The sequence below is a fragment of the Dicentrarchus labrax genome, unplaced genomic scaffold (genome assembly GCF_905237075.1).
Source record: "Dicentrarchus labrax unplaced genomic scaffold, dlabrax2021, whole genome shotgun sequence".
In the NCBI taxonomy this organism is placed as follows: domain Eukaryota; kingdom Metazoa; phylum Chordata; class Actinopteri; family Moronidae; genus Dicentrarchus; species Dicentrarchus labrax.
Window position 1 is genome coordinate 18,673,434 of NW_026136719.1, and position 134,188 is coordinate 18,807,621.

Sequence of the window (134,188 nt, forward strand, 5' to 3'; positions counted from 1 at the left end):
TGTGGACATCAGGGAAAAAGAATGTGAAAAGGGATTTTACGTTGCCTTAGTCACACTGTTGGACTAAATACATGGATATATTTACCGTATTATTTAGAGGAAGGGAGGGGAGCTACAGTCAGAGCAGTAATGCTGTCTGAACAGAAAAAACACTTTAGAGCGTCAAGACTGTTTTTATATTAAAATGTCTTGTAATCATTGTTGGAATACAAATAGTTTTTATGGTTTGTTTGATTTCTTTTAACCTTTTGGTGCTGCAGACAGTTTGTCTGGTCACGAGTGAATGTCAGGTGCATTTATAATTTCTGTCACTGATTTACTGTGTTTTCAAGAATGTACACTTTTTTCATTTGTTAATCAGAAATCATGTGTCCCTGTTGTCTCAAACCAAAAGTTGACTTGCAAACAAAGTTCATGGCAAATTTGAATGGTAATACTTAACAGAACTACCTGTGATGTACCGATGAGTGAACTACAATGAAGGCATGTGAATAAATCTGACAATCCGTGTTACTGGTGGTTTTTTAATAAAAAGGGACAAATGCAAGTGAAGTAGAAGTTTTGATCAAGAGGAGTATTTTATTTAAGCTCAGAACAACCAGCTCGTATCCGTTATTTATTTTTTCTGAAAATGGTCAAAGAAAACAACAAATATCAAGATTTGACTTTACATCAGTGCCACAGGAAATCGCTTAATTTGATCAGATAAGGTGCAGTCTGAGTATCTGGACAAGGACAGTTTCTGTTTTTAATTCAGCACATTAGATATGAAATGAAATAGGTCAAAGTGTTGACTCTCTGAGCAGGGTTTTCACTTCTATTTTAGGTGAACAGTAAAAGGACTTGTAACCTTTTGTACATACATTAGTAGTTCCCTAGTTTTAGGACAATACTCTTAAACAAGGCCACCAGTGAGGTTTTAAGGCTAAGCAGAACTGAGGGTGCTTTTAACTTACTGAAAACAAGACTGAAGGCACAAACCCAAAATGAGAAGTGAAGCTGACAGATAATAAATATTGAATTATTTTATTCACATGTTTGTATTCAATTACTGGATTATTATGGTCCTTTAAAATGACAGACTGTCTACAAAGGGTTTTAACTCCTACACTATTAGTCCAGTATCAGTGTAAACCTCAAATCTGGAAGTTTTTCTCTTTAAGTGTTTCATTTCAAATACAATGTGATGCAGATAAAATCCAGAACAACATATAACGTGTCCCTCTCCAAATATTCACACTGCAGATACTCAATGAACAATACAAATGATAAAAAATAAGTGCCCTAACGGTCCTTTTCCCTCCAAAATCATCGTCCCTGAGAAATATGTACCATCTAACAAGTGAAGAGTGCAGGTATATGACACACAGCAGTCTCCATTGTGGCTCAATAGTAGTCATTTGTTATGAAAGACTGGAACATGTGGAAAGCTGGACCTGGAGCCCACTGAGGAACCATGTGACCTGCACCCTGAAACACAGAGGAGAGAAATACTTAACAATAATGCAACCGTATTATCATCAACAACACAACTGTGCTTCTATGGCAGACACTAAACAATAGCTAGTGGTTACCTTGACTGTCAGGAAGGTAATGTTTCCAAACTGTTGGTAGAAGCCAGCAATCTGGTCATCGTGAATCCAGGTTTGGTATTTAGTGGTTGCCTGAAAACAACATTTATTAGTAAGAAGTGTGTCTGGTTGTAGTTTGGTGGTGTAGTTTACTAAAAAAGTTCCTACCTCCAGTCCGAGGTCTTCCACAAACCACTGGTCTCCCAGGAAGTTGCAGGCCATGTCAGTGTCTCCATTGTAGACGAGTGCCCGCAGGCCCAGAGAGATCAGCTTCAGATAGACGTCCTTCACTGTCAGGTACAGGGTGCTGTACTGCTCTCCAACATCATCACTGAGAGGAAGAAAAGAGTTCATTATGAGCATGATCAACATGTCCTTGACCTCCCACTCAACTGCCCAAAGACAAGAGCAGAAAATGCCTCAGTTACAAGTTATTACAGTCAGATTTTAAGACTCATTAGTGACTCGTTATTAGTTTCTGATTAGGTGTAGGTGTTAGCGGTAAGATACCTGCAGAGGTCCCAGGGTGGCAGTGTAGCTGGAATGTGTAAAGCTTTCCTCACGTCTCCTCTGTTCAGCCAGTTCATCTGAGCCGTGCTGTTGATGCAGGGAGGAACTTCACCCAGAGACACGGAGGAAGGCGCTCCTTCTGAAAACTTCATTAAAAAAATACTTTTATCCCTGATGCTGCACGGCAATAAGAATAATTGAATCCACAGACGCACGGGCATGCAGCACTTCTTCACAGAGGGAAATACTTACCTTGAGGGTGTGCATGTGTTTCCCATAGTTTTTAAACAGGTGACTCATGGTCCTCTCGTAACCTCTGTGGGATCTTCTGCCACCCTCGCAATCCAAGTACAGGGCATACTCATTAAGTCCGCTGTTATACACAATACCAAAGGCCACATTCACCTGAAGGGAGATAAGGACGTGAAATCTGACTGAGAAATGCCAGAAATGCCCAGATTAACTCTGAAGAAATAGTGCACACGTACCAGCGTTTTGCAGGTGTCTGAACTGGAGTTGTAGAAGTTACAGATCCCCTTTTCACAGCAATTTATGTTCAGATCACGCCACAGACTGCACATAATAGACAGCTTTAAAATGACAATCACTGCATCAACTACAGACAAGTAATTTATAACGGCATGGCTTGTTGTCAGTACTTAAATATATGTGCAATGATGCAAAACACTAACAAAACACTAGCACCTGATGACATTGCTTTTTAAACATATTCCCTCAAAGCAAACAAGCTTCCTCTACAACAAGGTACCACTTACTCTTCTCCAAAGAGGCCGTGGTAGTAACCAAAGTAGATCAAACTTTGGTCATTAAGCGCAAAGCTGCTGAGACCATTTCCCACTGCAAAGCCCTGGAAACAAAAATATATCCAAGCTTCATGTTAGCCGTTACATTAAGTCTGCTTTACTGCAAAAGTCAGTTTCACAAATCCACCTGAAGGGCACAATAACATTATTAATCATAAACTGCATTCAGGTGGTGTACTGATACGGGGCAGCTGATGGTGCTGATGAGCTGAACATCAGAGGATACGTTTGCACTCAGTGTGAAGCCTCTCACCTTGAAGTTGATCTTGGCTGCTCCAGTAGCCACGCGCAGGCTGAGCGTTGGTGCATAAATTCCACCATAACTTTCCCCAAAGATGAAGAACTCATTTTGAGTGAAGTTTGGGAACTTGGCAAAGAAACTCTGCAGGGCTTTGTAATTATCATCAGCAACCTAAGAGAAGAACATGTGAAATGAAGAGGCTGTTTTGAAGCTTTTCTTCATTTTGCAAAAATGGGGAAGGCACTGAACTCACCTGGTCGTCGTCCGTGGCATACTTTTTGTCATCAGAGTAGGAATATCCCACTCCTGCAGGAGACTCTACATACAGCACATTGGCAATCTTATTCCAGCTTAAGGCGTTTTCATACAGTGAGGCTCCGTTATCATTTACCTGAAAACAAAACAATGCCGAATCAGAGTCACTTTTACTCCGTCCACAGGTGTAGTTATTCACAAAGTTATCATGCTTACATGAAATGGTCCATTCTCTGACAGGAATCCATCCAGCGAGCTGCAACCTGGGCCTCCATTCAGCCAGAGCACCAAAGGGTCTTTGACTGGGTCCCTCTGAGAAGTCACAAACCTGCAGGAGGTCAAGGCCAGGGTGAAATACCGCATGACATACTGAAAGGTCACACACCTGCTGCACACCACATTAAAAGTTCAAACTGGGTAAACAACTATGGCCTCATTCAAAATGACTTTTGGCACCAAAGATGTGAACAATTGGCAATATTTTTTTTAAATAAACGTAATCTTTTGTTACAAGTATCCAGGTCACCCTGCAGGGTGTATGTGGCCTAGGCCACCTGGATGTTTTTAAATATGCCTTTTAAAAAAATCCCCGTGTGCACTGTCTATGAGGAAGTCTAAAACAACCCAGGTTATTTGGTTCACATCCTGGTGAGGCTTACTGAGAAGCTGCAGAGAGCCAGTCGGCCACTGTTTCTTACCAATAATGGAGAAACTTCCCCGGCCGTGCCTGCAGGTACCCCGACCACTGTCGATAGTTGGGTTTGAACGTCATACCTGGCAGGTGAGTTACCTCGTCAGGAGCGTACTGAGCCCGCGAGCCGAGCTGACACACGGCCAGCAAACACACCAACAACACACCGGCAAACATCGCTGGGTAAAGAAACACACACTACACAACACCTCTCATCGATTTAAGAGAGAGACCAGGCTTTTTGTGGCAGGAACTTCCTCCAGCGTCCTCAATGGCAGCTCCGCGTGAACAAGTCGAACAGGAACGTCATATGACTGCTGCTGTGGGCCACGTGACCAGCGCCTGACTCTACACGGAAGTTCTGAACAACAAATAATAAAGAGACATTATGTTAAACTTAAAAAGTCTCTTTATGGTGATATTTGTAGAGTTTTCAAAAATAAAGAGGGCTTAAAGGCATATCATATGTTAAGAAACATTATGGACACAATTTAATTCACGACTTAATAAATTTTTTTTAACTATGTTTTAATTATCTATTTGTGTTCTTTGCTTTGTTGTGATTCAATATGAGGTCATATGTGTGAATACATCGTTTTATTTTATATTTTTCCTAATGCTCCATGTACTGTTTCTTTGTGTAGTGTTGTATTGATACTACTCTGTTAGCCATAAAACATAAAACATATGAAAAACAAAAAATAGAGAGCCAGCATGAACAAATAGTATCAGTAACAAATCAGTTTGCTAATTATATTGTTAGGAAAATTTCACATTCACCAAAAAAATAAATTTTCATCAAGAACTGCATCAATATGGCACAATGATAAAAGGAGGCAATTACATCTAACTACATGTTTGATAAATTACAATGGATTGATAATACATTTGTTTGTTTTTTACTTTATATGGTACCCCTGGGATGAGCGGTTTTTGGCTGTACATACTATTCATGTGCACATGTTATATTAAATAATAATAATAATAATAAAAAGAACAAATAGCTCAATGGAATATTATTCTTTCATTTCTTCTCAACAAGTCTTCTGTGGAAAGGGCCAGTTTACCAAATAGGCATTGTAGCACACACAGTACAGCACGTTGATATTTAATATGGAATAAAATATTGAAACCATTGACAGTATAAATAGATTGAAGCCATGGGGCCCCTAAACAGCCCTGGTTCCCTGCATGGTTGGTCATTTCATTTCCCTGTGTCAATTATAGTTTTACTATTTTAATGTATATTGTCCTTACAGGCAGCAGCGTTCAGGCCTGTAGCCACCACTGAGGACGCTGAATGTCCTTGGTGTTTCTTCTGGGAGTTTGAGGGCTTTAGGAGAGATTACAATTAAAAAATAACACTTGGTGGATAATTTATGGAGTCTTTTAGACAAATTCTGGCCCAACAAGTAAATCAATTATCCATTATTCCATAAGAAAATAAATGTAAAAAAATCACAAACTTGAACACATTATTTTTTGGTCAAATGTTTCTGTGGGAGAGGAGGATTACATAATAACAATACCAACTAGACTTCTGATGTTATTGGGGTGTTTGTTTTTAAGGCTTAATGTTGTTGAAATACATATTAAATAAAGAATTGAGATTAATAGAGTAAATATATTTTTCAGCGTGTCCTTTAAAAAAAAAAAAAAAGATTTCAGTGAGAGGGTTTTATTTTGGTCGGTCAAACGTTTGGACTTTTATTGTGAAGGCAGGTATAAACGGCTACCGGAAAAAATACGCGCCTAACTCCATAACAGTGGGGGTGGACTATCAGTGAAGTTGGGACATTGCCGTAAACATTTGCTTTAGACTAAAATCAAACAGTAGATTAATGAAGCTCTCCACCTAAACTTGTATCTGAAGTTAAAATACAATCGACCGACGTCGTCCGGACTGCTAACGTTGAGTTAGCTCAGTATCCTCGGCAACAACTCCGTCCACCGCTGGTCACGACGACGATCCTGGTAAATACAATTCATTCTCATAATTTTCACGCTTGGCGCTGAGGTCATGTAGACAAACAGTTTGTGTGCCTTTTTTTCTAGCGTTATTTCAATCAACCTAAAGTTATACAATGAATTAAACGCTTCGTTTTTATTAACACTATGTCCGAGTAAACAGCCGAAAGAGATGTTACTGTTTCCGGTACAAACCTTTCAGAATAAATCTACCCGTACACGCAACAAGGGCTGGCTCATGACCATGTTTTCTTCCCAAAAAGTGTTCTTTCCACTTTATCCACCCAAATCAACATAAAACTACCAAAGAGGGTTCATACAGGAAACCTTGACGACATTTTATTTTGAAGTAAAAATCTTTCCGGTTGTGTGAAGCTGATTCAAACAGCACAGCGCAGGGAGGCTCCCGGGTTTATTTGTTTTCCTCTGTCGTTCAGCAGAATGGATGCTGAAGGTATCCCACTTAGTCCAGACGGAGAGGCCGCCATGCCAGACCAGAATCCCAAATACCAGAGGAGTCTGAGGAGCCTTAACGTGCTTGCCACACGGTTTGTCGAGTTGTTACAAGCAGCAGAAGGCGGTGTGCTGGACCTCAAAGAAGTAAGTGAGCGGACACCAGTACAACAACCAGTACAACAACCAGTACAACAAGCACTGATCCCAACTCTGGAGAGGTTTTATTTGTATTTGGAGATTAAATTAAATTAAATTACACTTATACATTTATTTTTCACTGTTGTATTTTATTCTTATTGTGTTAGTTTTGGGATGCCTTGTCAGAAATTTGACTAATGATACCTCAAAGCCTCCAGCATACTGTAACCAAATGTAAATCTAATTTAAAAGAGTTGATTGAATACAAATTCAGCTCTCCTAGGAACTAATTAACTAAATGCCATGTTACATTTAAGTAAAAACCTTAAAACTATTTTACTACTACATTATATTTCATTAATTTAGCAGAATCTTTTGTTTGAAGCTCCAGTTTAAGTCAGGGGTCTCCAACCTTTTTGAGAGTGAGGGCTACCTAAATGTCTACTCTGATATTTAATGAACATCCATGTTAGAATGATTCTTTCGGTAGTATACCAGTGGTGTGTATTTTAACCTTTAGTCATTTTTATATACAGGGTTGAGCCAATTTGATTGTTATTACAGGTTTGGTAAATGTAAATGATCTTATGAAAAATCTGCTGGTATGATCAATGATAAATGATAGACCATGAAAATCTAAAAGTGCAACTCAGTGAAAGTCACCACGGGCTTAGCCAAATGCAGAAGGGCAGAATAAGTCAACTCAGAATATCTAATAAAGGGAAGTCTCAGTATACCTTTTTAATGAATAATATCAGTCATGTATTTAAATGTTTTTTTAAGTGTTTTATGTTTGATTACATAATAGTTCTCTGGACTCCTCATAGGTTGCTCAGCAGCTGCCAGGTGCCTGTGGGCAACATGTTAGAGACCCCTAGTTTAAGTGCTTAATTGGGTTTTGGAAAACAAGTTTTGGACGTGTAATATCTGCTGTAAGTGATCTCTGAATGTTTCAGTACAATTGGCTGGCTGATCCCCTGAGACACTTGGATCACAGACTGTGTGGATATTTGTTCAACAGAAATTTTCAGAGGATGAGGCTAAGGAGGCTTTTGTGTCATTTCAGGCTGTCAGGGTCTTGGCTGTCGGACAGAAAAGGAGAATCTACGACATCACAAATGTGCTGGAGGGTGTTGGTCTGATTGTGAAAATTTCCAAAAGCATTGTGAAGTGGAGGTACGTTTTTAAGCCTGCCTCATGTGCATGCATTTAGATATGCAATGTATTTTAAGAGGGTTGTGCAAAATATATTTTACACTATATTTACTTATGCTTTTTCTAAATAAGGGGCACACTGCCAGGAGAAAATACGCACCAGTCAAACAACAGACTGACAGAGTTAAAGTCTGAGCTGGAGGACTTGGAGCAGAAGGAATATATGTTGGACCAGCAGAAATTCTGGGTTGAACAGAGTATCAGGAACACAACAGAAGACTGCAGCAAATATCCTTTTTACAAAAAATGTAGCAAAGAAATGTGTTTGTTGGAAATGTTTTACTTTTCCTGCTTTTTTTAACTTTAACTCAGATTTAATGTCTTTTATTCCTTTCGGACACAAATGCTGTACTTTCTTTGGCAGAATCTATTCTAGTAAATGTCTGTCATGCATGGCTGCTACTTTCTGAGACACTGACACAGAGTCCTTGACATTTTCAAATTAAACCTTAACTCAAATCAACTCTGACCTATGTGAATCATGAAGATATCTGCAACTGCTTCAGTGGTATGTATCATGACTTTTCCCTTTCTTGTGTCACCATATTTTTTGATACAGTTGAAAAGTAGAGTGGCAGCATGAGTCAGAAACTATTATTCCTCATTGATTTCCCTTACTAGATTGACACCAGAGAAATGTGTAACAGGAGAATTTTAGGCTCTGAACAGGCGAGATGTAGAGTTCACAAAATAGATTGTAGCTCAGAATCAGCTGATGTTTTGGCGTTTCAGTGTGTTTTCCTAGTTGGATTAATGTCAACACAGCTGGAAAAACACTGCTGTATAAGTTCATAAAGGTCCTTACATCACCACAAGGGTCGACATTGTTGCAGATTTTTCAGAGTAAAGGCAAAAATAATTACTAACATTTATTTTAACTTAAAATATATAAAATATAGAAGGACCAGACAAAATGATTTCTTTGTTGATGACTGGTGTATGAAAAGTGAATGATTTTCACTCCTCTTTCTCCAGGTAACACACTCTTGGCAGTACAAGCACCATCTGGCACACAGCTAGATGTTCCCATTCCCAAAGCTGTAAGTCCTGCGTCACTAGAACCTACTGTAGTTTTTCCTTATGGCTTTCTTTAGTTCAGATGGGATTATTTAGTATGTGTGTATATCTCCTTTCAGGTCCAGAACAGCCCGGCAAAGTACCAGATCCACCTGAAAAGCATTAATGGGCCAATAGATGTCGTTCTTCTTAACAAACTCTCTGTCAGCTCAGTTCCCGTCGTACTGCCGGTCCCACCGCCTGAGGAAATTTTACGGCACGCCAAATTAGCCATGTCCACTTCAGATGAGACTGAAAGCAGTATCGCACCATGTCAGGCTTCCGCTGCTACCAAACAAAGCACCAGACCTAGGTGGACGGGCTTAGAGGACATGCGGCATCTTCAGTCATCGTCATTTATGAAGAGCAAGCCTAACAGAACTGATACATCTCAGTGTGAGTATTTTAGTTTGTAGAGTCTCTGATGTGTGTGTTGCTATATGAAAAAGAAACCTAACACAATATTTTACCTTGAACTCAACCCCTATTGATCTAAAGTCTGGATCAATCAGAGAGGCAAATAACTGCTGTTGCAATAACCAACTTAGACCAGATACCACAGCACACCTTCAGATCTGGTTTTGATTTGTCTTTCTCTGCATCTTCGATTATTTCTAGTATGCTCATACAATAACTTGTTCCTGCTTCAAGCATGTTTATTTCAGTGCAAATTTGTTTTACATAGATTTTTTAAAACTCTATTTTACAGTGCAAGACTTATCAAAAGAACTGGAGGACCTACTACAGCCCACCAAAAGTAGGGACCTTGTTGTATCTTCTGTCTTATTTCTGTTCATTAAATTATTTTGTAACTTTGACTGTATATGAATGTATGATTAAGCATGTATTCATCATTCTACAGAACTAATGAATGCAGATATAATCAAAGAGCTTTTGACCTCTGAAGGTAAGTTTAATTTTCTGACTTCATATACACCGATCAGCCATAACATTATGAGCGCTGACAGGTGAAGTGAACAACACTGATAATCTGGTTATCATGGCACCTGTCAATGGGTGGGATATATCAGGCAGCAAGTGAACATTTTATTCAGTTGAAGATTCATGTGTTAGAAGCAGGAAAAATGGCCACTGTGAGAATTTGAGCGACTTTGACAAGGGCCAAATTGTGATGGCTAGACGACTGGGTCAGAGCATCTCCAAAACTGCAGCTCTTGTGGGGTGTTCCCGGTCTGCAGAGGTCAGTACCTATCAAAAGTGCTCCAAGGAAGGAATAGTGGTGAACCGGAGACAGGGTCACAGGCGTCCTTGGGTCCTGCCATTCATGTGGATGTTACTTTGACACGTAGCACCTACCTAAGCGTTGTTGCAGACCATGGTACACTCTTTCGTGGAAATGGTATTCCTTGATGGCAGTGGCCTCTTTCAGCAGGATAATGGCGCACCGTGCCACAAAGCAAAAATGGTTCAGGAATGGTGAGGAACACAACAACAAGTTCTAGGTGTTGACTTGGCCTCCAAATCCCCCAGATCTTGATCCAATCGAGCATCTGTGGGATGAGCTGGACAAATAAGTCCGATCCATGGAGGCCCCACCTCACAATGTACAGGACTTAAAGGATCTGCTGCTAACGTGTTGGTGCCAAATACCACAGCACACCTTCAGAGGTCTAGTGGAGTGGGTCCATGCCTCGATGGGTTAGGGCTGTTTTTGGCGGCAAAAGGGCGACCTACACAATATTAGGCAGGTGGTCATAATGTTATTGCTGATTGGTGTATATTTTATTCATGTCTATTATATATTGTTACTTGTTGTTAACCTCGTGTTAACTCTGCCCCTCAGTTTTTTCCCCAATCCTCCGTCTGTCTCCGCCCCCATCTGAACAGGAATATGCCTACAATCTGGATGAGAATGAAGGCCTCTGTGACCTCTTTGACATCCCTGTGCTCAATGTTTGACCATGAACTCCTGTGTTAAGACTTCAAAAGTCAATATTTTTACACCGGAAATGTACATAGTTGTCTGTTTTTAAATAGTTATTATAACAAATAAACAAATGATTTTGATTATTGTGTCCACCTTGTTTATGAACTGAGTAGCTGAAATATTACAAACACCTTGTAGTATAATACAATCCAATACAACACCACAACCTACAGCGTCAATAATAAAGATAATAAACAATAATAAAGTTTGCAAGACACAAGTTTAATTCTGGTCGCTCATGAATCTTTCTACTGCGTTGTAGTGATGCTTTCTCAATGGTGATTTGTAAAGCAAACAGATGCATATGAAACTTAAGCAATTGCATAACAGTCTACAACCATTCTGTCACGCATGCTAACAGCAGCAGCCTGTTAGTGTGTAATGTTTATCATGTTTATTAGTGTTTTTGTTCGCATGCAAACATTTGCTGATTAGCACAAGCTACAGCAGGCTGATAGGAATATCATTGACTTTGCAGGTGTTTGGTAATAAAATAATTTTTGAGCTGATCCAAGTTACTAAAACTCATTCTGAGGGGAACGTGAATGTCTGAACAAAGGTTCATGGCAATCTATTTATTTCTATTTCTGCTGTTCCAGGGAATGAAACTCAGAAGGATGAGATCAGGAAAACTCCCATGTAGAAGTGGGAACATGTTTCACAACCAAAGAAAGGGAACCTTTAGTATTTTTGATTTGTTTTATCTGTAATAACTGTTTCATCGTTATCAGCAGCTCCCATTTATGGTGCCCACAGGAAGAGTAATAGTTGTTGACAAGCATAAATTTACACAAACATGGTACTACTTACAACTACATTATTGTATGTTATGAAAAACTGAAGAAATGCTAAATATGAATCCTTAAAGTTGCAGTTTTACAAAATACAGTATTTCCCCCGATGAAATGTGGAGGGGAAGAATAACATAGTATGAAAAATAGTAGTGCACCCTTAAAAATGATACTTCAGTGCTTTACTTGAGTAAAAGTATTGATTGTGTAGTTTGGAGAGTCAGTGCAGGTACAGCTCGCCCCTCCTCCTGGAGACGTCTCATCACATAGTAACCGCGTGCTCACGTTGCTATGGTAACATATGTTTGAGACTGACAGCAGTCTCTGAGTTTAACTGCTAACTGTGTGCTAGCTACTCAAAACCATCGACACATTGCCTGTCTCTCTGTGTTACTTACGCAGCATATACGATGGTGAGCAAAGCGTCCTTTAAATGAATTAATCACAACCATAGTGAGCTCATAGCGGTAAATAGCTAGCGTTAGCTGTTAGCTTACTAACTAGCAGCTAACGCTTGGTTGGTGTGTGAATGTCATATTTGACTCGCAGTTTTTGTGTCTCATGTAACTTATTAACCACATTCAGACACAGACTGGGGCTAGATACTCGATACTTTAACCATTCTCTGTTGTGTTGACTTGTGTCCAGCCACCCAAAAGCAAAGGCTCAAGTAAAAAGTCTGCCAAGGCAAAGACGCCCACACTGATAGATGGCCTCACCAAGGAGGAGATGTCCAAGGAGCAGGTCAGATCTGAAGTGTGATGTTTGAAAGTATGGAGTGATGCTTGAATGTTTTATGTCAGGAGGAAATAAAAGTTTCCTGCTCGAAGTGATCTGTACATTAAAGGGATGTTTTTAGCAAGTTAGTATTTCACTTCCATACAGCTTGGGGGACTCCCAGGAGACAAGTTTAAACAACAAGGGTCAAAATCAATGCAGCAGAGATATCCTGACCTTCAGTTCCTAGAGTGAGGTCTCAAAATACTAGATACTACCAGAACCACTACCACTTTTCATTTAAAGCATCCCTGCCTGCTAAATGCCTGCCAATCTTCCTCCGTCCAGTATTAAATGCAGGCTTTGTGTTTTTAGTCTCTCATCCCATGGCCGGCTCATATATGCTCACAGTATAGTATTTTTTATTTCAGCTGGAAGAGCACATTGTGCACCTTCGAGAGGAGCTGGATAGAGAGAGGGAGGAGAGAAACTACTTTCAGCTGGAGAGGGACAAGATCCACACCTTTTGGGAGATCACAGACAGACAATTAGAGGAGGTCAAGGCTGAAAGGAAAAACTTGGATAAGGAAATAGAAGAGGATGAGGGTCGCCACCAAGTAGAGATCAAGGTAAGGTTAATACACAGCTTTAGCTGTACAAAGTCAAACTGTACCCAAACTCACAGGCTAGATTTTCCCAAGTCAGAACAGGTATGAAGGCTGTCTCATCATATATATCACTAGAACTACATCACAATATATTATTTAATTACTAGACCAACAAAAGCCACTTGATAGTGTAAATAATGAAAACCTGCACTAATTTACACTGTTTTGTTCCTATTAGCACCAAAGGTGTTATGTTGTTTATCACAGGTTGTTACAGAAAAATGGACATGTTGCAGATCACAACTCCATTGCTTCACCCTCTCCTTCCAAGTGTGAAAGAGAAACTACGGTGGCCGCAAAACGATTGAGAAACGCAAACACTCCTATCTAGTGCCAGTTTTTGATTGGTCCCTTCTGGACTACTGTACAAAATTTTATATATATATAAATAGTAGACATAAAAGGCTCATTCTAAGGTAACAAGAACAGAATGATTCTTATTTTCATGTGATTATACACGAATAAAAGCATATATATTATATTTCATTTCTGCCAATAAATATAAGACACTGTTCCTTTAAAGGTATGTTAGGCAACAGAATTGTGGCACAGTCTGATACCCGCTACAGGCCCTAACAATGGATCAAAACATCAGTTACTGGGCCTCCATAGGACGCTCACCCAATTTTTGGCACATTTTACTGTGTATTGATATCTGGCGAGCAAATATTATCCATGGTCAGGCTAAATTAATGACTTTGTTTTACACATTTGATGATTTTTTCTGTGCTAGGTGTATAAGCAGAAGATGAAGCACCTCCTGTGTGAACACCAGAACACGATCTGTGAGTTGAAAGCCGACGGTTTAGTCTCCACTGAGGTGGTGCAGCAAGAGCAAGAAAAATTAGAGACTGAACTTCACAGGAAAATGAGGGACATCATGGTAGACATGCAGGAGCTCGACAATGAAAAGCTTGTCAAGGAACTTGAACTGGTTTGTACACGCCAAGACTATTTTATTTCTAAAGTTAAAGATCTGTGGATTTAATGTTTCTATTTACCCTGATATATTTCAACAAGTAAGCATCAGTGCTACAAAGATCTTTTATTTCAACAGAGACATGATGAAGAAATGACTGAAACAAGGAACAGATTAGAGAAGCAACTCGCAGGTAAAGAACTAAACTCAGTTAGAGTTGAATTAAATACTCAAAACTAAATGGGAGCCAATATTCTGTGATGCTATTTTGTAGAAATTGAAGCCAAGTATGAGAAAAAGATGGAGTTTCTGCCAAGAGAGCTGGACAACATGAGGAAAAATGAGATCAGTGAAAGAGAGGAACATTGGAGCAGCCACATTAATGATCTTAAAGAAAACCACAACCAAGCTTTCAGTGAGGCTAATCTACTCCTTAATCGCATGCAGGACGATTCGAAAATAAATATTTCACTCAAGGTACACAGACTGAAATTTCAGATGTTTGCAACTATTGAATGTTTTTCATTATTGATAAATCTCTACAATGAATTATCTCTATTCTATAATCTTCTAAAATCTTTGATAAATTATGACAATGTTCTGTAGTTTGACTTGTTTTGATTGAGATTTTTTTTATTGGCTTTTCTTAGAGAGAAATTAATGAACTGAGGGCGAAACAGGTGTACAAGGAAAAGGCCCTGGCTCCTGTTGTGCAGAAGAACAAGCGTCTCGCTGAGCTTATCTCAAACGTGAAGAAGGAAATGGCTGAAAATGAGAAAAAAATGAAATGCTACGTGACGACAAAGGGTTATGTTGGTGTCAATCTTTGTGAATGTTTAAAAACTGAGCTTACTTTTGAATTTTGTGCACTTTTATTTTTCTTGCTACCTGTGCCTTGTTATACTGTACATGGGCACCAGGTTTTAATATGTGACACTGTTGACAGGACACCAGTGAAACGGTCAGACAAAAGGAGCTAAAGGATCTGAAATGGGATCATGAGGCACTGGAACAGAAATTCAGCAAGGTAAAAGCATGTCATGTTGCACCTTGAATGAGAGCCTAATACTTTGTGTACATTTGGGCATTTATGTGAATGTTGGTGTGTGTCTGCCCATGTGCTCCTGTGTACATACACAGCTTCAGCTGGAGAGGGACGAGCTGTACACGACATTCACTCAGAATCTTCAGAAGATGCAGCATAAAGCAGGTGTGAAGAGCATGCTGCTGGAGAGGAAGCTGAAAGCTCTGACAGACAGCCTGGAGAAGACGCAGGCTCAGCTCAGCTCGGTGCTCGCTGCCTCCAACATGGACCATATCGCCCTCAGTGAGGTCACAAACAAAATCGAGGTACTGTTGTATATCCCCCTTTTGTTTTATTGTTTCCTTGTACTCATAATTACTGATGTCATTTACATTCTTTAACATATTTTGTAAGTTGCAATGTGTATTTTATGTATGTTGCCTTACTGGTTGGACAAGAACATAAAAGAAACCTGTTTTTGATTGTAGGAAAAGTTTGACTTCAGTAATAATTCCATCAAGAACTTACAGTGTGAAAAAGCTCAGATTTCCAAGGTGAGTAGTTCATTTTATTAAACTAATGATGATGTTCAATGTGTTTGTATCTGTTTGTATATATGTGCAGTAATATTGATATTTATGTGAAACAACTGTCTATCCATAAGGCCCGTAGGGACATGCTGCTGACCTATGAAGCGAAGCAAAGGGCTCTTGGTGTCCCTGCGGAGACGCGTTGTATGAAGCCCTTTGACAGCAGTCTCGCTGGGAGAAGTCAAGACTTGGATCTTGGGTTTGCCCCAAAATGAGAAGCAATGAAATGAAAGACTGAACCATTTACAGCAAATCTCACTTTCTTTGCACGTGATCTCTTTAGAGCCTTTAGAACCTGACGTGTTGATGTTCAGTAACACAAAAATGTTAACATGAAATGTTGTTTACTCTTAATTATGACTTGGTATCTTGTATTTATGAGAAAATAATGGTTGTGGAGTTTATAGTATTACATCCATCATGCCCTTGATTCCAATGTGTTCCAAAGACAGAGACACATAATTGAGTCAGTAACGTTAAGAAAAAAGGGTTTAAAGTTTTCACACTGGCTGGCAAACTGTAGGACAGATAAAAAGATTGTAATGCCTTTAATTTATACCCTTTGGGCTAATTATTTTACCCCTAAAATAATTTCCATAGACCAACTATAATAACTAAAAGCTGCACTCTGGCAGGGAAAACATCTGCAAACCAAATGTGTTACTGCAGCTTTCTCGTCCTTTTAAAGTCATTTGTCACTATGACAATTTTATTTTTTCTTTTATCATTTATAAAATAGATCATAGAGTATGTAATGTACTTTTGGTTTGTCGTGTGTCTATCCATATGTAGGATGTACATTGAATAAATTAATATAGAATTAAATACATCGAAATATGTGATTTAAAAGAGGCTTAAAACCAAATCACATGAATCCCACTGACTCTGCTAAGCTAAATACAGTACTAGTTAAAGGACTAGTTCAGCTGTTTTTGTTCTCTGATCTCTCTATTGTAGCAACTGAAACTTTGCATGCTGTTTCCATAGAATTTGCAATGACGGCAATGTGGCACAACAAATCTTCAGCGCAGTGTTGGTCCTCTCTAGAGTACATTACTATTTAAACCATGTATTCTGTTGGTGGTAATTGTCAAGTTTTTAATTTCAGCGAACGAGCAACAGGTGTCACTGTCCACTTACTTTATGACTGTTTCTTTTTGTGTTTTTAAGTGTGTCCATAAAAAATAACCAATGCCAGAAACGACTTGGACATGGCATGGAGACATATTTGAATTGTGCAGATAATTTATCTAATTTTAAATCTATTTCTGCAACATTTTGCAGTAACTCCCATTTGCTGCTGTTAAAGCTGAACCTGAACTTCATTATATTGTTATTGCTAGAGATAAAGAGAAGCTCTCCAACCATTCCCTGCCACAGCACATCCATATGTACTACAGGACACAACCCGTGTATATAATGGGAAACCATCAAAGGAAACCTGCAGAGCTACTATAAAACATTAAAATGTTTACTATAATGTAGAGCTGTTGTAGCTCAAATATGCAATGTGAAGCGGTTTTACGTTGTAAAAAATTAATCAAAATATCTCAAACAGGGTTGGGAGCAAGAAAACGTGGGCATCCCTACTGTTGACTCAACTCTTTGACTTTCCAACAAGGAATTTTGAAATAACCTCATAGAGGCTTTATGGGCCCCCTGACCGCTACGACCCCTGGGCCCATGCCAGATAGGTCTGTTCATTAATCCATCCCTGCATGGAGAGAGATACAGATCTGTACAGGGAGGGGGTTGTCTTTAAAAAAACATTTTTAATAAAGCCTCTGCCCTCTGTATCAACATTTTAAATGCATGTGGAATTCAACAAAGTGAGTTCAAGGTATTGGTGCCTTGTTATGTTACTGTAAATTCATTAATGTCTCCCACAGATTCAACAAGTGCCTTTGATTTTGATCATTTGTAAAGCACAAAAGGACGTTATGTTAAAAGATGTATGTTCCTCGTCTTTGCTCTTGAATAAAGAAACAAGAAAAAATAAATGAAGACAAGGGTTATTGCTGCTTTATGAACTATAAGCCCATAACACCAACCTCTGTGGGGTGTTTTTTACAGCTAACTGAGCCACATGCTGATGTTCAAATGAGGCTTCTGGCTCACAGCAGCAGCTTCAACATTTCAACAGCTTCCTGCAATCTGTACTTGGTGATGGGTTTATAGCCGGCTGTGTAGACATGTAATACATAACTAGTGCTGTAAAACTTCTGTTAACAGTTAAAGTCCTTTACAGTCCAGTTATAATTTAATTTGATTAATTATAATTACAGCAGTTGTTTTTGTTTTCATATTTTGGTATTTGGGTTCTCAATATGGATGGCTGACATGAAGGAGGAAGGAAGAATTATGGATTTGATGTCACTCTAGAAAACAAGAACTACAGTGGAGGTCATTCAACATTAAGTGATACAAATAAAACAAACAAGAAACACCACATTGATTTGTTATCTGACAGTTAAAGTGGATGGTCTTTGTACCAATCTACGATTCTATTGATCTATGAAAGTGTTGCAGAAAATGGGACTAAAATCTTAATTTGACATTCAACTACTGGCAACTACAATTTAATTTGATTGATTGATTATACTTTTGTCGCAGTCAGATGTGAAGTAGAAGTGGGACATTTTATGTGTGTGTTTTGGAACTGCAACCATTTGTTTTTGAGACCTTGACTACAGCAATCAAAGAACGTAGACCCACAGACCCTTGTCCGTTCCTTTTTGGGGATATTTATACATTTACAACCTTTACCAATCATATTAAAACCTTTCTAAGAATACTAATTACAGCAGCCAATAAGTGCAGTAGAAATAATCATTATCATTTTGGTCGAATGAATTGTTATCCTGTGTTCTATACAAAAAAGCTTTGTACAATTAATTCTAAACAAATAAACAATTAATATGATAAAGTTTAAGGTTCCCTCAATGGAAAATCCAATGCTAAGAGGGTGTGTTTTCTGTGTGTATCAATATAAGTATCTTTCTTTTTTTCTGATTCTTTTTATTGTAACTTGGATACTGGATATAAAACATGTTTAATGTGAATTGTTGTACAGTGGAGTGATGATTAAAAGATTTTAAAGATATTTAAAAACTATTTTATCTACACAAACATTTACCTCCATTAGCTGCACTTTAAAGATACCAATCATGGTTAGAAAAGCAAGTAAAATAACTTTTCAGCTTCTAATTTCAGTAAATTACAGCAAAAATCCACTCATTTTAGTGGTCATTTGAGGTATTTATGACTATATATTTCCACTGGAAGATGGGGGCTAAAAGTTGGACTCAAACCAAGTATTCCAATCTCAACAGCTAGTTTCACCAGCTGATTTCTGCCATGCCTGAGTTTCCAGCAGTGAGAGGAGGAACGTATGGGGTGGATCCAATTTCTCATTGAATATTCCTGTGGTGAATCGAGCCCTAGTGCACTGAGTGATCGCTGTTCCCTGTGGTATCAATAATACAGGAGGAAGTTATTGTCCCTGTGCAAGCCACAGTATCATACAGCTAAAGCAAGTGGAGGGAGGGGGTGGTCCTTTCACTCAGCCCTCTAGGGTTTCAGGGCCTGCAGACAGTGGTCTGACTCTGGGGAGCCTGCTGCTGTGCCCTTGCACAGGGCTCAATTGTAAGTCCGCCTGACCGAGGGATAAATGTGTCTAAACAGTGACAGCCCGCACAGTCCTGCTGGCCCGGCCCTGTCTGTAAGACTACACCCCCAACAAACCCAGTGTCACGAGATGAGTCCCAGCTGAGAGACAACTCAATAGGGAATCAGTCAGTGGGAGGCATCAGACAGTTAGAGAATGGGATAGATATCCTGGGTGTGATTAACATGATCCAGATTTTCACCTTGTTTGAGCACCTAGCTGAGTGCTGTGACCTTCCTGTAGCCTTGTGATGCTCCAAAATACTGAGCTGGAAATACAATATATTGTACATCCAAATACAAGCTGTGACCTGAAGGACTGAGAGACAAGTCCTGTGTTAAGGGACCATGTACACCCAAACCCTTTCACAAGGTTCCCCCGTTTCTTCTGTTCATTGTCATAGAAAACAGCCAAAAAACATAGCATAACAAAACAATGGAGCTTTAGCATGGCAAGATAACTCATTAAATATGAATCCAAACATCACATCTTAAACCCCAGAGACAAAAGAAAAACAAGTTCCCTGAACAGCTAAAAGCATAGAGAGAGAGAGAGGAGACAGGTGGGAGGGGTGCAGGAGGAGAGAGTGAAGGTAGAGAAAGTCGGAGTCATGGTGAAACAGAGAGTTGCTCTCAGAAAGAGGTCAGCCCTGAGTGTGTTGATACTGCAGGGTTAGAGATGATGGCAAAAGCTTGAAGGGACATATAAAGAAATGAATGGACTATAACAGTTGGTAAGTTCTGAATTTGTTGTCATTTTCATTATTGTGAGTGTATATTCTTGTCAAACTGTTCTCTTTAAGAATCAGAACTGTGTATTTGCTCTTAAATATGTTACCAAATGTTCATAGCTTTTCTTTGGTCACTCTTTTGAGGAATCACATATGGACCTACCTTTAATACTTGACAGTTTGAAAGTTTAAAGTTAAGTACATTACTGATACTTGTTTAAGTAACCATGCAGGGAAAGTGGTAAGGTGATGTGGTAGCCAGTCATTAAGGTTTAATGTCCCCTCTCCACTGAGATACTTTACTCCTTGAGTCCATCCCATCACTGAAAATTAAAGAAAAGGCAGCATCCGTTAAAACATGCGGTGTTGTGAAATCAACAGGAAAAACAGCCTGAAGAGAAAAATGTGACACAACTGTGTCACTGTGCATGCTGGCATGAGATGAAGATGGCAGAGAAAGGGCCAGGGATGGCCACTCTTTTCACAAGCATCATCGTTTGTGCTGTTTTACTGGGACATGGATCCCCTGAGAAGACAGGTGAGTGCACCACCAAAACATGTCAATAAATACAATATTTGTATGTTTTTAATACTTGTGTATATAGTGCCAGCTCAAGTTGTCTATAATGGGACTTTTTTAGGAGGCAGCAGAGAGGACCAGAGAGGCGCCATTCTCAAGGAGATCATTTCAAAATGGAGCACAGGAAGTGAAGCTCCTCCAGAAACCAACAAGGACCAGTCTGTGCACCCTTGGATGAGGAATATCATGGGGAGCCTGAAAACACTCGGTCTCCTTCCCAGCAAGAACCTGCCCTCATTGAACAAGCCAATTGACAGGCACCGTCTCTCTGGTTTCCTCTACAACATCTCTCTGTACCTCCAAGAGATGGGCGCTGAGCTGGAGGAGGCACCGATACAGCCAGATGAGGAGCAGCTGTGGGAGAAAGTGCTGCATTTCTTTCTCCAATCTGAAGGGAGTGCTGTGCTGAACCAGTGGAATGGCCGGGTGCCACCCAGACCCAGCGTCAGAGTGCAGGACTGGTTTTTGTCCCTGCGGGGCAGCCCTCACTGGGACTGGCTGCTGGGGCTGCTGCAGAGTCTGATCACTCTATCAGAGCGTCAGCCCCACAGGCCCCTCTTGACGTACTTGTCTCAGAACTGGAGGACAGTGAGCGCTGTGCTGGAAGCTGCGCTTCAGGCTATGGTCAGTGGGACCTATGGCCAGGCAAGCGCAGGCCTGCAGGGCTTTATCTGTGCTCTTAAGGGTCGCAGTGACTGTGCCTTCAGTGTAAGCTGGCTTCAGCAGCTACTGCGTTTCCTAGAAACACGCAACTGGAAGCCTGTGGTCAGTTTACACCCAGCAGGGGAAGGTGCTGAACACAGTAAGGGCTCAAATGTGTTTGAACGTTTAAAGCCCTTCAGCATGCCTCCCGAGGCCATGAGGCAGAATGAGTTGTCTGGAAATGCATCTCTGGAAGACACAATGGCCACAGAGGATGATCCAGACTCCATGCAAAGTTTACTGCTGCAGGCGTTATCACGTTCAGGTGTAGGAGAGAGAGGTGGCCACTTGGCACAGAAAAATCTAGCTCTGGTGCAGAGTTTGGATGGGCTGAGGAGGGGCCTCCTGCACAGGGTGGGTAATTCTGTCTATGGGAACCTGAGGAAAAAAGTGTCACGGGTTACCCAGGTGCTGCTCGATGATGTCAGCACACTGGTGGACGTGCCACAGCCCAACGCTCAGGGCCGGTGCTCAGTTGGTGAGTATGTGGAGCAGGTCACACAATCATAGCAGATAAGAACTCATTAATTGAGTTAAATATGTGTGCTGTTAACTAAATAACATGTTAATTCAAACATGTTATAGGTAAAGAAAAGAAAATCATTAATTGTTTAGATTGTATTTAGTGTTATCCGCCAAGACAAATCCTTGTTAAGAGCCTCATAATATTGGCCCTGGTTTCACCTGAGAGAGAGTGACAGTGACTGCCACTGCTTTAAAATCTTTGTAATCATCCTGGCCGATGAAAGCATCTGTTGTTGGCCCAGCTAATCTCTTTATCCTCTCATTGATGTCAGTAACATTATATCTTGGGCATTGTTAGCTGAGCTGCACTGTTACATCAGGCATAGTCATCTAGTGCAGGAGCTTCCAGTTGCTTTTTCCACCACTCATTCACTCTGATTTTCTGTTCATATTTGCTTTTTGTTTGTCATTTTGAAGGTGACCTGAGACAACTGATCTTATGGTAAGATATTTTATGAATGTGACTGACTATATGATTGCAAGCCACATATTTGACAGTAAATTGTAAACAGATTCACATCTCTACCATTGTTTTGTCAATGCGTATGTAGGGGGATAAGACATAATGTGACGTGGAACACTCAGGCTTTGGGCGTTATGTCCCAGGGTCTCCCAAGCTCACTTCCATTCCTGTCCTGCCCATCCACTGAAGGAGATGAACTAAGATCACGACTAACACCAGCCCAATCGTCTCCAAAAAAAGCCCCCTCTTCACAAACAATCTCCAAACGCCTTCACAAACTCTCTACCACACCTCACCGCTCCCAGTTCAACCAACCACAAACAGGGAGAACGAGAGAGAGCAACGACCAGCAGAAAGAGATGGAGTACTCCACCTCTATAGAAATCCTGGAAGCAGCGTGTAATGAATCCATCCCCGGCTTGACAGGCGTCTCCAACTTCACTGTGTTCCTCTACTGTAAACTGTTTGAAGGTGAGAATGGGTCAGTTGATCCTGCAGTGGCCCAGATGGGGCTCGACCTGCACGCCACGTGCTCTGATGCAGCTTGGTACCTGTCTGCTGCTGAGGAAGACTTCCTATGGGTTCATGTGTGCAGTGAGTTCTTTGCCCATGAATTCAACAACACGGTGTGTGCCAACTCCTCTTTCTGGCTGCAGAGAGCACATCAGGTAATGGATCCCCTTTTTAATAAGTGAGTGTTTTCTAGGGACATACTATGTTTAGATATTTGTGCATCACTTTCATCACAATTCATTCTACTTCATTTTTAATTTATTCTATTTTAATATTTGCAGGCTGCACTGACAAAGGACTACCACTTTTTTAACCAGACAAGCATAGATGAACTGTGTGTGCAGTTGTCAGGAGAGGTAATAGGAAGTCCAGGACTCGACGAGAACTGTCTGGCCCAGTTGGGCAACAGGTTGCTCAGTGCCCAGGTGTTCAGACACTGTTTCTTGCCCAACAACTCCGTCTTGATCTCAGCTTTGTGCGGGGGAGAGTCCCCCGACTCACATCAATCCTTGCCAGAGGGCAGCTGGGCTGCGGCATACTGCTCCAAAATGCAAAACTTCTCCCATCTTGACACAGCTGAGGAGATTTGTCACTATAGGGAGTGGGCCGTGCATCATTTCACCAACTCCACCCTCCTGGAGCTCTGTGGTCAGACACATGGATTGAGAGAGTACATTTGTTTAAATGCCACACTCTACAATCAGCTGTTAAGATCAGTGCCTCAGTTTGCCGATTTCTGTGCTGAACTGCAGGCAGAACTGGAGGGAAGGAAGTGCCTCCTGCAGAGGTTTTTTGACATGCTCCCAGCGCCATATGAGTTTGACACATCACAGCTGTGTGTGGATCCGACTCCACTGCTAATGGAAGTTTTACACAAGCTGAGTGTGTGTGAGGTTGAGGGAGGGGAACGCGAAGGGTTAGTGGTGTTGGGATACGTGTTGCGAGTCCTGGACTTCATGGTGGGCCTCTCTTCTGGTCTGGAGGAGGGGGAAAGAGAGGCAAGACAAGGTTTGGGTCAGGCCATCCTCCTCTCCAGTCTCCTTGACAACACCTCCTGGGCCACACTGCAGCCAGAAGCCTCCATGAGCGTCCTTCACACTGTGGGAGTCTTCCTCAGGAGAGAGCGGAACGCCACTCTTAAAGAGGACCTGCTGAGTTGCTTCAGTGTAAGATAGCTGACACACACACACACACTCACAAAAACACACACACACACACACACACACACACACACACACACACACACACACACACACACACACACACACACACACACACACACACACACACACACACACACACACACACACACACACACACACTGAACAAAGAGTGAATAACTTGTTTCTGCTGTTACATCAGCCTGTCTTGTGGGACCTCATCCAGCGGGACGACAACTCATCTGCTCTCAGGGTTCTGCTGCAGGTAATGGCCCTGTGCAGCTAAAATCACATTTAACTTTCACAACAAGTCAGCTCACTGAACATTATATTTAGGCGAATCACTTTATCTCACCAGGAGTACCTCCGGATGCCAAGAGACAGCATCCGCACTCTTGTGATGTCTGCTGAAAAAGATGCTGTTAAGAGATTTCTCTCCCATATGCATCAAAGTTGGGACCAGCTACAAGTGGAAACCGGCCAGGTTTGTTCTTAAACTCCCAACAAAACACTGCATGTACTTTTACTGACGCTTTTTATTAAAAATATCCCCTCCAGACATGTATTACAACATATACAAATAGTCTGTTTGGAACAATAATGTGTCTGATGAAATAAAGATCCTTAAAAAGTCATCTACTCCTTCTAATTCAGTAAAAAAAATCTCATGTTATTCATTTCTAAAGTTTTCCTGCTGGACACAAGATGTCTCCTTCATGGTGAAGTCCATTCTCAGTGTTTTTGTGCACTGGTGGCTTCTAGTTTTTTCATCACACTGTAAAAGTTGCAAATTGGACCAAGATTGACTACCAAACTATTTATGATGTCACAAATCATGCTCATAGGCCCCGCCCCTTAACATCTGATTTTCATCAAGCACAGAGAAACTTTCCACTTTCAGCAGATGAATGTGAAAACATCCTTCTAGTGTCAAACTCTGCACATACATCATTCTGCACAGTGGAGCACAAACATCCAGCTGTAGGAACAAGAAGAAAAACAGATTTTTGAGTAAAGGTTGGCTTTAAACTAATAGTGCAGCTAAAGGTCTTCATACTCTTATTACTACAGTTCTATTCTATTGTAGTCTCTTGAGCTGAACTTATTTGAGTCTATGTCATGGCCCATGCATAGTTAAAGAGGGCCAAATTGAATACACATCAGTTTCTGTCCTGCTCTTTTGTTTTCTCTGTCAGGCCTCTCAAAAAGAGTTGCAGGCCATGGAAACAATGACTGCTGCTTTCATCCATAAGTTCCCTCGGGTGACCCCAGAATTATTTGTTGACCTGTCTCAGTTCATTCCTTTCATGTCTGTCTCTGACATCATGAGCTTCCCAGCCTCCCTGATAGTCAACGACAGCGTGTGAGTTACTGACCCACAAAATGGTTGCAATTAGTGTGCATTTATCTGACTGTCCTGATGCTAACAGCAGTTGCCCTTTAGGCTGACAGCCATTCGCGACCACAGCTCGGGGATGAAGTCACTGCAGAAAAAGGCTTTTGTAAAAAGACTCCTGCAGTCGAGTGTGGTGGGTGATGTCCCTACTTGGCCGCCATACTTTCTCAGTTCCATCCTCCCACTTCTGCCTTATCTTCCAGTCAGTCATTTCCAGCAACTGACATCACAACAGGTAAGAGGCCATTTCACTAATTTATAAATCCCTTTTTATAAATGTCATCTCAGACATGATCAGGTGATAAATAAAGCCACTGATTGAGGGAAAACCTAGATAAACAAGTGGAGATACTACCATACATGCCATAAGGACCACAGAATGGTTTTATGAGTATAAAAATATGTGAAATATACTATGACCTAAACAGTCATCAGATCTCAAGTTAGTTAAGCCCTTTTGGAGATTTTGGTGAAAAGTGTTCCACTATCATCAAACACCAAACAATCACCGTACTAAGACACTATGTTGTTTTCCCCTGTAATTGTTTCTCCCATCTTTGTATAGTTATAGTGAATTTTCAACTTTTGCTCTGTTGTCTTCTTTAGCTGACTCCTCTGGCAGAGTTGCTAGGCAACGGCAGTCTGGATGGTGTCAGGGGCCGCCATGTGCTGCGAACCCTCTTCAGCAGGAAGAAAAATTTGACCAGTGATAACATACTAAGGTGGGACCTAGATACGTAATGTTTATGTATGTTTATCTATTTTTGTGATCACTTAAAATATTTTACAGTTCTCCAATGTCTCCCCAAGGTAACGGTTCATACACAGAGCTTCAGTCATGCACTCGGTGTTTCTTTGTGTTTTGGTCATGGTACTATATTTAAACAGGTACTACTTGACATAAGTGCTGTCCCTGTTGACATGACCCCTTAGGAAGATTCATTCTTGACATGCAAGATCACGAGGGATTGTCTGGATGAGTATGGTCATAGTATGTTTATGTACTGATGTGTGGTGCTATAACAGGTGGACCTCACTTCTCTCTCGCTCCTCATTTCCTGTTTGTCTCTGCCATAAAATAAAGGCAAAAATGCCAAAAGAAAAAGAACCTTAAAAACAAAGTGATAACAGATAACGTATTACGTCTAATGTCGCAGGTTAGGAGTCCTTGCATGTTACCTGGATCCAGTGGACCTGAGTTCATTTCTTTGGGACTCAACTGTGTCTGTAGCTCTATGGCAGCAGCTGGCTCAGTGCATGTCCAAAGGGTTCATCAGTGCCAATGGCAGGGTAAGCAGCAAATGTTAAGTTAAATATTCTTTAGACCACTATTAACCCCAACAACAGTATTTTTGTATTGTCTACATAATGTCTGACTAACTTTGTTGAGCTGTGTTTTGTGGACAGCTGTCCTCTTGGTTGATACCAGTCGTTGAGAACGTGAACGTCAGCAGCATGGCTCCTCCAGATCTGTCTGCCCTCAGTGGTCTGTTGCCTCAGTTAGGAGCTTCCTTCCTGCTGTCACTCCCCTCACAACAACTCCTGGAAATCCTCTCACAACCAGGATTACTCAAATATTCCTCAGCACAGGTCAGCTTGATATATGTTTCACGTGCAGCTTCTGGTCATTCTTATCTTGGGGCAAAGTTGTTTGTTCTCAAATGTTTTGTAGATATCAGGAAGCTTCTCTTGTCTTCTTGCTGCCATATGTTTCAAGTGTAGCTGTAAAAGTCTAAAAATGAGTTGCATTTCTATGCAAGTTTCCAAATGTGATTGAAAAAAATGTCAAAGCAATCATTAGTCTTTTCTCTAAGACGCTACATGGAATTATACACTGTAGCAGCATTACGCCTTCTCACAAAATTAAAACCAGCCTTGACTCTAATATGTACTGTGGGGATTTTTTGTCATAACTGCAGATCTACAATTAATTAGCTACCACATTTCTAGAGGAAAGAAGAGGAGAAACAGTGATTAAATATGTGACCTTTACTCAAAATACCAAACTCTCTTAAAATCCAAACCCTTGTGTATGCACTTTTTTTTTAAATTTTTGATACTTCCCTCAGGCTTTTCAAATCTTATCCAAGATTTCAAAGGACACCAATGTAAGTAGACATTTTAAAAATATGTTTTTGCTGAATTTCAGCCAGTTGCTCTTTCATTACTGTCTCTCTCTCTCTCTCTCTCTCTCTCTCTCTCTCTCTCTCTCTCTCCCTGCCAGCTCACCATGGAAAAACTGTGCAAACTGAAGCCGTTACACTCTGGTCTCTCCCCTGCTGTGCTCAGAGACCTCCAGTGGCCTGAGATCAGTGAAGCTGCCCACTGCCAGTGCTGGAGAGCGATGCTAACTGAGCTTAAGCCTGGCCATAGAGCCATGCTATACAATGCTATGCAGGAGGTGACGGTGCTATTATCTGTCTTCAGTACACCTCTAATAACGTTTTGTATCTTTTCATCCTTATAATCTGCTGTGACTCTCCTTGTTTCACATGTTGAGTAGATTGACACAGTGGAGGTGCATAGGCTTTGATTCAACATCATCATCCTTTTTACTCTTACAGACTTTGTAAGAAGCCTAAAACTTACTGGACAATATCTTATTGAGTAAAAACAAAAACTGTGGCCTGATTACTCTCGCTAATCTGGTTCTAGGGTTTCCAGAAAATGTTCATTTGATCCACATGAGTGAAACCTACCTGGTGTTTTCTAAAGAGCCTTTAAAAGCTTCTAGATTTGAATTTACAGTGTTTTTGTTGTTGTTGTTGTTGTTGTTGTTGTTGTCAACAGGCTCTACAAAGAGACTTGCAGAATGTCACTCAGCAGGTGAACTGTCTACTACCATTTGTCCCGCTGAGGAAGCTGACAGAAACCTTAAATGGAGACGCAACCCTGAGAGATATCAGCCTGTACAGGAACATGCGCTGGTCGCCACAGCAGGTGCACATTTTACTTCAATCTACCTTTGTGTGCTTTCTTAAAGCTGCATTCATATGACAACAATAGGTTGGCAGTTCTCTGAATAAAGAAGAAAATGTTACCAGCTTCGGTTTTCGGTCCCATTAATCTGCAACTCATTGGATATGCTTCAGATGAGCCTTTCAGGATATTAATACTCCATACGCATCAGCCGCCATCAAGCTAATTAGTTTGGATGTAGTACAATGGTGCGGAGGAGTGTAGCATAAATTAGTAATGGCTACCTTAAAGGGATTTTGTCACAGCCAAAGAGTGTATTTCACCTCCTGTTCTCAGCCTAACAAGACCTGAGTCAAATCAATAAATATTGCCCTGTTCAGTTTGTAGCTGCACTGAAATATGTTGTGACACTTAATATTAAATATAAAATATAATATATTAAATAACCCTAAAGTTAATTGTTTTAATAATCCTGTGTTATTGTGCAATTACAAATGCATGAAAATCCTTTTCTGGTCAGTTTGAGGAATATTTTGTGAGAATGCAATTATATGATTAAACTCTAAATCCACGTGTCTCTACGTCTTTAAGCAACTTGCCCCCGTTGTTGTGATGCCCTTGCACACATATAAATGATAGTATATTTAATGTAGTTCAGTCATAGTGATATACCACCAGATGCCATCTGTATTCCTGATCCAATCTGGTAATTTTTCACTAGTTGGAGGTGAACTGCTTTTTAAGAAAACTAAGAGTCCAAAGCGACCCCTAAAACTACAATGTTCATTACACACACTGCCATAAGAAACGGTTCATGAAACAAACAATATAAGAAAAATGTTTCTATTCTTTAGCAGTGATGAATGTGATGTTCAACCTCATGTTAATTTGCTCTATTAAATTCTAAAATGGAAAGTCCATCCTCTGGGAAACTTGAATGTTTTGGCTGACATCCACCGAAACATCTCAAAGCAATCATGCAGCATAAACAGCTTTTAGAGTTAAGTTTGACAAACTACAATACTCTGTTAAAAGAACCAACCCAGTGTCTTGGCAGGTTTTGGTTCATTGATCTTTGAGTACTTTTTGCTTTATAAGCAACAACTGGTTTCAGGAGAGTATGAAAATCTCCTTGCAGATACATCAAACGTATATGATTTGTAGTAAAGGGGTTAAAACATGGCATGTGGTACAGTTGGTCTTTTACAATTTATTTTAAAACTACTGTCGAAATGCTGAGCCTTACACTTTTTTTTTATTTGGACAGGCTCAGCTTCTCTTCAAAAAGATCCATGAACTTAAAAACATTACCAGCAGGACGGTGAGGTAAGTGCACCAGAACATTCAGATCCATAATTTTAATCATGAAGTCAATTTACCTGCAAACTGAATTAAAGACTCCAAACAAACTGATCCAATCACAGTGATTTTCAGTTCAGATAATCACTCAGTAAACAATGTAAATAATGATCTCCTTCTCTCTTTTATTGTAGGGATCTGGGTCATATTGCCAGTGGAATGAGTTGTGATTTTTTGAGGCTTTGGAGCAATGATACAGATTTTGCAGAGCTGCTACAGTTTGTTAGTGAGCTGCCTGGAGACATGAGACCTGCTCTGGTGAGGAGCAAATACTCCTCAAACTCTTCATCACAGCCGCTTATAGCGAGATGATGATATAGCACGATTCATAAGTTTGTGGTTCTGTTTCTGTTATAAATTAATGTTTAATTCTCAGATGTGTTTTTGCTGTGTTACCAGCGAAAATGTATCGTGGATGAACTGCGGAAACAACCTGAACTCGACCTCAGTGCTTTGAACTCTGGCTTTGCTGCAACATTACCGTAAGTATCTACTTATCAAACATGTATTCTGCTCTTTACATAAATATTTAACAGTTTATCTAGAGATGACTACATTTAAACCTCTGCTCTGTTCTTTTCCAGTGTGACGATGATAGAGAACCTCTCTAACGCATCGTTTAGAGCCGTTCTGGAACACATTCAGGCACACTTTGCTGATTTCCTCAGGCTGCCACATTACAAGCAGATGAATTTAGCAGAGAAAGCTGTGACTGAACTGGTAAAATACCCACATGAACTACACAAATACTGCACTAACAGCGTATCCTTACATGATGAGGATCTGACACATTTCTGCATATATTAGGTAGAAAAGAGGGACCAGAAACCAGTTACTGCATGTAATTTATAAACATCATTAAGTTAAAATAGAAATTAACCTCGGGTTAATTAAAATGATATAAACTGGCACCATGAGTATTCAGAGCAAACTGGAACTCAGAGATGCTGTTTCTGGTTCAATTAAATCGGGGCTTGTGTCAGTGATGGTGACTCATGTATTTGATTTCTATTAACACATTACTGGGGCAGAAAGAGCAAACTGCATTTGTTGGTTCAGGCTTCTCAAGCAAGCATGCATACACAAAGAGAAAAACAGATGGAGATTCTGAACATAACCTGCCTCATCATCTCAACAGCTTTTCACACATGTGAAGTCATATCAGTGTGAAATCCCAGTAATCCAGGCCCACTGACTGTATGTGGTGCTCTGTAGGGCTCTTCTCAGGCTGAGGGGGAGATTAATGGCACCACTCTGGACATCCTGGGGCCTTTACTGCCTTTCTTGGACCGGGACAGTTTGGCTCTCGTGGACAGAGGAGCTCTGGCACTGCGGCTGGAGGAGATTAGAAGTTTCTGCCTTCCCAAAGAGGCTCTGAGAGATATTAGTGCCCTGCTCACCCAGAAAGACCTGCTCGGGTAAAGGAACACTGGTTATGACACCTGGGTCAACAATATGTTGAGACATTAATTTTAATCATTATTTCTCTTAAAGTGATTTACTGGCTACACACATAAGCAAAACATGATTGAAAAACATTTTAAGGATTAATATATCTTAAAAAAATATTTCGACAAATTACAAACAAATTTAATGGCATTGCTTTGAGTTAAATGCCACTGTAAGCATGCTAACATGCTCACAATAACAATGCAAACATGCTGATGTTTAGAGGACATAATGTTTACCATATTCAATGTTTAAGTTTGGTGTGTAAACATACTACCGTTTGCTAAATAGCACTAAAAGTAGTAGTAGTAGTAATAGAGTAAAAATCTAAAATACATAAAATGCCTGATAGGAATATTCCAGCATTGTGCTTGCAGTTAGACATGGATTACATTAACAGCATAAATGTGAAGATATGTGTACTTGTATGCCAGGGAGCCATCCAAATGGCAAGTAGAGGATGTCGAACATTTGGGCAGGCTGGTGTTTTCCCTCTCAACAAAGCAGATTACCTCCATCCCACTGGTAAGCGCTCAAAACGCATCAACCCATGCAAATAATTCCTTTCGCTGCACTTAACTGGCTTTTTAAGACATATCCTGACAAGCATGAATATATAAAATGTGTTTCCCCCTGTGCAGACAGTGTTGAATAAAGACACAGTGGAGCAGGTCCTGGTGAGTCAAAGTCGCTGGGAGGACAGTGTGGTGGGGGGAGTCTGTGTTACTCAGTGTGTGGACCAGCATCGTCAGAGACAGCAGACCCAGAGTCTACTTCGAGGGATTGTCAAAGCACGGAGCAGGAGGGCAAAAGGTCAGTAAACATCACCAATAACTTTGCTGTTGTTGTACTGTGTCGAATGAATTTTATCTGCAGGAAAAATCTTCTCTGTAATCTAGTGACTGTTTTAGTGCACCACTCTACCTGTGACCTACACAGTAACCGTATGAGTCATTTCTTTTTGTACATTTGTATCTGAATTCACTGGTGTCTCTTTGAGCAGTGCCAGTTCCAAGCTGTGCAGACATCAGAGGGACGCTTCCTTCAGCTTGGACCTCAATGCAGCTCAGCCGTATGTCACAGGAAGATCTGAAGCAGTGTGTAGAAGTTTTCGCTCAGGACGCTTCAATGAGCTCTGAGCAGCGCCGAGCATTGTGGGTCAAACTCAGACAGGTTAGTAAAAGTCTGTCTGTGAAACTCATCAGTAAGAATACAAGATGTCCTCTCCCATGGATTATTCGGACACTGTTTGGGTCAATAAGTAGAAATATAATTTGTGGTGTAGCAAGTCTTTTCCCTTCCCAGAATGCAATTCATCCATAAAAAATGTAATAAAAATTTGACCACTGGTGCCTGAAGATAAAAGGTAGGGACAATGAACAGGCAGTCACATCTCCAACCCTGACAGCTGTGTAAAACATGAGTAGTGTTTTAATATCAACATATTGTGGCTGACCTAGGGTGCCTGGTAGCTCACCTTTATGTACAAAGGCTGAGTCCTTATTGCAGCGGCTCTAGTTCGATTCCAACCTGTGGACCTTTGCTGCATGTCACTCCTCTCTCTTTCTCCCCACTGTCCTGTTTCTCTAAAGCTGCTACTATCAGTTGAATGGCAATACAAACCCCAAAAATAATCTTGTGGCTGAATCATGTTCTGCTTCTTCACTGAATCCAGTCTTTCAGTCCGGTGAAAGAGTTGAGAGCAGATCAGGTGCTGGCTCTGGGCTCAGTGGTGACTGAGATGGGAGAAAGAGAGCTGTACGACACCAATCTCACTGATCTGGGTGTGTTGGCACATCTGGGGATGCTGACAGACTGGAGCCCTAAAAAGGTGAACTTTTGAATCTTTCATTCTGATGTAAAACTTCAGAACCTATAAGTGTGGGCTGAATGTTTATATTTGTTTTTTTCCAGATGAGAGCAGTGATTTTAGGTGCGATACGGAAACGCAAACTGAAAGTGGAACAGTTGACAGCCGTTGATCTGGCAACATTTGGCCATCTGATCTGTGGCCTGTATCCCTCAGAGATCAAAAGACTGAGCTCCTATAACCTCAGGTCAGTCAAATACAATATAATATAAATATAAGTGTATTTATGCAACTTCCTCTAGCACAACAACACTTAACAATAGTTGTAAAAGCTACAATCAGCAATGTAATAAGTTAGTTTTCAAAGCAACATGAGACAACCAACAGAGCTGCAGACATGGCAAAAGTATCCAATATGTCAGATAAATGGCATCAAAATGAAGATGACCATAAACAAAGATGGACATGTACAGGCCAAAGGGGTCGTATACGTTGTATACAAGGTAGTAAGTACATTGTGCGTCTACATAGCAGTAATTAGCAACAGTAAAACAGTGATGAATCCTTCCAATACCATAATAGAATTGCTTTCTTGTGGTTTCAGAGGATAAGTCATTGATTTCACATCCACTTGCTAACAGATGCTAACTAACAGGAGGCTGGTGGACATTTCTCAGCAGCACAAACCTCATAAAAACATTTAGCATACCCTCAGAGGAGGATAAAGTCCTGAATATTTTCCCTTAAACTGCAGTGTGGCTGTCCTGTTCCTGCGGGAGATGTCCCTGCCATGCACAGAACAGCAGATGGAGGCGTTGACAAGCAGTTTGTCCAGACCTGAGGCCTTTGGTCCAGTCAGCGCTTGGGGACCAGAAGTTTTCACTGAAATTGGGACATTGGCAGGTACCGTAGAACAGAATATCCCTGGGGGTATAAAGTTTTTTTTTTTTTTTTTACGATCAAATGTTTTTGAATTGTTTTTCCAAAGAGGGAGGAGGAAATGACAGCTCTTGGATGGATAGGTACAATTAAAAATATCCCAGAGGGTACAGAAGTATAGGAAAGGCTTTTCTGTGATTTGATATAAGAAACATGAATTATCTGACTACAGTGTTTGTGTCTCTGTCCAGTGGGCCTGGAGGACATGGTGCTGTCTGCTCTGGTACAAGAACAAGTGGAGGGAATCACCCCTGAAACCATTGCCCAGATGTCTCCACAAAAGATGGCAGTGAGTGTCACCCATGGTTTTAGTGGCGTTTTTTCAGGCTAATGTGTACCAACTACCATCCCTTCTCCACAACATTAAGAGCCTGGTTGATTAGAAATCACACTAGAACAATAGCGTGTTATGATGTTGCTTGCTGTCCTCATTGTCATTGCATAGTGTCGAAGCTGCTACTGCTTATTATGTTCTTTGTTCATGGTATGAACACTTCACCGAGCCTAAAATTGTGTTGTCATGTTATCTGTAGATTATTGTCATGATATTGTTGATCATGTGCGAAAGAGCTGTCTTTCTGCTCTATGTAGTACAGATTTTGTTTGTGTTGATTGTATTTTCAATGCTTTTATTCTTGTGGTCTGTGCTTTCAACTGTTGCCTGGTCAGGGACTATAGATGAAAATTAGCCTCTCTGGCTAACTGGCATATTTTCAGAAATGTTATTAATATGCACTGTCCTTGTCAAATAAAGTAAAGAAAGTAAAGAAAAAAGTAAAAGTAAAAGTAAAGAATAAAACAACTATAAAAAGATATTTTTCAAACTATGAGTTTATAGATTTAGCTAGTTATATTAGTATTATATAAAAGTTATATTAAAATGAAATACAGCAATTAGGTCATGACAATATAACTCACAAACATGTTTTGGCCTTTTTTTCCTGTAAAATGCTAACTGCTTAAATCATAATAAAACTGGCTTTACATGTAAACCAAAGGCAAAATGTCAGATTATCTTAATAAACTGGACTATACAGAAGAGGGACCGTTAACAGTGGGATAACTGTCTCAAAGACTTATTAGCAATGTGGCAAGCAGCTTACTGTCTCAAATTAAACCATACAAGATAAACTGTGGACACTTGTAAGAACATATATAATATAACCGCTGCTATTTGTGTCGGGTGTGTGTCTGACAGGTGGTGTTCAGTGCGGTTCAGTTGTCGTGGCTGAATGTGGAGCAGGCGTGGGCTGTCACCAAGGAGCAGTGGGCAGAGCTGGACCCCGGGCAGAGGCATGCTGTCGGACTGGCTCGGTATGAAGGAGACGTCCTGCTGGAACAAAGAGGTGTGTCTTAAAAAAATGAGGATGATAAAATTAGTCTGTTACAGTTATTTTATTTAACTGAAGAGGAGTTTGTGAGCACATATACTTTTATTATGGTAATTCTTGTTTCCACTAACCGATATAATTTTTATGTTATGCTTATATGGTAATGATAAATGTTGTTTGTCTGCCTCTGCAGGGAGAAACTCGGCTCCAGCAGCCCTGAACGTAGACAGCTTCATTGTACGCTCACTGGGTCTGTGCCTCTTGTTGTGGCAACTAATTTAAAATGCTGGAACAAATGTAATTCTCCCTTGACCTCCCTTGGTATCATCATATTTGTACTTCAAATAAATATTTTGAACTGTTCTGTTCCCCTCTGTGTTCCTTTAATTTACACTGCAACTTTTGATCATGCTCTGCTGCACTTGTTACACTTTTACATGAGCTATCAACTTGGCAAAATGTAAATGTAAATGTAATGTGTGTAATATTGTGACGATCAGAGGAAGCAATGCGATGATTCATGTTTATTGAACAAAGGAAAGGACTTTACAGACTTTACAGGACATGATCACACAAACAAACTTAATAATACACAATGATATTTTATTGAATTAAATAAAATTTTAATATGTTGAATCCTTTCCCTTAAGACACTGGGGTCTATAAAAGACCTCTGAAATCTTTTCCACACTTATTTATAGCTTCTGTTGACTCAGTAAGCCGTCTACCTTCGGGCCCTGGGACCTCCATGTACCTTCTTCCTTCTACTATGACCTAGTCTGCTAGTTTAATTCCAGAAATGCTGCAGACCGTCCTCTTTGGTAGTGTCTTTTATACTTTATGTATTTTTTATTGAATATAAACTGACATTATTTAAACTTCTATAATATGTGATATACTATATATATATATATATATATATATATATATATATATAAAACATCTAATAGTATAATACTGGAATGACATGTATGATAAAAATGTGTTGACATAAAAAATTAAATATCAGAGTAATTTATTGACTGACATGCTAAGTGAGGACAGAACTTCCTCCTGATGCTCCTGCGTGCAGGTATGTTTGTATTTCTTGAATTTGGTACTCCCTTCTAGCTGAGAGTAAACTGCAGCAATTACACAGTATTACTGAACTGGACTACTACACAGTGAAACTTTGTGACTTTGAGGAGCAAAACAACAAATAACCTGTGGCCTGACTATTTAATATAGTAATACTAGTAAAGTTACACCTTCAATGCAGCACTTCAAGACACTGTTAGGCCCTAGTGCCTTTATATGTTGTAAGATTTCCAAAAACAATATAAAAATTGATGAATAAAACAGAATTTAATGCCCCTCTTACAAGCTTTGGTCTATATATTCCAAAGGTCTTAAATGGACCACAGAATCTCAGCAGAATATAGGAGGAAACACAGGACTTTAAAATGGAGAAGAGCTTGCTACACCAGCAGTTTTGTCCCTTCTGCCACAGCAGCTCTGAACAAACTGCCCCACTGGCACTGTTGTGAGCTGGGACACTGATTTTCGCACTGTTTATATCTGTATGTGTAGTACTGGCTGTGAAAACAAATCTAAATCTAAAATCTAACAGCTTAGTGAAAACTTGGAGGTGACATCCACCCTGCGCAGTGGGCAGAGGGAATGTCCGAAGGTCAATAGGTTGCCAGTACCAAAACAGGTAATCTGGCTCCGAGGGAGATGTTTTAGACATTTATTGTGTCTGTACCAGAGTTATTATAGTTTTGTATTTTTCAGTAAGTTTTATTTTTATTTCGCTTTTCAGTTTTTGTTAATTACAATATGGGGGTTAATTGTCAGGGGCATAATTTAAGAAGTTAATAATTAGGTATTACAACACTTTGAGAAGTCAATGGATCCCAGTCTCAATAAACACACACACCAATGCCTCCTCATGCTTGTATTGTTGACAAATCTTACCAAACTGACATACTAAAACTGAAGACATTTCCTGATTTTTAAAAATGTTCATTTCTTTTCATTTTCATTTTAGTACAAAATATCGTTCTAGTTCATTTTCATGTGTTTCCAACATCTAGTTTTTATTTCTATGTCAGTCAACTAAAAAAATATTTTTCACACCTACTTTTTAATTTAATTATCAGTGAACCATAACAACCTTTATCTGTACTAGCAACAACAATTTTCTTTAATCAAGATGACGCTTCTTGGCGTGCAGTCGGCATTATACTGGCCATTAATGAAGTGTTTTTTTTTTTAATATAAAAATAATTTTTTTTCCCATCTGGGAATAAACAGCTCGTCTGGCCTCAGTACCGGTCAGGGTGCAGTGCAGCCTGCGGCCAGCAGGTGTCGCTGTCGCAGCGCTGCTGGGCGGTAAGTAGGTGTTGCTCTAACGTCTCCGCTCTGTCCGCGGCCGTGACGTATTTCCTGGGGCTTGTACTCAGCGGTACACCAGAGGGGTATCATGACTATTTATAACCAGCAATTCGCTGTTATCAATTTTTCAGTCGCTTCGCCGTGCTGTCGTCGCTTGTAACACCCCGGTGAGAGACAACAAGCAGCCGGGTCGAGCAGGATGTAAAAGGGAGCTGGTAAGTTGAGCCGATTGTAAGTTTCCCGTCTGCTCTCGCTTGTATTCTCTTTTATATATATTTTTTTTACTTGTTTGGGCTGCGTGGTCGCCGAGTTTTGCCGTGTTCCTCGGCTCTGCTACCACCGGGACCCTGTCACAGGACGGCGTGTTGTCTTATTGATCGCCGGTTGCTGTCAGTTGGTGTGTGTCGGGTCGTTAAATATAAAACAACAAGAAGAAGAAGAAGAAGAAGAAGAAGAAGAAGAGGAGGGGAGATCTCACTCACACATGCCGAGGTGACGTCGACTGCGCCGCGTCCGGTTTCTGTGGTTGTTCCTGCTTAGGGAAAAAAAAGGGAAAAATGTGGTGTTGGGTCGGTATGTGTGGTACAGTGTGAGCTAGTGGAGGTCGGTAATGTTCGTCAGGGTTGGATGAGAGGAGAGTTAAAAAAAAAAAAAAAAGAAAAGGGGGAGGCACCTGTGAGACGGAGCAGGTCACAGCCTACCGCGGTGTCAAGTTGGCGTTAATCACGGTACAGTTTCAGACATATTTGTCAGGCGCAGGAGTCCTCATCGGGATCAGCTCCAGCCCCCCGGAGACAAACTGTGACTGCATGTTGTTGTCACGGACTTTGATAAACGCGTGAGGTGAGTCAACCGGCCGCGTACTCGCAGCGTTACTCCTATCAGCTGATATACTTAAACCTCTTAACTTTGGCTCATAAACATTGAAGTGTTAACAGGCCAGAGAGAGAGAGAGAGAGAGAGAGAGAGAGAGAGAGAGAGAGAGAGAGAGAGAAGTTTTTCCTCCTTCCTGAACTGTAACGTTGCTGCAGTCAATCTCTGCTGTACGTGTTGCTGTTCACACATGCAGGAAACTTTTGTTTTTGTACGCTTTGGCCCCCTACTCCCTTTTTCTGTTGCTTTAGGACTGAACTTTGACATCAGAAATAATCAATACAGACAAACCCAGCTGGCTGTTGTAGGGATAAGACAGGGCTGACCTGCTGCGGTCTACATTAGACTCTTGTATACTCTTTTATCAGATGAAATCTAATCTTGACTGGTGTGAATACTAACAAATCAACCATCTTTTGGGAGGATTAATTTCAGTGTTAAGTGTAACCGAGCTGTAGCTGTTTACTGTCACAGTAGAAATTGCATAGAAATAAGGGTGCTTCATTATGGGAACTGACCTCCTTCTGTTGTTTGTGCTTCCAGGACACTGTAATTGTACCTCTCCGGTGAGGCAGTATTGAGCCGCTGATCATTATGGATAAACAAGGCTGTCGAGCCCCTTGCATGCAGTTACATTTACCAAATGAAAACCAGACCAAACACACACGTGTCAGACTCCTTGCTTGTACACAGTGATACAATGTCTAATGAAATGTAGGAAAAACTGATCTATTGTGGAAGTGTTTGAGTGCCGACATTGCTGCAGGAAGTCTGAAGAAGTAGATGGATGACAAACGCTTGGGCAAAACAAATGTACCAGGGAAAAACAGGACAGACAGCAGAGGTTTAGTCTTTGTTTTCAGGCACTCTAATTGGGCTAGCTGAAAGTCAAGCCATTAAACTCCAAATGGGCTTTACAATAAAATAACCATTACAAATATGAAGCTTACTCTCAAAGATGATCACTCTGTACTTTGTGAAGAACCACAGTTGTGTCTGGTTGCGTACTTTAAAATGACTGAAACTAAGTAGCAGGGGTACAAACAAAGCAAAATGGTGAAAACCTACACCGTAGGATAGAAATCAGCTCTTGTTATGAAAAGCCTTCATTCAGGAGGCCAAACAATGTGGCAAAGGAAGGTGTCAGGGATACTGAGAAGAATAAAAACACCTTCATGTTTCAACTAAGAAAGGCTTTTATACTCACAATTGTTCAAGGATCTGGATTTGTAAAGCTTACTCTCCAGAGGTGTACATTTCCACCATTTTGTTTCCTGTTTTTTTCCCCTTTGAGCACCTGTGGACTTTCAGCAGAGGCCCCTAAGCTCTCACCGTACCACTGTTTTTAAAAGATATTTAAAATAATAACATGTGAATCTAATTCATAAGCAGAAGTAGACTTGTTTAAATGCCATGATTCCTGTTTTCTCTGTGTTATTCAGCTGGTTGTGAAAAGCTTTGCGTCATCCAGAGTTGTGCAAATATGAAAATTCAGCTGTGCTTGTGCTTCTGTTTGCATACATGCTGTAACTGTCTTCTTTGAAAACATTAGAACATAAATCTGCACACAATATTAATCACTTGAGTTTAAAATAAATATACTCATAACAACGGCAAATAGCGGAATAATCTGATTATATGCTACAGGCTTGTTTCTAATTCCATTTCATGCACTGTGTTTTAAACAAGGAATAGCCAAGCAACGTGGTTAAGATTAAAAACATTTGCTTTTACATCCTAATCTTTACTTTTGGAGTAAGCCCCATTGCTGCGATGCAGATTTACCGATGCAAATGTTATTTATTTAAATGCATATTCAGATAACGCAGCAACCTCAAGCTCTGATTCGACGGGTTAACAAGGCAAACATGTAAAAGCAAATTGGGGAAACCAAAAAACCAAACAAACACAAGGTTTAAAGCATAGTCCTTGTGATAATGGTTAGAATGTCGGATTACTGCTGGTAATTACCATAAAAACCATGTTTTATGAAACAGAGGTTTGGTTAAGTGTTGGCTCATACAAGTTATTTGCTGTACTTTAACAGAAAAGTATTCGATTTAGCAGCAAACCCAATGTGATTTCTATTTAAATTAATTTGTGTTGTTTGTGGCTTAGTTATAAATGAACCTAATGATGTCAATATTATTATTGACACACACACACACACACACACACACACACACACACACACACACACACACACACAGCGTGTTATTTCCCAATCACTCTGTGGGCTGTCGGAGCACAGATATTTGTTTCATGTGTGTCACAATGTGGGAACTGGCATTAAAAGATATTTCAGTGTGAGAAAAGGGTCATATAGGCCTAACACATTTTAGTTCATTTGAATCTCATTAAAATGTAAATAATAAACTGATGAGGTGTAAACTGTTTCCTTTTTAAAACGTCCTGATGAGTTTGGTAATGAGGCTGGTATTATCCTTTGGGTTTAATGACACATGGCTAATTATAATTTGGTGTTTTTTCTGTTATCACAACCTGACATATGGTATCATTTACTGTGGTAACACTAAAGACCACTCACAGCGCGACGGTCGGCTCCTCCTTTGTCCCTCGCGAACAGTAAATTCGTTGGGCAGTTGTTAGAACATGGCGTGTGGTTTTCACAGTGACGTTAAAGAAACTGAATGGTTGAGCCCCCAGATGAGGTCACAGGACGTCTGTACTTAAAGTCGGTGTGTGTCTGGAAATCAAACAGAGGTTTGGAAACATTCACAGTATTTACCTGTTGCATCAAGGACAGAGATAAGTTGAGTGAGTTATGCTACCAGATTTACCTCTTTCTTTCCCTATCTTTCTTGTTAGCTGATTTTCATTGTATGCAGAATTTTTGGATTTTGATTAATTCAAATCTGATAAATACAATAAATAAATATTGGCTTAAACAGCCAGGCTTCACTTTTAAGCCTTTCTCAGGAAGCCGTTCTTGTTTGTCTTCAATTTCAGTAGGAACTGAGATACAAAAAGTAAACATGTAATTAATGTTGGGTGTGGATCCTAGCTACTTAGTTTAGGGTGATTTTTGCGTGTTTATAAAATAGGCTTAACGGAGCAGGAAGGAAGAATTAAACAGGTTGAGGGATTTGGGTGTTACTGAAGGTTGGCACGTTTAAAAACAGTTCTACTTTGAGACACACTTGGGGCACCTGATTTGTTCTGCGTGGTTTCATATGTTTGTTTTATATATGTATGTATAGTTGTGTCTCTGTCTTATCCAGGTATTTATTTATAAAATGAAAATCTACTGTTAAATTCCTGCCATGGATTAACAGCTTGTCGTACCAACTCACAGCCAGGCTGACCCGTAAGCTCGCTGTCTGTTGCTAATGATGCAGTCACCTGTTGCTTCACACCACACTGAAACAAGTCTATCTTAACCCTTTAGACATTAACTTGTCATGTCTCAGGATACTGCTGTTAAAGGCACACTGGTGATCAAGTCTTTTCAGCAGTTTTAAATTGTGCTTTTCCACCTCATGCCACGTAACACTTCCATCAGTTCCACACATGCATCAGGTAATAGCAGAGGCTACAAGGGATTTAAGTACTGACTTGAACTGCCATCGACCAAACATGTTCTCTGCAACATTGCCAAACAGCATCATAAATGATAAACGGCATTACTACAAGTGGGAGTGGATCTACAGTAACTGTATTTGTTTTGACACTGTATGCAAAAGAGGAAATGATATTATCAAGGGAGAGTAACCAGCCAGAGGGGGAAAATTATCCACCAGAGGAATGTTTACAGTTGCAAGAGTAATTCTTCTGTTAATACAATTTATACAGAAAATGAATGAATGGCAGATGAAGATCTATCACCGAAACATTGTCAGCAAAAACTGAAAACTATGAGCTTTGTAAAGGTAGATGTTATGGCAGGGCTGTTGTATTGGATTGTATTATGTTGTATATGTACATGTATTTTATTTACAATATAAAGACAATGAGAGACTGGACAGTATCTAATAAAGTCTTGGTAAAGGCAAGAAAGTCAGTATTATAATAATAATAATAATAATAATAATACACAATTATTAGTAATATATTCAATTATAAATTAAATGTTATATCATTGTAATATTGAAATTCTGTTGAAAAATAAGAAATGTTCTTTATCTTTATATGTTGTGCTTTATCCACTGGCTTGAATTGGTATTGAAAAGTGGATTGGTGAAAGGCAATCCAAGTAAAATGTCTCGGTAATAGTATACTAAATGACTATTTTAGTGCACAGCAGTCACAGCCACCTCTAAACACATCATTCTTGCTTCGCAACTAGGTGTCCAGGGACATTTTGAGAAGCTTGTTTTCTCATTTGGAGTGTGGCACAATGGCAAAGTGAGTTACATTTAGAGTATTTTGTTCATTCGTAATCACCACCTCTCTGCGTTGGTGATTATAGACGACTGTAACACCTGCAAAGAGACCAGACACCCGGTCCCATAGTAGACTTGTATCAGCGGAACAAATGTGACTGCATACAGAAGGAAACACAGAATAGGAGCACTGTATTCAGTGCAGTCCTGTCAACTCTGGGTTACAATAGAGTTAGCACTTTGGATAATGGTCTCAAGAGACTAAAGGCGCAGCTGACACTTCTGGCTCGAAAACAACAGTTTAGCGGCAAAATTGTATCAGCAAACAATTACACCCTGAGCTCAGCTTTGTCTCTGCTCAGCCTGGCTACTGTAGCTATACTATTCTATGATATATTGCTTTGCTTTAAGATAGTGATTTTAGATGTTTGTGTTTTCTAATGGCTTGGTGATAAAATATCAGTCAGGATACTACAAAGAAATTCCCTCGCACTCAAATCAGTATATTGTAAATGTGTGCTGTAGTAATTTTTCTCTGACACTTTAGGTGTGTATGTTCTCTCCTTGGCCACAGCCATTCAGCGGCTGCCACTGCTGCCTCAGGCATTTAAAACTCCACCCTCGAGTGGCTACTTTACCTCGTAGTGAGACTCTGCTGTGATCCCCCAGCATCCAGGGCGTAGTCTTGCTTTCCAACCACACTTCTCCACCTCTGCTGCCAACCCAGTATACCTAAGCATTTTCCTTTCGCAAGCTTCATCTACCATATCCTCCCGTGGGAGTGTAAAAGCCAAAATATGCTGCTGTGTGTCTGACCACAACATCAGGTCTGGCCTTGACGTCCTGCTCGCTGCTTCCTGTGGGATCATCAAACCCCTGGACTTAGCTGGGCTGTAGTTCGCCTGGTCAAAACAGCCGTGCTTCCTCATGGACAAAACAGATTAATATATTATTTAATTTGTTTGGTCTTAACTTTAAAACTTCTGTGTTCAGCTACAGTACATATGAAAATCTGGACTTTCTCACAGAGTTTATTCCTCTATTCCTGTTTCTGTTCTCTAACACCAATAGTTTCCCTGTGGCTCTTGACATGTGTATTGTATACAGTCTTCTATTGTGTTAGAGTTTTATGGTCATGGTGGATCACATGGTGGATCACACGGTGGATCACATGGAGTAATTCAAGGCTTTCTAAACTTTGTAGATCTGTAAACTTGAGTTTTTTCCCTTCTCTTCTTTTGTTTCCCATCAGGTGAGCTGTGACTGTCCCCTTCTTTGTGTGTCTCTGTGCACCCCGCATGTACCGTGGACAGCCCCGGCCTGTCAGAGAGGCGCTGTGCTCAGAGACTGTGCTGCACTAGGAGATCTCCATGGCTTCTGGCCCTCCATCTCCCTCTGTAGGCCGCAGGCTCAGACTGCTGGAGTTGCTTTTTAGCGCTCTGTTGGTCTTGCTGGTTTCTGGGCTGGGACCAGTGCTGGGTCAGAAGGTCTACACCAACACATGGGCTGTTCACATACCTGGAGGTCAGGAGGAAGCAGATCTAATTGCCAGCAAACATGGGTTTGTCAACCACGGACATGTAAGTAACAAGCTTGTTTTTTCCTGTATATGCACTGATATAATCTTTAGATTGAGGTCTTGTGAAACGAGGGCCGTATGTAGAAGTAAAACCAAATAGTTTGACTATGCAAATGTCTTCCACCTCCTGAAAGGTTGCATAAAGGCGTGTGAGCTTGCTGCTATTACACGCTGTGTGCCCTTGCTGTGTGTGAAATATGTGACTGTATTCTTTAAGTTCATTATATTGGGGTTTCTTGTTGGCTTCTCTTTTGCCGTCTGTTTCTTGTTTTCCATTTTTTCCATCCAAAGATAAAACACTAGAATCTTTCATATGTATTAATAATTACAAATATTATTTCCCTGATAAGTTATTAGTATGTGGCCTAATGTTGCATATACAGTGTTTTTTGACAGTGGAGTTGAAAGAAGCAGGATGGTTTTGTACTGCTCAAACATAAATGTTACAGGAAAAGATTATTCCATCCTGGTTTTTTGCTTGTTGTTGAACTGGTTATAATAATCTAAATAGTTTAAATAGTTTAAATAATCTGAAGCCACAGTGTGAAGCTGGGGACCGATCTGAAAATAACTGAAACAAACAAAGGCTAGACAAAATTCTAATAACTTTCACAAACCCACATACACGGTGCTTTTTAGTGTTGACAGTCAAGAAGAAGCACATTGGGCAATTGAATAAATAGTGGACAAAACACTGAATGATAGGTAGCATGTTTAAAGCTATTTCCCCATGATAATGAGGAAATACCTTTTTATATCGCAAAAAACCCCTCAAATTATTTGCCAGATTTCTGTGGAACGGTGGATGGAGAGACGTGGCTGTAAACTCAGCAGAGAGAGCGAGTTGGTTGTGTGTTAACTTTGGAAGAGCGAGGTGACCTTTAGTTGAGCTGTGGGTGTGCACTAAAACCTGGATGACCTGGCACCAAAATGGCGCCGCACGTCATTTCTCTGTTTAAAAATCATACAGTTCAGACATGCATCAAAAAATCTTATCAAATTGACAGCAACCAGATCAAAACAGCTACAATTCCCCCATACAACACATTCAGTATCTTTAACAGACTCCATCCAAAAATCTTCCAATTAGGTGTGTGTGTGTGTGTATGTGTGTGTATGTATATGTAACCAGCCTTTGTGTGGAGCCACAAGCCAAAATACTGTAAATATGCAGGAGTTAAGGAGAAATAGGTTTTCAGTCAATTGTCACTTCCGTCTTAAGGGAGGTTTAAATTATTAAGATCTTATTATGCCCATAGCTTCCCAGGCCCAGTAGGTGTGGGCGATGCACGGATAAACATTTCCTGTATGCTTCAGTGAGGTCTTCATCTATTATGACTTTCTGTTTGACCTCAGTGAAAACTAATTAGCCAAGTCATCTTTTACCATTATCACATCTCTGACTGAAATTAGTGTAGTCTTCAGTAGGATTTCCTTTTCTTTCTTTTTTTTTTTTGTCTCTCCAAAAGGCGAATCTTATTGTGCTTAAGTGTTCAACAGTCACTTAACCTGATAGGAGAGGTACAGGTAATTTTAATACTATAACAAAAGTGCTCTTCTGGCTGGTTCCCAGCACATTTTGAGCAATGAGTATCTGTTTTGGTGGGTGTATTGAACTTTGTAACTTTGACAAACTGGATAGACGGGGAAACCCAGCAAATGTTGATGATCTACTCACTGATGATCACTCTTCATCTACTTCAAATATAATTTTATTTTCAGTGACATTAAACAACGTTTTTGAATCATCTGTTTCTCCTAACTAGTTTTCACAGAAATTGCATTTCTATAGTAGAGCTGTAATTTACAGCTTGTACAATATAATATGTTAGGCCTTTAATTACAGTAGGTGGGACACAGCAGTAAATAAAGTTTACATAGAAACTATAACATAGGAATGTGAGGGTAACAACAAATAAATACAAAGACTAATAGATTGACGACAAGCGGCTCTTCGTGCAGCTGTTGAATTTCATAGTCTCGCCACTTTTCTGTTTTACAGCACATGGTCTTACTGGGCATGACCAGGAATGTAATTTGTGCTCTGAATAACAGCATGCAGACTAATGAGTAATCCTACACACTTAAATCCTTAAACTATGTATTGCCCATGGACAGTGAGGAATCCAGACAGAGCAATTACACCCGTGTTCTTGCACAAATGGAGACGAGGAGCTGTGTGGTTTGGCTGATCTCAGCAACTTACTTAAAACCATTTTATGATATTTTGAGGGAGGGAAACTATTGTGTCTGACCAGAGCTAGCTTGACACAGAATTTAAGATGGAAAAATGGTAGGGCAGAGGCCTATCTAATGAAGCAGTCTTAATAAAGTTAGCAGGATAAATGCTGAATAAAGCCATGAACTCTCAAATCTGAAACATGGACTCAAGTAAAAACAGATGTTTCTGGTTTTCACTCTAAGCAGGTATTCTTCTTATTAAACCTTAAAGTTAAATCCTTGATCTGGCATTCATTTTTGTGCTGGAGAAAAAGTGGGTTAAAATAACCCAGTTGCGACCCACCACATCGCCAAGGAGATGGAAGCCAAAAAAAGCCTGACCTGACACGGTATGAGTTCTGTAGAAATAACCATAGAAACCATCCTGTGCTCCTAAGGCATCTAATCTGTACCTTTTGGCGTAATTTGCACATGTTGGCCTGCTGGCACCAAATGAAAAAGTCAGTTTGAAGTATCAAACAGAAATTCATGAGACGGATACCTATTCATTGCCAAAGAGCAAGCATATTATTCCTCTACTTGAGGTGGGTCCTGTTTGTGAATGAAAAGCAGAAAGACTGAGCACATGAATTTAGATAAATAATCATCAGGAGTACCCTGGTTGTGCTGCTCTGGCCTCTGTGCTGCAGCAGTTAGGGGATTAATTGATTAGTCGATTGACAGAAGATTAATTGGCAACAATTTGAATAATCGATTTAGCAATTTAGGTCATTTTTTAAAGGAACAATTTCAAACTTCTCTGGTTTATCAAATGTGAATGTTTTCTGGTCTCCTTTTTGAACTGGTTGTTGCATAAAATATAACATTTTCACCATTTTCTGACATTTTATAAACTAATTCATTGATTATTTGAAAAAATCAACAGATTAACCGATAATCAAAGTAATCGTTAGTTGCAGCTCTAATTAAGTTGCTTGCTTTAGACACTGACTTCAGGAGGTTTGCCGTCGGGCACACGCAGTCTGAGAACTGACAACATGACATCACCATGATGAACCTTTAAAGTAAATGACACGTAACAGACACGTCTGTTAAGCCCTCGGCAGGTATTGATTAATTCTCTCCATTCATTAACTTTGAAAGGTAAGGTATAACCACAAGTGATGACCACCCCGACTGCATTCCAGTACGTCACTGCTCATTGATTAAAATGAAGCCATTACTTTAGAGCTGGGAACAAACAAATCTGTTAAGCCTGTTTTTTGTTTTTTTGCCTACAGCTGATAAGGAAATGGAGTTTCTTTGTGAGCTATGTGTGGCCAGGCATGGCGAGTCTGAGCTGTGGGGCTGAGCATGTAGCTCTGCATCTGACTCTGCTGGTGTGTGCAGGTGTTGGAATTAGGCAGAAGAGCTTGAGGGGAGGATCAAAGACTGCAGCTGGGCAGGTTTTACAGCTCTGATGATGGTTGTTTTAATTTCGTCTTCACTCATTCCCCGCACACCACGGCATCCATACACCCTGTACCATAAACATGTCAGCTTTCTATGTTCCTCCATCATGACACATGGAGCATGTTGTCTTTAGGGTGCGTCTGTGTGTAGCCATTTCTTGACAACAATAATTAGGAGCAACACATACGTTCTGCTGTTGCAACATACGTTGCACCTATTGAGTGGACTAGGTCCTAATAATTTTTTACATGATATTCTTATTTATGAGACAATAACCGAACTCCTTAAATATTTTATAAATTCATTTTACTGCTGTGTAATGAGTGTCGTTATCTGCTTGTCAAAATTAGGACTGCAACTAATGAGTGTTTTCATTATCGATTTAATCTGCCGATTATTTTCTATATTCATTGGTTGGTTTACAAAATGATAGAAAATAATAATACATACTTGTTACAGTTTCCTAGAGCACACAGTGACATTTTCAAATAGTTTGTTTTGTCTGACCAACAGTCCGAAATCCAAAGATAATCATTTCACTTACCCTAACCCTCATCCTAACCCTAACCCTAATTCATTTTAGACCTGGGAAAGCAGAAATCCTCACATTTCTACTTGGAAAAGTTAACGAAACAATGAATCAAAACAATAGACAGCAATAGACAACAGATCCGCTGTGACATTAAAATGGTTGGCTAGTTCATCTCGTCTTTACTTTTTCCAAAATGTTTTTAAGACAAAGGACACGGACAAATATGATGCACCTGTCTATCTTTGTTGATGGCACTTCTTTACGGTTGGTTTGGTGTGTTGGGGGCCAAAAGTCACTTGAAGTCCATTCCAGTTTCTGTCACTACCAATCACTCAAGGCGAGCTAGTCAGTGTGACAGTGGAGAAGGCCTATTGTCAGTGAGGGAAGTTTAAGGCGATGCTGTCTGACAGCAGCAAATCATGTAAAACACTGATGCACTGTAAGTGCACCAACTGTCTCAGTTGAGTTACACGCACTCTCTGCACCATCCCTTACTTAGTTGTCATTTGGCTTTAAAACCCCTCCCTTTTTTTCTCTTCTCTTTATTGTCAAAGGGGATGCAATACATGATGCCAGTGAGGAATATCAATATTAATGTACCTAGAATGAAGCAGACTATTTTAAAAGTAAAAGGTTGCCGTGACCAAGTGGTGTTCAAATGGATTACACCTCTCACTCCACTTTTAGATTATAGGACCATTTTAGAACAAGGGGAATAATTAAAACTAAGTTAAAGTAATAAAATTAAGAAACGGCTGACTCGCACAGTGGTAAATGGGTATTAACTGCCAACTTGCATCTCAGGATGGTTATTTTACATTTTAAAGACCTTTTCTTGCCCGCATCATCAGACTTTCACTGCAGTTTTTCGTGGGGAACAAAAGATTTTTGTGCTATGTCTGGTTCAACTGCACCTTCATTACGCCGGCATTTAAAATAAAAAGCGAAATGGGATTGGAGCGATTGCTATTAGTAGTAAGAATGATTTGGTAAGGAGAACTGACACAAGTTAAATAAACCTTAAGAATTATTACAGTGTAATCTGCAAATGGGATCAAACAGCCACAAGATCAAAGGTTTAATTTTAAAAATGGATCAATTGTGGTCACTCTTACAACAAAAGCCCCCTCTTTGTTTGATCTGTTGAGCTCGACAGCTGGTGAAACTGCTGGGTAGATTTCTTTTTATATTTTTTAGGTCGCTCATGTGTTTTGAAACATTGCGCCTTTCTGTCTCTGGCCTCAGGCTTTCACCATCTCTTCCATCTTGTATGCAGCGCTCATGAATGTTCCCATAGTCATGACGAGGCTCAGAGACTCAAGTTAAACTCGCTCTTTGCAATGTTGCATGACCCCCCCCCCCTCTCTCTCTAATTCATGTTGAGCAGTTTTTCTTTCCTTTCCTTATTACATTATAATTTACTGTTCAAAAATACCCTGTTACATTACTGGCATTAAATAATAGTAAAGCAATCATAATTATAACCTTTAATTTGTGCTGCAGTGATTAAGGTTTAGCATTTAACACGATAGAGATAAATCTACCTGCACAGAGCTTGATTGCATAAGGAGTATCAATAGCACCGTTTCCAAGAAAGTTTTATTTCTTTCTTCCTCGTCCTGGAATAGGAAACAGGTTACTAAAAAAACATGTAACATTTGCAGGACACTATGTTTGGAGGATGCAAAATAAATCTTATTTTCCTTATAAGCCGGCTTTGATTATTCACAACCAGACGTGGGAGAAAAAAAGGTGATAAATAAATAACTCATCTCTTCCTACTCTCACTTCAAAGTAAAATGTTTCTCAGAAGCGTGTCACTTCCCTTCTGTGAACAGTGGTTTCTGTTGCTGGTGGTGGATACAAACCGCTGTGTTCATACGGCTGCTCTATTTGGAGGCCAACTGCCTTCATTGCATGTGAGGGAGGATTGTTTTTGGCATACTGTGCCCTCACTGTACTCCATGCCACCATCTTGGCCCATTTCTGCTATCGAATGTGCTGATTTCTTCCCTCCTTTCTGAAGTGGTTGGACCCTTTTTTATGAAGATTATTAATATTCTGGTCAGCACAAGAAGGAGCAAAAGAGATGGATATTATCTATAGTTCTGATGAAGTACATGAAATGACACTCTCCTATCTGTAACTCTTGACACAGCACTGCACTTAAAGGCAGCCCCTGTAAGATCTTCCACTTTAATCAGGCCCACAGTTTTCTTAGTAGTTCAAAAGATATGGCGGAGGAACTTCTAATCTTTTCCTACCACATTTGGTTGGATTTCCTTTGTATCTTTTACAGGCGACTTTAAATAAAAACTCCCCACAGGGCCTCACATTATCAGATATTACAATATCACTTACCAAATGATTTAATATGGCCAAAATTAGGTTGCTTTTAGACTATATTTACAGGAATTTGTATACAAAATGTTGGACATGTCATTCTCTCAGAAATGTATGTTAATCACAGATTTATCGTTTATTTCACTTCAGTCATACATCCTCGCAAAGTACAAAAAATAAATTTTAAGCTGTATTACATTATGAAAATATCCAAAATCCCAGAATGTCTGCCTGGCCTTACCTTTCTGTAGCCATTCACCTGCTGATACAAAGGAAACAAAAATGTCCAAATGTATATTTAGATAAACTTCTAACTTTGGTTAAACCAACTATGTTAAGCTAATCCACCTGATAGTGACAGACACTCAGTGTGCCGTTGCTTTGCAATTGTGTGATTGGTTCTTTTCCCTTTACTTTGAAGCAGAAGTACTTTTGACCTTTTGATTTTAGGTCAGTTTTTTCCCCTCTCTCTCTTTGGTGTTATCATTTTATTTCTGTGTAACACTTTGCACAGCATTACTGTTAACCTCACAGAAATCCCAGTGAGTAATTTTATCATCTGTTAACCGCTGTTGTCAGCATCAAACTGTTGGATTTATTGTATATGCTCGGTTAAATAATGTGGTTTGTATGTCGTTTGTAGAGAAGGGGTAGATGTTTTGTCCTTTCAAAAGGATTTTTTTAGGGATGCACCGAATATTCGGCCACCGTACATTTTTCGGCCGAAAACCAAAAATGCGCTTTTGGGCCATTTTCGAAATACTTTTATCACTGAAACAACACGGCCGAAACAGAAAGTTGTGATGACGCAAACAAAAACCGCGGCCAGCACACGCTTATTCATTTATTTATTCATTCATTCATTCATCATTAAGTTAAAGTTAAACATTTTATTTTGAATTTTATTTTATTTTATATTGTGCACTGTTGTAATGTCAGTGCTAAATAAATATTTTCATACTTTTGTAATTGATTTATTCTTTGAATTGCAATGCCATGATTTTAGTGAGGTTAGTACACAGTCATAGCCATAAATGCAATGGTACTAATAATTGGCATAATAATTTCTTTTGGTGGATCGGTTTTCGATTTTCGGCCTTGGTTACCTCACTTGCGGTTTTTGGTTTCGGCCAAGAATTTTCATTTTGGTGCATCCCTAGATTTTTACAAGGTATACCTTTTTTGAAGAGGGTTGGCAGCTTGTTTCAAAGTGTTGGTACTGGATGTAATCATGCATTGTATTTTACAAAAACTAGTCCATTCTCGCGTTTTATCTCACCTTCAAAAATTGGTAATTGTTGATAGTCTCACTGTATTTCTCTCAGTCAGAACTGTGTAGAGCTATAATTGTATATAACGGCAACAGCTCAATTTAGAGGCTGTGCTGAACCACCTCATGCGCTGCCTGATAAGGGCTAAATTATTTCTGACCCATCTCAGTGTTTTGATGCTTCATTGCAAAGTACAATCTGTGTGAATGGGAATACACCTGAAATGAGAGGCTGAAGGTATGGAGTCCATAATTGGACTCTGGAGAAGTGAAGCAATTAACTGTGGGGAAATAGGGGGTTTTAGGAAATTTGCTGGAAAATCTTCTGACAGGATATGACTGGCTCAGAGATGATGGGAGAAGAAGCGGCCCACTGATCGCTGAAAGGAGCTACTTTGCATGATTTGTACAATCCAACACAGGTGCTTTCCATTTTTTTTGTGTGTGTTGTGTTGCCACCAAACTGAGGTCAGAAATGAGCTGCATAAACACCTTCGTAAAGCCCTATGAAGATTTAATCCAAACCTCTTTGCTTGTGTTTTCTACTTTGTTGCAAAGTGTGAAAAACTTTTGAAATGTCACAAAAACTGTGAATTATTAGTGTTTTTCTAGCTGCTGCAATGAGATGAAAAAGGTTTGCTCAACGAAAATGCAGTCCTGTCAGTAAACACGCCCACATGAAAAATGGAAATAGCCTTTCAGGAATTAATTAATATTGAGAGGGTTATTGCTCATGTATGTCAGGTAATATTTGCAATATTTTATGACCTGAATGTGAAAAAAATAAGTGCTTTATGATATTCTAATGTAAACACAAAAGGAGTCATAAACTATGGAAGCACGGGCCATTTAATATAACCGGGAGATGTAGCGGTAAAGATAATTTAAAGTCAGCCGTTGGAGCAAACATCGCTTAATCATTATGCATATGACGAATGCCTTTTCGTCTCTATACGTTAAACACTTCCTTAATTGACAAGAAAACACCCAGAGCTAGCCCAAGAACATTTCTAGCCGATTCTGCCCCCTCCGTTCACCCTTTTTAATCACATATGATGTATAGTGTACACCTCACACAAACTTGGATGGAAACCAGATATTGAACTTGCATCAGTGTTTCTATTCATCCATGATATGTTACTATACCCCGAGGGCCTTTCCAGGGTCCTAGAGTCAAACATGTGGCTCAAACACACCAGCCATATAGATTGCCACCTCTAAATATTTGATAATGCTTAAGCATGTTTTGTAAGCTGGTTTACTTGTGCAATATCTTCATTAATCTTTAACGCACCACTCTCTATACTGCGGCTCTGGCCTACTTTAGCCAATGCGAGCTGATGGCTCTAACGGAGTGTGCAGCCCTATACAGCCAACGTAGTATGTCCCTTTAGAGATGGTGCTGCTTTGAAGTGCAGTAATGATAACGCCAAAAACATAGTTCACAGTCAGAATTGTTGGATGTGGGCCCTTGTTTGGTGCGGACCCATTAAAAAGGCTGGGCTTTTCATCCAGAGAAGAATGTATCGTTTCTCATCTCTGTGCGGTTGATCAGCAGCAGAGTGGCGCATCTCTGCAGAGTCCCTGGTCCTTGTGTTGCTGTCAATGAGAAAGCCTCCCTTTTATTCCACAATCCGTGACCTCTCTCTCTCGCTGAGCAGACCCAGATCTCACTTCATCTCAGCTGCTCTTCTTTGAAAGTTAATGAACAGCAGAGATTGATGTATCCCTGTTTGCTCTGCTGGAGAGGAATGACTTTGGATCCAATATACCTGAAATCAAATTCTAAACATATCACCATTGAAATACAATGTCACTGATCCAGTGTATTAGAATAAGTTTTAGTGATCATCGTAAATATAAGTGTCTCAGTTGTTAAGAACACCAAATAACACGTTCACATTCATTTATCTTTGTTATTTTTGTCACATATGAACATGGCAACAAAAACGATGGCAAAGCGATCTTTCTGTGAAATCTGTCAGCAAAGCTACACGTTGTGTTCTCACACATTGACGCTTTGTAATGTAATTTATAGAGGAAATCTTTGTAAATACTTTTAAGTAAACAAAAAGATGACATTGCATTTCAGCAGTCCAATAACTACACAAGGTGAATGTGCTGAATTGCCCCTATATTAACACTTTGCAGTATTTACATGAACAGATGTTACTGTTGTGGCACTTTGAGGAACAATTACGTGGCTACAAAAGAGAGAGTGAAATGAGTAGTGCAGCGTTGAACAGCCTGTCATCGTCCATCAGTAGCAACTTCATGGAGTCACGGAAACAAAATAGAATCACGCCTACACACAGATGCAAAACAAGTTGGGCAACCAGAGAATTTAGTTCATGTGATCCACCTTTTAAACTTGATATTTTTAAGCATAGAAGGTGTTACATCAGAAGGTGAGGAGAAAAATCTGCCGGTCTGATCTTAACTTTGTGGGTGACTCACTTGTGTCCCTGAACCTTTCAGATGTTGCGATAGAAGAGATTTTATTGAGCAACATTTTTAGGCATTTGTAAACTTCATTATATTCAACAACATGTTTGTGCAAAGCGTTATAATTGCATCATACGCCACTCTGTGTGTGGACATCGCCTCTCTCTATAGATGATTCTTTTTCAGCCCCAAATTTTGGGAAAATAATATCTGATAGCCTGAAACACCTTTCAGTCAAGAGAGATTTGTTGTCTTGGCTTTGTTTGTCAGTACTTTCGTAATAGCAAATAACATTTTGTGACCCTGTGTGTTTGTATCACTTTAGATTGGCTTATTAATCAAAAGGACACTGCATTGGGTCAAACCAATAATTGCTATCTTGTGGAAAAAAACGTGTGGAAAGCCAGTGTTGTGACTCAGAGTGATGGTACCAAAGGCCAAGTCCTGAGAATACAAAAGCAGCGCATGAATCAGTGTTTCTGGAGACATATCCTGAGGATGACATAAATGTCTGGATGAGGTGGCCACTGGCTTCACTCACCCCCATCCCCCTCCATCATTCTGAAGACAAAGATGGAAAGAAAATAACAAACCGGTCAGCAGGAGGCCATCTCCAGCCTTGAGCAAAGGAGTTAACAGCCATATTGCCAGGGGTCCTGGGAACTGCAGCAGCACTCAGTCATTACTCTGCTCTCCCACAGAGGAGCGATGGGGGCTGGGATGGAGCGGAACCACACACAGGTCACAGGGGCTGTAACAAGAGCCAGATGTGCTGAGGGGACATGAAAATACATGGACAGGCACCTCTCAGCTTTTAAATATGAGCGAGCTCACATGTACTTACACGCGAAGAGAACGCGAAGGTTGAGGTATTTGAAGAATGTCAGTACTGAAATGGAAACTACTTTTTGTTATGTTCATATGTGAAAACAATAATAGCAGGAACAATAGCGGTAGGCTGCAACCTTTGATCATCACATTTATGCTCAATTTTTCTATCAAAAAAAATGAAATAAAAAGTTTTCACTTAAACACTTAAAACAGCCTTTTATTAAATGTATCATATACATATATATGACTGTTGTGTAGCTTCTGTACTTAAACCTTCAAGGGGGGTGTTCTTTACTGACCAAGACGCCTTGATAAACCTTTGGCAAAATATTATAGTAGGGCTAAAACGATTGATATAAAGATAATCCCTTAATTGTTTCAGTCACTTTTCAAGCAAAAATTTGGGGAAAAAATGCAGAAAATGAAAAATGCTTGAATTGATGGTCTAGCCTCTCAAATGTAAGCGTTTGCTTTTCTCTGTGTCATATGTCAGAGTGAACTTGAATATCATATCATATATTGGTTTTGGACTTTTGGTACAAAACACATTTTAAGTGGTCACTTTGGGGTTTGGGAAGTTGTAATGGGTGTTTTTTCATGTTTTGTTTTTTGACATTTAATTGATTCAACAGTAGATTAATTGATAAAGGAAATAATTATTAGTTTCATCCCTATTTTAGGTGGAGGCTTTATGAGTTAATGTTTAAGCAACAGCACACCTTCTTCAGAGCTTAACTACGACTTAAAACTTAAAAGTGCTTAAAAAGTTAAAAGTTACTTGTTGCCAACCTAAAGATGATCTGAGGTATTAAATATTTCTATATCTATTTCTAGATTTCTTAAGTATATGTGCCAACAATATCTCCACATTTAGAACTATTTAAAGCAGCATCCTTGTGTCCTGGTGGTCTACAGATGCATATCAAGTAACTGCAATGTCCCTAGTTCAGTTCTGGCCAGGGTCCTTTGTGGCACGCCAATTCCTGCCTAAATAAAAGCTAGGCTAGGCTCTTGAATTCCAATATGAAGTGTTTACAGTTCGACCAAAATAAGTTGTTGTTTTTTTTTTTTTATGTGCTCTGTTAGGATGCCGTAGAGTATGCTAAAGAAGCAGGTCATGAATTTGATCTCTGGACTGACATTATAAATCTGCGTGGGGAAATTAACACATCACTTTATGGAAGGAAGCTAATTCATGGGGTCATTAAACAATGCACTTACCCATCTGCTCCAGTGGCCAAGAGATATGACTGGTTGTACTGGGCAGCTTCCAGTTTGGATGTGTTACTGTTGCCGAAAACCACCGTCGTCACTAAATTAATTTACCCAGAACCCCACGTTCTCCATGGTTTCTCATTAAGTGATTTAATCACTTCAGGTCTAACAGATATTCCTCTGTGAAATTGTTAACGGTGTTCGAGGTAACTGAACTGTCTGTGGCGGTGGTTGGTTTTCGCTTGTATCTCGTGTCACGGACGTAGACAGGACGCTCGTGTGCGACCCAACCTCCCTCCTCATGTTGCCCACACGATCACAGACACGCACACACACAAGCTGGCCCGGGAGGCAGAGCAGTCGTTTGCGATGCAGTTTGAAAAGGGTAAGGGCTTAGATCTGATAAGCCTTTTCACAATGAAAACAAAGAGGTGAACGTTTAAAAGCTTGTAACTATCCTAATGGAGGTGGCAGTGTGGGAGGAATGCAGCATTTGGGTGGAGCTTTTCTTTTTATGATGGCTGCAAGTGATTTTTTTTCTCTCTTTGTAACAGGAGTCCTGCTGAGTTGTAACAGATCTGCAGTTTTCAGCTGTTTGGCCGTGCTGCAGTGTAGCAGAGATACTGGATTTAGATTTCAGATCTGGTGTCGTTATCACTTATATAGAGTTAGTTTAGCTGCACAGGACTGCCAGGGCTGGAAAGACGAGTTTCTATTTGAGAGACTGTGTGCCTCTGGTCACCATGTCATCAAATTAAAAATAATGTGTGATAATTATAATGTAGTGGTGGTGATGTACAGTTAACAAACACATGCACTGTACTTTTTGTGTGCCTGCCAGTACACTCGTGTCTATCCAGTGTCGCTAAATGACAGTGTAAGGGACGTGTTTCTCTGGTCAGCTGTAGTATTTTCTTCTTTGACCTCAAGATGTAGATACAGTTGCTTTTATTCACATTATTAGTCTTCAGTAAATTAAATCTTGTCAAAATATTGTTTGTCACAAAGTGGCTGATAAAAATATCAAGCAAACAAAAACCTCTCACTCTCCTTCATTCTTTTTGTTGCCCTTTTAAATTCATTTTTCAGAGCTTTTCAGTGCTCCTGATCATGCAGCAGGCTGTTTCCTCCTCGCAGCACCGCACTCTGAGTAGGTGCTTATTTGTTTTTGAATGTTTCCAGTAATGTTTTGGTAACCTGCCAACTTGGCAGAAATGGTTCCTAAATGCGCTAGAGGTAGAGTTTTTTTTTTCTGATATTCTTTTTCAAAGGAGTGTTTGTTCTTTCAGGATCTTATATCATCTGTTTTATTGATGTGACAGCCTCGTCAGGTCTCTGTGTTTTTCAGTTTCTGTGGAAGTCCTTAAAGTTTACTAGTTTGAGTCGGTGTGACACAAGCTTTAAAACACAGGATTTCTTTCTGGGTCATCCGTGTTGCAAAGGATGTGGAAGTTATCACATCTGTGTACAGTATCAGTTGTTGGTGTGTGTTTGAGTGTTCATGAATATTTTATTGCTGATGTAAGCTATGCATCAATGAGTTGCAGTTCCCCCTCCCCCCACTTCATCAGATGTTGTTGAAATTGATTCCCTGGAAGCCTGCTATTGAAGACGGAGCTCATCTTCTTTATTGTGTGTGATCATTTTGCTGACTGAAGCCATGCTGACTGAATTGGAGGCCTTTATACAGTCGGTTTTATCTACGAAGGTTGGTTGGATTGGGATTATTTCAGTATACATGACTGTTGGCTGCTACTGTGCATTTATTGTGCGTTGTTTAGTTATGCTGTATACAATGTCCCAAGCATTAAGGCACAAGGATGTGATTTAAAATCAATATTACAAAAGGATTTTTCCCCCCCGGATTCAAATATATTTTAATATCTGCAACTAATAATTTTCAGTAATGAATATAAAACAACAAAAGAAATGCAGCAGAACCTCACATTTGACTTTATAAATTACATTATCAATCGATTGGCAAAAGTGTTGGCAATTAATTTTCTGTCGATTGATTAATCCCTTTATTGATTACTTATTTCAGCTTTAGGTAATCATAAGATATCTCGAAAATGGTAAAAAAGGGCAATTTATAAGAATAAAAACTTCAATTACTTTAGAGATTACTATTCGCTTGGAACAATTAATTAAGACAACATAAATTAAACATCTGCACTACACTGTAGGAGATTTTATTATTTTTTTTACTAATAAAGTGCCTATTGATTTTTGAAAGATGTTCCTTTTAAAAATAGAACCTCTTTTCCATTATGTTCATTGGCTTTATTGCTTTATTTAAACTGCGTCCATACATCATGATGTAAATATAGATTCTTTATCATACACTGAACGTGTATGAGAGCTGGTGTTGAACTGGGCTCACAAACCTCAGAATATCTAGAATCCTGCCATATTTACCACAATATGCAGGAAACCAACTGCAGAGGAAAGACTGAAGAGGTTGTTTTGTGAGAAGTGTCCATCTGTTTGGATCTGTTTCTCTGGAGGCTGCTTCAGCTCAGGGAATGTTACCAATGTTTTGGACAGGATACTGTGGTGGCTATAGTTGGTGAGCCTCAGTGACTCGCTCTCATTCCCAGGGCAGCAGTCCAGATGACTTCGGCCCTCACTCTCCTCTGTACGGATACTCCAGCTCACAGGTTTCCCTGAGTCTAGTGCCGCCATTCCACGACTTTCCAATACACAAAGTAAACCAGGAGAGCTGCAATTAGGGTGCGTTGGAAAGAGCTGAGTCCTGTGCTGAGTTAAGCTCTTCCCAAAACGTGGGTTCAGTGTTTAGTCCACAGAAAACAGTCAGCCTCCCACTGCTTTCCAGACCTATAATACTAGCTGTTTATGAAAGAATCTCTAAACCCTCCCTCTGTCTCTCTCTCCTACCACTCCACACACACAAAACAGCCTGGAACCTTTTATTATCCTTATTTTGGCACCAGGTCGGCTTGTTCATCTATTTTGGGACTGTTCTCCATTTTTCTTGTTGTCCCAGCTTACAGTAACTTCAGAGACTGGTGAGACTTTAGGTTACAGGAAACGGGCATTGTTTTATGCATAGTCACAATTACACACTAAGGAAGGGGAACCACAGACTAGTGTATGCCTTACAGAGTCTTTGTTTATGCCACTGCAGAAATTTTATGGCAAGAAAAAACATGATGTTGAAAATGGTTAGTGTTCATTATCCACAAGTTGTTCCATAAATAACATGTTGAACAGAGAGTTTAAGAATCTTCATGAGACCAGAGTATCATGTGGACGGTGTTGACGCACTCTAGGAAATGGTTGCGGTCGGTCTTCCTGTCATTGTCCCAGCCACCATGCAGCATCCTGGTTTGGGCAGCCAGAGTGCTGAATCCAGCAGTTGTGGCAGTCAGCTGGACACAGTCAGTGTGTTCAGAGCTTAAGACTGGACTGGACTCTTCAAGAGAAAGGAATGTTCCCCTCTGTGGACGAGTGTGACCTGAAATGGCACCACAGGAGACGCACACACACACACGCACACACACACAGCAACTTCGATGTGCTTAACTTGAATATTTCCATATGATGGCACTTTCTACTTCTACTCCACTAGTATTATCACATTTCAGAGGGAAATTTTACTGTTTTTTACTAGTACTGTTTGCTCTATTAAGATTAAGATTCATATTACAAAATTTTAATGTGTGTGTGTATATATAAATATAAATAAATTGAACAATATACATTTTGAGCTTAAATGATCGATTAATCATTTGGTTGATTAGTCAATTATCAAAAAAATCCAACTGACTTAAATTGTTAGTCATTTTTCATGCAAAATGCAAACATTTCATGCTGCTTATCATCATGTTAGATTACAGTAAACTGAATCATTTTGAGGTTTGGGCTGTTGGTTGGATGTAACTTTGGGCTGGGAGTAATTGGGATGGACATTTCTCACTAGTTGTTTACATTTTTACAAAGCAAACAATAAACCGATTGTTCAAGAACATAACCATGTATGTATGTCTGTATGTCATTTTCAGCTTGTTAAAAGTGTAAGGACATGAGTATGTTATTTAAGCTAATTCACACATTTACTTATTTTGTAAAGCTTTAGTGAAGTCTGGCTAATTACACCTCATGTCAAATATAGCAGTTAGCTGGAGTTATGCTGGGAATTACCTGATATCACCAAACTATGCACAGATAACGATGATTACAAGTATAATAAAGCTAACAGAAGAGTCAGGGAGGTGTCAATAAAGCACAGTTTTCAAACGCCAACACAGCCTTGAGAAGAAGTCCTATCTGGCAACGTAAGTGAGAAAACAGCTGTGTGGGTGGAAAACGGGTCTGGGGGGAAATTTCAATTGTTCAGTTTCAGATTTCACTCGTTGATCTCACCACTGCAATGCCAGGCACATGTATTGTATACGTGATCAGGCACTATTGTGCTTTAATTTTATTCCCCAAAGTAATTGAGTTTATTAGTTCATTTACTTTGTGACGTAGAGTGATGGCGGTTACATCTGGATAACTTCCATTTCGCCTTGTCTCATTACGGAATAAGAGACAATTCCTTTCAATCACTGTAATCAAAAGCGTTAATCGCAGTGAGCGGAAGGTTAGAAGTGAACATTGCTTTCCTAGATGTGTGTTCCATCTTAACTTTTTGTTTTGACTCATCAAAATTTTTACACTCTTCATGAGGTATCCACCGTTGCCCTGGCGTTTAGTTACGTTTTTGAGGAGGTGTATGTCAACTATGGTGTAGCCATGTGTGTAGAATTCATTGCCCTTAACACACAGCTTTAAATCTGCTTTAGCCCACACATTTACGGTGCGTTTAGTTTCAGTTGTATGCCGTCAAATGTACAGTTTTGTAATGTAGCTGTGTATTGTGATAAGGGCTGCGCAATTAATCGAAACATTATCAAAATTGCAATATGGCCTAGTGCCATATGCAAATCGGAAAAGCTGTAATGTTTTGATTAAGGTAAATATGTGACAAGACAGCGTTATAATGAAGTACTTTAGAGCTGCAGAGATGCCCTGGTCTACAAATATTGTTCTCAAGATTTAAGAAAAGATATTTGTTTGGCACAGACCCCCCAAAACTTCACATCCTTTCAATAATTTTAATAGTTTTTTTTTGTGAAAATTCAATTTGTGATGCAAATAATGATCATTACCACATAGCCGTGCAATATCTGTAAAAATAATCACAATATGATGTTTTTACCATATCGTGCAGCCCTAATTGTGATATGATGTTGTGCTGTAACTGCACAGTGGGGGCAGGTCAGTTTGAGATTTTGATTTTAGTTTTATTTGTGCGTCTCCGTGCTGATGCTGTGACAATCAAAGCTCCCTCTAGGAAGAAATAAAGTATCCACAGGATGAATTGATGGTGTCGTAAGGTCACTGCCAGTACCCGTGTTATGTGTTGCTCCGTTGTTTTCACTCTCACCTGCTGTGAGTGAGATTGAGGAGGAGGTGGGGATGGAGAAATGCTCGATGACTGTACACCCAGACAGCGTCGGAGCACATCCTGTTTCTGTGAGAACCAATCCAGCAATACAGTTGTCTCTGCCATGCCATGCTGTTTAATGGCCATCTTTTCCCGGTGTCCCATTTAGACATGCGCCAAAAACCCCTGAGACTTTTCTCGTTGTGTTATTGTGAGTTGTTTTGTCCGTGAACATGATAAAGTTACCAGAAGTTTACTGTAGAGTGTGATGGATGACTGACGCTTTCGGACTCAGTGTGACAACAACATCCAAACAGTGCTGTAATCTGAGGTAAAGAGAGAGAACAAAACAGCTGGGGAAATGAACATCTGTGCATTTTAATTGATGAAATCAGGTCAAGTACACAGCCGCCTCTCCCAAACGGTAAAAATTCATTGTGTGTGTTCTCTTTTATGAGAAATTCAATCTCTCCAAAACCACTGGCCCCAAAGATTGTTGGACTGAAATATACACCAACAAGACATAGCTCACTTTGGAGGTACACAGACTTCTCACGCATCTTGAGAGGGTCTGCGGTCTGATGTTGAAGTTAGTCAATTAAGAGCGATGGATACTGTGCTCATAATTGCTTTTTGGCAATTTATCTTGCACACACAGCTCTCTCAGCACTCATGTTATGTTACATAAACCGTATTGATTTAGGACTTGATTGTGCTGTTTTCTGTGCCAGGATTGCATATAATATGCAAAGCAATACACTGTCTATACACTTTCCCCTGTCTGGAACAAGCGTCTGATTGATATCATTTTTGTGCCGGACCCAGCACAGATTTATTTGACAGGGAGCTGAAATAAAGGCAGCCATGTCATACGAGTGTAATGTTCCTTGACAAGGCAGTGACTGCTTTTCATTCTCATAATGTAGATGAGACCTGAGTTGTTTTGCTCCACGCTGCTGTCTACTATGAATAATTCTGTGTTGTAACTGCATTCAGTATCTTCCCCCGATTGCTAAATTATTTGGTTGGAAGAGCTCATTTGTTCATAGTGCCTAGGGAATGGAAATTATGAATAATGTTGTTGATCGACAGTCACCCACATAAATGAACACATCAATATCAGATAACAGGAACAAAGCATTACGGTGTGTGGCAGCTGTGGGGGCTGCAGATGGACCCGGTTTGCGTGAGACTTTTATGTTTGTTTTTTTTGCTTTCATAAGATTAGAGAATGAGTTTAAAATAACCCGTTATGACCAATGAAAGCCCAGTCCAATTTCTCTCTCTCAAGTAGACTCACTATTTTCAGCTAATTTCCATTGTATTTAATTGCTCTTGACAGTTTTTTCAGCTCAACTCAGCCTCATTGTAAATAAAAGGGCACAATACTGATTAATGTTTGGTCATTATTCTCAGGACATTACATGCGTAACACAAAATGCAGCCTTGATTCAGGCGGCAAGGACAAACTGCTCCGTATTATTAACTCCTCTGTTTGACTACTGTGTTCATTGTGCAGATAGAAGTTTCTTTTCTTTTTTATTACATGTGTGTTTCTCACAAAAATGCATTGTATGTATCCTTAAGGATATTTATATTTAGTGCATTTCTTTCCTTTAAAAAGCAAATTTTTGTTAAAAGTTTGAGTCCTGCGTCTTCTTCGCTGCCTTTGCTAGTGCATAGCAGTGTTGTTGATGCATTACCATCACCTATCGATAAGGGGATTAGTGTGAAAAGATTGGCAGGACTATGCATCGCGTCAACCAGCATGCATGTGTGTCCTTGGGGACCCACACGTAAAAACCATTGCTCCATATAGCGCTACTAGGGGCCAAAAATTCCAACGCTCCTCTTGTTTTCATAGTCACATCTGAGAAGTAATTTCATTGTGTTCGACGTTTTGATTATTATCCTTTGAATTCCATGCTGTCTAAAAAGAGATTCTACAAATTCCTTATCAAATCCAGTCAGCCATTAAGTGCAGCTATAAGTCCTGGGTGTAACAAGCTTCGCCTGTAATACTTCTTTAAAGATGACTGAGATATACAAGGAAATGATCCTTTACTGACAGGATGTCCTTTGGTTTCTTTCAAAAGATACATATCGAAAGTGCTTTTAGAAATGGTCCGTGGCTGTTTCCTGGTACCGTTCACAGTTGTGATGCAGTTCATTTATAGGAAACTTTGATGTCGGGGCAGAGCTTAAAAACTGTAATCTCTACCAGGTAGCTGGGAAATGGGTGTGCCCGTAACGTTCCTTTTTATAATGATCTGTCTCATTGTGCAGACTACCCTCCCCTCAGTAAGGATAAGCCACTTAATAGGAAGAAGTTGCAGAAAAATCCATCCATTTCACAACCTTCTTTTTCAGTTGGCTTATTTCAGTACTTTTTATGTGTGAGCAGTCACAGGATACATTTTTGGCAACATCAATTTCTCGCCTATTGCCGCACATTTATCTGTGAAATTGATGTTTGGGCAGATTTTGACAGGAGGAGGAGAAAAAGGTGTACGTGTGACTGTGTGTGTGTGTGTGACTGTGTGTGTGACTGTGTGTGTGACTGTGTGTGTGACTGTGTGTGTGTGACTGTGTGTGTGACTGTGTGTGTAGTGGCCTATAAGGCACTAGTTACTCATTATTGAATCAAATTGACCATTAAGTCCGGAGAGGAAGCAGCAGGAGGATTTTGTCCAAATTAAGAGCTTTGTGATAACATTTTAGAAGCAGAAAGCTCCAGCTTGTAGTCTTCTCTCGAGCAAGACAACAGCAGCACAGATAAGTAATGATTGATTAGACAGTCAGGCATTCAGCCAGAATGACGTGCTCAACAAAGTTTTCCATAATCACGCAAGTTGAGGTGCACTTATGCATACCATACCAAATCAGTATCAGTTATGTCTGCTTGGTGTCATGTTTTGAAAAAGTTGGCGACGCTGTAAAAGAATACAGGACATAAGAAGATTTGTGTTGCCTTCCTTAGGATAATCTCTTGCACAAATCACCAGTTTCATTGTAAAGTTTCTTTGTTTATTTCTGACTAAACCAAATACTTTATCACAATCTCCCGACCCTCTTACAACATACCACACTGTCAAAACTGAACCTTAACTCATCTCCATGGAAACAACAGTAACAAACAGTCTTGGAGGGCTTCCCTTCTTCCATCTGTGCAGTGGATCTTATTTTGTGATCTGTCTTTCTTTCACCCCACTTCACCTACAGTGCATAGAGGAGCAGTACAATGAGTCGGAGGCTTTTTGTAGAGTGAGGGGGATCACAGGCTGTAATGTACTGTAGCCCCGGGCGTTGGCAGCAGCAGGATGGGGTTGTGGCTCAATTTCATGTGAGTGGTGTGCAGCAGGGACATGTTGGAATAACCAAAGCAGCCATAATGAGAGAGTTGCGTGAAATACAGCAAAGTTCAAGGCTGAATATTATCCTGTATATTTTCAGTTTTTCTTTTAATCAACAAAAATGTCAAATGAAATCACAAATGCAACAAAATGGGATTTTATTATTTATTTTTTTGACTGAAGGCACTTTTCATTAAAGGGTAAAGTCCTTCACCTACAAATGTGGAATGTCCTCTTCTGCTGCTGCTGTGCACCTTAGGGAGACCCTTGTGACAGTCCATTAAATTGAAGTGCAGACGGGTTGGCTACCTGTGGTGGGTGCAGAAACAAAAGGGCTCAGTCCTCTGTGGAGAGAGAAGACAGTGATGGAAATGGTTTAGATGGAGAGTTGTTAGGAAATTAAGAGAGTGCAGCTTCCTCAAATGGCCCCTGTGGTCCTTCATTTGGGGTCGGAAGAACCTGTTTGGTATTTCTGTCCAGCAGCAGTGCTCTATCAGTGCGAGTGAGAGTAAAGGGGGGAGATAAAATTAGAAGCCAGAGTTAAATCTTATTAGCTCCTGTCCCACTGGCAATCACCTTTTGCCTTCTTCATTGTGTGTGTGTGCGTGCGTGCGTGCGTGTGTGTGTGCGCGTGTGCGTGTGCGGCTGGGTAAAAATGCAACAGGTCATTAATGAGAGGTTGTATTTGAAATGAAGACTCTCACAGGTACATGTGTCCTTGCACTCTTTTGCATTTATGGCCCAGGTACTCCTTTGCCAGTTTTAACGCATTGTTAACTTTATAGAAGAAACTTCAGATTCAGCTGTCAAACTCACCGTCAAGGACATTGCCCCTGTGTACACCCCCCTAAACGGATCTTAAAAATCTCCCTCGCTGTGCTTGAAACCTCCCTCGGTGTGCTTGAAACCTCAAGTGATCCATTTTTAAAAGGAAAAACAGAAATCAGGTGATGAGGCTAAAACATTTCAGCTCCATCATTTAATTCAGTGCTGTAATCTGTGGCTCTGCTCGTATTTCAAGACTCACCGCTGTATTAATATCACCGCTCATGCTTATTCATCAGTGCACATTAATTCTGTCCAGCCCAGGATTTTATGCAGCATGCTTTCATGTCTACTTATATAATGGCGTTTATTCCAGCACTCCCGGCAGGGGGCCCTTGGGACTGAGAGGCAAACTACCTCAGTTGAAACGCCAATGAATTCATGGTAAATCTTCTCCGTCTTTCTCATCACTGTCACTCTTTACTTTGTCCTACATGGAGCAAAAATAACTTCAAGGCACACCCAATCCTTGGATATACCATGTGCATTAAACTTGCACTTTCTAGGAGTTATATTTTTCATTTAAGCATCATGCACTACTTAAAGTGCTTTTCTACGGCTTAAAAAATGTATGAAAACACCCAAGAACGAAATATTACTGCGCTTCAAAATTAGAAAATTGAAATGACAAATTTGAAACATGCATGATGTGTTATGTTAGTTTAATTACAAATGAACACACTGTAAAATCTTATAGGAATAGTTGTTATTCACTTTTGCAGCCACCATGATTGCTAGTGAAGAGTCCCAGGAAGTGACAGCATCCGGCCAAGAAACAGTCTTGCACACAACCCCTCTGTGAAACCACAGTGTGTTGTTTTTACAGATTAAGTAATCAAGATATGTTAAACAGTTGTTAAACAGCAAGCTTTACATGTGCTGGTAGGCAGATTTGTTACCTTTTTAGAGAGCCAGACTAACTATTGCCCGTTCCCAGTCTTTTGTGCTTAGCTAAACTCAACTGGTCACTGGCTGTAGCTTCTAATTACTGTACAAGACAAGAGAGTCTATTAATCCTCTCTCTCACCAAAAAAGTGAGTGAGTGTGTTTTCCCAAAATATTAAATGATTCCTTTTAAAGAGTCATGTGGATATTATTGTGTACATGGCCAGATAGTGTCTTGGTTTCAGCAGAATGTTGGTTGTGTTAACCACAATATTATTTTATTAAAAATGTGGAAAGTAGAATAATGCCAAAAATTTAATAATTAGTAGATTTCCCCCCCCTTATGATGTTCATTTTTACTGTACTGTTTAATACAGATTCAAAGCTCAGATTAGATTTAGCATTCCCTCACGGTGTCAGAATCAATCATACCGTTTGCACTCCCAGGAAAAGGGCTGCCTCCCTTGTGATAAAAACCTGCTTCCTCCCTGTCCCTGTCCAATTTCCTCCATCTCAGTTTAGCTTACACACACACACACACACACACACACACACACACACACACACACACACACACACTAGCTGGGTAACTAGCGATGGATACAGTTGAATTCCTCCACTAATGAGGATGAGCTCCTTGAGGCATCTGCATGAGCGTCAGCAACGTGTTTAGAGAGATTATCTCTGAACTGTTAATATGACTCTAATAGGAGTGACCTTTGATTTCCAACATACTGATCATGGAAATTTGTTAGTTTCTGGCTCCAAAAGATTTCTACCCAAACTCTGTGATCAGAGTTTCATCATGTTGGACTAACACTGATCACACAGCACACCGTTTCTTTTCATCACACACTTCTTAATAACGGATTGTCTTTGAATGTCCATAAGTTAGGAATGTCTTGTAATGAAAAACAACTGAGAATCTCAATAGATTTGTGTCGTGGAAATTCTTCCCAAAGTTGAGAGGTGCTAAGTCTCTGAAGAACTTTCAAGCCGGTGTGATAATCAAGTCACTTTACTTCATGCTGCATGGAGAGAAGGTCACGTCATGGATGTTCTCTCCCGACTTCCAAAATGCTCTCCCTTATATACATTTCAGTGCATCTCATTACATCACAAACAATGAAACCCCCTGTGTGTCTTGCAAATGTTGCTCCTGTAAATCCAGGTCTCTCTCACCAAATGGTCCTTTGATGTGTGACTTCCCCCTGGCTCTTCCTATCATAAACTCAACCTTTTGACCAGGGGCACATCTATTTTATTACCCCCAAATCCTGTTTCTCTCCCACATTTGCTTAAAAAAAGCTCTTGCTGCTCTTAACCCTGTATAAAGACGTGTGAATTTGTCATGAAGTAGGGTACAGCAAGTCATTACATAAGTGGGGTTGAGGCTCTTTGTTGCCTTTTGAAGGCCGAGATGTGTTTCACATGCTCATACTGCATGAGTTAATGGGTATTTATCTACACTGTATAAATGAAGATTTTTCATTTTTAACACAATAAAAAGGTTTGAAATATGTGAAAAAAGAGAAGCTGAAAAGCAAACAATAATTCTCTATAGTGCACGCCTTGTTTTTTTCCCCCACGTGCATATGGTTGAATTAACCCCTGAATCTCAGTTTCATTTCATCTTTAAACCAGTATTTAAGATTGGATATCTAAATTGTATTGACATGTTCAAGTTCAGCTGGAAGAATAACATTTTGTTCAGTGGCACAGAGTTGGTTACACACAAAGGCACACAAGTTTTTCATTTGTATATTGCTAAAACAATTGTTTGTCCAGCTTGAGCAGGAGTTTTGCTCCATTATTTAAGGCTGAATGGTTTGATGCATCAACTCCCTTTTGAAGACCACAGGAATTAGATTTTCTGGCAAAGCATGAAGACTTTGCTACTGAAGGACATTGTGTTGGATTAGTGCAGTGGTTATTCAAAGTGTGGGAGGTGATTACAGTAAGATTATTTAGACAGAATTTGAAATATTAATGAAAATAAAATGCTACTGTTGCAGTACCACCTCTGCCATCAGAATTAAATAAAGTAATACACAAAGAAAGACAAGCTGTAGCACAAACATGGATATACTGTATTTTTGACTGTTCTGAGGAAAAACTTGACTTGACTTTTTCTCTTGCTAGTGAAGACCAGGGCACAAAATTAGCACCATCCACAAGCCAAATGCTGGTAAAATATGCATGTAAGTGATTGGTAGATTTGCTTCACTCATCAGCCAAAACAACAATGGTAATCTATTGAGTAGAGAGAAAAATGTGGACACTCAATAGCCTTGTAGTTTTGCACCCTGTTGTAGACTGTTGCCTGTTGTACAAATAAACCTTCAGTATCCGACTTTCCAGATTCAGTTAAAACCCAGCCTCCCTTTTACAAAGTCACTGGTCTCATTGGACCGACACCAAATTGCATATATGATAGCTGAGGAATTGATTCTTCCTTGTGGGATGGACAGGGTGTCAATTACACTAAATGAAGTAAGTCATTGATGGCTGTCTTTCTAACAGCTCTGTCTGAAGACGCGTAAATGATATTTCAAATGATTTCGGGCCACAGGCTGTAAAACAATTCACATCCATTAGTGTAGAAGTGAAGAACACTGCAGTCAAGACTATGAAGTATGAGGACCTTTTTTCCTGTTTGTTGTGTTGAAACAAAGTCACTGAAAATGTTTCCAACATGATTCAAGCAGAGCGATATCTGACTGTTTTAACATAACAGACTGCAAGATATTGACCCGAGTAAACCGATTTTATTTTGACATGTTGAAGAGTGTTCCCCACTGATCACAGTTACCTCTCGTCTAAAGGAGCACGTCTCTGCTCTGAGAGGTTATTCTCGAAAATATATGTCAGACTGAGGTCAGGACGACTCGGTCAGACACCCTTTCACTGCAGCACCTGCCGATCTTAGCTCTGCTCAGACCGGACCAATTCTTTGAGATGCCGTCTGACTCCACCCTGAGGCTAAAGTTCACAACTCACACAGTCAGTGAGTTCTGGTCTGGTGGAGGAGTGAGAGTGTTCAATCATAGGCCAGAGGGTTGTGGCTATTATTTCCTTTTACCACATCAATATGTTTTTCTCTTGTCAAAGGCTGAAAAAAATAGAAAAAAAAAATAAGACATTTGAGACTAAATAGCTAAAGGGGAGATATCCATAAACATGACCGCGTATCTATGACTTATAATCAGGTCACCGGCCATGTTGCCATTGGGAAACAAATAGAGCACAGAGTGATTGCATGTCTCCATCACAAATGTATTGACTTTTCTATAATTTATTATGATAGCCTGCATAAAATCTGTACAACTAGGGCTGTTGTATTGTGAGGCCTACGCAACTGCATATGTGTGCAGTCTTGTGCTTACTCTATGTGACTTTACCCTCACAGCACCATAAAGACCTTGCTGTGAAGAGTTAGTCATCTGAGGACAGCTCTCATCGACCCGTGAGCTAACAGCCCTGCAGCAGCTCTGCCATGACACTGTAAACTTTTTTTAACACATTCATCTACTCCATAAAGTCGAGGTGTGCTGCAGTGAACAGCTTTGTTGTATTAATGCAGAGAAGTAGAATGGAGCATACAATAAGCTAATATTAATTTATTTATTTTATTAGTTATTATAAAGTAAGCAAACAAATGACAATAATCCTTGTAGTTTTTATTACTATCACATTGTAATCTCAGAGCTTTACCATACATATCAAGAACCAGAATTTTAATTGATTACGTAAGTCTATTTAGTACGTTGTACCAGTAAATGTCAATGTTGTACCAAGACTGACATTTACTGTGTGCCTACAAGTCAATAAGTAGTGAAAATGTCATGGGGTTTACCGCCATTGCATCACGGCACACTATGATCTGTCAATATTAAAGTTGGGCCGTTAAGTAAACATCATGTTTCCCTGAAATCTTGCAGGTACCGTGTTGCCAACAATTAGGAACATTTAATAAAATATAACGGATAGTGAAGCAGCACTGTGTCCCTCACCCCACCTCATAACGCACACTCTTGTAAGAGTCTGTGAGGTCTAGGTTCTAGTTCTGCCTTGTTTGCCACTTTGTTTGACAAAACCTTTTGAATATACAAAAAGTAAAAAAGTAAAAAGTAGTTCACTACACAACTCTCCCAAAAGGACATTGGAGAATAGTGGAAACAAAAGTAGAGACTGTGACAATAGTTAACGCCTCGAGTTAGGGGTTGTTGAGTTCCTGTAGTGGAGTGTGAACGCAAAGAAGAAAATTGAAAATTAGAAATGATTCCTTAGTGCCTATTCATAAAAAAAAGTAAATATTTTTTTCTTCATTTTCTCACAAGAGCAAGGTCAAATGCAAGGAGAAGAAGGAGAAGTGGAAGGTAGAGAAGTGGAATTGGAGGGTTTTGCTGGAAGAGAAAGGTCCTCAGGCTTTGCGACTCTACAATCTCGGGGAGGTTATTTCATTGGGGACCCACAATGATGCAGAAATTGCGACCGGGTGACTGATGGCAAGGTTGCAGAAGCTAATCATCTGCAAACAGCAGAGCACATAGCACAAGATAATCTGATGTAAGCAGAAGAATTTCTTTGCCCTGCCCATCAACAAGAAGGAATGAGAGTTCAGACTCAAGGACACAAACTGAGGTATTAGTTATTAAATAGTCCAAGAATCATTGTGAAAAAACATAAAGGATTCTTTCAAAGGCTGACAAAGTCTCTGCTGATAGAGATATAATAATTGCATCCCCAAAAGAGAAAAATGTGGCAGCTACAAAACATTCACACTCTGCTGTATGTTATAGGATCTTGAACTGAGCCCCTCTCCCCTGTAGATATTGAAGTCATCTGGGTACTTCCCAGCTGTCCTCCCTACTCAAAAACCTCATATTTTACCATCCACTTTAATCCACTTGTTTTTGTCAACACCATTAACTGGACTTCTCTAACTTCTTCCGGACAATCGAGGTAAACGGTGGACTGTGCCAAGAGTCATAATCTCTGTTTACTGTATAAACACAGTAGAGGAATGTGGCCGGCGGCTTGTTGAGAATGGACGGTGTGTTGATAAATAAGGAAGCTCAAGTTTGCCTTATAAGGCTTTATAAACGTAATAGTTTATTCCTACACGATTTTAGATGCATTTGGACACATTTACTAGCCATCACTTCACCCACATCTGTGTGCGTTTCTACAGTGTAAAAGGCTACCAAAACTGTTGGTTTAGCTTATGGTTCTTATCAAGTACATAAGCATAACATAGATGCCAAATAAAACTAAAGGTTAATGAGCAAGGAGAGTCAGAATGGCTGCTGTGGGACAAATAATGAAGGGGGGGAAACAATGAGGATCGAACATGTAATGACTAAGTTTAGCTTGGCAGAAAGGAAGACCAGCTGTGCAAACCCATTTTCAGGTGTATGGGGGCAGCTCGGTCTGCTCTGCCCTGCTTTAAAAGGGACTGTTGGTTATGTCCAGCTGCCACTGTGGTGCTCTGTGCCCCCGTCCTACCCATTCACTGAGTAATTAGACTCCAGCCTCATTATATAAACAAGTTGCTGAACTATTTTAGGAGTTTGCCTAAGTCTCATTTACTCAATTTATCTCAACCCGCTGATGCACAAACAAAATATGGAAATGCTCTACATCCCTATGCCCCTAAATCAAATGCAGTTAAACGTCAAAACCGCAAGGAAATGTGTCATGATTGATGTGTCCATAGTTTAACTGCAATAATGGCCTCCCCTCAAGCGGAATTACCAAAATCCACAGGCTTTGTTCTTGACATTCATGGCTCCATATGGAAAACAGTTTTGTATCATTTTACTGCAGCCCTCAAACCTGTTTTCCCAATTTGTCTCTAGACATTGTTTGGCTCTTTGTAAAACATAATTGTGTCAACAGTCGCAGGAGATGAGACACCAGACCTTTTTGATAAGTGCTTTCCCACAAGGTAAATTTGCCAGGCGGGTAGGGAGCAAACATGCAAACAAACCAGCAGACAGTAATTTTCCACTGTCTGTCACAGTGCATTTTAATGAGGTTGATGGATTAATGCCTCACTTCAGTAATAGGCCACTCGGAGAGCACCCGTTAAGCTTGTTGTGCTTTATCAGTGCCCACTGTATCACATCAGTAATGGTCACCCACAAGTCCCGATCCGGCTGTTTTCCACATCATTTTTCCATCTAAATGTCTTTATCGTAAATGGGCCTTTTTTTCTTTTTTTTTCCAGTGGAAAGCAGTTAAACCCCCCAGAAACAATGTGGTCCTGAGATTAAATGGTTGAAAACATAAGCTCTTAAGTGTTGTTGCTGATTGCCAGATGATGATTGAGCTGCAGGCTAGACATTTAGCAGGAGTGGAATGGACTTCATTTTGTTGAGTGAAGTGAGGATGTGTGTGTGTGCATAACTTTGCAACAGTTGAGCTGTTTTTAATGTGAGGTGACCTGTGTCTCTTTTTTTATATATGTATACATTCATGCACATGTACAAGGTGTTTTTTTTTTTTTTTTGTGGAACAAATGAGACTTATAGGTTGTTGTTGTTGTTGTTGCAACAACTTTAGTGTCCATGCAAAAGTTTCTATCTATTATAAAAAGAAACCAGTTAAGTGTAGACATGTAGAAATTAGTTTTCCTTCCAAGTTTTAGGAAGTAATCACAAATTTATTCACAAGTTCTGAATAAATTCACCCTTGAGTACTGGCCATTGTTGTACATCATCAATATGTGATGTACGGAGCATTCGAGGCGCTATTTTCTTAACTATTATACCCCCATTTTCCCAGTATTACTTTTGACAACCTCCAGATGTTTTTGAGCTCATCAGATAGCTATACCTTAAAGCAAAGATCGCAATTAGCAGAGGGAGAAAGTGTTTTTTCAGGTGACAAGAAGTAAAAATGGCACCATTTAAATAAAACCCAGCATGTGTTGTAGCTGCATTACAATCTGTTGATGCTACTGCTGTTGGATATCTTGAGGTCTCTTCTACAGTGAACTGCATAATGTCATTTCTCACACAATGATACGTTTAGAAAGAATTTGTTTCTCTTTTATTCTAATTTTCATCAAAACCTGATGTCTATCTCCTCCATTTTAAGAAATCTAGCAAACTTGTTTGGAAAATATTCTTAATTTACATTATGTTGTCTATGAGATATCCTATCTAATAGAAAATGCCTCACATCAACAAAATGGGCCCAGAAATTCAAGATACATCACCAATAGCTTCTCTTTGCTTTAAATTGTGATATTGTAAGTTATCTTCAAAAACATTTACTGAATGGACGAATTGGCCATCAGTGCTTTGTTTTCAAGTCTTTTCATTGGTGTTAGCATTATTTAGAGTTGCTTAATGGATCTCCACCCATGTGTTTGATCAGTGTCCCACCTCCCAGCCTCTTATCTGGGCTAACACAATGGACACACTACCTGCTCTTATTCTTCTCTTCTTTCGAGAAGGGACCATCAGCTCAGCCAATGCCTTTTTGAATGTCAGCGTTTTATCTCCTTTGTATCCTGCATTTTCTCTTTGGTCTTGTTCTTTAATGATTTTGACACACACACACACACACACACACACACACACACACACACACACACACACACACACACACACACACACACACACACACACACACAGAGACTTGTGGTTCTGGTGGTGGTCCCACCCCTGAGCTGAATATCACTCTGAAGTGTGTCTTCCCTCTTGGTTATTGCCTCTCTATTGTCTTGTGGCTTTGTGTGCAGGGGCTTTTTGTGTCAGCCCTGCTGGAATCGGCCTGTTTGCTGTGATTAAATGGGAGCAGTAGAGGTTGGGAGACTGAACCAGGACTCTTTTAGAGTGAAGGAAAGTTGCAGTACACACTGCAGTAGCTTAGCTCTACATCAGCCTTTGCTGGGACACAAAGCATCCCAGTGTGTTTACAAAAAATTGTGTGATTTAAATCTTCATATATGTTTATGATGCCTATAATTATGTTTAACGCCGCACATCTCAAATTTGTATGCAGTGGTAATTTTGTTTACGACTCTCTAGTCTAACTGCATTTCCCTATTTTCTCTTTAGTAAAATCATTAATTAACACTCAGAGCATATGGAGCTGTTAACACCACCTGAGTACCATCATAGACGTTTGATTGGTTGGCTGTTAAACACAGTATTTAACTCTGAATATAAAAATGTTAATTTCTGTCTGATAGCCGCACATGTACTAAATTCTCTTAGTCCAAAGTGAGTAAGTATACAGTAATATACATAAATAGAGAGGTGAGAGGCTGTAACCAGCAATTGTTGGTATTTTACCTGATCATTTAAATTATTAATGAGTTATTATAAAAATGGCATTCTCTGTCTATCAGTTAATTGGCTAATTGTTCGGGCACTTGTGTAGATTCACACCATTAAATTGTCTTTTCCTCTGAAACTACTCTGCTGTGATGAGTGCTTTTCCTTCCTCTGACAACATATTCTTTGAAGTAAAGTGTATCACTGCTTTAAATGAATGACCTTGATTACACAGTGGTAATAACTGGACACAGAGCACAGAGGATTATGGGTCATGTATCGTTTTTCACACAGGGGATTTATGTTAGTCAATGTGGTGGCACCAGGAGTTGGAGGGAGTTATTAGGAATGAAAATGGATTGAGGCTTCTCTAATTGTGAGCTCACCTTTTGTTGAATAATGCAGCCCATTAGCTTCACTTGGTAACCCAAAAGTCCAAGAAATTTTTTTTTTCTTGAACTCGTATCACCTGAGTAAAGGTTTCCTATAGAGAAGGGGCAATCCAAAAATCAAGGGTTTTGCACAGGGCTTTCTGTAACTTGAGTCCAATAAAATGATGCTTCTAAAATCTCTGATGCTGCTTTTGGTCCGTCAATGCAGACTGTGGTAAGACTACTGTGGTCTTACTGAAATAAATTCATAAATAATGGAATTATTGTATGTATTTATTTATTATAAAAGTTTCAATCCACGCAGTGTGAAGCAACATACAAAACATGTTTTGTCAGGTGGCCTGGATTTGATCCATTTATAGAGCTTAATACTGAGTACAGTTATTCAACAAGACAAGTAGTTATATATTGTATTGTATTGTAAACCACACTATAGTTTAGTGTTAGAGAAAAATATAACTAGTATGACCGGAGTAATTTTATACTTAATTGAAGCTATTATTGCATGTAAAGGTATTATCAGATTACAGAGAGAGGGAGACCGATTTAAATAGCCTTGCGTGATAACTGATCGTATCTCTTTGTCTCTTCAGGTATTTGGAGATTATTATCACTTCCGGCATCGTACAGTGGTGAAGAGATCGTTGTCAGATCACAGGGGAACACAAGTCCGTCTGCAGAAAGATCCCAAGGTAAGCCGTTTATTTCAGGTGCTGCAATTGATGGACTGTGTGCTCGTGGATGTGGAAGAGGTGTATTCATGTTTTGCATTATGCTGTGAGGAGTGAATACAAATGCTGTATTTTTATTGTCACCCATGAGTGCTGGTTGTGGGGTCACCATTAGTGTATCTACGGAAAACATGGTCTCTTTTCTTGCGATTTTGAGACGAAAATAGAACTGAATCAGATATTTGGTGTGTTTGCTTGTATTAATTTAGCATTTCACCCAGTAAACACTGTTGTTTTTTTTTTTTTTTAAAGCATATACATTTTTTTTAATTTAACGTCATATAATCACTTGCTGTTGTTTGGATTCAGTGTGAGATATATAAATATGTGTTTGTGACAAACTTGAGCTCACTGCCTAAACTATAAACTGGGGCTGTGATTATTTATCCATATTTTAAATGTAAATACTTTTCATTCATTATTAAGAAACACTAAATATACCACAATAAGTCACATGTGATCCTTACACCAATAAGCTAAACATCATCTTAACTGATGATATTAATGTTCCATATATTCACCCATTACTGTTTTTCGACATGATAAAATACCAAATTAGTTTTTTGATGTGGGATTCATTTTAAAAAGCTGTTGCGATGAAACTTTCACTGAATAATTAACCTCAAATCATCATTCAAATGAGTCAGTTAGTCCACTAAATTACCTGTTGTTGTGTGTAGTGCAGGATGACAGGCACACTAGAAACCAAGAGGAATATGGGGGAGCAGTCACAGGGCAAAGAACCAAACCCTCATTTACCACCACCTTCTTTTTAATGGCTTGCTCAGACGAACCACGACGTTCAAACTGCCTGTTTTCCTTTCACCTTAGTGTTCGAAGGTGGGCTGCTGCTTCCCTGTGGACAGACACACACACTCCTCTATGGATGGAACGTGTTCCTCTTCCGTGACTGATCTAAATTTAAAATTTCACATGTCTGTATTTTCTCACAGTTTTGCAAGAAAGTTCGAGGTTAGTTTGAAAATGAGCCGGTGTCCTACCCCATTGGGAAGGACAAAGGGAAGAGTGTGAAATTAACATTCATAGCTGTGGGAATACAATGGAGTGTGCAGCCGTGAAAGAGGATGTATGAATACTCAGAAAAGCTCCCACCCTTTTAAACAAAACTTTTATAAAAAGTGACTCACTGAATATAACAATATAAAACCTTAACAACAAATAGGCCCGATGACTTTGTTTTGGAGTCTACTTAACTACTACTGAAATTGTTAAATAGCTTACAGCATTAAAGTAAATGCACCTGAAGCAACAACATCTAGAGTGCTAAGCAAAAATATGAGATGAGCAAAGTAAGATTTAAAAAGTATGAAATGCACCACGTAAATCTTAAAGCTAAAGCTTTAAAAAAATAAATCATTTAACTAACAATTGACGATTAATCGTTACTCATCGTAACATTAAGAAGCAGTTTAAAAAATGGCCGTCATAATTTCCCAGAGGCCAAAGTGAGATAGTCAAATGTCTTGTTTTGTCCAACAAGCAGTCCAAAAACTAAAAACTAATTATTTAATATACTATTACGCAAAGACAAGGAAAAACACACAACTTTGGCAGCAATGCTACTTTGCAAGGCGGTGGCGTGACCATCTGGAGCAATTAAGGGTTCAATGTTTAGCCCAAGGACACGTCAAGGAACTCTGGATGCCAACTCCGTGATTAATGGGCAACAGTGACATGATATTGTTATTTTCATTTTATTGACCAATTGATGGATTGACTAATCGTTGCGACTGTAAAGAACTATATAAAACATTCAGTTATGTAAGTCAAACTGTGTGTTATGAAAATCAAATGTGTTTCTGCTCTCCGGTGGACGGCGTAATGGTGGCACTGGTTTCATGTTTTACTTCAGTGGTTTGCTGTGTTATTATGTGTAATGTACCTCCATTGTTTTTTATATAATATCTGTGAACAAAGGGGGCTGTCAGTCTGTTGTTGTTGTTATGACAGGAGTTTTTGGATTGAATTCAGACAGCATCTCTTCATCCGCAGTAAAATAAAAAAAGTTTACAGTTGACAGCAGCACTTCAGAGCAGCTGTGTACTTGTTAGATGTCACTGAAACGAAGACAAAACAGTCACTTTTTAAATAAACCTGGAGCAGCCTTTCTTGCATCGCTCGCTGACACTGGCTGTCAATGTGAAGATTATTAATTGGAACCTCTTCTGCATGCTATTTATTTGTTCGTGCTCCTCTGTGGTTCACCGGCTGACAACTCTGTGCATTGGGAGAATATTTAAGTGTTTTATCAGAGTGCAGTTGGGTGCTTTTGACAGCTTGCATACCCAGAGCACAATGGGTTACAATGAACAATGAATCTGAAATGGCTCCAGCTTTATATAGCTACAGTGATCAATTGACTCCAATACTGATCCAGCAGATTGGCTCAGGCTCCTTTACTCAGTAGTTTGAGTTGTCCTCTGGTTCTTTGTTTCCTCCCTGATCTCAGTTCAGTCTTGTGTTATATTTTCTCCTTCTTCTAATGATGAAGCCTACCAGCACCGTGAAGTGTAAGAAAATTTTTTCCCCATTTCTCTACCGTCCCATCAGACTGTATCTTCTTCTTTCTCTGGAAATTATATTAAAATATTTACATCTAAATTGTATCTAGTCATTTCAGTGAATAGAGCATTTCAAGGACGGCTACAGTGATTTAGATTAATTTCCATATAAAGTGCAACTGCAGCAGCATTATATACGTCAAAACTAATCTGCTGCCTTTAATGAAACCTGCCTTAAGGTATTACTGACCATGCTGTCATACTGTGCAGCTACACAGTACAGGTGCACACTGGGAATAGAGCAGCTTCTACTGGGTTTGTTTGCGTACATGTTAGAAATGGTCCACCTCCCTCTTTGGGATTTCCTTTATCACTGTGGCTCCATTTCCTGTTGTTGAATTCCTTTTTTCCCACAGCACCTCCAGAGAAAGTGGAAACTGTTCAGGAAGGGTCAGGTCAGCTTTTCCGTACCTTGTTTTATTTATTTGTTTGATTATTTAATCAAGGCAGCTTATGCTGCAATAGCTTGCAATTTCTACCAGATCCCCTTGGTTTTTCATGCATAGATTCACTCTTATCCAAACATCGATACACTTCTGCTACTGTGCTGCAATTAATAGTCTGATCAAAGCTTTTATAAAGCAGCATATCATTGCAAGTTTGATCCACATTTGCATCAGCTGCACAGTTTTTGTGAAAAGGGGAAAACATTGCAAAAATATTCTTAATAGGAGGAATTTAAAAATCCTAGAGAGACTGTCCTTGCAGCTTTTTAACTGGTTGAGATGAAGCCTGAACAAAAGGCTCAGTAAAGTCTCTTTGAAGAGTGTCTAATTACTGACAAAAGCACCTGGACCTCTGCCAGATCTCATAGACTGGCTAACAGAGCCCTGTTAATAGGGTCTATTGAAGATTTGAAGCTTGGGTCTATCTGCTACCTCCACGCCTTCTACTGTCGTCTGTTTTATTCTATTGTTGCTTTGGGCTTTGCTTCGCTGTTTTTGTTTGTTTAGTTAAAGAGTAGAGAAGGAATAGGACATACATGGCGAAGCAATGATTGGCTCAGAAACACTGAATTTAAGTTAATATGTTTGACTGCGGTTAAAGCTTTTATTGCAAGTTTCATTACTATGGCAAAAATAGAAGCAGCTGACTTAAAAAAGCTTTAGCATAAACATAAATGACATAGCTGCTGATTGAATTCAGTTCCTTTATGTAATGATGCTTTATTTGAACTTTCCATTTGGCCTCAGAGGGAGGATGCTATGTTTGTATAATGAAGAAGGACAAAGCAGTGGGTGGGCAAAATGAGTGTGGTGGGGAATCTATTTGTTGGATAGGATAGGACTCTCCACCTAAACATGAACCAAGCAGTCTGCTTGTGAGCATTAGTTCTGCATTGGATTGGTCTGGACGCATGAGATAGACGCCGTTTTCCATTTTCAGAGCTCATTTATAATAAAAAATGCTGTTTGTCAACTTCTGGGCTTTGTGTTCTGTCACAGACTATTAAAGAATTTTCAAAAGACTCCTCTCATGAAAATTGCAAAATAGAAAATGGAACTGTTTTGTTACACTACTGCCAGAAGTAGCAGATGTGTTCAGTATGAATCATGAGTTTGGTGCTGAGAAGTAGGACTTTTATTGTTTCTTGTTCCTGTTTACAGTCTCCTGAATATGGAAAGGAAAGATAACCTTTCGTTGGAAATGAGGACTTTGATCTCAAGTTCAGTTTAATATTCAAATAAACATTTTATAGTTATATAGTCACTGGTATACTATATTAAAATTACATTACTCACAAATTAAGTGATGTAACTTTATATAAAACTGATCAGTGTTTTTAATGATTAATTTCACATTGTGCACTGAAATTGTGTATTTCTTCCCTCACATGGAACAGTGAAAGTACAAAAATCTTACTGTGCTAACAATATTCAGGTAATATTCAAGTAATTTTCTCCAGGGTTGACTGATTGAGAATCCTCTCTTCTGTGTTTTGATGGTCATTTCCAAGAATCGTGCGCAACATTGAAGATGGCTGGCTGCACAAATTAGTGTGTGGAGAACAGAGCAACAGAGGTGTCTGCAGCAAAAAGAAGAAAAACGGTTGCTGCTCAAGTAATGTGCATGTTTGTAGGAGGTATATGAGCAATGAGCAGTCATGTTATTACATTTTTGTATTAAAGCCTGACCCTGTGTTTCGACCTCAATAGGAGAGGGAGCAAGTAATTTCCCTTTTTTAAGGAACAAATGGATCTTTGATACTGATGCATTGTATTTAATTTAAATAAAAATGTACAGTGGCACCTTTGTGGCTGCAGTTTACATAACCAAATAATTTTTATGGTCATGTCGTGACAACAAGGCTTGTAATCGGTAAACGCACTTCCAATTTGACATGTTGGGTGTCATATTTATTTAAGAGTGGTTTTACCAGTCTGTCTAGTTAGACCTAGAAGCCTTTCTGTAAAATTTCCCACACAGCTAAAGTGTGAATAGAAGCTGTCACGTTGTCAGGAAATGCATGCACAAGAATACAAAGTTCTTGCATATCATGGTTTTGTTTATAGTGTGCAAAACAAGACCAAGGGAATCAAAAGTTACACCATGCTCCTGCAGTGATAATGAGATAGTTTAAGGAGCAGATTTGATGCAGTGCAAGCTACACAGTGCAGTAAACAGTCCGTTCCCTGGTACATTATACATAACTTGCTGTGTTGCCCCAGATAAGAAATATTGCGCAAACATTGCGTCTTTTTTCTGAATCCTGTTACGTATGAACTGAGTCAGCATGTACATTTTCCACCAAAGAGACCCACCTTAGGTATGTGTGAAAACCAAACTGGTTTCATACAGGATTTTGTGTGTGATTGAAAAGCGGATAAGGAAATTGAAGATATCACATACACCGCCTTATGACGCAGGAGAAAATAGCTTTGTGCTATCTGACTGAAAATCACATGTAATGAAGTCAAATTTGATCCCTGAACACAACTGAGTCTTTGTCACCCAGGCTGTAGTGATCGTTTTCAGTCAATACTGCCATTTTCTTTAAAACAGGAAGCTGCTAATAAAGTCTGACTGAGGGAAGCAACTCAACAACTGCCTGTCTGTCTCTAAAACTGCCTCAAACTAATTAGATGTGGTATTAATGTCATGTAGGAGTAGGTTTATGACACTACAGAGATGTGAATCTCCTAAAAATCTGAAGATCCATATTTATTGATTCAGTGAAGATGCATTTGAGCAGCTGATATGATGGCATTCATTTTAGATTAGATTGCACATTACACAGTTAGGAAAAGAAACGTCAATCTTGGCATTACAATAAGGATGACAAATGTATACAGTATGGGCACACAAGCTTCATAAGTTTCACATTTTTCTGCGACATGATGTACCACCTTCATTTATCCTCTCATTGTCGTCTGCAGGAGAAAAGAGACTAAAATGCAGAGGCAGTAGGACACATTTTTTTGAATATGGTAGATAAGATTTTATTCCTTCCTCCAAAAGTCCACAAGCTGACAACGCCAGCACAACGAAAAAGTTTAGAATGCCACTTTTTTAGACATATTCTTAATTTATATTCTGAGCATATACAGTAAGGAGACTGTGAGAGTCCCAATGGCCTGGAAATGGTATGCTACTTTGCTTTGTTTATCGCTCCTTTTTCCCCCTAAATTATAATTATTTATTTAGGCTTTTTGTACCTGTATTCGGATAGTGACAGCTTTAAGACGGTGAAGTGGGGAGAGAGAGGGGGGATGACATGCAGCAAACGGCTGCAGCCTTTCTCTGCCTCAGTACACAACACTCCAGCAGGTGAACAACCAGGGCGCCCTGTTTATCTCCCTTTTTGATGATCTTTGGAGTACAAATATGGACAACTTACTAGATATTTCTTCTCACCCAAGCACAGAATGCACAAGCATATTGGTGGCCAGTTGGATGACGTCTTTTTAACTGAAAACATTTGCTGACATATCCATCTGTTTGTCAGCAGTAGCTGCCTTTATGTGTCAGGGCCCATAATTGTATCACTCCCTAAGTGCACATGGAAAAATCTCTCCCAGTCTCCCAGTTTTGTGTGTAAACTGCCACAGCTGCACCTCAAAGGGCTGATCTCATCCTCCCAGTAAGAATCGGATGAATTCTGGTGGAAACGTCTCCTCCACTTAGACTGATTCTCGCCAGTCATGGGAGCGACACTAACACGAACAGCCACACACAAACCTTTCTGCTCCTTGAAGTCAAATTATTCCATTATGGCGTTATATCATGGTAGTGTTGAATTGGCATCGCTTCAGTGTAGCAGCTAATGTGACCTTCATTACTTCTTTCCTTTTTTTTACTCTTGTGTCTCTAGTGATCTGCAGAGGCGGAGAGAGAGAGGTGCACTGTGATTTGGTTGTCCTTCACATCAGGTGCTCTGTCCTTGCAGCAGGCAGTTCTCTGTCTTCCTTCTCTGACATGTTTTCTTTTCCTGTACTCGTGTACCCAGGCGTTTTGCTGTACACCAAGCACGATTCTGCAGAGGGAGTAAGATGCAGGCTTATTTTCACTGTATGCATTCTGCTTCTGTCAACACTTTCTGCGGGAGTTCGCTCAGTATGAAAGGCTCCTGCAGACTTGGGTTACTGTTGTGTAGCTAGATTTGTACTGAATGTGTACCTCCTGTGTATATTGTTTGTGCGCATACATGTTTAGGTGTACCCGGAAGCATAATAGATCCTGGTGCATTCCATTTCACACCAATCTAGAAATTTTAATTAGTCCCGGGTTGCTCTGGAGTTCATCAGCGAGTCTCATTAGTGAGGAGTCCACGATACCCCTGTGCCTCTAATCTCCCTCTGTCTGCTGTTATCCTGCTGAGAATTTGGATCTCTATTAATTTATTTGACGTGGTGACCCTTATGCCCAGCACATAATTATTTTTATTTATTTATTTATTTATTTATTTTTAATATTACAGGGGGCACTTTGTGTGTTTGTATTTTCTTTTGCTGAGCATCACCTCACCTTTTTGTTTGGTTAACTAATTTCTACATGTATTTCTGTGTTTGTATGCTTCATGTTTAGGTGACTTGGGCAGAGCAACAGGTGTCGAAACGGAGGAAAAAGAGGGATGTGTACACAGAACCTTTTGATCCCAAGTTCAGAGACCAGTGGTACTTGGTGAGTATGAACACTGCTGAACAGAAACTTTATTGGACAAAAGGCTATGTGTGTATTATTCTCTGTGTGTGTGTGTGTGTGGGGAGGGACAGGGCATAATTCAGCACTGCACACTGCTTGAGCTTTTTTTCTACCAAAAGTCAATACAGGTAATTAAATTTGGGGCTGTGATGTTTCCCCTGAGTTACAAAGACAAGCCTGTATGAATCCAATATAGCGTCTTTGTGTGAAATGCTGTTTTGTGTCTTGTTTGCAAAAGAAGGTGCACAAGTCTGGCTGACTTTATTTAAAGGATTCAGCTTGGACACTAACAATACACATAGTGCCTTTCAATTCTGAATTGCATGCTTTTTGAACATTGGTAGTTTACTTCAGTCCATAGGTAACACAGCAACAAAGAGAGAGAAAACGAAGGTGTTTCACCTTGAAGCGCTCTTGTTTTCAGTTGATTGATTTTCACGTTTGACTTGAAGAATGTCACTGATACATTGGCCCTGTTAAAAACAGCAGTAACAACCCCTGAGATTCTCTGTTCGGCTCCACTTTTCCTTCAATTACTGTGAGAATGCTTCAGGCGGAAGAAGATTCATGGTGATGCAAAACAGACTTGCATCATCAGTTGTTCAAAATGTCTGTGCTTTAACAGAGGCGGACTGACTTCCCCAGTGTGGTGCAGTAGTTAGTGGCAACTTGAAAGGCAAATGAGGTAGATAAAAGCCTGCTGCCACATTGTATCAATGTGACTGGATGTAATAGATTCTACCATATGTTCATAAATGGTATTTCACTGATAGTAAAACCTGTCTGTGTTACATATGTTCTAATCGCATTTTTATCTTTTAGGGCTGCTATTAATAATTGTTTTCATTATCAATAAATCAATCAATGAAAAAAACTAATAGGTCAAAGTGATGTTTTAAAGTCCAAAACCCAAAAATATTTCACTGACTCGTATCACATTTGAGAAGCAGAAACCAACAAAATTTTGTTTGAAAAATGACATGAAATGATTAATCGTTATTTTAGCATTAATCTGAAGCTGATGGGAATTAGGAAACTTGTTGTTGTCGTTTTTGAAGAATTGTATCACAAACTGAATTGTTGTTGACCAGTCGACATTTTAATGTGTTAGTGGGGCTGGAAGGAAAGTAAGAGGATTACCCGGATTCATCCATTGATTACGAGGACTTCACCAAATTTAATGGCAGCCCGTCCAATGTAACATTTCACTCTGGACTGAAGTGTTGGACCGACCTCCTGACCAACATCCCCGGTGCCACACTTCCAATTAGCATTGCTAAAAAAAATTTTGATGGCCTATAGCTCTGTGTTATCTAACAGAGCGGTTTCCTGAACAACTCCGTGGAGAGAGAACAAATGCATGAAAATGCTTAAAAATGCAATTTTTTCTGGTTTACCCTGAACTCCACAGTCATTTGACTTTGGTTTGTTTGTGGATGTTCTCTGATTCAATTTTAAGATTTCAAGATCAGAAATTATTGTAGACAGGTCCTATACTGCCCAAATATCTACACTTGGCTGAGTTACAGAAAAAAACCAACCCTTTCTCTCATTCTGGAAATACATTCTGTGTACTTTAAATAATAAGTAATTGTGATGATATATTTTGCAAGTGCAAAGATGTAGCAAAAGGTGCAGAAATAGGCTGCCTCTCCATACAGGCACATAAATAAGTCTGTGCCTCATTAAAACTGAACCTGGCTGGCCAGAGGAGAGTAGGTGGGTCTGCTGGCAGGGTGTCCTTGGTGGACGGATGCTAATGGTCAGCATCATGTTACAATGAATATTTAATATTTTCTGATATTTATTTATCTAATTGATGGGCAAGCCTCAAAGCAGAGATCTCTAGCTGTACACATGCACAGGTGTTCAGTGTACAGAGGGAATGCTGAAATTAAGGTAGAAAGAAAAGGACTGATTTGAGAGCAATATTCAAAATAAAACCTTGTACTTGCCTCTCTCTCAGATTTTTAATACACTCAGCATATCAGCAACAAAAGGCCTTTTTCAATCTGAATTAGCATTGCAGATCACAACTTTCAGCTTTAATAGATTTTCCATATGATGGCGTCAATGACGCTACAAGGTTTGCGGAGCAGACATCATCCTGTGTGATTGACTGCACTAAAAAGGGGCTGAAATCTAAGAGGAGAATATGGCGGTATGACGGTACATCAGACATACGACACACGATGGTACGGTTTTAAAAAAAAAAGAGCTTTGAACTAGATGAAAGCCAGACATGGCTTTGGACCAAAGGTCAAGTTGAATGTCAGAAGCATATCAAAAAGCATACAGAATCATTAGGCCTACTGTGTGCCATCATCCAGTTCACTGCTGTGTTGCGGTATTAATAATAAATGCAATAAATGCAAGCATGACACTGATGCTCTCAGAATAGAGATACTCTTTGTAACCTTGCAATACATCCCTCTCCTTATAGAGAAACTTTAGCTATTACTTAAGGAAAAATAAGATGGACCTTTTTTCCCCTGATGCTTCAGTCAAAATCTCAGTCTTCATCCAAATGTCTAAAATGATTGCCCTTATGTTTTTTTTAAGCCCTTCCAGATTTAGTTAAAAGCACATTCTTGTCAGCATTCAGGTGTCTCTCAGATAATTAGATTCCTTCTCAACCGTTATTTGCTTTCTCCATCCTCAGTACAACGGCAACCACCGTGACTTGAATGCCAAAGCTGCGTGGCAGTTGGGCTACACAGGTAAAGGAGTGGTGGTGTCCATTCTGGATGATGGAATAGAGAAGAACCATCCTGACTTGATGCAGAACTACGTGAGTACTACTCCTAAATAAGCTGAAACATTCTGTTTTCTACGGAGAAGATGTGTTACTGCAGCAGCAAAAGAATGAAGACGAGCAGAACAAATAGAGCAGACTTTAAATTAAAGATAGTATCTTCCTTGTGCCAGAATTGAGTGGCTGATGGATTTTAAGAATTATTTCCGTGCAAACAGATTTTGAAATGTTAACTTTTGCATTTTGAATGTACCACACTCAGAAAAATCAGTTTAGGCATCCGAGTCTAACAGCTTATCTGTATTTTTTAAGGACCCAGATGCCAGCTACGATGTGAACGATGGAGACCCTGATCCTCAGCCTCGATACACGCAGCTTAATGACAACAGGTAGAAAGCTACACAGATAACAATTTAATTTCCACTCTTCTCTTTGTCTTTTGGAATTCCCTGAAACCACCCACTTGTGTTTTATAAATGCTGGCTGTGTGGGGGGACATGTCAGGATTAAATTGCACTTGTTCATTAATTTGTCCCCCTTACTGTTTGATGGCTGACAGATGACATGTAAATAGGCCAATGGCTGTTTCTCATCCACTGTTGAGTCGAAGGGCAAAGAAAAACTAATTAAAGGCCATAGCCTATGGGGGTTGTTTTGTCCAAGACATTTTAATTTTCCGCCATTTAATGCTTTTTACTCTCCAAAAATGGGCAATTACATCCTAATATGAATCCTGAGCCCAACTCAAGAGTTTGTGGATTTGTTTTGGCCTCCTAAATCACACAGGCACCGCCAGGGCATCTCTATAACCTGGGTAAGTAGAGTAAATCTACACTAGGATTAAGGTAGTGTGTGAAGAAAATGGCTTTATTGCAGTGGCCTCTGCAGATGGCATTAGGAGTTGTTTACCACCACAGTGATGTCTTGCAGAGAATTGATTGAATTAAGTTCATCAGCATTAATGAAACAGAGCAAATCTCTTGGCTCTGGAGGGCCCTTGCTCGTCTTCCTTCATTCCCACTGCCTGCCTCCCTTGTGACTTTAATTTCTGATTTGCTGTAATCTGCTGTTTGTGGGCCACTAGTCTGAGAGGCTTTTTATTTCAAGGCTCACCATGATTACTAGTGATTGGCAGGGAAGATTATAGTTGGAAGGATAGATGGAAATCAAACGTTCCCCAACTGAGACAGGGGCTTGGAGCGGGCACAATGAATATGGAGGCCAGAAGTGTAACAGAGCAAGAATAGCCTAAACATAACTATGCTAAGTAGCAGTTTCAACTCCTTAAAGGCTTTGTGGAGCGCATAAGAGGTAGAGGTTGATTGTGGAAGGTGTGTAATTGTTTTCATATTCCAAATAAAGTATACTTCCTTGGGTCAGAAACAAACATCCCACAGTTATCGGTAAAAGTTTTGATAAACATGGAAACAGTTCAAACAATGTGCCGTCACTTTCTAATTCAGCCCAATTGAGTGTTTTGTGCCAGTGCCTGAAACTGTTTTCACCACCACCATCAACTAAACCCTAAATGGTGGAATTTCTTTGGGAAGAATGTGGGAGAACATCCCTCCGGTTCAGCTCCACAGATTCACAATCTGTGCCAAGGCACGCTTAAGCTCTTCTGGTGGCTCATAGTGGCCCAGAGCCCAGCTAAGACACTTACTATTGATGTTTGCTTCATTTCAGCTGCACCTCTTTCCAACCCTCGCTCACCTCAGCCCTTATCTCCTGCCACCCAGCTCTCCGTGTCTTCCTTGTGGCAGGACCAATTGAGAGGGGGCATTTCTCTCTCTCTCTCTCTCTCTCTCTGTGTGTGTGTGTGTGTGTGTCTGTGTCTGTGTCTGTGTCTGTGTCTGTGTCTGTGTGTCTGTGTGTCTGTGTGTCTGTGTGTGTGTGTGTGTGTCTGTGTCTGTGTGTCTGTTTCTCTTACTTTTTACAGTGGGTTGGTGCTGATGCATGTGTAAACAACTTGTGGGCGGGCATGAAAATGCGTAAGGTTGTATAAGACTGTAAGTGGCTGTTCCCTGCAAAAAGCCCAACTGTGTTCACCTCTATAAAGCTGTCTTTCTTTCCCAGCATACGGGAAGCAGCGAGGATGGCTCTATAGCAATGTGACCATTCACCCTCATGTTTATCTAAGCATGTGATCTAGATGTTTCTCTTTCCAGGGTTTCCTCTGACTCCTATCAGAATGGTTTCCAAATGTGCATTTTCTGGATTAAACCTGTATAAACTGGCACTGGCGACTTTTTAAATTTTTTTTAAAAGAAATACTCAACATTTTGCCTCCTGATTTAGAGCAAGGCTAGCTCTCAATATGATTTATACTATTCCAATATCACTCTGTTCAACATGTGCAATAAACAGATTTTTTTCTTGATGATGATAATTATGATGAACAGGCAAAAATAACTAAACAAAACAAGGGGGCAGTTCAGACTTGACTACACATGTAAATACAGAAATATTTAATGTGCAGTGATTGATGAAGGGACATATTTAACACTAAGGCATACAGCAGGCTGATTAATTTTCACCAGACCCTACATTAATCTCTCTCTAGACATTTTCTTCATATTCCTCTCTTCACCATGCTCTATAAACATCACCAGACCTTTTGTCCTGAAGGCCAGCTCATTAGTAAACTGGCAGAACCATTAACAGACTTAAGAATGAGCAGAGCATAACAGTTGTGCAGATTTACCTTTGAGGTTCAGTGCAAACCAGAGACTAATGAACAGCGAACGCCACTGTCCACAGCCTCAAGAGCTTCAATGATTTTTTTAAAAGTAATTAAACTAATGAAAGAGAGAAAAAGGGTGTGAATGAAAGATGTTGTGTTCTACACTCTGAATATAGGTGAGAAGTGGCACTTAGAAGATAAATAAAATAACAAACAATATTTCACACTATAGTTGTTTTTTTGTTTGTTTTTCATGGTTTTCTTCATCACATATCCTTGTAGTCATCTTGCTGTAAAGTCACAAATTTGTAGGTATCACAAACTACCGAAGCCAAATGTAGAACTTGTCAAGTATTACACATCACATGTGACACCAGAGGATCACAAGAAAACCTGCAGCATCAGTGGCAGATCTTTATATAATAAGCCTAAAAGCTGCTTTTATGCCATTTTCTGGCCATTGCAGGTTTGGGTGAACACTTTTCCGGGCTTTGCAGACACAGTTTGGATATTTCTGTGTGACAATAGCATGTCTCTTTAGGAAGTCTCCACAGACGGGTAGTTTAGGCTTTACACAGTGATAATGGTTCTGCCAGCTGTGGGTATGAATACTGATCATGTTGTTGGCCTCGGGCCTGCAGCCAACTGTAGTTCGCTGTAACCTGAGTTAGTCTCTGTGCATAGAATATGCCAGGGGCCTTGTTCTGGCCGTAATCGGTACAAGACTTTACTGAAATTGCTCTTTGTTTACCATAATCTCCTGTTATCACCATTACGTATGACGCAGAGTCCTGGGTTATTGCACAATGTATCAGATACAAAAGGTGTTTTGAAGTTTCTATGAGACTCTCCTGTTTCTTTTTCAATTGAGATTTTGTTAAGAAGGATTAGTGAAGGCATAAAAGTGGTTCAAATAAAAAACAGATGTTATTCACGCTCTGCTGGCATAAGTGTGTTCAGATGAATGGACAGTTTGCATTATATTGGTAATGTGGCAGGCACCCACAGTAGCTAATGGACTGTTGCTTCATTTAGTTTTGTTTTGGTTCACTGGAAGCTCGTCTAAATTAGACCGGTGGAGTATTCATGCTGTGTCTAGACATGAGTGTGTCAAGTTTTATTAATTAAAAGGACAATGTGATGAAGCATTTGATAAATTAAAAGCTTTAGACTGATTTTATTTATGTAAAAATAAATATTGAATTTGCTTAAACAATTTATACCAAGTCATACGAAGTCATGACCCGCCCTTATCTGACTCTGACGAGTTTTACCCGAATCATACAACTATAGCAATCATACAGGTTTGTTAAAAATGTTTTATAGCACCAGAATGGATAATAGTGGTTAGTGGTTTTTAAGGAAGTGGGAGCTGATGAGAGTTGAAGTGTGGTCCTATAATTGAGGTTTGACAGTCTGAGCCTGTGTGTCAGACAGATATTGCAGCACTGATAATTAATCTGTGTCACTTGTTAACAACTGATTAAACAATGCTGTACTTGTAGTGACAGACAGCTCTTTGTTCCTGCCGACAATGTCTGAGAGATGTTTCACTTCATGTGATGATCTCTGCGCTGTGCTGTCACCTCTTTAGCCTCCTCTGTAAACCCTTGGCATGGAGGGTGACCCCAGGTTTGGTTTAATGTGATATTTGTCTCGTCAGGACGTCACATCAGTAGAAATGTGTGCATAGAGACAAATTGAGGACATTCAGTCATGCCTTGCCCTCATTGTCAGAGTAGTGGTAGCTCCCTTAGGCATCCCATCATGACTGATCATCCTGTTGACAGATGAACTCACAGAGTCATGGTTTCTTATTATCTGTGGTTTAATTCTGCATTTGGGAATTTGGGCCGTAAAGTATTAAAATCTTTACCATTTCTACCATCATAAATGAACAGTAATCAGTGAAGCATTATAATGGCTTAGGGCTGTGCGCGTAATGTTACTGCGATGAATACTATCTTATTAAAGGTCAGAGTAAGTTCAAGATTTTATTAGTTTGTATAGAGCATTGGTTTTCAAACGGTCTCCAGCTAAATGAGGAGCAGAATATTTTAACTTTTAGCACATTTTTTTTAAGTTGGAACAACAAGGGAGGAAATAAGGTTGGTCTTGGTTTTGATTTATTGTAATTTATAGTGATCCTAGTTTGATCATTGATTGACTATGAAGACTTTTAATATCTTCTAACCTAAAAAAATAACTCTGAGGGGATTTCTTAAAACAAAATCCTGTCAAACTGGGGGTCCATGGTCTAATGTGCGCCTATTGTGACATGAAAACGCATGTATTGTAAAAGTATTTTGTACTGCTGCTGAACTTCCTTCATGTGGTTTTAGAGCCAATTCTATTGTTCAGTTCAGTTTCAATTGTCTCGCTTGCTTACCAAAATTGACATGCCATAATTATAGCAGTATTCATCTTTTGTGAAAGTGTCGGTTTGTTGTTAAGACATCCTTGAAAGATAGAACAAAACTGGGGTATCATAGGTAGATATGAAAGGGTAGTTAATTAATCAGTTAGTTGATAGACCAATAACCTGCAACTACTTTGAGTCATTTTTTTAAGCAAAATCCCCCCCAAAATACTGTGTTGCCAGTCACTATGTGACAATTGAATATCTCGATTTTGGACTGTTTGGTTACATTTTATAGACAAAACTATTAATAAGTTAATCTAAATTATTGACAGATTATTTAATTATGAAAATGAGTCAGTTGCAGCCCTACTCTTAGGATACTTTTGTATCCTTTTGGATTGTAACTCAATTTTGACATTGTAATTCAGACATTTCTGAAATCAATTACCTGTATAGCTAAAACATTAGTGATACATTTCTAAAGATGGTGCTTAATTGAGTCATTTCCGATATATAGGCTACCACTGCTAATGTCTCTGTCACCATAAACCATCATTTGACCTCGAATGTCATTTGCTGAACTAAACACCCTTGATTGGATTCACTGAGAGCAGTTCTGCTCAGTATCTGCAAATCGATAGTTAAATGAAAATGCCTTCATGTTAGAGACTTGTGCATGTTGAATAAATTGCAGAGAGCAGGCTGATTTCATAAAAGTGTTTGAGCCACTGATGCACTCTTCCTCATATTCTTATTGACTCGAACAGTGAGTGGGAGCAATGAAAGGATATCTTCTTGTATCCATTTTATCATTCCCAAGAAAATCACTCCCAAAAACCTGATTATGCAAGTAGTTCTTGCATAATCAGATTCCGAGACCGAGAGCTTCACCTCTGTAACAGCATTTGTATGCTATGAATCAGTCCACAGTGTAAATGAGTGTAATGAATGTGTCAAAGGGAAGGTTTGAAAAAAGAAAAGGCTCAGTTGAACACTGTTGGAATAGGCCTGTGCATGCCCGGCATGCCATCGCAGACACCTGAGCTTCTCCTTATTATCAGCTGCATCACAAACACGGATGCTGTAGGACATACCACTCCAAAGTCAACAGACTTTCCAGGAAAGTCAAGATAAAGTTCTCTGGAAAAGTGTGTGTCTATGTGTGTTTTAACATGTTTACTTTTGTCTTGTTTTTAGTATCCAGCAGCTAATGTAGCCTCTGACTCCATCTAACCGGCATCTTGTGACACATTAGAGATGTGGTGCCAATGGCAACAACTGTGGCATTGACATTAACCTCCGCCCTCTCAGCTCATCACCGTCTCTAAAGAGATCTCTCGAGGCCAGCAGATTAATTACAATACTCTGACCTTCTGTCATTATGTGACATTATGTGTCTTTAATGAAAGCAGAAGTCTTAAGGATTATTAGAATTAGTCTAATAAAAATGTGTTACGGCCTCTGTGACCCCTGATCACTCTATTGTGAAGAGTTTAATTGCACTTCAGGAGATTCAATTTGTGGAATTAATGATTTCTTTAATACGCATTAAAAACTTATATCTGCAGTTTTGGCAGACTACCCTCAGATTAAATGTCCATATCCTGACAGCAGATATAGTCTACTGTGTCAGGGAAGGATATCTACTGCTGGTGTTTTGATTCTTGTGTTTTTTGTTTAGCTGGATATGAGTAGTGCTTTATTGTAAGCCTGCTGGCATAGATAGTTCTTTCAGTAGTGAATATCTGCTGTTTCTGTCGTTTCCTGGTGTGGCACAGTGTTTCCTTGGCTCCAGCATTCCTGTGTGGGAATTGCTGTGCTCCAGTGGGGGTTGTGCCATGGTTTGAAGGGCATTAAGAGTGCATATCCATCTGGCAGACCAGGGGAATGCACCTGACTGGAATGTGAAGATCAGCTCCTCTGTAAGCAGCTTCTTGGATCTCTACACTACGGTGCCTGGAGCTAGATCTTACTACAGAGGCTCAGGCTTAGTGAAGGACCCATTGTGTAAATGGCAAATCTAATTCACAATTTCCTCCCCTGTGTGACGGTAGTATGTCATCTTATTTCCCTTTTCCCTTGACTTGATTCAGGACCCGTAAGGCATTCCAAGGTTACTAATGCTGGAAGGCCATAGATAATGTATGATGATCTCCACTTACTGACTGAATGTTTTCTTTCGGACAAATTGGAATTCAGATTTGTTTAAATGAATCAAAGCCAAGAACCTGTCTCCATGAGTTTGTTTTGTCTCAGTCTACAGCTAGACCACGGTACACAAGGGAGTACATTCTTTCACAAGCAAGAGCTGTTAAACATGTATGCTACCTGTCGGTATATATGCCCGTCGAGGCAGACTGCCGCCCACCTAGAGCCAGGGTCTGCTTGAGGTTTCTGCCTCTTAAAAGGAAGTTTTTCCTTGCCGCTGTTGTCGAGTGCTTGCTCATGGTGGGAACTGTTGGGTCTCTGTAAATAATTTTACAAGGATTACGGGCTCTCTCTATTTGAAAAATGTCCTGAGATAACTTTTGTTTGAATTGGCGCTATGCAAATGAACTTGAATCAAATTGAATATAGAGTAAAGTGCTGTGTCGTTAAGTGAATGACACAAGTATTTTTGTTCAAACGTGTCTCTCATTTTCTGATTCCTCCCTCTCTCCAGGCATGGAACACGATGTGCAGGAGAAGTAGCTGCAGTAGCCAACAATGGGATCTGTGGAGTCGGGGTGGCCTACAATGCCAAGATTGGAGGTACGGTCAAATAAAAACAAGTAGATGATTTGTCCTCTCGGGGGCAAACCTTAGTCTCATCTCTGTTTCTTTTTTGACAGCCAGAATAGCTGAAATACTTGTTATCAAGTGCCAGTGTTATTTTCAGTCCATTTCCCGGGCACAGCATGCCACTGAATGTTAAGCATTACCACAGTTGTGATGTGGATTGCAAATGCACTAAGTGTTTTGGTTTTGCATGGAGTAACAGTATTCAAAAAGCACAGAGATATACAGTTTCTAAAATAGTATAGTGCGGTAGCTTTGAGAACATCAACTTCATGTTTCACATTTCAAATTTACTGTTCTCAGCTTATATATGGGTTAAACTAAAATGGCTGATGTAAGTCACTTCTAATCCATTTGCTGTAAATTGGTGCAGACAAATCATTAGTCAAACCTTTCAGTATACAGTCAAGTACAAACCCAACCCTACGTGTTGCTACCGCCACAAGAAATAACATAGTGGAATTAACACCTCTCTGACAGAAACATAACATTATGCGCTTCATAAGGTTGGGTTTTGTTCCAGTGCTGCTGTGTTGGGTTGCATTAGATTGTACAGCTGTACCTAATAAACTGCTAACTCAATGCATTGAGAGACATCTGGTTGTGCTGGTGGTGTGTCTAAAGGCAGAGAATGAGATAGAAGGGGGGTTGACTGTAGTACTGCAAACTTGAAAATACCGTCTTTATAGTTTGTTGAAGGTAAATCGCCCACTTTAAGATTGTTTTTGAAGCCATGTCACAGACATGCTGAAGTCAAATCATCGGAATACACATTTTGCAGAGCCTCGTTGACACCCTGCTGTGATGTCGGCCCCTGCTGTTCTCGAGCAACGCATGCTTGATGGTTGATTGTGTCACTCTGGCCAATGAAATTTCATCACCCAGTGTCTGTCACAACCACTGTGTGCATGTAGCGTGTTGCCGAGTTTCACCTTCCTCTGTTTTTATTTAAGAAAGTAAATCCAATTAAATAAAAGACAATGGCATGTTGATTTCTGTTATTTTTAGTGCTCTTTCTCTTTCTTTCACCTTCTCTCATTGTTTTTCATAAACAATTTGCATCCACATTTTCATCTAGCAAATGACCAAATGCTTAATTTATGTCATGAGTAGAGCTGAAACTATAAGTCAATTAGTTAACCTACAGAAAATTAACCAGAAACTATTTTTCAATTCTATTTTATTTGTATACCACCAAATCATAACAGAAGTTATCTGAGAACACTTTTAATATAGAGCAGGTCTAGACCGTACTCCTTTTTATAAGATAATTTACAGAGATCCAAGAGTTCCCACCATGAGCAAGCACTTGGCGACAGCAGCAAAGAAAAACATCCTTTTAAGAGGCAGAAGCCTTGAGCAGATTCATCGATTTTTCAAGCAAAATACTGTTATCTGGTTACAACTTGTCAAATGCTAGGATTTGCTGCTTTAACAGTTTATCATTTAAATTGAATATATCAAATTTATATTGGACAAAAGCCATCACCAAGGGCTCTGGAAAATTGTAGAGGGCATTTTTAAAAAAAATTTTAAACTATTTTTAAGACAAAGTTTTTAGATGATTAACCGAAAAATTAACAGCAGATGAATTGCTAATCAAAATAGTAGTTGCTGTGCTGGTGGGTGAGACGAGGAATGGAGAAAGAGAAAGAGGGATCACAGCTGAACTAAAACATGATTGAATTTATTTTTTAACAAGCCTGTACAGTGAATGTACAGCTCTGGTGTCAAAATTTGAATACACTAAGCAAATGGAACATGGTTTGAAATAAGAGACTTACTGTGGCAATTTGACTGCAGCACCACAATTAATTGCACCATCAATAGAACACATTTAAAGATGAAAGATTATTATTTAAGATTATGTATCGATGTCAGAAACACACAGTAGAATCTGATCACTTATGAGAAGATACAAAATAAATGAGAGTGGCAAAATATTGTGAAATATTAATTTGTTTGTTCTAAAAAAGGATTTTGCACCCTGATGGGTTGTTTTCCTTCTGCCTGTTGGGAGTAAACGGTTTTTCCTAGGTTTCTCTCCCCCATTCTTCAAAAGAAGCTTCATGTACGCAAGTCGGTTGTGTGTAGAACTTGTGTACATTATTCAATGTAAACAACATATTTCATTATTTCATGATGTTTCATTTGGGGGTTTTTCTCCCAGTATGGGTCCACATTTAATGGGCTATCAGGATCAAATGTGGTTGTTGGTATGGTCACATTGCTGCTGCATGTGCACATATGTTTCATATTGGTGATTGCTTATTTCTTGTTCCTGTGCTGAGGAACGTGTTGTCTGTTGTGGGCTCTGCTGGCTCCAGGATGAAGCATAATGATGTGTAGTCCTTTTTTTAAATGTAGGAGCTCCTTTATCCCAGTGCAAGCTCCTCTCATTAGCTCTCTGCTTATCTCAATATCCTCCTTCCTACATCCTGCTCTCATAAAGTTTGAACCCCGTCAGAATGATGCCATAACTCTAGTCTTTATGATCATTCCAGATGGCAAGTGGGAATACACCACATGGCATTCAGTTTTCTAACATTACAAGTGAGCTGTGTGTGGTCATGTAGGTGGAGCAGGAGGCGGCCCGGCGAAAAACCTACACATGTGCTTTTATCCACACTGAAGGCTCTTTTCCACCAGTATAATCAGAAACCAGAAACTAAAAAAAAAATCCACAAGTCTATTTGTGTTTGCTCTTCCACACCTCAAGAACTGTGAATGATAAAGATGTGTAATATTGAAATCATTACAAAGAGTGGAGCAAATATTTCAGACCTTCAAATCTCATTTATTTGAATATTATTTTTTTTGTTTTTAAATCCTAACCTTTAACCTTTCAAATCTCAGTTTGTTCTCATTTTATCTCAGTTGTTTTGATATACAATGTTTGATGGTGGTGAATACACAGCACACAAGTACATGAGAGTCCAGATTGTACAAGTTCTGCAGTAGTTCTCAACAGCATGAAGTCTGATAGCCTTCTCGAAAACATCAGAAACAAAAGGCAGGAAGCCAAATTGTCATTTTAAATCCACGGCAGCAGGACCATCGTATTTCTTTTGGTGGCCAGGGAGAATATATTAGAAAGGTATTGTGCAGAGGGAGCGGTGCAAAAGCTTCCGTGACTCCTCACTTGCCCCCATGCCACCTGCTGTACTGTGGCTCATTATTCAGCCAGGAGACTCTCCTGTGAAATATCTCCATGGTAGTTTCAAACACAGATTGGCTGGTCTGCCCAAATTAATTCGTTGGGTGAAAGTAGTCCTTCAGGTGAACTGAAAAAAAACAAACAAATACAGTTCCAATAAAAGTACAATAAATTAAGCACCAGGTTATTGCAGTTGTCTGTTCACAGCTGCATTGTCCTTTGTTTTATTTACGATGTCTCGCTGCGGCTGTTTGTTTCAGTCAACTCACCGATAACGTTCTTGCCAAAAGTAAGATGAGAAGATCAATACCACTCTCATAGCCATTCATTATATGTTACTCTACAGTTTCATATCAAACCACTTTTACTTGGTTTTACACTTAAGTTTTTGAATTAATTTAACAAATGAGATAGAACGTGTTATTTAATTGAGCTTTATAGGTGTTTGTATGTGGATTTTGTTACCTTTTGGACCGAGCAGGGTAGCTGTTTCCAGTCTTTATGCTACGCTAAGCTAACTGGCAGTAGCTTCATATTTACGGTACAGACATTAGAGTGATATTGATCTACTCAGCTAACTTACTTACTTAGTCTGAATGTGTTCTGACTTACAACTCCTAATATTGAATGGTTTATAATACCAGTCTTTGCATATACACAAACAAATCGATTGGACCTTGATGTATTATCAACCTTGGTCTGTGGTTTTGGGGATAGATGAATGTTTTGGGATGAGCACTGGAGATACTAGAGTCTCTTCAGCAATCACATGGCCCTCCAACAGAAGTGCAGGCTGCCATGGAAACACTAGCAGCTCAGTGCCTGTTTGATGCTTTTGGAGGACTTCAAAGCGCCGGTGCTTGGTTGCTTTAACCCATATAGAGCAGCATGGAGTAACCTGACCTGCAGTGCATCAAAGGGGGAAATTAGTTTGTTTTTAGGTGTCTTTGATTTCTCACCACTTTTCTGTGAGAGACATTGCTGAGACAGAAGGAATTCTGTTTCAAGAAAACCTTCTGACCATGAAGCAGAAATAATTGGTTAGGACACGCACCACACTGCATTGTTTTGTGTGTGTTTAATGTTGTATCTCTGGTACAGCATTTTATCAATAATCACTTTAAATACCTTTTTTATAATTAATCCTTAGATGAAGCCTGCACTTAAACTTTGGCTGAGTTGTTAACTTCTCTTAAGATAAGAGCAAGTCTGATTGAATTTACACTCGCACAGTTGCACTGATTTCATCCAGACACTGGAAGACAATTAATGCTTTCTTTAATTTAAATGAATTTTCAGTCTCTGAAGTCTGCTTCACACTTGAGGAGGCAGTTCCCCCACAATGCAATTGATCTCATTTCATTTCTGGGTTTTTTTGTTGTTGTTTTTTTTCAAACCAGCTCAAGCGCCAAAGCAGATCAATAGACATAGCATTGATTTACCTGGTGCGTTCCATAAGAACACCACAGTGGATGCACAAATAACTAACAGAAGCTTCATATGCTGTACCATTGCATGAGCTGTACACATGCACATGGATAAAGTATGGCATTGCAAACAAGTGTGTAAATATGCAAATCAAACAACAAACTGTTATCTTGCTGAACATGAGCACAGTCAGGTAAAAGTGCACAGATAAAACACCATGAACTAAAGCACTGAGCTGCAAACTAGAGGAACAAAATCCTGCAAGATTGTTATTACCTGCAGCACTTTTTGCATGTTTCAGTGTTTGTGGTAAAAATACTACTGTTCTGATTTAGTATTCAACATTCAACATTGTCGAATTCATAATAGTTAAAAAAAAAAAAAATCCAAATTGATGCAGCAGAATCAGTGATATCGTGTATGTATATAAAGCGTGTCACCTTTGTTCTTTACCCACAATGCAACTCAACTGCAGACAGGTTGGAGATTTGGGTGCGTTATGCTAGTTGTTGCTAATGAAGCCTTGAGATTAGGAGCATACTACAGGGGTCTGGTAAACTCCACAACCTCTGATTTTTGTCATTTTCAAACCAACCTTGACGCTGAAGTCAGTCAAGTGACATCACTTTTGGCAATATATCAGATTTCACGCAGCTCCGGCTGGAGCCACAAAATACTTTTATACAATTTTTTTCACATAGGCAGCAGTGCTCCCCAACACCTGTAAACCTGTAAACCTTGTACATTTTCACTAGGTTTTAATTTCATATGAACTTTTACTTATCATAAAATCATAAACCTTTCTGTTTTGTCATCCTGTGTGTGTGTGTGTGTGTGTGTGTGTGTGTGTAGGTGTGCGTATGCTGGATGGTGAGGTGACTGACATGGTGGAAGCCCAGTCCCTCAGTCTGAATCCCCAACACATTGACGTCTACAGCGCCAGCTGGGGCCCAGAGGATGACGGCAAAACTGTTGATGGACCGGCCAAACTTGCCAAAGAAGCTTTTCTACGTGGAGTTACAGAGGTGTGTGTGTGTGTGTGTGTGTGTGTGTGTGTGTGTGTGTGTGTGTGTGTGTGTGTGTGTGTGTGTGTGTGTGTGTGTGTGTGTGTGTGTGTGTGTGTGTGTGTGTGTGTGTGTGTGTGTGTGTGTAATTATTTACAGCCTGTGTGTGACTTCCTTTCAGCAGTCAGTAATTGAACTGTTCAAGCATGAGAGGACACAAGCGGGAAGAACAAAGCAGTTTTTGACCCTGACAATTATGAATGGAAGGGAATGTCCTCTAAAAACCCACCAGGGAGAAAAATCTTGGAAAATGAATAGAAGCAGTACTGATAGAATTTAAGTATGAAAAGTTGATTTTTTAAAATATATTCATTGTTAGTTGAAGAGTGCTTCTTAAACTGCCAGCTCATCTTTTATCTCCCAACTCTTTCAGTCAGTCAGCATGAGGTCTCTTTGAATGTGAAGTGTTTTTAAAAAAATCTAATCAAACACTGGGAGCTTTAAATTACTTGACAAGCATTTCTAATCAAAGGCTCCCAAACACATTCCTAACTATGCATATGCAAGTTAAGACAGTTTAAGGGGGGGTAATTTTAAAAAGTGGCTTGTCAGCATTTAACAGCATCTAAATATTAAGCAAAAATGTACCACACTGCCATGTGACCAGTCCTGTTGTTGATAGGAGCATTCGTTTTAATGCATGGGACAGTGTCGGATACATAAAATGAACAAGTCAACAGATTAATAAGCATACAGATCACACCCCAGGCTCTCACATCTGGACTCCATAAATACCCACATCCATCCAGCTAACACTGACTCTTGTTATGGAGTGGTAGGATTCAAGGCATGTGCCATAAAGCTGATTGGAACCGCTGACACTGACTACTGAGATAATTGCCACAGTGACAGTGTTGTCAGATGGTGGTGTGGGTGGTGCATAGCTGGGTTTGATCAATGCAGAGAGAGACAGTTCCACTCAATACAATGAAGCAGCTCTTAGATGAAAATTATTGCACTTCAAAGGCTGAGAGGTTGGATGATTTATCACAATGAGCTGCTGTCATATAGTGCCTTTTTGTATTGCATTGCTGTCATGCGATATTTAGCTCTTTTTAATTTACTGAGTGACCACCCTGTGATGTATGCTGCGTTTTAATGGGCCCTTTTGAAATGAGCCCTGGAATTAATTTGCCCTACTATAATTGGGATTCCTATTAAACATTGTATAAGATTTTGGTCCAGTGGCATGAAAGAATGAAAGGGTCTGTGGTTGTCTTTTACCATTTGTCTGAATGTACTGTACGTTCTCCAGGGTCGTGGCGGTTTGGGCTCCATCTTTGTGTGGGCTTCTGGGAATGGAGGGAGGGAGAAGGACAGCTGTAACTGCGACGGCTACACCAACAGCATCTACACCCTGTCCATCAGCAGCTCCACACAGAACGGCAATGTCCCCTGGTACAGCGAGGCTTGCTCCTCCACCCTCGCCACCACCTACAGCTCGGGGAACCTCAATGAGAAACAGATAGTGAGTTACGGTTGTATCCAGTGTCTTTTCTCTCTTTCTCTTCCTCTCCTTGTGCTTTTTTTTCCTTTAGCAACAGTCTGATTATAATTAGTGCTGATCAGTCGATTCAGCAACAACAATTTTGATTAATTAAAGGTGCCCTCTGGAGTTTTCTTGTTTACCCTGAATGTATGTTTACATTCAGTGTAAACTCACCAAATCACATTGTGTGTATCCTTGAGGTCTAACAAACATGGTGAATCCTTTCTCATAAAACATTTCCAAAGCCAGTTTTTCAAACATTTTGAAACCTGCATCGTTTACATTCATGTTAACTTGCTTTCAGTCTTAATCTTCCCTGCCTTTGCTGCTGCATTGCTGCATTTCTTACCGTGTTACCTCCTCCTGTAGATCAGTGTAATAGTGTGAAACCATTGGCAGGAATGTGTGTCGCATCACCCACATTCATGTGCATCGCATCCCCGTGCATGTACATGAGGGGAACAACACAAGCACCCACTCATAAAAAAAAAACAAAAAACTGCTCTATAGTGCTACTAGAGGTCCAAAATTGCCACAGGTTACCTTTTAATCTTTAAAGTTATTTATCAACAAGTTCCAGCCTCAAATTGTAAACTGAATATGTTTGGCTTTGTGGTTTGTGGTGTAGTTGGTTTTATGTATATATTAATCAGTTTTACCCAGTAACTGCCACAGTTAATGTGATCAAATACCAAACATATACAGGCCTATGTATAATGAGAATCCGACAATAATATTTTCTCTTTATCGCTGAATCTTTCAGTGTTTCTAAACCCTTTAGGAATGCCACTTGATCATACTGTATGCTAGATGAATTTACATTCACACACATATATAGCTGCAAGTAATGATTATCTTAACTATCAATTGATCCACCAATTATTTTCTTGATTAAATGATTCGTTTGGTATATAAATAGTCAGAAAAGATTAAATAAATTATGATTTATTGATGTCATCCCTTAAATGTCTTATTTTGTTCGATCAGCAGCCCAAAACCAAAAGATGCCTCTTATTTCCACAGAAGACAGAAAACCGGAAAATATTAGAATTTGAGAAGCTGGAACAACAGAATTACAACTACAACTACTTCATTCTTTACTTCTTTTCTTTACTCCTCCTATCCTCCATTCATCCTGTCTTGGGCCATTAAAATTATTACGAATAGTAAACGGCTGAAACTCCATCTGGCAATCTGTTGCTGCTTAATATTCTTCTCACAAACACGATAATCACACACACACACACACACACACACACACACACACACACACACTCACACTCACACTCACACTCACACTCACACCCACACTCACACACACACACACACACACACACACACACACACTCTTTCTCTAGCATAGTCTAGCAGCCAGACCAACTGAATGGACAGCTTATGACATCTCTGTGACATGTGGCTGGTCCCTTAATGCTTCAGTGCTGTACTCATTTAATTGTGCTGTCACTCATGAACTCGGGAATGAAGAGATGGAGTAGAAGAGAGAGCGTGGGACCTCTGGGGTTATGCAGCAGTAAATATCTTAATTTGTGTTTGTTTTTTTTTTAATTACACTTATATTATCCCTCTTTTTCAATTTAAAGTAAGTGGGATATGGAAAGCTTCTGAATGCATAATCGGACCATTAAAATCAGTTCTGCCAATTCATTTATCATTCTGTTCTGTCCATTAAATGATGAGGTTCTGGAGGCTCTGCATTGGTCAGCATATAGAGTAGACTTCTTATTCTTAATTTTTGAAATCTTACATAGATTGACTTCCCCTTTAGGATTATACCGTTGGTGGGCTTTTCAAAAGACAGTGTTTTGTAACCGTTATCCTTCTTGAGATGGGTTGTGCTGAGTACAAACATGCTGGTTCTGCACCACTTTGCCATATATTCATGCAGCTGTAGAAATTCGCTCTTGGGAGCTGCCCAGTACAACTGGGTTGCTGAGGAGATCTCTACTGGAGCTAAAAAGAGTCTTGCTCAAAGACATCTCACTGGTAGCTGTTGAGAGAGAGAGCGAGAGAGAGAGAGAGAGAGAGGGTGAGCATTAGTAATACCATTTTCCCCGTTTTGATTTTCCAGCTGGTCCAGGGAGCAAATACGTATGAGACAGTAAGAGAAGAAGTGAGTGAAATTATCAGATGAAAAGAGTTCAGTTATTTTGTGAATTTATTCAGAATTATTCCGTTCTGGTAAAAGTGTAGGATTTGTATTAGTGTATGAGGATGAGACCAAAGTTATAAAACGGAATTGGAATAATAACTTAAGGTGAATGTTTCGAGAACATTTTTCCACTTTGTCAGTTTTTGTCTATTTAAGCACAACTGTGTTCGTCTTCCTTAGGTGACTACAGACCTCAAATCAAAATGCACAGACTCTCACACAGGCACGTCTGCCTCCGCCCCGCTGGCTGCTGGGATCATCGCCCTTGCCCTTGAGGCCAAGTAAGTGCTTATCACTATGTTTCTGAGTTTTACCAAGACTTGAAATTCTCTTCAGCTCTACAGCCTCATTCTCACCTTCCCTTTTCCATATTTCACTGACTTTTGTTGATTAACATCATTTAATCCAATGTAATAGAAAACTGTTCAATAGAATTTGTACAGAACAAACTCACGATTAGACTGTTAAGTAATTATTCCAGAGAAAGATTTGTCATTTTCAGAACGCGCAGGCACATTAAATATTGCAAAAGCCAAAGTAGTTTGAATGAATGCCCCACTGTTATCAGTTTCTAGCATGTGGTTAGAAGTTTCCTAACTGCAAATTGGTCATTTAGTAGCAACAGGTAAAATATATATATATTTTTTTTTTTTTTTTTTTTTTTTGGCACATACTTTTTGGAAAGCCGATTATAAATTTAACACTCTCATATTAAATCAGGCTTTAACCGCCGGTGCTGCATGTTTGTGCATCAATTCTGCTTGATTATCCCATTTTATGAATTACTTTTGAACCCTTCTGCCTGACAGACTTTTGCAGAGCATTTGCAAAAACAGCACAATTTGATGTAAGCACTAATCACTCTTATCCAGTCACACAGCACTAATGGAGGGACAAACATGAGCCACAGTACAGTCCTGAAAATGAGTAATTAGTCTTGTGGCAAAAAAGAGTGAAGTGATAGAAAAGGATTGCAATTAGGAACGGATTTGATGAGAAAGTGATTGAGCAAAGTTGCTACATAATATGCATTTTATTTTGGTAAATCCACAATAAGAGGATAATAAGATAATACATTTAAAGTTAAACCCAACTGTGACCTCTTGTAACCCTTTTTTGTGCCACGTCCATTCAAACCTGCATTTTTCAGGTTTTCACTTTATTATACATTTTGCCAAAGGGCGGAAAGAGTTGAAACACATGTTGACTGAAGATTTAACGTAATTCAGGAAAGAATGTGACTGGTACTTTATTGTATTCTGTATTTAATCAGCTGGCCACCTGCAACTTAACTCTGTAGGATGTATTCTCAGACGCGTCTGTTTGATCTGCTTGAGTGCCTCAACTTTATTTAGTCTTACCGTGTGTGTGTGTGTTTTTGTGTGTGTGTGTGTGTGTGTGTGTGCGCCTCTCTCTCTCTCTCTCTCTCTCTCTCTCTCTCTCTCTCTCTCTCTCTCTCTCTCTCTCTCTCTCTCTCTCTCTCTCTCTCTCTCTCTTTATGTGGCTCTGTGTGTGATTGCATATACACAGTAAAAACCTGACCTGGAGGGACATGCAACATCTGGTTGTACGAACTTCTCACCCTGCCCACCTGCTCACCAATGACTGGAGAACCAATGGGGTTGGGCGCAAAGGTACAGCACCTCCTTCCAAGTTATCGTCTGCCCTCTGCAGTTTGCAGAGGCCTTTGAGGCTCATTAATGTTATGCATCCAATAAACCAAAATTGCCTTTAGAGATGGAATGCCCCAGAATTGGACAGAGCGGTTGTGTGAAGGCTTAAAATGGGATACACACTGTGTAGCTGGTCTATAAAGTTGGAACTGGGAGAGGATACTGCTCCCAGCAGGCCAACATTCATGTGTCTGTTTCTCCTTTTTCTCTCTGGTCTCTGTAGTTAGCCATTCATATGGATATGGTCTACTTGATGCCAGTGCAATTGTAGCACTGGCAAAGACGTGGACCAGTGTGGGGCCACAGCGGAAATGTGTGATCTCCATGGTCAGTGAGCCAAGGTTAGTACACTACACTACACTACACTACACACACACACACACACACACACACACACACACACACACACACACACACACACACACACACACACACTCACTCACAGCTCACTGAATTTATCTCAAGACCCTGATTGCAAGTGTCTACACATATTATAGCTGTCACTTAAAAAAAATGGTTTAAACTAATTAGACTTAACAAGTAATTTGTCCTGATTAATTTGAATGCAGTCCACGTAGCCTAATCCAAAACTACATTGATTAATGTTGTTCCGTTCCCTCGATGGTGCCTCTGCTGCCTCGCTTGACTGACAAGCTGACGTTATTGTAAGACAGTTGCATTTTACAAACCAAGCAAACTGCCTTATTTTAAGCCACTATTTTTTCATTCATGTGTCAAATCAGTCCAACTGGTTTGATGTAATGATTATCTGTTCAGCACGGCTAGCCATAGCCTTGCTTACATATTACATTCAGTGGGTCAGATGGACGGGATGTTTTAGAAACGCCCCCTGCTGGAGTACAAGTTACAGTCTGTTACGCTGATGTGCACATTTTAAATTTGAAGAATAATTACATGTTGAAGTACTTCTGTTTCTACTATTTTTTGGGATTTGCTTGGAGGACGTATTCCCTACATGGTAGTGGCTGTGTAGACAGTCCATGCGGTCACAACAAATTGGCAGATGTCCGTATAGAGCCTGCACATACACCCTCTGATGATGATTTTACACAGACCCTTGCATACTCATAGACACAGAAAGTATAATTCCTGCTTTAATCTGTCTCACTGTGGCTCACTGACTATGGTGGCAGCAGCACATCAAACACAGAGGTAACTAACCATGTAACACAAACCCATGATAAAATGGATCAAATATGAGTGGAGTATCAGGGATCAGCAAAGCAGATGTGATCAGAAAGATCATTTATACTGATAACATTACAGCAGTCAATATACCATTACAAGACATGGCAGAACAGATGCACAATGAATACTTTGTTATATAGATTGTTTTGGCTTGATGTAAACTAAGCCTGTGAATTGGCAGCAAGATGAGCTCAACCTGGATGTTTGAGACACAATAAGTAAAAAGAGGAATCGGTCCATAACAGAATGCAGGTGTAGGAGATGCTCGCGTTTGTCTGAGCTGTCATGCTTTGCTGCAGTGACACATTATGTCCTCATCTTCAGCACGCCTGTTGAAATGCTCCGTGTCGGGGTGTGTGTGTGTGTGTTGGCACTCGGATCAGTACGAGAGGGAGGATTTAAAAGAGAAATCGTAATTTGTCAACTCGTGTCCCTTTCACTGTTTAGACTCAATATTTCTCCTCAGCCATTTTCTTCCTCTTTTTCCTAGCGTCACAGTCTAAACACAGCCCGACGTCTCGTCTCTTCTTCATTATGCGCTCCCTGTCACTTCTCTCGCTGGGTTTGAGGTTTCTCTCTCTTTTACCGCAGCTATGAGATGCTCAGAACAGATGGTTCGAGCGTCTGGGAGCAGCAGTCAAGGCAGGTTATTCAATTTACATTTTAGGTGTTTAGCTGACTCACTTATCAAGAGTGACTTGAAATAAGTGAGCAGGTAGGTGTTCTTCGTCTTTCTCACTGTCAATTACATCCAAATCATGATGGTGTACTCAGACAGGACACATTTCCGAAGAAAATTGCAGTAATACATACGTACAGTACTACATCATAGATGATGAATGAATAACTTTGAGTCAATTGTTATTCTGTGTATGGAAAGATTGGTTTACGGATTTCAGTTTTTTTTATTTAAATTAGTAAAATTAGTAGACCTAATCTTCTGTTAATGGAGTGTGCCTTAAAGCATGAGGTCTTTGCATGAGTTCCTATAAGCTTGTGTCTAACAGAGATTGTTTCAACAGTGAATGTGACAGTGGGTATACACACCTTGTTGTGAAAGACTTAAATGCCCACTGTGTAGGATTTAGTGGCATCCTGAGTTGAAGTTGCATATTGCAACCATTTGAATACAGCTCAGCCTTCCAAGTGAGCAGGAGAAACTATGGTGGCTGCGAAACTCACGAAAAAACGCTGAAGGCTCTATCTAGAGCCAGTGTTTGGTTGGTCTGTTCTGGGCTAATGAAAACATACTGTATATTCTGCCAATAGACCCTCTAAATGTTACACACTGGACCTTTTTAAATAGGATGCAAATTATCCAAATTACCACCAGGACTGCAATTTGTGTGTTGCATAAGTTGGTAGCTCTTCAAAAAGTGATTTATGATTTAGAAACACCGTATCCTTTCTGAAGCGTACTCACCACCAAAATGGATGGCTGACTCCCAGACTATTTTTTGGTGGTTCTGAAAAGCTTCATACAACACTGGACGAAAATACACATTTGTGTCTCCCCAGGAGTATAATTGTAAACTGATTTTAATTAAAATAAAAATTTAATAAATTATCCCCAATATGTAATAAGTATGTGATTGTGGTGCATTGGAGAGGATCTGCTGAGTGCCAAGGGAAAAAAACAAATTCAAGCAGAAGGCAACAGAAAAATTAAATAATATTGTTTGTGCAGTGTCTGTGTTTTGGCTTGGGTTATGTTTTGGTGATGCTGAACAGAGAAGGCTTGTGTTATTTTACAGGCATCTTTTAATTTTCAGCAATAGTGTTTACTATCATCACGGAGGTGCTACTGACATGTTGATAACAAAAAGGGCCATCGCTGCTCTCATTCACTCGTTGATTTTCCACAGTGACTGAATAGCAGATTGTTTTATAGGTTTGTAGCACATCCCCCCTCTGTCTGTTCTGCATGTGCTTGTAAAAACAGATGCCATGCCTCCAACAGTGCCACAAATTTTGCTTCTGCTAGCCCTTAAATCACAGATGCCTGTGCCGCAGTGGTCAACTCACAATGATAAATCAGCTCGGCAGCCATTTGTATACATTTCCTTCTCCAGTGCTTTCTGACCCTGCCTACAAACACCACAAAATACATTTTGCAATTGCCAAGGCATGCAAATGTTGAAGGACTGCGTTGCTACAAATTTACATAATAATAATAATAATAATAATAATATTGTGGACAGTCATTGTGACTTGTTGACATCTAGAAAAGGGCTCTGAATTAACCTTTTTAGACAATTCCCATGTGAGGCTGTTGCAAAAGTCAAAGGCGTTTTAAATTGTCCTTTTTAATGCAGCATGAAACATTAACTGTATCAGACTGAACCTGGAGGGACTGTGTCTTTAAACAGCACGACACGTTAGTGATCACACCACATCTTGCCTATAATTTGGGAACCTCTGTGTCACTAAAACCACAGTGCCTTCCTCCTCCTCAGAATTGTTGTGGATGCATGTAATCTCCTAAGCGGATTTAGGGGGGAGTAAAAAGAGGTGGGTGCTTTACTTCCAGAGAGGACACTGGTGCTACAGGTTGCGAGACATTAATCCTGTTCGAGGCCACAAACTCTTCACCCTTTGCAGGCTCGCACACTGGCCAGGAGCAAAATGTCACACTCACACAGTTATCTGGAGTGTAGCTTATCCCAAGCTCAGAACGAGCCAGTAATGATTTCAGCTGCAACAACCTACAACTAATGCACACCACTGTCTTAATGTATCTTCCTTGCATGTCGTTTCTCACGTTTGACAGGAACATCGGCAGCCATTTATCGATTAACATGAGTGTGGATGCCTGCATTGGCACAGACAGTCACGTGACCTCATTAGAGCACGTCCAGGCCCGGCTCACCTTGTCCTACAACCGGAGGGGAAACCTGGCTATCCACCTCATTAGTCCTGCTGGGACGCGCTCCACGCTTCTCCACCCCAGGTACAAACATACAAACACACAGGCGCACAGTACAAATTGGTGCATTCCAAGTGTTGACACTCATGCTTGACGTTCTCCTGCAGGCCTCACGACTACTCGTCAGAAGGTTTTAATGACTGGGCTTTCATGACCACCCACTCCTGGGATGAGAACCCCAGGGGGGCGTGGACGCTGGAGATTGAGAACGTGGCTGGTGCCAGTGACTACGGTAAATTACCCTTGTTGTTATATTCAAGAAATGTACATTATGGTGGATTTTCATGTTTGTGTGGTCATATCTAGAATTAATCCAAATGACCGCCAGGACCGCAAAATTGTGTGTTTTGTACGGCAAACTGGATTGTGCAATGAGTTGGTAGCTCTTGAAAAAATGATTTATGATTTAAAAACACCTGCCCTTTCTCAAGCATACTTATCCCCAAAATGGATGGCAGTTCTTCTTGGCTAGGTCCCAGACTATTTTCTGGTGGATCTGAAAAGCTTTATACACACTGGATAAAAATACACATTTGTGTCTGCCCAGGATTATTGCTGCAAACAGATTTAATTAAAAAATATATAATAAATTGATAATAAAAAGATTTGATTTGGAGTTTGGTTTTTTTAATTGTATTTGAGATAGGGCTAATAACTAATGATTACTGATTAATCTGTCAATTACTTTTCTGAATAATTTATTCATTGTTACATTGTTACACTCTTATTACTTGTTTTGTCTGACCAACAGTCTAAAACCTAAAGTTATATTAAGAAAAGAAAAGCAGAAAATACTTACATTTAAGAAGCCGGGGTGTTTGGTGGTTTTGCTTGATAAATGATTTCAATGATGAAAAAAATTCTCAGTTAACTAATAATTTAATTACCATAATTAAGAGACAAAAGCAAGAAAACAACATCATTTAAAACCAGACAAAAACCCACCTAAATCCAAACAAACATTACTCATATACCCCCAGCCTTAATAACATAAAACAGAATACTAAATCCTGATTCTCATATGCAAAGTAAAGGCAATATTATGTTGAAAACTTGAAAAATAACTATTGGATAGAACAATTATTGGAAGCAAATAATAATAATAAAGTGTTAAAATGTTTAATCTATTAATCAGCATATTGCGTGAATTTACAGTGATTATATACATGTTTCTTTGTTTCTTTGTTTGAGTGGAGAGATAAAGACAGGAAACACAGGAGAAGAGAGAGGTGCACGACATGTAACTAAAGTCCTCAGGTGGATTTAAACCGGAGGTGTTGCAGTCACCTTGTCTGAATGTTAATCAACACATGTATTAATCTGCTGAGTCTAAGGTTCAGCTCGAGGGTTGAAGGTTCAGTGCCAGGAGATTAGGGATCAAGTGGCTCCTGTGCCCTTGTTCTCTTTATAGGAGCTGTGAGGCTGACTCTGTGTAGCTCTGCAGCAATCTGTTTTGTTATAGCAGAGAGCATGATAAAGCAGGGGAGTGAATACTTCACTCTGGTTGTTTGCCCTTGGATCATCCACCGACAACCGTCTGCATCTGGACTAAGCGGATCCACCCACAACACAGTATTCAGAAGCCAAGAAAACCCCAGAAAACCAATGTAGATGAATGTCTCACACCTCCTCAGTAAGGAGAGATTTACTAAAGTGGAACCTCTCACAAGGCCTCACACTTGAATGATTCTTCAGAGACATACACTTTATAACACTCTTATTAGGTACAGAGTGAAATCATGCTGTCTTTTAAATTGCGACTCATTTCAAGGAGTCATTTTCTGTCACTTTATGCAGAAAATCCAAGCGTCTACAATGAGAAGAGGGTACATTTACTAAATCCACCCTGGGGAATGCCGGAGCCTTGCTGTTTTTGACAGTCCTACATTTCTTCCCGGGTTAATTTCAGTTTTTATCTCCGTCTCTATCTCTCTGCTCAGGCACTCTGACCCAGTTCACCCTGGTGCTGTATGGCACCGGCTCAGCATCTTCCAGCTCCTCCGTCACGTCTCAGCCTGGCAACGGCAGCTGCAAGACCTTGGACCTGAGGCAGATATGCATCGGTAAGTCTGGTATCTCTTGTCCCCAGTTTGTCCCTCACAGGAAGTTGCTGTCACAACACCCGAGGAGGGGTAGTGTAATTACTGAGTCATGTTGAGATGTGACCTGTGAAGTAGCCTGGATGTTGTGAGGTGAACGGGGTGAAATATTATCCCATGTGTTCTCAGCTGCATCCGTCTCTCTACGTCAACAGTGAGCAGACCTATTTGAAAGTCACTCGATTATCTTATTCAAACTCTTCCTGCAAACGCCATTATGTAGCTTAGCATCAGTATCCATTTTAAATGAAGATCTAACTTCTGATGAGATCAAATTAAATTTCACCCCAGGTCCCTTTTTAATAATCTCATTTAAATTTAATGGTGTCCATACTGCCATCTCCTACCTAATCCAAATAGTGCTATAGGCAAGGTCTCAACATAATGTCAAGTCCAGCTACATGTTGTCAGTCTGACCCCTACAGGCTGTCAGAGGTACGTACACACTGGCAGACAAGATCATACACAGGATCATTTTGATGTGAACTGAATATAATTATGATGTATTTGATTATCATATGTTGTGATTATCATGTATCATGTAGTACACAGTGCTCTCTGACTCTCGGCTTACAACTGTAGTTTCCTCTGTTTTGGAACAAATTGACGAGACCCTGCAGTAGATTAGATTTTCCTCCTTCTGTTGGCTCACACTGCTGTTTTCAGCTCTGTTACCCCCAGCACCCACAGTCTGTTAATTGCCATTATAGGCAGTGGTCTGCATCTGTACTTGCTGCATATGGAAATTGTTCTGTTGACTTAAACATGCTGCACTCAGCATATAAATTTCAAAGTTTTTTGTCATCGGATTTCTTTTAAGTGAGCAAAAGTAGCACTAACAAAAGTGAAAATGGCAACCTCAAAACATAATTGCCTTGAAACTTGAAAATTGCCCTGTCTCAACATTTTACTACAACTCTTGGCTGAAATAAATGCAGAAATGTTGGACCTATTGTGCTTTATTATTGTGTTATCTGAGTCTCAACTGTCTGGGCAGGAAGCCTGGTTCCCTGTTTTTTAGGTGTTCTGACTCATATAAAGAGGTAAAATGTGCGTGCGGCCATTTATTTCAGTTTTGTTTCTCTGTGTTACAGAGTGCGACACCGGCTACTACCTCTTTCAGCATGGCTGTGTGAAAGAATGTCCAGCAGGCTTCTCAGTGGGCTCCCAGCCCCTCAACTACACAGTGGGAAACTCGATACCACCAGCTTCCGTCCCAGCCTGCCTGCCCTGCCCACCGCCCTGCCTGACCTGCAGTAGCCTCAGCCCTCGGGCCTGCCTGTCCTGCCCCCCTCACAGCTCCCTGGACCCCATCTCTGGCACCTGCCTGCACCTCAACCAGTACATGCGAGAGTCCCCTGGCAGCTTCACGGCAGGCCAGGGGCACCCGGGATCGGAGCTCCAGCTGAGCTCCCGGCTGCCCATCACCATCGCTGTGCTCAGCTGCATAGCCATCATCGCCACATTCGCTGGCATCTTCCTGCTGCTGCAGCTGCGCTCAGGCGCGCTCATTAAGTTGCCCTCTCTGGAGGCTGGTGGCGGCCTCGGGGGCAGCTTCAGCCTGGGGGGAAATAGGGTGGTGTCATACCGTGGCATCCCGACAGTGTGGGGGGATGAAGAGGTAAACACAGACTCCGAAAACGAAGAGTTTGACGTCCACAATGAGAAGACTGCCTTTATCAAAACACAAAGTGCTCTTTAATGCCTCCCCCACATCCCTCCTTCTCTCCTGCTTTTAAATCCTCTCACCCCCACATTTGTCTGATAATTCAGGGCTGTGGTAACTGTCCTTTCACAGTCTTTTCTGGTTTTATCTCTCATCCCTTTTTTCTGTCTCTGTCTTACTGGGTCTCATCTGAGTCCTGCTTCAGGATCTCCTCTTCCACTCTGCTGTGGGAGGACCTGATAGGAAGCCGCTGTCTCTCAGAGCTCGGGATGGCCCGAGCTTTGCTCTGTTCACACTTGGGTGCATTTCTATTAAACTGGCTCTCTCCCTCCTCTTGCCCTCAATCACTAACAGTGTCTGTCTGTGCAGAGTCTATTTTCCCCTCCAGCTCCTTTTTGTTACAGTAAACAAATGATTATTATTTGCTTTCTTCCTCTTTTTTTTCTCTTTCCATCAGTCTCAGTGCAGTAGCCAGATGAGATTGTTGAATGTGAGGTGTGTGTGTGTGTGTGTGTGTGTGTGTGTGTGTGTGTGTGTGTGTGTGTGTGTGTGTGTGTGTCTGTCTGTCTGTCTGTCTGTCTGTCTGTCTGTCTGTCTGTCTGTCTGTCTGTCTGTCTGTGTCTGTCTGTGTGTGTGTCTGTGTGTGTGTGTGTGTGTCTGTGTCTGTGTCTGTGTCTGTCTGTGTGTGTCTGTGAATGTGAGCGTGTAAAATCTGATGAACAGTGTAGTGCCCTTTATAGAGAAAGCTAAGGCTGGCCCTGTCACATTTAGTACTTTAACTTTAAAGTGATAACAAAAAATGGTATTATGAGGCATGAAATCGGATTTGGAAACATTGATTCTCTCCCAAGTGTAGTTAAGTGACATCAACATCCAAAATCTGTTCAGAAAACCACCACTTATCTGTAGCGATTCACATTTTAAAGATGCACAAATCAAAAGCCTGATAGTTCGAAATGCCCTGGCTTTGACTGGTGACACATGATTATAAACCATTAGAGAAGCAAAACAGACTGTTTGAGAGCTTTCTCTTTATGATGATGATGTTATATATGTATTTACTTGAAAGAAAATCCATCTCTCATACAGTGTTTTTTTCTGTACAGTTATTGATCGAGGTGTGATTTCAGTTCTCGTATTGTGCACTCAATCTGGTAAGATCTCTCTCAGCTCTGGCAGAACATACTGTGAGTCACACAACTAGCAAAGATTCCTTCCGCCTTTTGGGATTTAAGATGGACTCATTTATTCCGGTTTGGAAACTATAAATTCTCCTGCACTTGTAGTAGGACATCCATCACATGAAACCATCACATAAAAAGAATTAAAGAAAAACACACACACACACATACTATTCAGTCTACCCCGAGGCACAGTCCCTTCCAGGGATATTTAATTTCTGTGTCTGATGTTCTCATATCGCGGGGCTGTTAGAACTGCCGCCGAGGTGCTGATGGGACCCAAAACAATATGTGACTGTTGAGCACAAGAGCTTCTCAAATCAGCTGGCAGGTGTTGAGTCACCTGTGATTGATTTCTTGACAGAGCAGACAGAGACAGCACATTGATGCTTTCTCTTTTTGTCAGAGCACATTAGCACTACAAACACACGCCTCATATCATAATGACTGAAACGTGTGTGTGTGTGTGTGTGTGTGTGTGTGTGTGTGTGTGTGTGTGTGTGTGTGTGTGTGTGTGTGTGTGTGTGTGTGTGTGTGTGTGTGTGTGTGTGTGTGTGTGTGTGTGTGTCTTAGTTTACTGCATATGAAGTGGAGAAATGTTTATCAGCCCTCTGAAGTGAAGGTTTCCTTCGTCTCTGCTGTCTTCTTCAAATCTTGAATACTATTTAGAAATCCTGCGTTGAGACTCCACATCTCATCAGTGTCTCTGCTTTTACCCTCCAGTCTTCATCTACTCTGAATTTCATATTATCTCTTCAGTGTACTTGCCAATTAATTATATTCTGAATGATACTGCAGCAACTATTTATTCTGAGAGATTTTAATCATACCTTTTAGGGAAGATTGTTTTAAAGTGATTTTTCTCCCGGGCTGGTTATCATCTAAAATATGCATCTCATGATTTAATCCAGAGTAGCCATTTTGAATCCACTGATCTCTTTTTCTACTATGTTGAAATTATTATTATTATTATTATTTTCTCATTTCCAGTATAAAAACAGTGGAGCTTGCTGAGAGAGGTTGTCATGGTGATGACATGCATTCAAAACTGCAGCTGCTCATCCTTTTATCTACCTCTCATATCATTCAGCAAGGGTTCATACGCTGTTAGAGGAGCTGTTAATGATTATAGAGGTCAAATTATATGTAGGTCAGATATGAAAACGCTTCTCGGGAAAGATTTAGGGGGATAGGCATGTAAGTCAAATTTATGTTTTAGAAGAGAAACAAGCAATTGTAAAGCTGCTGTGTAAATTCTAGTCTCCTAACCTCCTATCACTCCTAAAATGTATTGCCTTTAGGATCAGCATTCATGGGCAGGCACACCTGGGCTTTAAAACCTGTTATTGAAAATAAAATGGGTAGAAGGATTGTCCATAGATCTTGCTGGCCAGCGGTTATGTACTAAATCATTTTCAAAATTGTTTGGGATGTTTGTTTTGCCTCACCTCTCATACTCAGTACCCGGGCGGCTCCATCAGAGGTGAAGACCTTTTCGTTTTTTAAGTTCATGTCACCGACAATCAAACAGTTTCCTTTCTTTTGAGGGCGAGAAGATGCACAAGCACACAAAACAAATCGATTTTAATTTAACCACTTGTGTTGAAAAGCCTTCTCAGAAGGTTTTATTCATAAATATGCAGAGCTGAATGTGATTTAAATTGCAAAAGCGTGTTCAGAGAGGGTTCAAAGGGGAAAAAAATAGCAGAGAAGAAGAAGAGTTTCAAACCAATACAACAGCCTCTTGAAAAGCATGGAGAAAGATTGGTATGTATGCTCTCAAACACAGCGCTGAGCCAGGAAGCTTAATTCATCTCAGATGGCCAGTGCAGGTGCTGCACATTTGGCTTATCGTGGTAGTTTCAGCCAGGAAGCACTAAACTGGATTGGAAACCAATCCGAGCGCATGGATTTAGAGAAAGTGCCCTCTAAAGGAACAGAGCTAATGTGGCTGCAGAATAACGAGTGTGTGCTGCATCGCTCTTTGTGCGATGTACATTAGTGCCTACTGCCATTGAGGCTTTGATAAGCCCCAGTTTAAGGAGGGTGCTAATTTAAAAATGTAATAACTCCAGCCTCGGACTTGAGTGTGTAAACAGATAATGGGCTAATGCGGCAACAAATTTGCTTCCATAAACTATTTTCTTAAACTCTGAATGCTCAGTTTGCATTTTTAGAAGAACTATAAAGTGGACCAATTTGTTTGCGATTCATATTGACTAATTGATGCTCAGTCTTGTCAATATTATCCATTATGCATCTTCCCTTCCAAAAGGTTTATATTGCTTCCATAGAGAATTAAGCTTCCTCTGAAGTGCAACATTTTGGGGTGTTCAGACAAGTTGCTCTGGCCCCCCCGAGGGCGTACACAAAATTATTTATTCATCTTAGCTTAATGTTGTATTCAGTTTGAAAAACTCAGAAAACTTTAAACTGATAAACTCGGAGCTTTGTGCATTTGAGTGTTCTTCTAAGAAAATCATGAATGCGGGCAGCATTAAGTAGCTAGTGCTTCCAAAGCACGGGGAGCTGCTGAAAACCATTAGCAGGTCATCTTACTCTTTCACTGCAAGAATGTGATGGAAATTACACACTAACAACAGAAGAGCTTCTCTAATTGTGTCGGAAGTGTGAAGCCGTTTCATGTAAAAAGTAACAGAAATGTTAAGAGAAAAATTCGTTCTTTGCAAATTGTCTCCTCTGGCTTTAAAGAAAAGACTCGCCCGTGGGAATGATGGAGGCTTTTTTCTTTATACAGCTGATTTATTTAACATGGAGCTCAATGTTGCTTCAGTCCTGCCTTAGGATGTAGTGTGAAGTGATCAATATGAAGTCGGATGGAGTTAATAGGAGCAATATCTTTGGCATAACCAAAGACAATCATTTTAATGCTGTCTGTTTAGTGTTACGACGTGTTGCTTTCAGGTTGTCACAGTCCATCGACCTCTTCACTTACATTACAAGTGTTGTTGATATCATTCTGTCATCTCTGCCTTTCCTGTAGATCTGCAGTGACACCTTGTATGTTCAGCAGCTGTGGAGGGAGGAGGTAGAATGTATCCCATCTCCATTAACTTAAGGGCTGAATCAGAATTGCGTGCGTCTGTTTGTGCACATGCTTGTTTAAGTATATATGAAACACTTTGGGGGTTAAGTGGAGCAGCCTCAGACGACTCTGTTTTACCACCTCCCGCCTCTTCGTGAGGTTCCTGGCCTGTGGCTGCACACAGTACCTTACAGATTTGTGACCTATGAATAATGTACAAGAATGACTATCTTCACATGGGACATAACTCTAAAATAAGGCCTATTTTTGTACTATATGAATGGTGCAGTGTAATTTTCTTGTAATTTAAAGATTTTTTTGCTCTCGTTTTTCTTCTTTTTATTTAATTGATGTCAATTATAGATTCTACTAAAAATAAAGATCTATGCAAATTTGAATGTGTTTTTATTAACTTAAATGCACTCATAAATATGGTTTGATGATGTAGGTTGGTGAGAAGTACTCAGATCCCTCACTTAAAGGTCCAGTGTGTAACATTTAGGAGGATCTATTGGCAGAAATAGAATATAATATTCAAAGGTATGTTTTCATTAGTGTGTAATCACCTGAATATAGGAATTATGTTGTATTCAAATCTTAGAATGACCTTTATCTACAGACACCACAGGTCCTCTTCAATGGAGGCCACCACTTGAACCACCATGTTTCTACAGTAGCCCAGAATGGATTTGGTTTTTCACAGCCACCATAGTCTGTCCTCCGAGGGGTTGCAATCTGCAACTACACCACTAGATGCCACTGAATCCCACACACTAGACCTTTTAAGTAAAACTAGCACACTGTATTATGTTATGAATAAAAGTCCTTCATTCAAAAGTTTAAGTAAAGAAGTAACATCAGCAAATGTACTTAAAGTGCTTGTTCTGCAGGAAATTGTCCCCTATGACTAATATATTACATTATTAATCCTGATGTATCAGCAGCTTTATACTGTTGTTCCTGGTGAGCTAGTTTTAACAATTATTGTCTGGTGTTTTCTAACCTAGGAGTCAAGTCCACTCTGTTGCATCTAAGGGTTTGTGAGATGATTTAAGTTCTGTTACACAATTGTATTTACTTTAAGGCTTTTCTTTAAATCTCTTTTTTGTGAACAAAAACTAAAATAAAACCATTTGAGACCATTTGTCTCTTGTGGTGGAAACGTGACAAAAAGCTACAATTAGAAACGGCTTTCTTCAGCAATGCTAGCAGCATGTAACAGTTCAGGTACAATCTACAAATATACTGAGGCACTTGTACTTGAGTATTTACATTTAATACAAGTTAAGATTTCACATACAAAACATATGGTCTGTTCAAATATGATGTATGGCGTAGAGTGCACAAAATCTGGTTATTAAATCATTTTGGTCGTAAAGGACCAGTGTGGGGGATTTAGTGGCATCTAGTGGTAAAGTTGGAGATTGCAACTAAGTGAACACTGCTGGCGTCTGTATTTGATGACAAATGAGAACGGGCTGTAAAGTGTGAAACGTGGCGGACTCCATGGAAGGCAACCTGCAGCGTCTGTAGATAAAAAAAAATTAAAAAAAACAAGTCTCATTGTAAGGTAAAGAAAACGCGATTCCTATATTCAGGTGATAATACACTAATGAAAACATACCCATGAATATTATATTATCCATTTCTGCCAATAGACCCTTAAAAACTTTGCTTATAAACAAAAACCTGTCAGTGCTAATACGAATATTTCACCTGTTTTTAAAATACAAATAGACTTTCATGTATTTTCTAAAACCAGGTTTTATTTAACATTTCTAAACAAGACAATATTCGACAACTGTGAAATGTTCAGTGGTGGACGAATTACTCACATCTTTTACTAAATCATTAAAATATACTTAAATAAAAATAAGTACACTTACAGTAAAACTATTACGCATAATAGCCCCTTTACTGATGCATTCATGTGTACATTAATGTTGCATATGTAAATATGGAGCTCCTGTTATTAATTGACACACTGCTGAAAAGTCTTATCGATAATAATTTAAATTACAAGTTTTCAGGGATGTGATTTTACAAAACTTTCTCCCCAGAACGTCTCAGTTATATGGATTTTAAACTGCATGACTCCTTGTGTTTTGTCAGCTGATTTTTCCACGTGTAATGTTCCCCACATCTGACGCAACCATATGGTTTCTCTCCCGTATGAGTCCTTGCGTGTCTTTTCAAGTCTGACGTCTGACTGAATCCTTTCCCGCAGGTGATGCAAACGTGCGGCTTCTCGCCTGTGTGGATCCTCATGTGGATTTTCAAGTTAGTGTTACATCGCTGAGCTTTCCCACATGTGCTGCAAACGTACGGCTTCTCACCTGTGTGGATCATCATGTGTCTTTTCAGTTTGGACATCTTATTGAAAGCTTTCCCACAGGTGTCACATTTAGACAACTGTTTACCTGTGTGGGTATTCAGGTGAACCTTTAACATCGTAGAGTTACATAAATCATTACTGCAGATGCTTCTTTTTAGGCGTCTTTTTTGGGGGTTTGGCTCTGCATCTCTACTTGATTCTGGATTTCCATTTGTGTCGCCTGTGTGATCTTCGTTTCCAGTTGCATGATGGTCGTGAGAGAGGAGCTCGTGGTCACTGTTTGATTCTGATACAACGCAGCTTTGACCTATGTTGAGTGGAGTCTCTCTCTCTGTTGCACCAAGGGTTTCATCAGGGTTCAGAAGCAGGGTCTGGTCCTCACAAGTTGGAATCAACATAAAGGTACCCCACCCCTGCACTGGGGCAAGATGCTCTTCCTCCTGACTGGTGCAGATTTCCTCCTGTTCCTCTTTAATCTGTGGAGGCTCTGAGTCCTCTCGGGCCTCGCCGGAGTTCCTCTCCATTTTACACTGTTCATGGAGATCCTCCTCCTCCTTGCAGACATGTTGCCGTGGGAGCTCTGGAGGGAAAGGGGAGACATACAGTAGGTTACTAGGGTGATTGTAGACATTTAAGTAGTGTGCTGGGAGTAGGAAAGTCTATTTATATTTGTTTTTTCTGATCTGAAGTTAATGATATTGTGCTGCCATGCATCAATAGTGGCTTCAAAAATGGCAGTATCTTTATTAAAGTGACTTAGTAATGATAAATCACCCTCATGCACAAATCATACATCAATGGTAGCCACAATTCATACACAATCTACACACAGCAGAAATAGCATATTGTCAACAAATCATGTTTCCAGAGGAGCCCATCTCCCTCTGGCTGCTCTGTAGTTCCCCCACTGCATCTAAAGATAAATATATTCATAATCAAACCATGGGGGATGTTATAGGAGTCTAATATGTTGTTAAAAGATTATTTAGGTTTCACACACCCATCCTGTGTAGCTGTACTTTGGGTTTCCAGGCGATGGCCAACAGTGTGCGCTGTCGCTCGATCTCTTCTTCGTACTCGATGATTCGTTGTTTGAAGACTCTTAATATTTCCTCCGCAGCAGCAGACAGTCGCTCGTTCACAAACTCTGTCAAATACTCGACTGAAGACATGTTTGTTTACTTCTCCTTAATAACCAGATACACCTGCAGACACAGCGAGGAGCGTTACCTCTGTTTACTTCCGCTGGGTGTCACAATGTTTGGTTTCCGACAGCGGACGCGTGTGGAACCTCAAAGTGTTTAATATGGAGCAAATGGGTAAGTAATTATTATAAATAGTCTTATGAATAAACTGTGTTACACATTATATAAAAGAACCAATGTTTTTTCGAATTATACTCAGAATTAATGTTATTTAATTATTCTTATTTGTATAGGAGTTTTGTTTTTATTTAATATTAGATTAGATTTTGGATGTTCCTCTGAGAAAGACACACAGCGCGGTGAAGATTTGAAACATAAGTCTTTTTCTGTGGTTGTTTAAATCAACAAGACCTGCCAACCTATGGTAACATGGACTCACTTCACTCTGATTCTGAGTAAAAAGCTCACTAAATGTCCCAGTTATTCAGCCAGGTAGGTAGCCTGTGCAGCCTGTGCAGCCTGTGTAAAGCTAATGCTGAGGAGCTAAAGGGTAACTGTGTCTGTGTACTGCCTTTATTTACAGCAGCAGCCTCTTGTTGGTGGATTCAGATTTACTATGTTGTTTCTCTTGCCCACAGGAGCCAACTGGCTGAGTATGGTAGCAGAGGGTATGTAAACACAGGGCTCTCCTGGATGATGTAACAACCCTGCAGGTTTATGACCACCAGTTTTAATGACTTCAATTTAGTTTCTGATAAATCATTTGTTGTCCATCACCTGGCATGGCAAACTGGTCTCAACACTACACCACCCATGAGCCATCGCTGCTGTAGCCATGGAGAAGAGGCCAGTTGAAGTGCAATTTGTTATAATTGAGAGCAAAAATGCTGAATTCACCGACATTTGACCCAGAATTTAAAAGTGAATTCATACCTTGAGGTTAGTGCAGAGAGTTTCTAATCCTTTGAATTAATGATTTGACTGAGAGAGTTTCAGGCCCTTTCAAAGCTGTAGACGTGCCTCAACTGTGAGTCACATACTGTAACATTGATAATGGGAATAATGAAAGGGACTTTTACTTCTGGATCCAGGGACTCACACTTTGCAGCTCATGAAAAGTGACCATGAACATAATAGAAGTGCATGCATGGAAACCTTATTTTTAATGGCCATCAGGGGGCGACTCTGCTGGTTGCAAAAACAAGTTCTATTATATGGAAGTCTATGAGAAAATGCCCCAATTACTCACTTAATTAAACAGTTTCCTAATGTGTTCATGGTCTCAGTCATAAGTTTAAAGTCTTCAATACAGCCTGATGTTCATTATGTAAATTATGGTCCCATTTAGAGTAAAATAGTCAATAAAATATGTTTAAGGGTGTGGATCCCTTGTTATTGACAAGTAGCTACCACAGTGAAACCAAAAGTGTCTTCAGGTTCTCACTTCTCAGCTAGATCAACCCCTCATTCCTCCCCAGCTCCACCCTCTTATCCAAATATGGTCACGTCTGGCTCTGAATAATCAAGATTGTGACGGTCATAATGCCAAACTTAAGGCTTCAAAACAGTATAGTCCACCACAGTGGCTGCGTCCATTTGTATTATACAGTATATTAAAGTGACATTACATTGGGAAAAATGCCAGTATGAATTAAAGTAAAGTTAATATCTGTCTGTACCCTAATGATATAAAACTGTTAGTATGAATGTGAGTAACATACAAATTGTTGGTTAACTCATGCATGTTTGTTCAAATAATTATTTTAAAAGAACATTTAGTTTTCCACATTAGTCCATCACTTTGGTTCGGACTGAAATATTGTACAGAAAACTGCCCAGAGGATGAGTCCTGTTGATCACTGACCTTTCCTAGCACCACCATGAGGTTGACATTTGTGGTTTTCAGTGACATTTGGGGCATTCATGTCCCATTCAGGATGGATTGTAACAACTTTGGTTATCCTTTAACTTTTGATCTAGCACCAGCATCAACTCAGTAATTGAACAGCCATGTCTCTACAGTAGCCCAGAACAGACAAACCAAACACTGGTTGTAGCTACACCACTAGATGCCACTGAATCCTTTCGGTTTTTTTTCTCAACCCTGTAACCCCAATTATGGAGAATAGTTTTCATGAAGTAAAATCACAAAAAACATTTAGTCAGTAACGGTGATATTTGGATATCACTCAGTGCAGTGCTATAACCTCTAACTCTTTTGTGGGTACTGTACCTAAATATAAAAGCAGACATTTCCCCTGTGGTCTGTAAAACCTGCCTGAGATGCACTGCATTGTTTAGCGTATATGTGGCCCTATATTGTGTATAATGAGGGTATTTGATGATGTGTGGCTGGTGTAATTAAGCCAATGAGTTTACAGCAGAGAGGTTATCCAACACCAACCAAGTCATAAGCACAAGTAATGGTGTGAGACCATGGGTTCACTCTGTGGTAAAAAAGAGAAATGAAAAGCTCACACAATCAGCAGGTTTTAGAGTCTATTGTGCTTTAAAAGCGATAAGCAGTTCACTTTTAAAAAAAATAGCCAACAGAGAAGGTTGCAACAAACCAGCCATTGCTCAAAGTTCAATTGCATTAGGTAATATCTTTAAATGATTTCATAACAGTTTATGTACAGTAGCATGTGGGATCTAAATGTACTTAGTTACATTCTGCACCCACTGCAAACAATGAGCAGTAGTGGCCATAATGTTAACATGTAGATAAGACTTGTGGGTTGAGCTCAGTGCTCTGTCTCAGGCAGACTTCAGTTTCCACCTGTATGTTGTTTTCTGCATTTTATCTATACATTGACAACAATTTTAGGTTTTGGAATTATTTTGCCTTAAAAGTTTTTCCTAAATGGAAAGCAAACAATCACAATTACAAGCACAACCACATTCAAACAGACATGAGGAAGTGCTCACATGAAGCTCTGTGCATTTTGTGTTTTTGCTCAGAGGGAAATGAAACCTTTCTGTGGCCGCAGAGGAATATCTACTCTTGGTCATTACCAGCTGCCTCGGCTCACCACTCTGTTTCTGTCCCACCGATGAGAACATAAAGGTGCTGTAGAACTTACGACTAACAGCAAATTCCTGGCAGGGAAGAGAGTTTAAATATTCAGAGATGGGTTTTGGGGAGGACCTGTGGTGCCCCCAGGCACATGCAGCTGTCATGCGGCTGCTGGACTCAGAGCTTCACCTGATGGAGGTCATGAAGAAGTGGATGGGTCAGCGGTCTAAGAGCGAGCGGGAGTTTTCAGTGCAGCTGCATCACATGGCTGCCATTGTGGAGAAGCTGGACCGGCCTCAGCTCGGTGCAGGACTGGACTACATCAGCCAGCTCAACAAGGTGAGGTCACTCTGCTCCTGATTCAACTGATCATTTTATTTTATTTTATTTTATTATTTTAACATCATCAGCGTTTCCCATAAAGAATTTATTTGAGTGTCTCACTGAAATAGACCTGCCTCTGTCAAAACTTTCATTATTGCAACATAAAAATGCTGATAGACTGAAATATCTGAGAGAATTATGCACTCATATGTGGTTATATTTGGAAATATAGTACTTCCCTTAAAATTACACATAATTGAAAATAAAAAAATCCAAATATGTGACTGCTAAGGACTCATTGAGTGCGTTTGGGTGCAGCATGAAAATACACTGCATATGAACAGTCAAAAGTTACCCAGAGTAAATCTGTAAAAGTAGGTTTTTCTCTTTGAGGGACAACGTGGAAATAATCCTGACCAAACCTGTCATTATTTAAATTTATTTAAATGTTTCAATATGTTCTCAGATACAAATAAGAAAGTACTTTGCAGCGCACATACGGTATGCCTCCACTTTGGACAGGACAATCCTTTAAATTTGATACTTTAATAATACAAATTGTTTTAGAATTTTTTATTTGCAACCAGTAAAATCTATTATATTGTTATAGTGCTACCTGTAGATTAAATGCCAATAAGCGTTGATTTAATTTTTAATTTACCTAAATTGATCATATACTGAAATTAATTTTGACAATAATAAATATGTCTAATATTGTGTAGGCTGATATGGGTGTGGAAAGTATAAATAGGTGCAGGTTGGACCAAAGAAATCCTGGAAAGCAACAATCCTCACAGTTAGGGAGTCATGAGCCAAAATCCTAAAGATTGTCTTTATAAATAACCACTTGGTGGCTCTATCCATGCCAAAAACGACCAGTTTGTTTTTGGCCTGTGGTCTTTTATTGAAATGTATTGAGTATTTCTAAGATAAATTGCTTAGTAAGAAACAAAAAGACAGATGCAGATCCAAATAGAGGTTAAAACTTGTGAAGCGTTGGCTGGGTTGTGTGTTATTAATTGAGTTCCACTTGTTTATGTTCTGTTGTTTGAATGCCCCCCCGACCTTTGTCCCACGATCTGTCAGTCGTGGGGAGTGCTGGTCTCTCAGACGGACTTTCTGAGCCAGGTGATGAAGAAGTGCTCCGAGGATCTGCTGGACGGTCCCATCAGCAAACTGACTCTGCTCATCAGAGACAAACAGCAGCTCCGTAAAACCTACTCAGAGCAGTGGAACCTGCTGAAGCAGGAGCTCAACAAGGTGTGTGACTCCTTGTCCCTTAAATTGACACAGACAGTCAACAAACATACACAAGAAAATCTAACTAAATACTAAACAAATATGTCTTGCTTTTATTCGTAAATGAAGACATCTTTGTTTGCATGTTTTAACCCTTACAAACCGTTCATATCCAACGCCTTCACAGTATGGTCCGGGTCAAATTTGACCCAGTCCAAGAAAGTCCTCATAAAAAGTGTCTATACCATATTTTGAACTACAGATCTATTTAGAATATGTAAATAGCCTATCTTACATTAATAAATTCATTATTAATCCTTAATTTATGATTTTAGATAGCATGAGAGTGTATTTTTTAGGTTCTAGACCACTCGTTTTTGAAAAAAAACACCTATATCACACTAAATCATGTCCTGTTTTAACTAAGACATGAAAACATAACAGCCATAATGATGTCAGATGCATAAGAGGTGGCCAATCTTGTGGGTCCTGGAGTCATTTGAATGACATTTTCCGCTGCCATCCTGCCTGAAACTTGCTGTGAAAGTGAGGACCAACAGATGGCATTTTGTTTGACATAAATGTCTCTCTTGCTGCCTGCTCCTCTCCCTCAGAGGCATCTTCATCAGATTGGCTGTAATCAGAGTTTTCCTCTATGTTATCTTCTTGCTCTGACACATCCTCCTCCAAATCACTCTCAGCTTCTTCATCATGGAAGATCTGATCAAGGACCTCTTGAAGAGTGAGTCTAGCTGCCATGACCTCTGTACCTCTGCCACTGAAAGGGCAGCTCTGGTACCTTTTATATTCTTAACTACCGCACCCCCCCTCCTCCAAATCATTGATTTGATTCTAATTTGTCTATTTTTAGATTATATTGTTACATTGCAGGTGCAGATACAGCTGCAGATGCAGGTGCAAGTCTCTGTGTCAAGGCATTTGTAGCACCTGTGCAAAAGTATAACATTTTTAAATATTTTCATTTTTGTGTATTTTGGGTCACAAATTTCAGGTTAAAAGACTGACATGTAGGGTATTTTTACTGCTGTCAAATGTCAAAACGGGACCCGAACAGTATGTAAGGGATAAGCAGTAGCATACTTAAATGTTACATATCTGAGTTGTTATGAAGCAATCCTTCATTTATTTTACAACCACTGCTGGACTTTCAAAATGACACGTTGAGAAGAAAAGTAAAGGAGGTGTTTCTTGTCATTATCACAATCTGGTCATATTTCTTGATGCTCTGGTATTTCTAATGGAAAGCAAACAACAAATGAAACTAACTATTACTATTATATGTACATAAAACATGATGGTCACAGTGTTAGAGTAGATATGATGTGATTCTTCATGCAGAACTTGTTGCTTTTAAAATCTGTTTGTTGTTCATCTTGATATGAAGATGAGCATTTTAGCAGCAGCTTTATATATAGACAACAGTCAAATGAAATGAGGTTCACTTGGCTGGAAATAGTGTGTGAAAATTTGCCTTTTTATGCTATGTCAAACTTGTGGCTGCTCTGCACTGTTTTTATTACCCAATTAATTTTTTTACTTTACTGTGCAGATGAAGCTCAAACGGCTTTGGGTTTGTGTGCATTGCTGTGTGGTTATAAAATAGATCATTGTGTTGCAACTGAACAACAAAGTCAAGAGACATGCTATCAGTTGTTTTTAAGTATTGCGACCAGCAGCACAACAAAGGTCAGATCATTTCCTCATAAGTCTTCTCTCATGTTTCGTGTTCCTCTTCAATGAAACATAAAAGGGCCACTATCCACTTCCTGTGTTATGTAGTGCTTACGTGCTTAGTTACACAGCTTTTAACCGCACAAATGGCACCTCTGAATAACAACCATGTTTGAACAGAATACTTTCCATCTATTTGTGTGCCGTTTATGCATCTGTGTGCTGCTTCAGGTGACCCAGACAGAGCTGGAGAAGCTGAAGAGCAGCTACAGACAGGCAGCCAGAGATGCAGCTCAGGCTAAGAGGAAGTACCAGGAGGCCAATAAAGGTGGGGATCCTAGTATCACTTACTTCTCTGAACAGAAAAAGTTTCACACTGGTTTCACAGTCTGGCTTTATTTTCATACTGTGTAAAACTCATATGTGTATTTCTATCATGACAAAGTCCCCTCCCTTTCCTGTGTGCAGATAAAGATCGAGACAAGGCTAAAGAACGCTACGTCAAGGCTTCACTGAAACTCTACGAGTTGCATAATGAGTATGTGCTGTCTGTGCGAGCTGCTCAAGTTTACCATCAGCACCACTACAGTCAGATCCAGCCTGCCCTGCTCAGTGCACTACAGACTCTGCAGCAGGAGATGGTGCTCATACTGTAAGATTACACACACTACAGTGGTTCTATTCACGGTGTTTCTGTGTGCATTTAGTAGATTGATTTCTGTTCACTCACAATAAATATTAGAGAGGAATGCTGACCTCACAAGCACATTTTAATTATACCGCAGTTAGTTTGTTTTCACCTATTAGACACAAATCAATTTCCAAACATTACTACAACAACATTTTTAAACTTTCAGCCAGCCATTTGTTTTAATTAATGCCAGAACAATACTTTAAACAATTTGCAGAGAGTTGTTGCTTAAGATAGCTAATGCAGTCCAGAGAACAACAATAATAAATAAATATAAAAAATCATTATGTTAATGATATTTGGTCATGCATTGAGAGTACTCACTGCTTTAACAGTTTTTTTTTGTTTTTCATATGGCGTGAAGATTAATTGCATTAAATGTTTGAGAGCCAGCTGTCAGATATCAGATGTCACAGCTTGTTTGGCAACTGCGTGAAACTTCATTACAGCTGTAACGAGCAATGAAGCAAATCTGACAAAAATGAAAATATCTGAATAATGACTGTGATGCACAGCTTATCTCTCAAAGGAGATTCTCACAGTACTGATATGAATCAACTAACCAAACTAGATTCTTCGGTTGTGTTTTGGAAGCAAAAATGTAATTCACTGTATATGTGGTTTGAACAACAGGCTACCATCTGTGTATTTGGTCTGTTTTCATGTTCCACCCCTGACATCTAACCCAGAAAGGAGATCCTGCAGGAGTATTTCGACATCTCCACTCTCCTCCATTATGAAGTGGTGCGGATCCACAGGGAGATGTCTTCTGCTCTAACTGTCATCGAGCCTCACAGCGAATATGAGAGCTTCATCCACCAGAACAGGTAGACTGAGGAAAAAACCTCCCCTCAGATGGCAACAATGCAATCATGAAAGATAACTCTACAGAGCAATGATATTGTGGACTGTGTGTTTGTGTTTGGAGGTCTGTAGGGGAGATTCCTGCTTGTGCAGAGTTTGATTGCAGTCTTCTGGAGGACACTGAGCAGCTAAAACCCAGAGAGATTGAACTTAACGATCTCACGCTTGAGACAATCCAGCACAAGTGAGAACAAACAATGCAATCTCATCCAAATGACTCAACTCTAATTTCCTTTTTTAATGTCTCTCAACTACTTCCTCCTCCTTACGCTCTCTGTTCTTTTTACCTCTTGTTTCCTTTTTTGCATCAGTTACTTCTGCTCATGTTTTTTCTCTGTCTCCTTCTCCCAGACTGACTGCAGTAGAGGAAGAGCTGCTGGATCTGGCTAGGACAATGAGCTCCCAGCAGACCTCGGTGGAACAGCTGGAGCTGGAGCTGGAGGCGGAGCAGGAAGGTGTCAAGAAGGGCCAGAGGTTAGGGGATCACAGACAGGAGCCAGAATCAGTGATGTTCTGATGTTATGTTTAGAGGTTATAGAGGATGTTTCAAAATAATAACCCTGCCTTTGGTAGCTGTGGAGACAAATTACTGAAGTTTTCCTTCCCATCGGGAGAGTTCAGGGTGCTCTTGGCTGGGCAGCAGCTAACAACCAGCGTGGTCTCTGGGGGCTGTAAGTGCCTTACAGATTATAATACAGCGATATGTAAGAGTTATGGAGCTTGATTTCCTTATTTGTCTTGGTTGATGGGGTTGTCTGAAGGTGTTAGAGGTTTACGGTCCTTTGGGAGTGAAGGAGTCATTAACAAGCTCCTGGAAACAATGTGTTTATTTGCAAAAAGTTGATACCTTCTAAGGGCAGCTGGGGAGCCCATATGGTGGTGGTGTTAGTGAGGTGAGTAGAGGTTATGCTGCCCTTCAGTCTGTAGTTTGTAGAAACATTTTGTAAATCAAAAGTGACTTCTGTTTGAGGTTGACCTAGTGTGACCTCATGTTGTAACTGAGTTTACTAACTGAGATCATTTCAGAGGCTTTCATTGATGAAACTTTTTTCATTCAGATTGATTTTTAAAGGGTTTTTTTGCTTACAGAAACTTGGTCAGGCAATAGCACGTTGGACGACACAAAAGTCACAAGACTTCAACACTTTGTGTCCATTTTGGTTTAAGAAATAGTTTTTGGGTAATATACATGTATTATTTTTAAATGCCATTTGTATGGTAAATATAAAGCTACAGTTAGAAGCAAGTTAATTTAGCTCAGCACAAAGACAGAAACAGTTAGCCTGACTCTGCCCAAAGGTTTACCAAAACCTGCCTGCCAGCCCCTCTACATGTTACTAATCAACACATCATATCTTGTTTGATTAATCTGTACAAATGCCAAAGTGTACGTGCTGTGTAATCTATGAATGGGAATTTGGAGGTGAATGTCAATAGGGGTCCAACAGGAAATGTTTGCCCTGCTACCCTCTAACAGGTTAATCCAGCCATGCACTCTTGTTCATTTGTGTGTTTATTTGCTATAAAGATCACAGCAATCAACCCTTTGCTCATTTTTAGAAGTCTTGTTCACTTCGCTAGCAGGACTCTTGGGTCATTAAAGGTTTACTGGTCTTATTTGCTCCAGAATGAAGGCTGAATTAGCTGTCGCTAGAGAAGCCTTGTTATTGATTGCATTAGTCAATAGGAAGCATCTGTAAACCTCTTTGCACTGACAGCTTTTTTATTGATCTGTGTGTGGTCTTGTAGTCTATTTACGTCAGTTGTGTTGTTTTAGTGACTTTGTGCTATAATTTTCCTTCCCTTACTTTGTCCAGGGTCTACTTGTTCAGCAAGAGACATGCAATGGAGGAGTGCCGGCAGCAGGTTGCTCTGTCTCAGGGTATGAGAGCCAAGCTGGAGGTTCAGAGGCTTCTTCTAAAGGATAAACTGGACCAGCTGGGCTCCAAAGAACCTCCCTCTGCTCTGAGGCTGGACCCAGACTCTGTCTCACTTTCTTCCAGCATAAGCAGTGTATGTTGTCTCTGCCAGTCCGTCCTTCCTTTGTCTTTTTTTAGCTCCTATAAGTATCAGTATCAGTCAGACAGGTTTAAAAAAGTGGTTGTCTGTTGTATACTCAGAAAACAAGCCATGGTATGAGGAAGAAAGATGTAATGTTGGATCATAGACAATTGAAACTAGTTTTGATGTGAAGAAGAAAGAGATCATGTTGGTATTTAAACTCAAAGAACCAGTCCATCTGTCTTTCTGTACATACCTCACCTTGACCTAAACTCACATAATGACTTACTAAATCTGTTTACATACTCTTTTGTACTGGAGGTGTGACAAAGTCATGGTTATGTAAGCCTCACGTCAAGACTAGCAAGTTCCGAGTCAAGCCCATGTCCTACACTTAGTTTGATTTTGAATCCAAAACAAATCATTATGGAAAAAGAAAAAACTTGATACCCATCAATGACTGAAAGCTAATGTCAGACATTGCTGTTTCCTTACTTAGTTTTATTTTGTGCAACATTTTAATTTGTGCAATACTTTGATTTACAACCAAATACGTGCAAAACTAATGACATTCCCATCAGCCTCAGCTGTAGGTCTACTTTGTGTTCACTGCTAAATAGCAAATGTTAGCATGCTAACTAAGATGGTGAACATGGTATAAAGATTATACCTGCTAGTTGTCATTATGAGCATGTTAGCATGCTGACATTAGCATTTAGCTGAAAGCACAGCTGTGCCCAAGTACAGCATCACAGAGCTTCTAGTGGGGCTGTAGACTGTTTTGTGCCAAATTTGTGACTTGAAAATGACTTACATTCAACTCATGTGACTTCAAATCAGTCTTTTCAATTAATAAATGATCCCATAGTGACAACCCGGCTTTCTTTACCACTAAACAACTGAACAATTCTTTCTTTTATTTGATGATAATAGTAGACTTTTTTTTTTTTTCAGGACCACAGCCAGACCTCTTCTAAACTCCTCATGGAGGGGATCATAAATAATCTGAGTGGCCTGTTTAAGTCCAAATATGAGGTAGGTTAAAACTGAATTATAATAAAGGCACAGTAATTAGAGATGAATAAATAGATTACAAGTGGTATCACATTGTACACAATTAACAGTATCTATTTCTCAGTATGTTGTTAAAGGACATGAAGGGAGGACATTTATTCTAGTTGAAGGACACCTCCCCTTCTCACTCTTTTACCTCCTTAACTCTGACTGCAGTGCCTGTTTTTGTACACTCAAACCTCTGAACACACAACAAACAATTCATCATATCTGGGATAAAGTGGCAGAGTTTGAACCCACGCTGCTGAGCTCAATCAGGAACATGATCTTTCTCTGGGGTCTCGTGCTCCTGCAGGCATCATTGGTCTTATGGAGGTCAGCTTTGTCAGTCAAGTTACTACTTTCTAAATTTTGGCTGACCTAAAAGAAAGTTTACTCCTCAGGCAGCCAGTTTATCATTTTATCATGGCTGACAGATAATAGCACATGCAACTGTCCTGCACACAAATTCTCAGTAGTCAGTCTTTTGAATTCTTAATCTGTCAGAAAGATAAAAACAACTGTGTGCGTGATGTAACAGAATATCTACTATTTTACTGTCTACAATTCACTGGACTTCAAGCCTAAATTATTTGCTGCTTTTCTTTTAAGTGTGAACTACTGCTCTCCAACTGCCAACTATGTGGTACCCTGGAGGCATTGAAGGTGTTGCAGTTAGACTTTAAAGTATTACAGACTGTTCTTTGAAATATATCCAGATAATCTCTGCAGAATCACCCTAAAACCCATTCTCTTTTACTTCTTATTGTTTCATTATTCATGTTTGCTTTAAAGATTCAGCTTTTCTCTTTTTCTGCCTCCAGGTGCTTCCGGTCCCCACCCCAGTGCACGAGGTGGATCGTCCTCTGGGCCAGCAGGACTGGTACCATGGAGCCATTCCCAGACTTGAGGTCCAGCAGCTTCTAAAGAATGATGGAGACTTCTTGGTGAGGAAGAGTCAAGAGAAACAGGGTTATGTGCTCTCTGTGCAGTGGGATGGATCCTGTAAGCATTTCCTCATTCAGAACCTGGATGTAAGTTAATCTGCTCAATAGAACAAAACACTTTTGCACAAGACAGTTATTTAAACAACTGAACAATTTAAAAAGCTATTTTGTGAGATGTGTTTTTTAAAAATGTATTTTTTGAAATGTTTCTCCTTCCTGTGTGTTAGCACATCAGTTCACTTTTGCAAATGCTTTTTCCATGTGTGTCAGTAGAATCTGTACCGTCTGGATGGAGAAAGCTTTCAGAGTATCCCGATGCTGATCTATCATTTACTATCATCACGACAACACATCACCAAGAAGTCAGACATAGTGCTAAAGAAACCTGTACTGAAGGTACTTACACGCACAAACACACACACTCCAGACTAACATGTTAGAAAGCATAATTCACACACTTTCTAAAATGTTAGAAGTGTCCCAGAGCTTAAACGCACTATTTTAATATATTAACTGCTATTAAAGTGCTCCAATAGTTATCACAGACGAGTACATGCAGATCCAAACGTACTCTCTTATGATATTTTCCTAAAATGCTCCTACCTTACCTTTTCTCTCCCTCTTGCTGGTCTCACAGTTTAAAGCAGCACCACTATGTTATCACTCTTATTGTTCATTTTTAATCCCATTAGGACAAGTGGGTCCTTGAACATGATGATATTATCTTGGGCCATCTCATTGGACGGGTAAGTGAACTTAACACCTTGTGTCCATGTTGTCTGTCTCTGACTAAGATATCTTAAAATGTTGTGAATACATTTGCATTAAATCTAGTGGAAAGTTTGGTCACAGGGCAAAGAAGACCTGCTTATTGAGTCACACTTATTTACTTTTATTGCCAGTAAGTCGACATAACAAGAGGCCAGCTCTTCTTTGTTGGTTTAATTGAACAACATGAGAGCTCTGGAGACCTTATT

At 39.8% G+C, this 134,188-nt stretch overlaps 8 protein-coding genes and 1 long non-coding RNA gene across 16 annotated transcripts in view; 6 read left to right on the plus strand and 3 right to left on the minus strand.

The window, feature by feature from the left end:
• slc38a7 (solute carrier family 38 member 7) overlaps positions 1-513 on the plus strand; it is a 9,795-nt gene extending 9,282 nt beyond the window's left edge. For both annotated transcript variants that reach the window (XM_051379130.1, XM_051379129.1), the window contains one exon: positions 1-513. This exon is cut by the window's left edge and continues 1,633 nt beyond it. The gene's annotated coding sequence lies outside the window, so the exon portion shown is untranslated.
• Positions 514-553: 40 nt separating this feature from the next.
• si:ch211-122f10.4 (cathepsin A-like) lies at positions 554-4,409 on the minus strand. Its single transcript, XM_051379128.1, has 11 exons — positions 4,100-4,409; positions 3,618-3,729; positions 3,400-3,537; positions 3,159-3,317; positions 2,858-2,949; positions 2,570-2,654; positions 2,334-2,486; positions 2,082-2,227; positions 1,740-1,902; positions 1,575-1,664; positions 554-1,470 (listed from the first exon to the last, which is right to left on the minus strand). Exons 1-11 carry the CDS (start codon positions 4,267-4,269, stop codon positions 1,387-1,389), a joined length of 1,392 nt encoding a protein of 463 aa, XP_051235088.1. The 5' UTR covers positions 4,270-4,409; the 3' UTR covers positions 554-1,386.
• Positions 4,410-5,818: 1,409 nt separating this feature from the next.
• Positions 5,819-10,953, plus strand: LOC127351526 (transcription factor E2F4-like). 2 transcript variants are annotated; one of them, XM_051379131.1, is made up of 10 exons: positions 5,819-6,066; positions 6,498-6,660; positions 7,721-7,830; positions 7,942-8,097; positions 8,334-8,377; positions 8,845-8,909; positions 9,006-9,321; positions 9,635-9,682; positions 9,788-9,832; positions 10,730-10,953. In XM_051379131.1, exons 2-10 carry the CDS (start codon positions 6,502-6,504, stop codon positions 10,843-10,845), a joined length of 1,059 nt encoding a protein of 352 aa, XP_051235091.1. In that variant the 5' UTR covers positions 5,819-6,066; positions 6,498-6,501; the 3' UTR covers positions 10,846-10,953. The 2 variants fall into 2 exon arrangements, with proteins under 2 accessions (XP_051235091.1, XP_051235092.1); XM_051379132.1 differs by having other exon boundaries at positions 6,501-6,660.
• Positions 10,954-11,944: 991 nt separating this feature from the next.
• On the plus strand, positions 11,945-17,582 carry LOC127352105 (dynein regulatory complex subunit 4-like). The gene is made up of 11 exons (XM_051380260.1): positions 11,945-12,077; positions 12,313-12,408; positions 12,813-13,010; positions 13,783-13,983; positions 14,107-14,161; positions 14,243-14,445; positions 14,619-14,780; positions 14,915-14,995; positions 15,109-15,318; positions 15,481-15,546; positions 15,657-17,582. Exons 1-11 carry the CDS (start codon positions 12,075-12,077, stop codon positions 15,795-15,797), a joined length of 1,416 nt encoding a protein of 471 aa, XP_051236220.1. The 5' UTR covers positions 11,945-12,074; the 3' UTR covers positions 15,798-17,582.
• Positions 17,583-19,841: 2,259 nt separating this feature from the next.
• LOC127352222 (stereocilin) lies at positions 19,842-35,489 on the plus strand. 3 transcript variants are annotated; one of them, XM_051380436.1, is made up of 30 exons: positions 19,842-19,982; positions 20,361-20,517; positions 20,621-21,739; positions 22,204-22,228; positions 22,338-22,917; positions 23,044-23,928; positions 24,125-24,187; positions 24,281-24,406; positions 25,119-25,285; positions 25,367-25,553; positions 25,925-26,040; positions 26,476-26,608; positions 26,726-26,908; positions 27,388-27,426; positions 27,543-27,719; positions 28,109-28,258; positions 29,505-29,563; positions 29,731-29,854; positions 29,996-30,078; positions 30,181-30,316; positions 30,812-31,014; positions 31,480-31,570; positions 31,687-31,858; positions 32,049-32,218; positions 32,721-32,876; positions 32,960-33,102; positions 33,610-33,758; positions 33,986-34,083; positions 34,993-35,140; positions 35,319-35,489. In XM_051380436.1, exons 2-30 carry the CDS (start codon positions 20,421-20,423, stop codon positions 35,405-35,407), a joined length of 5,868 nt encoding a protein of 1,955 aa, XP_051236396.1. In that variant the 5' UTR covers positions 19,842-19,982; positions 20,361-20,420; the 3' UTR covers positions 35,408-35,489. The 3 variants fall into 3 exon arrangements, with proteins under 3 accessions (XP_051236396.1, XP_051236397.1, XP_051236398.1); XM_051380437.1 differs by lacking the exon at positions 27,388-27,426; XM_051380438.1 differs by lacking the exons at positions 27,388-27,426; positions 27,543-27,719.
• On the minus strand, positions 34,608-38,131 carry LOC127352292 (uncharacterized). The gene is made up of 2 exons (XR_007881065.1): positions 37,984-38,131; positions 34,608-35,124 (listed from the first exon to the last, which is right to left on the minus strand). It is a non-coding gene; the product is annotated as an uncharacterized LOC127352292 (long non-coding RNA).
• Positions 37,553-118,302, plus strand: furina (furin (paired basic amino acid cleaving enzyme) a). Of its 4 annotated transcripts, XM_051380468.1 has the most exons (17): positions 37,553-37,716; positions 43,970-44,297; positions 76,357-76,455; positions 84,102-84,197; positions 86,881-87,009; positions 87,286-87,362; positions 94,681-94,769; positions 100,234-100,406; positions 101,701-101,913; positions 104,285-104,385; positions 105,635-105,738; positions 106,001-106,118; positions 109,757-109,936; positions 110,020-110,144; positions 111,853-111,975; positions 113,106-113,632; positions 117,863-118,302. In XM_051380468.1, the coding sequence occupies exons 2-17, from the start codon at positions 44,088-44,090 to the stop codon at positions 117,935-117,937; spliced, it is 2,439 nt and encodes an 812-aa protein (XP_051236428.1). In that variant the 5' UTR covers positions 37,553-37,716; positions 43,970-44,087; the 3' UTR covers positions 117,938-118,302. The 4 variants fall into 4 exon arrangements, with proteins under 4 accessions (XP_051236428.1, XP_051236424.1, XP_051236426.1 ...); XM_051380464.1 differs by having other exon boundaries at positions 113,106-118,302; XM_051380466.1 differs by lacking the exon at positions 37,553-37,716 and adding an exon at positions 38,223-38,344 and having other exon boundaries at positions 113,106-118,302.
• An 856-nt stretch (positions 118,303-119,158) lies between these two features.
• LOC127352267 (zinc finger and SCAN domain-containing protein 12-like) lies at positions 119,159-121,506 on the minus strand. Its single transcript, XM_051380528.1, has 2 exons — positions 121,240-121,506; positions 119,159-120,819 (listed from the first exon to the last, which is right to left on the minus strand). Exons 1-2 carry the CDS (start codon positions 121,409-121,411, stop codon positions 119,975-119,977), a joined length of 1,017 nt encoding a protein of 338 aa, XP_051236488.1. The 5' UTR covers positions 121,412-121,506; the 3' UTR covers positions 119,159-119,974.
• A 2,825-nt stretch (positions 121,507-124,331) lies between these two features.
• The window catches only part of fes (FES proto-oncogene, tyrosine kinase), a 16,485-nt gene continuing 6,628 nt past the window's right edge, over positions 124,332-134,188 (plus strand). The window contains exons 1-12 of the mRNA XM_051380463.1: positions 124,332-124,739; positions 125,811-125,984; positions 127,887-127,983; positions 128,124-128,307; positions 129,036-129,173; positions 129,275-129,394; positions 129,562-129,684; positions 131,028-131,223; positions 132,166-132,246; positions 133,089-133,298; positions 133,485-133,607; positions 133,904-133,957. Of these exons, the coding sequence (XP_051236423.1) occupies positions 124,515-124,739; positions 125,811-125,984; positions 127,887-127,983; positions 128,124-128,307; positions 129,036-129,173; positions 129,275-129,394; positions 129,562-129,684; positions 131,028-131,223; positions 132,166-132,246; positions 133,089-133,298; positions 133,485-133,607; positions 133,904-133,957 (1,725 nt within the window). The 5' untranslated portion in view covers positions 124,332-124,514. The remainder of the gene's footprint in view (positions 124,740-125,810; positions 125,985-127,886; positions 127,984-128,123; positions 128,308-129,035; positions 129,174-129,274; positions 129,395-129,561; positions 129,685-131,027; positions 131,224-132,165; positions 132,247-133,088; positions 133,299-133,484; positions 133,608-133,903; positions 133,958-134,188) is intronic.

Coding starts and splice junctions, on each gene's coding strand:
- LOC127352222 (XM_051380436.1), top strand. CDS start 20,421: ATGAAGATGGCAGAGAAAGGGCCAGGGATGGCCACTCTTTTCACAAGC. Junction 20,518..20,620: donor TGGATCCCCTGAGAAGACAG/GTGAGTGCACCA, acceptor GGACTTTTTTAG/GAGGCAGCAGAGAGGACCAG. Junction 33,103..33,609: donor CTGAGCTCCTATAACCTCAG/GTCAGTCAAATA, acceptor CTTAAACTGCAG/TGTGGCTGTCCTGTTCCTGC.
- LOC127351526 (XM_051379131.1), top strand. CDS start 6,502: ATGGATGCTGAAGGTATCCCACTTAGTCCAGACGGAGAGGCCGCCATG. Junction 7,831..7,941: donor AAAAGCATTGTGAAGTGGAG/GTACGTTTTTAA, acceptor TTTCTAAATAAG/GGGCACACTGCCAGGAGAAA. Junction 8,378..8,844: donor TATCTGCAACTGCTTCAGTG/GTATGTATCATG, acceptor CTCTTTCTCCAG/GTAACACACTCTTGGCAGTA.
- LOC127352267 (XM_051380528.1), bottom strand. CDS start 121,411: ATGTCTTCAGTCGAGTATTTGACAGAGTTTGTGAACGAGCGACTGTCT. Junction 120,820..121,239: donor AGTACAGCTACACAGGATGG/GTGTGTGAAACC, acceptor CTTTCCCTCCAG/AGCTCCCACGGCAACATGTC.
- si:ch211-122f10.4 (XM_051379128.1), bottom strand. CDS start 4,269: ATGTTTGCCGGTGTGTTGTTGGTGTGTTTGCTGGCCGTGTGTCAGCTC. Junction 3,730..4,099: donor GGGAAGTTTCTCCATTATTG/GTAAGAAACAGT, acceptor GACCTCCTGCAG/GTTTGTGACTTCTCAGAGGG. Junction 3,538..3,617: donor CAGAGAATGGACCATTTCAT/GTAAGCATGATA, acceptor TTTTGTTTTCAG/GTAAATGATAACGGAGCCTC.
- LOC127352105 (XM_051380260.1), top strand. Junction 13,984..14,106: donor TTGTCAAGGAACTTGAACTG/GTTTGTACACGC, acceptor TTATTTCAACAG/AGACATGATGAAGAAATGAC. Junction 15,547..15,656: donor AAAAAGCTCAGATTTCCAAG/GTGAGTAGTTCA, acceptor TCTATCCATAAG/GCCCGTAGGGACATGCTGCT.
- furina (XM_051380464.1), top strand. CDS start 44,088: ATGGCTTCTGGCCCTCCATCTCCCTCTGTAGGCCGCAGGCTCAGACTG. Junction 44,298..76,356: donor GGTTTGTCAACCACGGACAT/GTAAGTAACAAG, acceptor TTGTCTCTTCAG/GTATTTGGAGATTATTATCA. Junction 84,198..86,880: donor TCAGAGACCAGTGGTACTTG/GTGAGTATGAAC, acceptor CTCCATCCTCAG/TACAACGGCAACCACCGTGA.